This window comes from Battus philenor, unplaced genomic scaffold (genome assembly GCF_028537555.1).
Source record: "Battus philenor isolate CCGP_79_NKW_IND1 unplaced genomic scaffold, ilBatPhil1.0.hap1 SCAF_12, whole genome shotgun sequence".
Taxonomy (NCBI): Eukaryota; Metazoa; Arthropoda; class Insecta; order Lepidoptera; family Papilionidae; genus Battus; species Battus philenor.
The window spans coordinates 11953720-12097898 of NW_027181674.1; the positions used below are offsets into that span (position 1 = coordinate 11953720).

The window sequence follows — 144179 nt, forward strand, 5'->3', positions numbered from 1 at the left end:
CTGCGGATTTCCTCATTTCTGATTCGATCTTGCAGCGAAACGCCGTGCGTAACCCTCTCCTTTGGTCCCTGGATGACCTAGAGCCATCTCATGAAGCCCATCGTAAATGACCACGTCTCGGATCCGTATGTCATCACCGGCAACAAACTCTGCGGTATTTTGGACTAATCTAGTTTTGGAAAACGCTTTATAATATCGTTACGTTTTTTATTATTTCTGAAAGCATTGACTTTTTAACAGATTGTGACATAGTTAATTTACTACATATGAACTATATATTAAGTATTGTACCTGGGTCAAGAAGTGAATTTCACGCAAACCAGTGTCAAGAAAAGAAGTATAAGACCAAGCTGAGCATTATTCTCAAAAAATTCTACTTCAGCTATAAGATTAATCTTATCTAATTTAGAAGGTAGAGTTGTTGTTCAAGAACTTAACTTTCATTTTAAGTTGTGTCATTTAAATATTTGAATCATCCCGAGCCGGATAAATATAACCTTTGCACATAAATCTTAGCGCATTATAAGAATTAAGAGTTGGTTAATATGCTTCTTAATGAATTTATTAAATACATAAAATTTTAATTAAAAGCGACAGTATCCGTCGGCGAGCAGAAACTGGGATACAGCTGCGCCAAAAGTAGCAAGCACTACTTCCGGAAAAGCTCGTCGTAACTTTTAGAATTTATTTCCTGTATTTCTCTAACTACATTTGTTTCTCAGAGAAACTATTTTTTATTAAATTTATTTTATTATCTCTTACATTCTTGAGAACCCATTTCGTGTAAAACATTTTTAACTGTAAATATATGTGAAATAAATTTAAATGGATTTTTATTTAAAATGAATTATGTGCCACGAAAGCGCTACACAGAACGATTTCAATTCAGTCCAATTGATACGGAGATTTTCCGTTCATTACAGCAATCTCTCCACATATTTGCTGGAGACGAATGTTGATTGGAATTGAATTATATATTGAATGAAAAATTTCACGTCAACATCAGTTGAACGAAATTTTTATAAACTCTTTCGTGAATATTTACTTCATTGTTTTTTACTTCTACATACATATATAAATACTTAATTACGTCTGCATTATATATATATTTATACATATATATATATATATATATATATACAAATATATATATATATGTGTGTATATATAAATACCTTATGCTTTGCAGATGGCGTCCATTGGCTGATAAGAAAAGAAAAAAGAAGAATCATGTGCACGCATTTTACACAGTACGGTGAATCTAATTTAGAATAATCTCTGGTAAAACAGATGTACGTAATAGCTTATCAAGTTTATTGCCATATAAATTCAATGGTCCACAAAACAAACAATAAATATTCATTTAAAAAAAATATAACTTACCTTTACAAATATCTCCCGAGGCCTTCGTCTTTATTCCCGTTTTCTTTTGATGTTTTTTTTTATTTAAGGTTTTTAGATAATTAACGAGCGGCGGTTTGAAAAATGAAATGCCCATAAATATTAATGAATGTTCTTGTTGAGCTTTGTAATGCCTCCAGTGTACAAGCTGCTTGTAATTTATGCCGGATAAAAATTTACGGTTCCTACGCATGTATGAGGCACTTTCATAATATATTTTCTCCGCTTGGGTATAGAGTTATAGACACGGGAAATTGTGTACATTATTTTGAATTAATGTACTTATTACATGCAGTGACGTTAATTATAGGTATAAAGGCTTCAAAGGATTGTCAATTAATATATGGTTCACTAGCGTAGTGAATTAGGGTGCCGTGTATTATTATGAAAAGAAAAACATTTTTTAAATTCGGATTACTAAATATCAAAATTAATGTTTTCGCTTTTTCTGCAAACTTTGTACTGCCAGAATATCTTCACCTGCCGCATTATTTTGCACATAAAAATACGGTTACTTGTTTCAGAGTGATTACTTTCAGGTTGATTGGAAATAGGTGTAAAAACTATGAAAATTTTTTGCTTACATGAGCTACCATTTAACTTTTTTTATCTATTTACAATCATTCTGTATAAGATACATATATTTCTTTGTTACATATGTTTAATCATATTACAATAGTCATGTTACACATGTTTAAAAAAATACTTTAAATCTTATTTCGCAATTATAGCTTTATTGGCTGCCTGTATTATGTTACGTACATCGTTTTTTTAACTTTTATTAAAAAAAAATAATTGCTATTGATAACTATTATTTTTTCAATTGTACAACATGATTTATGTAATTTTCTAAGACATAAGTCATTTATAAATCTTTAGTTAACCTACTCTCTCTACTCTACCTTTGGTTAGATTGTTGAAAGCTAAAATAATCTAAATTTAATTAACAAATTGATTCTTGTTGCGTTCATTGAACGTCATGTTCATTGAGTGTAGATAAATACACTCAGCTAAAATCAATTCAATTACTACATTCGAATAGCTAACTAGATCGGCTATTTTGATGTTTGTAATTAATAGATCACTGCTATATCTAAAGGTATGATTCGATAAGCACATAATTTTACATTATCAACTGAATAAAGAACTCTGCAACATGATAAATATCTATTCAGTTTAGTGCATTACGATCGTCTGGGGACATATTAATGTTTTTAACCTTAAATAAAAAATGTAGTTTTTTATATATAATTTTAACGAAAGCATTGAATGATAGAATAAAAAGCGGATTTTTCTCTAACAAGTATGTTACCTAAATGAGTTAAGATTGAAAAACAAAGTGAACAAAATTCTCGACGGGTTACGTAGTTGCGTAGGGGGGTACGTAGTTACTTAAGAATCATTACTCTTAAAAAATACCTCGATGACGAACGCACAATGCTCATTAAACAACTTTATTATCATTATTATAGAATCCGCATAATAATGAAAGCTTTCAGCGTTCATTTCACATGAATTGTTTATTAGTCTTTAAGTAAAACAAAATTAAATTAATAAATCTGCCACCAGACACTTGTTATTTTCTCAGTTTATCGAAACGAACTCTCCCTCGCTCCCATTTTCTCAGAGACATACATCAACATTCAATTTATTTATTTGTTAAATATTAATTATTTTGTGTCACATTTTTAAATTTTTCCTAAAATCTCATATTTAATTCTCTTTACGTTTTGGTAATAACAACACGTTTCCAATACTTCACAGTTTCAAAGAATCTTATATTCGACAGCGTAACAATGTCTTAGAAAGATCAAAGCGCACCGGCGGACGAACCAACGACACAGAAATGAAAAAGAATGAAATGAAATAATGTAGTAAAATATATCTATAATAGTTAATTTCGTTAAATAAAAATATCGAATAATTCATCTTTAAGCTGCAAGTAAACGGATCTGTTAAAGAATTATTACAATGGTTAATAAAGAAATCTCTTAATACACTGTGTGTTACCTGTATTAATGTCTGTCTACTTACATAAATCTCAAACCGATAACATCTTTTAGTAATCCCCTTTAAATCGCTTTAATTTACAGAGATTTATCCTTAAGAACACTGTAAGACCATTCCATCTTTAATTTATTCAAGGATTACATTGACGGAGTTTACTTCAATCTTGACCGCGATCTTGTGGTCTTTTTTTTTTCTTAATAAATGTTTCGTTTTTTTTCTAATACTGACAAGTAAATAACATATGCCGAGTTTCTGATCTAATCTTTGTAATTACTTTGTAATTAACGTACTGCTTTGAGAGTTCAGAGGTCTCCCAATCCGTTGAAGCCAGTATGTAGTGGCTCAAGGCTCCCCAAAGGGCATTTAGACTAAACATCCTGTCCTATCTCGAACCCGTAGAACCTTTTGTTTTAAATAATCATCGAAGAACATCTGCTAACCCACGTCTTAACATATTTGTAGTATTAGACTTCTCCCAATCTTAGACAATTAAATCACTACATTAAAATTGTCGAAACCGTGTCTCATCTATTCTAATCGATGAAGCGTGTACGCCATATGTTTATTACCGTCAAATGATGATTTTTAACAGCCTTTTTTCTCGAAATAATGAAAGCTATGCATATCGCAAACATTAATTTTCAGGCACAAGATTCGCTACGATCGCGAAGTGATAAAGGCGTTTATTTTGACGGAGTCATATTTAGTGTGTTTGTCGTTTAATGTCAGATAAAAAAAATACGACGGTGTTAAATGGGCTGCGTACTTTCCGCTGGTGCCATCTCTAAATTAAATCTGTTTGTTCCACAAATAATTATTTAAATGTAACCATTTTAGTTGGTAATTTTGATTAGTAAAATTGAATATTAAATCTCCTCTCTAAAATGTGAATGAAAAATAAATGATGTCTACAATATTTGGCAACATTATCTAGGCGATGAAATAACGGTTTCGTATCTCATATGTTAAATGATCTACAAAATTCAGGACCAAATTACAAAACGCTCAATAAGCGTCGCGATTCATCATACCAATCGCTCACCCCTTCCGCTAATACCCCGCTAAATGGCTTCAAGGGTAATTAATTCCGTCATAAATTATATTAATTATTTTCGCAGAATAAACGTTGTAAAGGGCGAGAAAGTTATAGAGTGAGATATAAATTGTCAAATGCCAACTAAAGATTAAAATATTATTCTTAAAATACGATTACATTAATATTCACGCTTCTCCTAAAAATAAAAAATAGGTAATTTAATTTTTTCATACAAGACTTTGCTGTTGCTTTTCAGTTTTCGGGACCAATTTTTAACATATAAAAAAATTCTGGTGACATTTTATACCTACAGAGGTATAAATTCCTGTGAGCTATTGTATAAAAATAAGCAATTTTTGTTATAAACGCTTCATTAATTTCTCTTGTTATGTAAAACGCGTTAGCTGAACTCTACTCAACGAAAAGAATGTTCCTGTCAGACTTAAGGCTCTAGATATATCGTAAAAAGTCAGTACATTCATATGTAGAAATTTCTTGTACATAAACACATTTACATGTACTGATAGATGTATTCAAATATCATCACATTATAGTCTATAAATATATAACGTGTTTATTTTTATATCGATGTTAAAATTCTACGTATTTTTTGTTACAAAAATCCACACATAAGTGCTATGAATTCTCTATTGTTTTCAATATTAATTTTCATTGCAGACATTGTTCCAATAATTTTATAATACATATTATTAAAACATCCAACAAACAAAAATTCAAAACATTTTCGGTATAAAACTGACATTGCAACATTCTTAAAGAAAATATTGGATTATAAGAGGATTTTTAAAAAAAAATAATTCAAATGAAAAATCACGTCTTATTTCAGCCTTATTTCAGCCCATTGATGCTACCATGAAATGATATAGCATAATCGCTACACTTAGCTGAAGGGCTGGCGATCGCAGTGAGGTATAATGGTACATAGAGAACGATGCTCCTTCTCTTCCATCCTCTGGAAACTTGTCTTTAAGCAGCGTCTGTATAAGTGTGAGTTATATAAGATCGCTTCTCGAAAATGTTACCAGTGACCTACGTTCGCAAGTCTTAGTACTCTACTGGTGGGCTACCTGCTGTTTTACATAAGTTAAATGATGTGCTAAATATATTGCTAAGCACTAAATTTATGAAGAACTTTACTAATTAGAAAAATGTTAAGATAGCAACTAAAACAGGAAAAACAACACATTTCTTTTCCATTTGAGTAAATTAAACCATCCTTTATTAGTTGTTAAAATGTTAACCAAAAAGGCAAGTTGTAAGGATGTATTCTAATGAAAAATAGACTTGGAAATAGAAATAGAAAAAAAAATTGTAACTAATCGTTGGTCATAATTAATTCAGTAGAATTAAATCAATAAACGAAGTGATGATTTTATAACACAAAGCGTATGATAATATATAAGCTTTTAATAGTACTAAATTTGAGAAAGCGGAGAGCATAAAATAAACAAAATACAAAACGATTAACAGTTTTACGATGTTGCGGATACTTAAATATAAAGCAAATGTATCCGTCTTAAAAATTCATATTAAGTACAGTCGTACCCGTTAAGATAAAGTTGTTCTCTACACGTGATAAATTAAGTACGGTCTAGAAACTCGAGAAACACAGCTTCCGTAACAAAATTAACGAGCCTTAAGCCGCCCACGGCTTACGGCAATCGATTTTCCGTTTCCAACCGCCCACCTTGCGTTTCAGCAATACCAATTATTCGTCTCCTCACCTCACGGGGACTACGCTTTTGACTAACCGAGTGTTTGCGGTTCGATACACGCGACGATTTATTATTGTCAGCGTACAAAAGTGAAGGTTCAAAAAAAATGATTATTTTTTTTTTTTGGAAAACTAATCGGAACATTTCTGTAGACAAGAGCTGTGGTTGGCAGTTTGCCAACACGCTCCAACAGGTTAACTGAGTTGCTTAAGAAACATATGTTCGTAAACATAAAATTTGTTTTAGTTGCGCTGTTTACAGGAATATTATGTAAGAGTTTTAAAACAACAAAACTAGATCTTTTCACTTGTCACAATGTAAATTTGAAATATTTTATTAGCACAGTTATAACTAACATAGTTAAATAATTACTTTATCTTTTAAATTTTCTGTAATAATTTTCAGCCTACGGTTTAAATCTTAGATATGTAAAACAAAACAAAAGATTATCCTTATATAAATTCGTTTCAAAACATTGGTTCGAAATTTAAAAACTACATTCAGTTCATCACTTAGATAAATCTAATTTACGTCTACCTTTTTATTTATACATTGACTACCTACTGATATTTCTGAATAATGTTTTGATTTTACCATAGGGACTAGACGAAGAGCAATTTTAATGTGAAAACATGTAAATCTAAAGTAAAATTAGTCTGTGTTTTTAAACCAGTATTTTCTTCTCGGTTGAACCTTTTTGTCTATTACTAGAAGCGCCCTTAATGCTCCATTTGGCAATGGTTTAGTACAGTACAAAGAGTATGTTATATACATATAGGTATACCGGTAGACGCGGCGTGAGTAGAACTCGCATTCGGTGAACCGATGATAAAGTCGTGGTATGTCTTTAGTCTTTAGGGAAGGCCTACGCCTTGCGGTTTAGGGTATTGCCAGAGGTAATTAGGCACTTATCATAAAAGAAACTGGAAATGTGTGCGCATTTTTAAACAGGTTCTTTGACCTCTGTAATTAATAATCAAGCGGGTCGACTTAAGCTCAGTTTTACTGCGTACACATTGTTGAGATGCAACATTATAGTACAGTAATATTAAGTTCATATACTATTCACTTGTTCATATTAAGATCCACTTACTTTTTAAATGATATATCGTACTTATATACGACATGAGAATAATGCCAAAGGAGCCCAATTTGTTAGCAACTTGAACTTTAACTTAAAGCTGGGAGGGTTTCGATGAGCCCACTACAAACACAGACAGTTTTTTTTATGGTCACTTTCATAGTGTACCTAATAGAAGAGCGGTTCATTCCTAAACTTGGTCATCACTTATAAATCCTTTACGCAGTAAAAGAACTTTTGTGCATATTTTTTATATATATTGTAAAATTATTACAGGGTAATTCAGACGAAATGCACAGGATTGTACTGTTTTATTTATGTTTTTATCGTTTATTTTATAATATACTCTATATTGTAAAACCGTACACAATTGAAGTATATTCTGTATTTTAGGAATCTCAATTCGGCGAAGCACCAAATTATTATGTGCAGAGCGTATCAAATAGTGTCAAGTCAATGCCCTCTTCGTCTAGACTGTAATGTTCACTTCAGGTTGTTGGATATGTAAAATTTTATAGACAAAGTAATACATACGTAGATGTCATATTAAAATGGAAAATAACTGACAAAGACGTCTTAAGGTATGAAAAAGGAAAACATATTTATACGTTCACAATGTTTGTGTCGGTTAATTTGATAAAAGATAGTGAAGAAGAAAATTGCTTCGACACAGGTGCTATCCGTAAAATCTCATTCCGTCTGTAAACACCTGAGCAAATACAAACACTGTTATCTACACGAGATTAAAATAAACTAAATATTTACTATCGCTTTCAGAAAAATGTTACGCTTACAGAAAATTATAAGTTAAGTTTATTATCTCCCTTTTAAATCCTTTTCGTTGACAGATTTTGATTCCAAATTCAAAATTCAAATTTATTTCAAAATCAACACGTTTTTTACCTAGTTTTAGTTCAGTTTACAGTATGGAAAAACTAAAGTCCAGTGTAAAATTTCAAAACGAATCCCATCTTGAAACCAACGTTACTAAAACTGCTGTTGTTACTTCTATAGTCGAATGTCAAATAACATGCATGGTTTACCGCACGGCACTGGAACCTCGATAATGCGAATTTAATTTCCGTTGCAAAATTTAAAGGATGTACCCGTTTCCTTCGTACGAAGCAGGAATAACGTATTAAAACATTTACGAAAACACGTTTATACATCGGAATTAATTATTAATTTCTAAATTAACTACTTGTATACGAAATAAAATTTCCAAGAGATGTTGATTTAAACTTTTCAAATACGAAATGCAGAAAACCCGGCAATAAAGAGCAGTCTTTGTTGCTAGGTTCTATAAGACGACGTTATACGTCAACCAATACGGTGAAATATATATATATATATATATATTTATATATATATATATATATATTTATATATATATATATATATATATATATATATATATATTTATATATATATAAATATATAAATTTCGCATTAAATTGTACATTAATTTTAAATTAGCCGCATGTAAACACATCTTTGTAGTTATTAATGCTCAATAATCTTACCCTTTTACATGCTTACAAAGTTGCAGTTTAAAGCGTGCTATAATAATTTTGTCGGGATAATAATGTGTAACCACAGCGTTCTTAAGCTGAAACGCAATAACACTTAACTTGCCTTGACAGTCCAAAACGTATCGACCGCTCATTAAAACTAACGAACAACGAAATTGTTTAGCAACCGTAATAAAGTGCTTGATTCACAGATAACACAGTTATTACTTGTTGCTGCTGTGTAAAACTTCTTAACATTCATGGATTCACAATGCGGGTGCCGAGTTCAATGCGCTAAAAGGACAGAAGCTGGGTTCGGTATATGGTGCTCACGACCGCACCAGATTTAGAGACGTTCACCTTTTTTTGATTTCGGGGGGAATCTCCCGGATGTTCAATATGCCCTGTCTCTGGGAGAGAACAAGGTTATGTGGGATCCCTACCCACTAAAACTGTAGTGTGAAGTAACTGTTATGGTAGGGAAACATCATCCTCCGGAGGGCGATTGCGCGACGCGTCCCTGCGCTGACGGCGTCATCTCCGGACAGGATCTGTCCTCTGCTGATCCCGTTCGGCCGCTTCCCTCTAGACCATGACGGTCTCCCAGAAGGAGGCCACGGCCCTCCAGACCGATGACCCGTCCAGTATCGCCAACACGACTGCTGGCAAGAAAAGGTCCTGTCTAAAATCATCCGCCAGGATCAGCCGCTCCGGCAGTCCGCGAGCGAATCGCGGAATCCTGGGCTGCCCCAGCGCAGCGGAAGCATTACTGAAGCGACCGTCCCCGATTATCACCTGCGTAAGTGAAGGGACGTTCACCTTCACCAACCAGTTCGCCTATCTAACTAAACTCCATTACTTCTTTGGAAGCACAATTCATCCATAAAACGTCCACTACTAAGCCTGGTTTAAATCTGCCTGCACCCAGCGTCTTCGAACAGGAGAGATAGAGAGATACATATATAGATAGAGATACATAGAGAGACTTTACTGTTATACCTTTCGCCCCGACCTCGACCGCGTACAAATTCTCTATGAATTTATTCCTAGTTATTTTATTAACTAGGTCGTAGTGCTTAATGACTATAGTTGTGTGGGCTTTTTCAAACAGAAAGTTTTATATAAGTGCTAATAGGCGTGCCCGTTTTAATGTACTTAAAAATAGATATAAGTTATGTTCAGAAGATTTTACCATCTACTCCTCATAGATTATATATTGTTACTCATTACACGTCCATCATAATTCTTATTTTTGATTCACAATCTTAAATAATATTTACTGACATAACACTATGATCAATAAGAAAGGTGGATTTGTTAATAAAATGTAAATTCTTTATTGATTCTTCCAAATAAATTTTATACCCTTCAAATTTATCCCCTTGCGATTAAACATACTTTTGCCATCGCTCTTTCCAGTTCTCGAAACAATTGAAATAGTCTCTTTTCAGTACAGCCTTCAAGACTTTCTTCGATTCGGTGTTTATCTCCTTAATAGTGTAAAAACGGCAACGAAGCCAAATCAGGCGAATCCGGTGGTTGTGGAACGAAATGAGCATTTTTGTCGCTTTTTTTTTTTCAAAAGATTGAGCAATGATGGAACTAATCAAGACTTGACGCGTTCAACAAAATTAAAACATTTAGCTAAAACATGTGTAACTCGGAGATAATTAAACCTTTTGACAGACGCTTATCAAATGTTATAGACAGTCCTACAAACCTAGGAAAAAAATAACCTATCACCCTTATGCCCGGGCGTTATAAATGACAATTTTCCAATTGCATTTTGTTAATAAATAAAAGAAAATAATAAAGAGTTACATTCAACTCCTTAATCATTCTTTTATGCCCTAATTTTTTTACAGTTACAGCAAGAACTTTGTGCAAGAAAATAAATATGTTATGTTTATTTAAGCGAGAAATGATGAATTTTACAAGACCAACTGGAATGGAAACAGAAATAAAACAACTCGTAAATTTTGTATCACTATTGATAATAAAATAAATCATAAAGATACAACGAACATAAAGTAGGAGCACCCGGATACTTCGAGAACAAATGGGCCGACGAAATGTATGAAAGGTCCATTGAATAAAACTTGTAGTGCGTAGCGGAAGGCTACATTTTTATACGCAACGCCTACGATAACTTCAAAATGGTGCGGAACTCTGCATTTTATTGTGTTTGTCTTGTTCTATTTGACATATCAGAGACCTTTACAACTTTATATCCAATGTTAAAGATTACTTTAACATCTTATTCAATAAAGTTTACTAAATTATACAAAATGATTTGCTATAAATATATAGGCTTTGAATGGTTGAATATATAGCTTATTTGCTGCCAATTGATATAAGGTGCATCTTACCAAAAATCAATTACCAAAAATAATTAATATATTGTAAGAACGTGAGTTAGAAAATACATGTGAATAACTTTGATGTTTTTTTGCTGACAAATGAACTATACATTCACCCGTTTTAAGATTTAAACCTATAATCAATCTCACTTCATACTTCTAATTTATTTGAGGCCATTAATAATTGGTATGAACGAAGCATGATGAAAAAATAGACACAGGATCGCATAACCTGCGGTGTTAAGTACTGGTTTATCTATTCGCATTTTGATAAAAGCTTATTGGTAAATTAGTAAAAAGGAGCTATTGAACCTCTTTAATTATACTGTTTATGGCTTAAAGGTTTTGATACCATAAAATAAATTCCTTAAAAAAAAAAAACATCGAGTGTAAACTGCTTCCCGCCTTTCTAATTCAAAGCGTAATGAAATATAAAATTAATTTCTTGCGAAAAGAAACGGTTGATTTAACAATATCTTTGTGAGCTATCATCTCGGCGGGTGATATTTTTCACAAGTGACTTATATTGGAGGCAGGAATCTCAAGAGAATCTTACGTACACATATTGCATAAATTATTCGTAAGTTATCTTAGCTTGTTGGCTTTTTTTGTACTTATTAAAAATCTAGACAATTCTTCTTTGATTTATCTAACAATTGGCATTTACTTTTACGTTATTTCGTTGTACATTATTGTACTTCATTTATAAAAACAAATCGATGTGAGGAATTTTACTATATATTTTACATTCGTCGTTTCCGCACATAGAAGTCCACTGCATGGTATAGGACTCCCCTAAAGATATCTATGGGGATATATACTATAATTACCACTCTTGGCAAGCGGGTTGGCTATTGCAGTGTAGTATTAAGATACGCAGAGAATACTGCTGCCCATCCTTTCTAAACTTGTATGACTGCATTAGCCATCTATATAATTAATGTAAAAAGTGTGAATTATACATAATTGTATTCCGGGAATCGAACTCGAGACCTACGATTGTAAATCTCAGTCCTCTACCGCTGGGCCACCACTGCTCCCTGCTGTTTTTAATTCATCTAGCATTATATATACAAGTAATTTTCTGACAATTCGTTTTTGCTTTATCATCATATTTATCTGCTAAATGCAGACCCAACCATAGATTTCCAACAGGACCAATAAAATCGGAACGAAGCGACTTGAATCTTTCAATGACCTTAACAAGATCGTCTGAAAACCTTAATATACCTCCGTTCAACTTACCGGACCTTCTCAAGAAAAAATCTACAGTCGAATCTTTTGATGAGTTGGCCCGGCACATTGTCCTAAATCTCAAGGCATTTAACGGTCTGTAGCGCTTGGACAGCGACTTGATATAAAATAATGTAGCAACTAATATTTAATTGAATATTCCCATAAGAGAAAATCGTGTAAGAAAAATTCTGTCGTGCCTCGCAGCTAGGAAAAGAAAGATCCGTATCAAATAGCGGCAACCCTCTCCCAACCGTCTGCGTTTAGTTTAAGCGAAAAATAAATATTGTCAAAAAAACACTAGCGATACAAATTAGAATTAATAAAAAAACAAGATCGTCTGTTCCACCTTATGGGACGTCTTACGTCTCGTTTGCCGGTCATAAGTCTCAACTCCAGAACTGTAGGATCCCCGCGGCCATTAGTTCTGCTCGCTTTATAGTCTGCCTACTGCCACTACAACCTTCCAATCTGCTGGGCTAAATTTATTACGGATTTGTTAAGCTACGGATCTTCTCATACCTGAATCGATCTCTTAGAGAATTCACGACCATGGCTCGTGAGTGTATGCTTGCTTCTATTTAAATATTTAAAAAAAAAAACTAGTAAATTTACTCCGACATAAATAATATGAGTATGTTGTATTATAACTCAAAAACTTGGCTGCAAAATGTTGGGTTTTAATACTGCTTTTTCCCTAATTAAAAATGCTTCATAGAAACATAATAATGGAAAATTATAACATATATATTTTGGTAATTTTTTCGTAGTTTTGTTAAAAAAGTTAACAAAAAATATACCAAAAATGTTAACAAAATATCCCGAACTAAATTCTATTAATACCAAGTAATAAAAAAATAAGATAAGTGCAAGAAGCAATAGATTAATAGTTGTGTTCACAAAAAGTTTTGGGTGATTAAACATATATATATAAATGTTAACAAAAACATATTACTACTTAGATAATTTTAAAAATATCTTGACTTGCATCGTTATAAAAATATAAGTATATATTAAAACATTTTTAGTTACATAATTCATGTTTGATTTTATATTTATTGATATACGTCTCCATTTCGTATCAATTTTATAACTATTTTTAATGACTATTTAAAATGGATTTCGTGTGTAAATGTAGTTATAAATTTATTAATAGCTGGCATAAAAATAAAGACTAGTGTTAACTGTTTATTGTATTTATCTTTAAATTACAAATGTTATTTAAGGAATATTATTTTTAACACCCCTTTTAAAAACTTAATTTAAGATTATATTTATGTCAGTGGACTTTAACCTCTAAGCCGTAAAATGTAAGTCTTCTTTTAACGTCAATATTAAATTATACTTTGTACTTAATATCAAGGATAGACTTCGATACCCAATATCTAGAGCATAGTATTCTCAAGCTCTGTTATCTTTTTTGGATGGATATATTAAAATAAAGACACGTCAAAAGCTTCATCGATTGATATATAAAACTCAGAAATTCGGTTGACTTATATCTTCCATAGTGAAGACGATAGTGAAAACATTATATGTAACCCCTTTGTGTCCAGAAATGGGGAGGGGTGGAGATCCAGCTTACATAAGATACCCTGCCTTCTATGGGAGAAACGGAGTTAAATGGGATTAATACACACCTAAACTCTTATTGCCTTCCCTGGAAGTTAACGATTCTCCCCAATAACATACCTAATCCTGTTCCAAGGAGAAATCATCCTTCAGGCACACTCAGCATCTTCACTTTGTAAACGCAACTGCTGTTCTTTTTCGTGGACTTTAAGGTAAATGTAACCCTTTGCGGTAACAGTCCAGCATTTAATTTCAAATTTTTAAAGTGTTAAAAACTTTTATTACACTTATTTGGCTTTCCTTCACCGGAGATATTATTCCTAATTAGATAATATCTTGATATCTGTAATAATAAATACTAAAATCAAGAATGTCTCGACCAATTGGGATATATTTTATTCAAGTCATAACGAAAACGAAAAGGTTTCTAAGAAATCACAAATATTAGAAATGCTAAAATAATAAAACAAATAGCAGTTTTTATTTTGTATGGTAAAAGAAAATTAAATTAAATATGTGTCCTCTAACTGTCAAATATTTCACGTATATTGCATCAGCTTATAAAGAATATTGCAGTGTACGGGATCATCATCGTTTTGACCATAAGACGTTCCCTGCTGAGCATAGACCTTCCAGAAATTTTCAATAGGACTAATTGAAAGCGACCTACATCTAGTAACTACGGAATACAAAACTTTTATATTTTATACTATTAAATATAATAATCGCTTCGAAACAGGTCTAATTTTTTTTTTCATAAAGTTATGCCTTTAGGGACTGAAAAAAGGTAGAATAAAACTTGCTTATTATTAGGTATTATAAAATAAACATTTATTGACAATATTTTCTCGTGTAACTCGCTTAAAAATAATTGGACATAGAAAGTTTATATAAGTTCGTGATATAGAGCCGCTGATACCTGTAGAAGGCCGCATAGCTCGTTACAAGGTAATAACATCATATTATTAAAATTTCAATCTTGAGAAGAATTTAGGACAAGGTTAGTATCACAGCTAATGTAATAGTTTGAGTATCTCAGAGATTTTTGCCCGTGTACCCCAATATTTAACAAACTTGTTAAGTTAATGTTAGAAAATTTGACAAAATTTTTATTAAGTATCCTTTTCTATTGGGATAAAAATCTGATATATATATTTTAAGGTTATCTCAATTCATGAGATATAAAAAAACTGTTTTCGTTCGTGTACAGTGGCCTATAATCGGTTAGATTAACCAACTAAATACGTTTTATTTTAAAAAAGAACACCATATATTGATAACTGATTTTCTTTAAAAAAAAAACTAGAAAAATTGCTAGCTATAGCGAATTTTGTGTTTACCACGTAGAGAAATAAGACATTATAGACAAAGGATTGTTTACAGTGACCACTTGTGTAAGTAATAAGAATAATTAAAAAAAATAAAATTAAATAGAAAATAGAATCAGATTGAACCCCCCCTATGACAGCATTACACATTTTAAAACTAAGTAGATTCCGTACGTGGACCGATTTTACAAGAATCCATAATAAACTCGGACTAATTTTTTCTTTTGCGATCAGTTTTCCAATATTCCTTATACAGTAATATAGCAATTTAATCTCGAGCGGTATTAAATGTATTTCTACCGTTTTTTCCTACCCTAACCCTTTAACCTGATGGTTATATCGATGAGAGACTTAGAATTTTCTTGTAAAAAAAACTTACGACTGCCCAGAAAATTTACTATAAAATATTCTAAAATGTCGCCATATGAAGACTGTACATTATTATAATTAAAAACTATCTCATCGATTAACATCAAAAATAGTCAATTTAAAACGTAAAACTTGACTTTGTATTTTTAATGGTCTGCCGAATAAATGTTAATATATTATAATAAAATAATTAAAAATCTTGCAAACTAATAATTAATAATTAATATTATGAAAGATTATGTATATATGATAATTTTTAAATATTTACAACGGGGATAAAATAGTCATTGTATCAAATGAATGTAGAGAATATTCGGCGTTTGACGACACTATGAAATGAAAATAATGGTTAATTTTCTATATGTGTTTTTAAGATTCATTTCCACCATTTCATTGTTGTTATTATTTATAATGAGTAAATTTTCAATAATTGAATTTATTATACGTATTACATATTTTGAGTTACTCTTATAGCGTTTTTAATGTCATTTAGTTACGTTATTTATGTACACGATATTTTTACAAGCTTTTGTTGGATAAACTTCATAAATTTATTACTTTATAAAGTATATTGTTATATTGTAGCCGACAAAACAGTCAATAATCTTATAAACCTTAGAAAAAAGTTTATCAAGAATATGTTTATTAGTACTTACGTTATGTATAATACATATGGTTAGCCACGTAATCTTATTATATTTCAAAAAAGGAACCGTTATTTTTGTTCATCTTAACTAGATAAATCAATATTCTGTATTTTAACAAATTTAAATACGACGTGTGTGTGTTTTAGTGTTGTTCAGTACAGAAATTTGTATTACAAAATATTGCGCAACAGCTCAACTACGCTCATAATGCTATTAGACAGTAATGAGTAAACATTACTAGACGTTTCTTTTCTCTTCTTTTAAACCCAGTAATATAAACACAGTGACAACTTTGCAGTATGCGGCGTTTGTTACTGCTGGTGACTGTCGTGTGGTCATGCGCGGCATATTGTCCGGACACCGACACCAACGGCTACAAGAACACTCAGTGGCAACCTAACAATGTTTTAATCAAATTAATCAACTATATTTACGACAGCCTGTAAGTATCTTTTTATGCGCATTAATTAGCTTTGTAATTGTCAATAGCGACAACATTCCTTCTAATTTTATTCATAAATATCTGTCCTCCGTTGTTCGCTTCGGAAGCGGTTAGATATACAAAAACATATAAATTTTTGTAGTCATGCCGCCTAACTATTAGGGGAACCGGAAAATAGTGTCGTTTCTGTCGACATATTTCATAGAAAGGCCGATCCGCTGCGGCATTGATATAAAAAAGAAGGTATAAAAAATTAGGTGAATGTGTAAATATTGTTGATATGAATAAAAACTTATTAAAAATGTAGTCGTGTGAATTTAATTAAAGGAAGCGTCATTACTTTCCCGTCTCCCTAATATTTATTGTGAATGCTTATATGAATGCGGTAAAGGGACAGTATGAAAATATCATCTTTTTATGAACGGCCCCTGAACCCGCTACCTAAAATCCTTCCTTAGTAAAGCTTTACTTGGTTAAAGGGACATTACTTCCGAATTTCAAGTATTTTAACTTTACAGTTCCAGAAAGATCATGATAAATATATACATGAAAATTTTATATAAGTACCGCTATTTTAAAGTTTATATATCGATTTCCAATCGTTCTGTATATTTTAAAATAAAATTCCTTTTCATAACTATTAACATAGTAAGAAGGTAATACCATATATATATTTTGTGTGTATATGTTTATATATATACTATAATACACCATTCCGAAGGTGTGTTATCTCCTGTGTGATTTACAGTGTGGTAACTATAAGCACACAAACGTTCTTTAATATATATATTTTTTATATGTAAGTCAAGTCTTTGGTATATTGTACATATTACACTTCCTGGAAAAATTGTTAATATTATTATGTGTATATAGTACATTTTCATACACGCAACAGTCCATGATTTTATTTCTTTATGTTCAGGAAGCCAACAAACCCTTGGTTGCTTAAGCATATACTTGAGCCTAGAATAATTGACCTAGACATTGGGAATCTTTGATCTTCGAAATAACTTCGGGCTAACTGGCAAACTTATATGGTACACTAAATTTTACAGAGCCTTAACCACATCGGATATGTGTTCGCCGGAGAAGCGTTTCATGTCAGTTTATACTTACGCGATAAGCTATCTTTTGACGAGCAACGACACGAACTTCGAGAGGGCAGTCGAAGATGGCCGGCGCCGGGCGGAGAAACGGAGCAACGACACTGCCGCCGCCATCGCCGGGACTTTCCGAGGACTGAACGATGCGGTTCTTGTTGTTATTGACCAGGTACCTTTGATACTAGGTAACTTGACGTAAACTTTATCAAAAAGCTGCTACGGTAAACACATGGTATTTCACCCTTCGTATCATTACCAAGTTAGCAGTCTCTCAACTAGCCATGGAGTGAACTGAGCTGATCCTTTCTCTAAGAAATCTGATCAGAAAGGATGAGATTCTTTGACGAACGGAAGTAACCGAAACAGCCCATGTAATTAGCACGTTATAGAGGCTTTAAGTTCATAGAGTGTTCTACACCGTGCACTTAGCTCCGAAGAAGCCTTCACGCTTACAACAACAACATCAAAAGAGAATAAGTAACCGAAGAAGGGCAGACCACATAACGCTCAGATAAGATGACTTCTTATGTTATTATACCTACTTTTCTTCGACCGTATCGTTCCTCAGTAATAATTATTTATAAATCAAACGTTTACAAAATACATATTTGTCTGCGCTACCATAATCAATTTTAATAATCACGCAATTTTCTTTATTTTTTTTTATGACCCCTGCTACTAGGGGCCTCTCGTACCCAATTTATGGTGGGACAGGGACTTTATTTGCAATTTAATTTTTCACATGATTTTTTATTTTCTCTCTCTTCTTTCATATTTTTTTCACGCGAATTTATTTGGTCGCTGAAGTCACGTCACGTCTAAAAAGGCACAGCTAAAAATACACTTTAAATCGAAGTTTTAGGCCTGTCCAAGTCGTCGTTAGTTATTTTAACCCACTGCAAGGCATTGGCTTTGCCCAAAGATATCTATTAGTGGATATAATCGCCACGCTTAGCAGGCGTTATCGATCGCAGCGTGGTATAATGGTACGCAGACGATGCTGCTGACCATTCTGTGTAAATTATTTAAGATTTCATCCCGGGTATCGAACCCGTGACTTAAAATTGCGAGTCTCAGTCTTCTACCGCTGTGTCACCAGTGCTCGTCGATTACAGTCAAATATACCAAAATTAATGAATAAAACTTATCTCAGAGTGAAGTTTTCTATTTTGTACTCTACAATACTAGCAATGTGATTATATTTTCATTGTTATGATTTTAATTGTCCGCCTTTTTTGGTTTTGATCGACGTCAAATATTTAAAGGCTCCTATTAAAAACCTACATTTTAATTGTGTAGGTTCCATGGGACAAGAGAGATGTTATTTTTTCTACTTTACTCACAAATTTCTTATTGCAAAAGCCTTCGTCGTGCCTTAACGAGAATAAGATATAACCTTAAATGAATTGACCGGTTTTTTTAGATTATTGCGCCTTGGAACTCATTAAAAAATATTTTTTAATTATCAACACGTTATTGAATGTTGGAAAATTGTCAATGAACTTTGTCCTATTTAACGTGTATAATTAACGCACTAAAGTTAACCGCTGATTAAATCGGTCCCTCGCAGTTTACGAACGTTACATTGCTTAATTATCTTTAATGAAGCCATCAGAGCTTTAGAATAGTTACATACGGCGAGATTGAAACTGAATTAAATTGTTGCATTAACAAAAATTCGAATTTTACTCATATTGCAGCATTTAAATAAAAAAATACATATATCGGTGTAATAAAGGTTACACAAAAGTTAAATCTTTTTAATCTGTGTTAACGATCGCCGACGTCAATGAAAATCGCATAACGAGCACAGACTAATAAATATCATGACCACAACGGTATAAAATCGTGAGCGGTAAAATTATATAGACCCCGATCCACGCTTAAACCACATTAAGATATAATTATCACAGCTCTATGATTATTAAATTCTTTTCTATTACAAGCGCAAGTTTTCGTTAAAAATATTATTCATACTGCTAATTTTATATACTTACTTGAATATACATATATGTATATATATATACACATATATACCTAAATATATACACATATATATATAGCTATGTATATTTGTATATATGTATGTATTTGTACGTACATACACCCTAAATTGCCCTTTCCTTCATGTCTTTTATCTCCATCCAAAGGTTGTCTGATAAAGATTGCCTCGGGCCATAAGACCGCTTTTTTACCATATTAATTGTTACTTTTTTCCTTTGTATATTGTCTGTAATCTTTGGGGGGGGCCTAAACTTTTCTGTGGGCGTCTATCAGCTAATATAATATGTGATAATAATGATTATTATTATTATGAAGAAGATAAAAAATTTTATGTGGATCAAATGCCTTCTCGTATCCTTATTATATTAACACTAGAACTGTACACGCTGAATGTACTAAAGTATATTGTCTGTGTCACTACTTAAGATGTATTCATTTTAAATTTTCTACAAAGTGACAAGATTAGTAATCCATCGTTTTTTTTCATAATAAATATGCTCTAACGAATATGACGTGGCTAAAATCCAGCGCTTTTAAAAAAACGATACTATAAAAATACTGAGCTATTACCCCGTAATTTAAAAAGATACAACGCTTTAAAACTAAAAAAAGATTGAACAGCAATTATTGCATACTACTATTTTAAAATTGTTACAAGTAAAAATGAAACTATTGGTAATTCTAACAAAATTTATCATTCATATATTCAATGATACATTGTGGATCTTTTTTGTAAATCTCATCACGAATATTAAATTTCATAGCTGCTATTTATTCGATAGCATTTTAGTCTATTTTTACACAACCACAAATAATTATATAGCAGTGGTAAATCGCTGGTTAGGAGTGAAAATTAAATGTTAAATTTCGTAAAATTATGCGATTCGAAAATTTTATTGTACAATTGTGACGTATAAAACTGTCTTGAAAAAGATTTTCTTGAAAAGCTATAATGCAGAATAATTTGTTATGGGTACAAAAGCTTTAAGACTTTTTGCTAACAAAAAAAACTTTCACGGTTTTAAAGCCTTTCCACATATGACCAATCACCTTGGGCTGACGAATTTACATTAAAAAAAATTAAAAGGTTAACAGATTAAATTGGACTAATGAAGAGGCCCCCTTCAGATTTAGAAGAGAAGATCACAGAACGGCATGCGAAGGACAAGTCTAGAAGACACCGGTACCGATTTTATTAGAAATCTAGTTAGAAATTATATGTCAAGCAGTGAACGTCCTAAAATAATGATAATGATATCGTAACAAATAACGGTTATCCGTTCCTGATTTGACATTACATTCTCGTAAGAGTAACAAATGAAATTTTAGGAGGGCCGGAAAGTTATGTCGCTTTCTTAAGTTAAATTCACAGGACTACATTATACAAGTTTTTATTTGTAATCAACAATATATTCACCTTTGTTATCGACAACCTTTTGCCTACTAATATACATATTTTTAAATGCCGGAGTGATAAAAATCAATCGGTTTTTCTTTAAAATATATCGACATAAATGACCTTACTTTCCGGTACCCCCAATAACAAATTTCTCCCCTAAAATTTCGGTTCGGAAATAAAATCCTTCCCATTTTATTTGACTGAAGTGACTAAGTAAATTCACAGCCGTGAAGATATCCTCTAGATTCCGCGCCGCGGTACAAATCCGCGCTGCAATCTCAAACCGGGTGTACGTGCTCGAGTGCAAATTCACATTGCACTTGAGCACTAGTCTCTTGAACCGCGCGATTACAGTCCACGCCGCTCGAACATCCGACGCCGGATTTCGACGCTTCCAACGAAAACTTTTTTAAAGGGTCATCAGATCGTTCGCAAATTTAAATGCGCTGTGTTGAAATCTTGATCGATTTGATTACGCTCTTGTCGTCTTCAAGCCTTGTGCATAAAATCTAAAATGATCTATTGACTTTAGTCAATTATCCTCGTCTTTACATCCGGTCACTCGAGATTTTACAATCACATCATCTATCGTACACAAAATATTAAACGATCTGGTAATTCTCTATTCCATTGTATTCCACCAATATCCTATATAAATTTTCTAGATATCGGATCGCGATATTTTATTATAACAAATTCATGTACAAAATCTTTGATAAAACAATATTATATTACTGTATCATTCTCCTATAAATTCTCTAATTAACGGAGGACCCTACTGTAGTCTATTCCATCTTCAGATTTTGGGTCCTCTAATAGGTTCTATTACGAAATTCACCATCGCTGTTAGTGAGCAGTAATGGTGTTCTCCGGATTTGAACTCTAGACTTTCGATAGTATGCCAGATTTCTTAGCCATAAGATTACGTTTACCATACAAGTACAATAAAAATCTTTCAAATTCCAGCCAATGAACGATGTACTCGCCAGCTGCACGCCAGACACATATGAAGACGAATGCCGGGCAAACCTAAACGACTTCCGCAAGAGGAACGAGGATCATTGCAAAGGCTACCACAACAACGTTGCGGTCTACAACCGCCTGGTTAAATGGGCGAACAGGCAGGACACGATCGATTACATCGAAGACTTAACTCACATGAGTACACAGTTACACGGAGACACGGCAACTCTTGATTATTTCCAAAAGAAATCTACCGTGAAATTTAAAGCCTGCATCAAGGAACTGCAAGCAATTACCTTGCAGGTCAAACACGGAAGTTTTCATTGCAACGCATTGTCTTTTATAAACCTTCATTGTCTGTAAAACTTTCTGTTTGCGATGATTACCAGTTGGTTAACATATCGATCGGTTTAGAGAAACATTATTTGAATATATATACATATATATTACATAATTGTAAATATCACAAAAAGCCTACACCATTTGTAGCAACTAGTACATCAGCATTGATTTTTTTATTTTTAAGCTGAAATCGTCACTTTCTTCGTTATCATTGTTATTAATATTAATGCTTTATTCAACGTTAACAATAATTCTGCTCAAAATTATTTAACTATGATAATTAAAATCAGCGCCGTCTGTTTTGTGAAATATGCATCTGGACTATTTATACTTTGTACAAAACTGAATTTTGATTATGTATACAATATATTTAATAAATTTGTAACGTTTCGAGTAGAGGGCGCTGTAATATTATTACGAAATTAACGTTTGATATTTTTTAAACAGTTAGAAATAAAAAAGTATTTTGGCTTATTAGTGGATATTATAATTTAATAAATGATATGTAAAACTGAAAAATGTTTAATTAACAAGTTTTAATAGATGATGTTTGCTGGCTTCATTTCCTAAAAAATATTCATTTTTAATACTAGTGAAAGGGTAGAACTGGGATTTTAAAAAATATTTTACATTTCGTTTCATTTTACATCGTTTGAGCATATATTTTTTTGAGGAAAATTGCTTAAAGGATAATTTAACTTTTTTGGGTAAATCTTTTAATTTATTTTGAAAGAGTGAAAAAGTATGTATAGATAGTACATAACATATACATATACTATATATACATCATCAAATCGCCTTTTTGTATTAAAAACAAAATAATTTTATAAAAAAGATCATTAACACTAAGATTATTTTAAATAAAACAAAGCCCCGTCTTCCATCTTTTTATTACTAACCATAATTATATAAAATTGTACTCACAACTTTATAACTACGAATATATAATATGTATTTACAAAAATATTTTAAACATACACATTTATCAATTAAAGACTTATTTCTACAATGTCTATGTTCACATGGACATAATGTAAAAAAAATATGTAACTATACGAAAATAAACATAACACTTTACCGAAGTCCTCTGCTGATAAAACAGACTTCGTCTTCATACAGTATTTGATTACTTCCTAACTTTAACCAATTTTCAGAAATGTTTTTGTAGTTGATAATTAAATAGCTATACAGTCTAGCAACAGAGAATGACGGACGGAAGAGCGTATGTCAATTAAGAATCAATCGAGTATTTAAGGTACTTCCACATATATAATGACTCATCAGGATTTCTAAAGAACCATCAAGTTTAGAGACGTTTAGAGAAGTTTAGAGACTTGACATTTTGTAGAGACACGTAGATTTAAAGGTAATGTAGGTGGTACAAACTACGAAAATATCGCACAGCTGTTAACCCGCGCGGACTGATCGAAGTCACGCTTTGAGTGAAAAGAGTAGTTTTATTTGTCATGAGATTCACCTCCAAGAATGCCCGTATAACGTACCTCGTACTTCAAAGAATACCACTACTAAAGGACACCGCGTTGACAAATGTCATCCCAAATTTGCCATTCATACGCTGTGACTTTATTCTCTTAGGTGTATAAATACTGTTTAACTATATCATTGGAAACATTGCTTATGGAAGATAACTACACAACTTTTTTAGTTTTATTTAACTCAAGGAGAATTGTAATTAGCAAAATTAGTAAATTAATAGCCTAGTACAGCTAAACTCATGCTGACCAATACCTCTTATCGCGTTTCGAGCTGGTGTAAAAAATTACGTAGGTGTTAAGAAATAATCATCTTCTTTAATGTTTTTGTTTAGACAAACCAAAAATATTTTAAGTTTATTAATATACTTTACGACACAATATAAAAGTATTGTGGTTTTTGAAATTATTTACGTGGTTTTAAGAAGTTAATATTTAAATATTAACTTCTTAAAACCACGAATTAAAATCGAAGACTCCTTAATATTTTGGTTCAATATATGATTTTACTGCCATCTATTGTACAATAAATACAACTAAAATATAAATTTTTTATTAAGAAACTATAACACATTTGATAAGTCATATATATGTAGATATAGTTTTTATTTAAAAACAGGCGAGGAAAATGCCTAAGGAATTTTACAAGTTCATCGTTTTATAGTAAATAATAATTTTCAATTCCATCGTTACACTTATAAATAATCATTAAAATTTATTTATAAAAATTATGTCAAAAAAATCACTAAAAAATATTTAGCAAAATAGGAAACTTAAAAAGCCAAAAATGAGTATTTAAAACATAAAGCTAAATGACTAGAAATTAGTTTAATTTGCTTGGCATAATACGAAATAATAGGAAATTTTAACAATTAAAATTATACGTACGTTTTATAAAAAGTATTATTAATACACATATATTTCAAAAGTAAATCCTAGTGTTTTTTTTATCGCATTGTCAATCTTTACCACCTATCTGTGAAACAGTAGGTTTTAATTTTGAAATCTCAGTAGCCTATTTTTTGTGTACATTATTAGGCGTTTCAATTGATTTTTAATAAAATATATTACACTATAATTCATTATTTACCGACACTTGTCTTAATTCAGTCCAAAAATACTATAAGAAATTGATTTGTCGATCATTGACTTCCTTAATAAATAGGTAAATTTATTTAAAGTGGACAAACATTTGATTATATCGTCGAAATAACTTCGATAATCTGCAAAATATCTGATTTGATATTTGTTTTAATTTCATTCGTAAAGATAAATTCCTGTCAAGTTTAAAACCGTTCAAGGCGGTGCGGCGGCTACGTTGTTGGGAACCACCTCCGATTCTTCGTCAGCGGTGTCGGCTTCGCTATCCTTGGAGATGGGCTCATCAGGTTCATCTCGCATTAATGCTCTATACTTCTTCGCGATAATTTCCCAGTCCACCACATTCTCAATGCGTGTCATATTGTTAAAACTCAACTGAGAGCCAAGGGGACTCAAATGCACAACAGAAAGGCGTGTTGAATCTAAAATAACAAACGAATGAATTTCTTGTTGCGATTCAAATTGTTTTAATTTAAATTATAGTTAAAGTAAATATTATTAAATCAATGCCTCTAACAAACGTAGGTCGTAAGTATTTCCAGCAGAATCCCATTTTTGGCAATAAAAAACAACTGACATGTCCTACTATCAAAAATAATGCATCATTGACCAATCAGCATCTTATCCGCTACTTTTGCAAAGAGTTAACAAAAACATTAAGAGTAACTGTGGAAATGAAGAATAAAATACTAGATGAAACTAGTAGAATAATTCTACTTCTGGCAACAAATAGGCACCAATAAACGAAATACAAAAACAAATTCCTCATTTAAGAATCAAATTAAATAAAAAAGGTGTTGAAGTTGTGACACGTGTAATGTTTTTTTCGTATGAAATAAATAAAGAAATAGTCTCACCTTTTGGCACGACCTGTCCTCGTTTAACCTTGGACAGCCATTTTGCACCCGCTTTGGACCTAGCACTCAATTGGCCTTCTCTTTGCATTCCAATCATGTGTATCAGACTCGGGCGTTTCTTCTTAGTAAGACGATTCTAAAGATACAGTATGATTTGCTTTTATTTTATCATTCAGAACTAGGTATAACAAGTAATAATTAACAGGCAAAAGCAACCCTCTGATTAATATTTTTTTTAATTTTTAATATTACAGATCAATAAACTAAATGATGGTTTTTAAAACTAATACCAAGGAACTGAAGTCTTTGCGAGAAAAAAATATTTTTACAACATTATTTTGGTTAATAAATTAAGGAACTTTTTAATAAGATAGTAGAAAGCTTAAAAAATTGAAACCTTACCTTGCATCTGTGGATCAACCACATTAGCCAAGTTGTGACCAAATTTAATGGTGATGGAGCAGTGTTGGTACGGTGCATATTTCGGATCAACTTCGACAACCCATACTTCCATTCTATATCTGATTGCGCCTAGAATTTTCATTCGTAACAAAATAAGAATTTGGTTTAACAGACAAGAACCTACCAATGAGCTGTGGTTAAAAGTAATCTTGTTAAAAATAATGTTTATAAATATTTTAGGTTAAAATATTTCAACCAATAATTAAGATTCATTTTTACGTAACAGTAGTTTAAAAACCATATAGTTGAGACAGCGGTTAGAATAATTTGTATATAATTTAAAGTTATTTTTTTAGGAAGAGTAAATTTTAAACAGCATCTTTGATCATATCGCCTCATTATCATAGCTGTGACTAAAAGTACCTGAATTCTCTGATACGTGTCGGACATCATGGCAATCAGCAGATTAATTAGTACCACCACCGACACCAACATATAAATCCCGAACACAATTTTGAATAAATAATTGGTCCACGCCGGTTGCGTGTTAGTGTCGTTGCGATGCACTCGCGTCTGCTCCGTCGTCGTCTGTCCGAACACGGCGAAAAACAGCAGCTCGAAGGAAAACAGTGGGTTCATCGTAACTGCGAACAAGACGCGAGTTTGACGTAACCGTGCAGTTACCTGTATGCGCTGATAAGTGTCCGACATCATCGCAATAAGGAGCGTAATGAGCACCACGACAGAGATCAGCAAGTAGCCCCCGAAGACGAACTTGAACAGGTTCTGCGTCCACAAAGGTCTCACGGTCGATACGTAGTTTAAGTCGGACAACGTAATCTGGCCGAAAAGGGCGAAGAACAATTTCTCGAAGGCTTCGATCGGTGATAAAGCCACTAGAAGACAATACTCAAATGGACCCATTTCCAGGATTGCCGGAGAGGTAGGGGTAGCTTAATGCACTCTTTTTCGAATGATGATTTTTATTTAGATGAAGTCGTGTGTTCATGTTTCAGTAGCATCAATTTACCCCTACTGTACAATTATAAAGTGAATACGAATCAAAGGATCATCTTGTATCACAAGTCCCCAAATATTTTAACTGCTTTTTTTAAACGCACGTGAACTTTTGATACGGGATGTTCCATATTCGAATTCAGGTCAAATTTTTAAACATCAACTACTTTGACGTCAAATGTGCACGGATGGGGTAGATTGATACGTGTGAATGTGAAATGAATTTGTTGTTTTGTAACTGTATGTCTGTTGTCTGAGATAGGTCGGTAATTTTGTAACAGTTCAGAAGGATTTATGAAAAACATTTGGCCAATTCCTCAATGCATCATTCCACCCCATTCCTCTCTATTTAGCGATACATGATTAGTGTCGGCACATCAACAGTGCCACAACGACGACAACAAAAACACATCCGTAGCTTAAAGTGATACCTCGAGACACTGATGTGACAAACGCAGGACATAAGCCAGCGACGGCATGCACAAAACATAATTGCTCCATCGAATGCGGTGAGGTCGGCCACTCATTCCACTAAAACTATGATTGTGACGAGCAATGCATCTTCTGTGCCTCCAATGACATCTGGAAAACACATCTCTCGTACAATACACGTAGCGTGTCATGGCAAAAGTCATTGTGTACTTATTCATCGATCTCTTTCTAATTGCGTTTGCATGACAATTTATGATGAAACTAAACATTGTATTGTATTTCGTTACAACTTACACTAAGTGTTATGTTTGTATTGTACACACCTATCACATTCCTCATTCATATTGTGTAGCAACAACAGACATGATCTAACAAGTACTAACTTCAATATTATAATCAATAGACGATGATAACATTCCCGATGAGGCGGCGAACATTCAAGCCTGCAAGCGGATGGTTGGTAAACAATAAAATGGGGTAAGCACACCGATTTGTAATGCAACCGTCATATGAAAAATTTGCTTCGTGAGCAACCAAATAAAATAAACATCTTTTGCCTCTATCTCTAACGTGGACTTACGCCCCGCTGGTCCCTGTTTCCGCCGATATGATTCTCCAGAAGGATTATTAACCCATTGTGAATCATATATTTGTCTTTTCATCCGTAGATTAATATCTATTTCATAATAATTATTATCAATTACATAGGTAATTATCTAATGCTTCTCCTTAATAGTCAAATCAAAAAGTATTAAATGTAAAAATAGTAATAATAGTAATTCATTTTTTAAAAGAAATTTAAATAATGGGACCTTTGTATTGTCAAACAATAAAAGCTGTTTCAGTGTGGTGTGTACTAAAATCTAAAAACCAGAATAGAAAAACACTTACCGTCTGAGAAAAGTTTCCTTCTGGCTTGCCTAGCATATTTATTGTCTTCGGGTTTATTTAAATTTCTAAACGGTTGATTTAACGCGACTATATGCATTGAAAATCCGAAAACAAATATAGCTAACACTGCCAAAAATCTACCTAAATCTTTCATCAAATCGCCAATAATAATAGCCCAGGGACCAAAGAGATGATGGAAAGATAAGAAGTCCAATATTTGAACACAGGCTAGTAAAAAAGACAGAGCAAAACATTGATTCCGGCAGTACATCAATGTGGGCCAATACTTAGGCATTATGAATATCCAACCGACTACATGAGTCGCTACCCCAATCATTCCTAACAATAATACGGCTATTTTTATCCAACCCAGTCCTGATTTATCACTAGGATTAGTTAACTCTAAAAGAAGAAGCCCGCTTAATGATATAAGAAGCATCCACTCATACCACCTCGGCACTAAACTCTCCCTGAATATTGAATTATAAATAGGTGTTATCGCTACTAAAGCTAATAATATCATAAGATAAATATGTGCCGTTAAGTACGACATGAATTTAATAATCGGAATTTTATTATATTTATGACCTAACGGAAGGGAGAACACTAGCCAAACAGGTGGACAAATTATGAATGCGAAAAACAGGAACATAATTTTGATGCCACTCCACTTGAGGCTCCCTCTCCATAGTTCCTGAAAACAATCAAGCGTTGTAAATATCAAAATGTAACCTCAATAGGTAGAATTACTATAATTGACGAAGTTACCTATTTTTTACCTGAAGATATCTTTGGACGACTGTGTGTGCTATAACTTCCTTCTGCTCATTCTCTATTAGTACATCTAAAAATTCGATATTTCTATTATCCGTAGCAGTAAGTATATGACCAGCTGAATCAGCACCGGCAGCAAGAGCTAGTAATTCAGTAGCCATTGCTTCACACTGTTTACCAGCCGCTATGAGATCTTTGGCACGCTCCTTTTCCTAAAAATCAAACGCCCATAACGTTAATATAGAAAAAACAAAAAGTAAATATTATTATCCCCTAACAATAGTCGTACCTTAGTAGATAAATTTATATAAAGGTTTGATAATTTCGCAGCTGTATCCACAGGTGCTGGTGAAACCAATACAAATTCTTCAATAGGAATATTGTTATGGTTCTTAGAACAAACCATTAAATTATAAATAAACCTCTTGTCGTCCATTAGAGATTGAGTATCATGTTCCTTATGTAATAAATATTCGAGAACATCATTATGATTCTCTGAAGCAGCAAACCAGATCGGAGCGCAATTTAAATTAGTTTCGCTTTTAGGTGAGGCTCCAGATTCGCATAATAACTTCACTACGTTTAAGTGACCGGCTTTTGCTGCACAATGTAACGGTGTCCATCCATTTTTGTCTGTTGCGTTTATTTCTGCACCTTGGCCTAATAAAACTTCGACCATTTGATAATGTCCGTATGTTGAGGCGATGTGTAATCCTGTTTTACCGTGCCTGTCGATGCTTTGAAGTAATTCAGCTGACCTGCTTAATAATAAACCGACGATGGACATGTGACCACCGAAACATGCCAAATGTAATGGATTGTATCCCTGAAAAAAAGTTTATATTTCATTTTTCACAGTACACAATATTGTAAAAATAAAGAAAGTGTAAATAGTTTTCGTACATTTTCATTACTTGCAGCATCAACCTGAACCCCCGGCGAGTTGAGAAGTAATCTCACAACATTTTCATTACCATTATACGCTGCAAGATGAAGGGGTGTTAGTCCAGATTCAGCACCTAATACTGGAACTAAGGACACCCCTGTAGGCGGTTCCGACTTCACCGTCCCGGGAACGTACGAAAGAAGTTCACGAACAGTTTCTAGAATATATTTAAGTATATTAATTACCTTTTTGCTTTTCCACAAAATTTTAAGTCATATTATTTATTTACCGGCTTGTCCGTAATACGCCGCAATATGAAGAGGAGTCAAACCCAATTTTTTACTGGAAATCCTTAGAGTATTTGTTGATCGCATGACGTCTAGAACATTTGTATGCCCATGTTCTGCAGCTAAATGTACAGCTGTTAAACCCGCTCTATTTTCATCGGTACAAGACGCTCCGGCTCTAACAAGAACTCTAACTACATCAGCATGACCGCCCTCTGCTGCTAATTGTAACGGAGTTGAATCATTTAACTTATTTCTTGCTGATATTACACCAGTTCTATCGAATTTCATCAGTTCTTCGATAACTTTAACAGAACCCTGGATAGCGGCTATGTGTGCACATGTGTTACCGTCTTTTGTAGTCGCCATAACTAAGTTAGGATGTTGCTGAAGAAATAACTGAACCACTTCAGAGTAATTGTTCTGTGCCGCTGCATGTATAGGCTTTTGACCTAACTCATCTGTGGCGTCAATATTAGCTCCTAATTCCAGCAATAATTTACACACTTCTATTTGTCCACTGGCTGCGGCCAAGTGCAACGGTGTCTGTTTCTTTAATGTTAGCACATCAATCATTGCATTATGATCTCGTATGAGGAACTTTACCAAATGGGCATATCCATTCATAGCAGCCAAATGTAAGGCCGTTCTTCCGTTTCTTGCTTTAGAATTTATAAATGCTTTGTTCGTAAGTAGAGCATCGCATACTTGTAAGTATCCATGTTCAGCAGCGAGGTGTAGTGCGGATCTGCCTTCTACGTCAAAAACATCTACCCTAGCGTGATTAGTTAATAAGTTATTTACAAGTTCCATGTGTCCTCGATGGCACGCTATTAAAAGAGGAGTCCAGCCAATAGAGTTTTGTTTATTGAGAGCTTTACTGACGTCTGCTGTTGACATATCAGAAATCATTTCTGTCATGACGTCATTATTACCAGCAATAGCGCAAAAGTGAAACACTGTCTCGTGGTTATGTTTCGTCACTAATGTAACATCAGCTCCATTCTCCATCAAACATTTTACAACTTCTCGATCAGCCGACGGTGTCTTTACTTCTTCTTTTGTTATTTTACATGCAAAATGTAGCGCACTAGCGCCATCTTCATCGACGGCATCTATATAGGCTGTGGCAATGGTCTCTCCATTATTTTCTTTCACGAAATCAATCAAATGCCGAACTACATCCGGCTTGCAACTTCTACATGCCATATGTAACGGTGTTTCCCCAGACTGTGAAATCAAATCTGCTTTTTATTACACTAGTCCACATTGTTATATCACTTCTAAATCATTACAAATTTTATTACCTTCGTTTTTCTCAAAGGATCTCCGCCATCTTCAAGAAGGAGTAACAGAGTAGCTAAGTTTCCGTACTTGGCTGCAACGTGTACTGGGGTCATACCATCTTCGGTAGCCTTATTTGGTCCCGCGCCGGATTTCAACAGCATTATAGCGCATTTGTCTCCTTAGAATTTAAAAAATACAAATTATTTTTCGTTCGTATAACATATGATTGAAAAAAATAAATGTTAAAGGATGTAAATACAAGGTGATTGGTTACATGTACTGATTTATACCTATTTCAAATCAACCTGTACTAAGAGATCACACAGATCATAATGTTATACAAAAATTCTTTCACCATCAGGTATTCTGGCGGCTATGTGCAGAGGAGTCTCCCGTTGCCTCCCCCCTCTAATGTGTACATCTGCACCGTACCCCAAGAGAGTTTCAACCACCGCTGGTTTGCACGATTCCACTGCGACGTGAAGTGCTGTGTAGTTATCCTAAAAAAATAAACAATAAGGGATCAATACAAAGAAACAGCTTTGCAAGCTTTCGGGATTCATATATAATTTCGTTTATAAGTATTTGAAGAAAGATAGATAAAGATTTTGTTCTTTTTATTGAATATGCATTTAATTCAGTCTTAAAAAATTTATCGAACTATGAACATTTCTGTATCTTTTATTGTTATTTTAGTTTGAGTGAGGATGTTTACTCATAATATTAATAGATATTGTGTGTCCCAAATTATAACCGATCTAATACATTTCATCATCGTGTGTTTTTGTTTGTTCTGTTTTTGTCTGGGGTTCTAAAAAGATCAACATCTTTATAGAACCCCGAAATATTATAACTCAATTCACAAAAATAATAGTTACATAATGCAATATCAATAGATTTCCACTTATTTACAACTTTAACGACTCAGCTTATATTTTAGATTTTAAATATTTTTACAATATGTAATATTATTGCGGTAATAAAAATAATTTAATTATTGCAATGGTACCAATGTAGGCGCAAATAACAAAATCTACAAAATATTGATAATGTTCAGCATATGATAACTACGCTTTTCAAAGTGTAAATACGCCTACGTCTCGTAGCCGGTATAGATGTAGCCGCAAATAACAAAATCTACAAAATATTGGTTATAAATAGAAATATCTACTTTTATTGTCATCTAGTAGCTTTTAGCATATGATAACTACGCTTTCCAAAGTATAAATACGGGGCGTAGGTGTTCGTAGCGTTGGCTACGTAAATGCCTACGTCTCGTAGCCGGTATAGATGTAGCCGCAAATAACAAAATCTACAATATATAGGTTATAAATAGAAACATCTACTTTTATTGTCATCTAGTAGCTTTCAGCATATGATAACTACGCTTTCCAAAGTATAAATACGAGGCGTAGGTGTTCGTAGCGTTGGCTACGTAAATGCCTACGTCTCATAACCTACTTTTATTACAATTTTGATATCACAATCGAAACTCAATGTTGGTAAATTCACCTCTGTACGTTTTTATATAAAATTAAGAAAAAATAAATACGTTAGTAGTGACGTCCACGCTCTCCCCTTTCTGCAGCAGCGTGTTAATAATACCGACGTGACCATAACGAGCCGCTGTGTGGATACTTCTAGCTCCGTCCTGAAAAATTTTTAAAACATTATTAAACCGGAAAATATTGAAACGTATTGTCATATAGTTAGCAGCTTTAAATTTAAATATGTATATCAGATTTGGACAAGAAATTTCCAGTTCTATTACATACTGAATTAGAGAAACGGCAACGCTCGCGTACTGATAATTCACGTTAGTAAAGACGATCAAAAGTCGCAACACACAGACTCAGTTTGACTAAACAACTAAGTTTGATGGAGTCCCAAACCGGTCAAATTCAAAGTACGAGTACAGGCCCTAAGGGAGCTTTATGAAGCTATCCTAACTTAATTACTGAGGGCGTTTAGCTTAAACTTTTGTTATTTTTTAAACTAATGTTACAATTATGTACTATTGTCGATGACTCAGCAAGTGTACTGTTTGATTTATTATAGATAAACGTTTTAAGAGGGTGAGCCCATTTGGTCTCATTTAATGTATGGTACACAATATAAAAAGATCAATGGTTTCAGATATATTCAATAAAGTAATAATATTATAGTAGCAAAAAGCGTTTTCAAAATTTAGATTATTACATATTATTATGATTTATTTTTTACTATTATAATTAATTATCTATTCCTGCCAGACTTTGTACTGCTAGAAGTTATTGGCCAGTTGAATTCCAATAAAAAAATATTGTAACATATTTAAAATTAATCAATTTATACAGGATGATTGGAAATATGTGTAAAAGCCACAAAGCTTTTTGATAGGGAATGAACTATACATACACATCTTTAAAGTGTTTACACATAGAACCAGTCAACCTGTATACACGATACAAATATACTCACGATATAGATTTACTCGCGATACAGCGTTCAACATTGGTTACTTTAAATATAAAGGAAATTTTAAAAATGGAACACGAAATCTAAACAAGGTCGTTGAACTACACGCATTCTTTAATTATAGGTTAGTTATTTAATTATAAGCGATAATAGAAATAGGTATCAAGATTTTTCACCGTGACCATGATTCTTTATTTTTTGCGTAGACATAATATCCTAAATCAAAATCCTCCTAATGTAAACCATGATTCGCTAGGTATTATGAAATTAGTGATTCAACTAAAGGAACAAGTAACTTTAAATAACTGCACAGGACAAAAGTGTTAAAGTTGACAATAATATTTTTTAAGCTTTTTTGTGTTTCCTTTCTCTCTTTTTAATCGCTCTCCTTATTACTGAGGAGCGTGACTATTTTTAAGACTGTATTGTGTCAGGTTCTACGATATACCCTTTGAAACTTCATTCTATCGACTTCTTGTTTCTATATTCCCAACCACTAACTTCCATTTTATTTTAAGTTGTACGAAATAATTACGTTATTATTGAAAATACGATTTAAAACATTGTGTATCCTAAACCTAAGTAGACAAAGCATCTTTATATCTTTAGGTGTTAGAAAATTATTAAAGACATAAAATTAATTATAATCTATGCCTTGCAGTGGGCGTCAACTGATATCAGCGTAAATAACCTTAATTATAAAATAATACTTAGCAAACACTGTTCCGCAACGCTATCTTAAACTATTTCAACGTCTATATAGAATTTATATTAAATTTCAATCAAGCTTATGTACATGTACATACGAACAACAAGAAAAGCAAGCTCGAGCATTTAAACCATTACGAATTTCCAAAAGAATATTTTCGTTTTCCAGACTCCCAAAAGCATGTCCATATTAACATATATGTTTTACAAGACAACAATGTCGCAGATATCATGGACTCAGGACTACACTAATATCTTCATTCTCCAGGATTATTCTTTGTGATTAGAAAATAATTTAAAAACACTACGACCAAGTTATATGAAAAATGACGCTATGGAGAGAAATGTTGTCCAAGGTAGTGAATAAATCAAGATCAAGGTCGTACAGCATTTCGATGGATAGAACAAGTGAGAGGTCTTTCCATGTTGCCCCTAGTTTAATCTAGTCAGGCTAAGTTCCTTTGAGAGAGAAGTAAGTAAGTGACTGTAAGACGCCCTAAAATCTGTCAAGATACTACTCAGTTTACAACATACGCACCTTATTCGGCATATGCAAGTATACGCCTTTCTTGAACAACATCATAGCGCAATCCGCGTGGCCGTTCAGGGATGCAATATGCATAAGGGTGCTTCCATCTTTGGTGCGTTCGAAGATCGATGCCTTGAACTTGTCCGCGAGCAATTCAATAATCGCCGCATGACCGTTCTCCGCCGCCAGGTGCATCGGCGTGCGATCTGTGCCCAAAATAATAAAACACAAATAAAAAAATAATCATTACGGAGGAACAAAGGTTTTTTAAAAAAATAATCCATCTTTCAAAAAGGATTTCTTTTTACTTCAATGTTATAACATCCGGTGCTTTACCTTGAAACTTACATACATGAATATTATTTCCTTAATGTTCCGTCGGTCGAGCTTAGAATTAAATGCAGGAGTAATTTATTATAATCACGTGTTATAAATGATTGTAGCAATAACAAGTAATTTTCTAGAAAATATTAATAGTTACTAAAAACGAAATTCAATAAATATTCAAAGCTCAATAAAAATACACTTTTGACAAACTGAAAAACTTTTATTTCTATTTGTATATATTATTTCTTATTATATTTTTTATTCTATTGTATATTAAATTAGCTATGTTAGTGCTCGTCAATTTTTTTGTTCATTCCCTTGACACTGTCATACGAGAAAGAGAAATAATAATCGAAAGTTACGTTGGATTTAATGCCTCACCTGATAACCTTTAAGCTTCTCTTTAAAATGCATTAATATTTAAGGAAACGCTCGCCATTAGTAAGTCAAAGGAGACATTTGAAACTACGACGTAGAATAGATTATAACATATTCAAATACAAATGTTGTTTTCGCTTTTCAAAGTTCCGGCCATTATCATTGTAATATTAGATAGGAAGATCAACATTTTAAAATTCATATTTAAAGACAAATCATTTATTTCTTTATGGTTTCATAAATATAGCAATTATGGAATCGTGTCTGCAATTACCATAATTTTATTTTTTCTTTAGTTTTAACATAAACAGATAACAGTCTCATAGATATGTTAATAGCGGTACGGAGGCGGCTAACAATGGATTCTGTCCCTTTTTAATGACTATGCAAAAATCATGAGAATTTCCGAACATATACTAGGAGCAATACAACACCACAATAGCCTCAACAGGATCCTGAAGGAATTATATACTGATATTGATATTGGCAAAATAAATTAAAATACAGCAGCCATAAAACATATGACTTTTTAATGTCTATTTCTGTAATAAAATGTTGTTCAAGTAGATTACCTTCATTATCCGTGATAGCGGCGTTGGCACGGACCCCATAGAAGTACTTGACGAGCGGCTCGTCTCCCTCGGCGGCAGCAATATGCAGGGATGTCTGACCCGCGCCGTTGACTGCGTCCACAGAGGCTCCGTAGTCCACCAAGATGCGTGCCATGTCCACGTCGCGCCTCCGAGCCGCCAGGTGCAAGGCTGTATCGCCTGCCGGCGTCGCAGCCTGCTGGTCAACGCCATTATCAACCCCAAAACCTCCAAAACTCGAGTTTTTTTTTTAAACATGACTAATGTACAGGTAAGGTAAAATAAACATTTATTATCAATAATAATATTTTAGCAGGTATATATTACAATTGATGTTTGTCGCAGTAGTGTGGTCCTTAAAAGGGAAATCGAACAGGCGGTTTCTATCTTCAACCAAGCATACCAAGTACAGACCAGCAATAAGCTAAGTTAGAATCTCAACTCTGTGGTTCATAGATGGTATTTATTATGCATTTAATTTTCTTACTAGCGATAGTTTAGTACTGATTAGATTTTGGACCTTGGAAAATCTCGATACGAGATTTGTAGGGAAAGGGATTAAATTTATATTTTCGTAAAGGAAAACGAAAAGGTTTCTGGAAGTTGCGATTAGACTTGCGTGTAAGATGTCGTCCTTACACGGAATAAAGGAACACCATTGTGTCTATACGAGATATCGCAACACCTTCGAAGTATTGATCATCGAGGAATAATCATAGGGCCAAAAATCAGCTCTAAGTTCGCAGGGTAGGGTATGTTGAGTATAAAAGGTTTCTCCTCATAAGTAAAAAAAACATTACCGTCTTTACATATGGCCTACACATAAAAGAGACAAGGTTCCTGAGAAATCCTAAGCAGAAACAAGAATACGATCATCTTGAGTCATGCAATATAGAACACATCATCACTATTCCTAAGAAATCCTAAGCAGAAACAAGAATGCGATCATTTTGAGTTATGCACTAAACAACACATCATCACTATTCCTGACAAATCCTAAGCAGAAACAAGAATGCGATCATCTTGAGTTATGCACTAAACAACACATCATAACTATTCCTGACAAATCCTAAGCAGAAACAAGAATGCGATCATCTTGAGTTATGCACTAAACAACACATCATAACTATTCCTGACAAATCCTAAGCAGAAACAAGAATGCGATCATCTTGAGTTATGCACTAAACATCACATCATCACTATTCCTGACAAATCCTAAGTAGAAACAAGAATGCGATCATCTTGAGTTATGCACTAAACAACACATCATCACTATTCCTGACAAATCCTAAGCAGAAACAAGAATACGATCATCTTGAGTTATGCACTAAACAACACATCATCACTATATTTCGATATTCGCCTTACAAGATCAATCTCAGAAAACCCACGTATCTCATTGGTTAGGTAAAAATTTTTTTTTGAATACTCGTTCCCCTATCTTATTTTGTGGCTGAAGTATATTTTACAATAATTTTATTCATTTACTTTTTTTTCTCTCTCATCCTTCATCACATAACCTCTCACTCTCATGGCATATTTTCACATTGCATTTATTCGTCACCCACCTTTCATCCTTCGCCTCATTCCGCCAATTTCACATTTAAATTTTTAATAATATTTAAAAATAAAGGAGCACCGTGAGAAAAAACCTTTAAATTGACCAATTACTGAATTAATGTTACAAAAGTGCAAGCTCGCGTGTAAAATTTGTATCAAATAAATAAAAAAAAATTAATGTCTTGAACAAAAATTAACAGATGGAAAGAATAACTGAAAATTTTATTGTTGTGTACTATATTCTTGTACAACCATATCCAATTGATGTTATTCAACAACCAGAACCTTTCGGCGTGTGGGTGACTATTAATATTTAAAAAAAAAACATTTTTCGTTTATATAAATAAATTAAAAATCCAAAAAAATTTCGTATGTAAGAGACAGAAATATTTAAAACATGGATTAATCAATCGAAGCTAATACGTTATCAGACGGAAAATTCTTAAACTACTCTAGATCTGGAACTCGCCTTTGAACAAAATTTTTTGCAGAACCCTTCTTAGCCATTTAGATATTTTGTAGAAAAAAATGTATCACTCAATATTTTCATAAATAGTCTTAAAACCTTATTAAGAACTTTTAAATTGTATGTATGTATGTATTGGTCGTAAAGGTAAAAAAGGTACATAATAAAATTAAAATTTCAGAACACATTGAAATTCTATGGATATCTGCGTTCGCTTAAAACACATACAAACAAACTAATATGCGTAATGTTTGTTTATAACACATTAAGTTATGAATAAATAGTAGTATACAACTACTATACAACTATGAAGTAACATAGAAACTATTTCTATCTTCAATTAAAAGTTGTATATAGTATATTTTAGCCTATCATTTTATAATTTTGCTAATTAAGAAAAAGAACGTTGATCGCTGTAACACTGTTTATAACTATTACAACCGCTAACGACATCCTGCAAAAAAATATATTGTAGTTTTAAATAAATATAAAAATACATTAAGATTGTGCTCATACAAAAGTGTTTGTGTTTGATGTTTTCTGAAAATATTAATAATGTTAGTAATTCATTCGTAAAATTTATCGTTTGTGCTTTTGAAAACAACGAATGGGGGATATGAGATTGCGTTTTACATGTAAAATTATTTCCCTCATGTACACGAGTTTTAAAAAAGAATGAAATGAATCCTTACGTTTGTACCTGGAAAATGTTTACGTATGTTGTTGTTAGGATTACAAGAAACATACCTTAAGTTGTTCAGCCGTCTGCGCGCTAAGTAGTTCACGCACCATGCTCTGGTTGCCGGCTTCCACCGCCAGCAGCAACGGGATCTTGCCCCTCTGGAAGACCATGTCGCGAATTAACTTTTTCCATTCCCTCTGTCTCGCACGCTCCTTATTTAACTCTATAAAACTCAGCTCCAACTTCTGGAGGTCCCTAGATTGGAGGTTAAACGGCGGACTTCTTGCGCCCGACCTAGAGTTAAGGCTCGCGCTTCTCGGGGCCTCCCTCCTACTGTTCATGGCGGACGTACGACTGATCTAACTCCGATTCACACCCGCACTGAAATTCATTTGATGCAGTGTCTATTCACTGCTCACGCTACCTGCGGCATACCACTGCACGCCGCCCAATTGTGACACCGAAACTAAAATCATATTGCAATCTTCACAGCCGGATTGTCTGTTGAATTCAATGGAATTTAAAAATCGATTGCTTATCGCGAATTCCGCATGCAACTCTTTAAGAACTTCCATGCTGGTATGTGGTCGTATACGTACTTGATCCTCCATAGCGAACTAGAGTATAGTAAAGGTATGAGCGTGCATGGTGGAGCTACCTCACTCTAGTGGTGCCAGAGGGCCGACTGAGACGGGTTCTATTAAAATTACTAATTTTGAAATTCAGCGCCGACGTTATGGCTGAAGCCGATTTGCATTGTAAATTCTCCTTCGTGACGTTCGCGAGGCGGTTAAAGCTCGGCGGATAATTAGCCAGTTTCTATTCGCGTGAGGTTGGCCCGCTGTGCCGGAATGTCCTCGCGCCCCTAACACTACGCTTTGTGTAACTTAATTTAATATCAAATTAGGATAAATAAGTTAAGAACAATACTGCGCAAAGAAAATATGTCCAGATACATGTTCTAATTATATCCCATCGATAGTAGAAGTATCATAAAAAATTATGACCAAAATGAGATTGCGGATCGTTCATCGTGGCGATCTTTGGAATAGGTCTGAGCCTCGCAGTTGACAACTATCGGCTGACATAATGATGAGCCAATATAACAGCTCTCTTCAGTTTAATAAAAGACTTTTTTAAGGGTGGCTGATTAAAAAATGTACTCGCTAAACCGATTTCAATTGTCCTTTTCTCACTAACTTTGATTTTCAAATAAGACCAAACAAGTACATAATCGCAACATAACTTCAATTGTGTGATTTTTTACACGATATGGTTGTGGGCGCGTTTTTGGTAATTCCTGAATGAACAAAGGATGGCAGTACCAGGCGGTAAATTCTACACGCGACGTAGGCATCAAACTTGCATCACATCTATTCTCTTACAAGAACCCATGTAATAACCATAGAAAACTTTTTAACTTATCATCCCCTCTACAATTTAACTCAATTAGGACACAAACTATGAAATCACTGTATAATTCTTAAAAAATTATATTAAACTAAAAACCATATCCATGTTATAACTACGTTTATAAAGGTGCTAACACACTGTCTTCCTTTTACCTTGTTCCTTGCCATTGCAATTCTGTGACACTAGTAATTTGTACATAAAAATAAAATAAAAATTTTAATACTCAATTATTTAAATACAATCCGCAAATAAACACAAGGAAGCTTTACACAGCACGAGTCGTTACAACGTAATACGGGCCACGACATGAATTCATTAAGTCCGCCATGCGACGTGATAAATAACAATATTCATGTTAAATGGAAATAAATAAATGAGGGAGGCTTGCTCTATTTTCAAACGAAACCTTTGCCGCAGTTTGATTGGGCAAAGAGTGAGAGGCAATTAAAAATGGCGGTGGATTATTCTATTTCGCTGTTAATTAATTTGTTTGCTTCCGTCGAGTTAACTGAAATTCAATCTCTTTGTGTTTATTCACAATATGAATTACGACAATGTTATTATGATCCTGATTGAAGTATTTAACTTAGTATTTTGTGTTATTAATACCGTTTATTTTCTTTTATTTATTTACTTGTTTTTTGTACACGTAACATCAGAAAGAAGAACATGGATATGATAAAATAAAAAGTACAATGGACGGTCTTATCACTCGAGACAGTTTCTTACAGACAACTATAATAAGGAAACTAAAGAATGACACGAAGGGGTAATAGACGCGTACATTATACGAGATAGTTCAGAATATGATAAATCTATAACGTTGTCATAAAAATAAATGCATTCATTTTCCTATATAAACATTTATACATTTATTTATTACCAAGTATATGACTGGCCATAGATGTAAAAGCTTTAAAAGTGTGAATGTAAAGCTCATCAATTACCAAAAAGCTTTAAAACATTTCATCAACATATTTTCAATCACTTTGTATAAAGTGATCACTCTGAAACCATTGAAATGCGACAGGCCAATGACTTCTGTCAGTACAAAGTCTGCAGTATAACAACAACAGTATATATGTAGTATTCGAATTTTAAAAATCCTTTTTCATACTATATTTATACACTTACATTATGTTATTTGAAAAAAAAAATCACTAATTTTGAATAGGGTGTACTAAACACTAATTGACAGCATGTAAGCTACAATTTTATTTTAAAGCTTTTACATTTTTACGTTAACCAATCACCCTGTGTATAGACCAGTCTATCGCCCGCTTCGCGAGGTTGAAATAATGTTTTTTTTTTTTATTTTTAACGCCCCTTCACTGCCCTTTATGGGTCTAATTTTTAACATACCAAAAAATAAATATTACGACCAAATTTTAAAGCTATAAGAACTAGTTTGAAAATATGTATTTAACTAAATTATCACTAAAGAAATATAAACTGACTGTAATTATAACAATTACATTTTAAGAAGAAAAAATGTTTAAAAATACTCACGCCATCGACCCGTAATCGAATATCCTTCCCAGCGGCCGTGAGCAAGGCACGGAGGATACTGGTAGCGGTTCCTGTCTGTCGGCTGGCCACCAGATGAACAGCGGTTTGCTGTCGACTCTAAAATGAAAAATCAATAAAAAGATGTTCGAAGACATTTTTTAAAGACGCGACTAATTTTATGTTTTTTTTTTATAATACCATGTATTAACATTTAGCGTTACAATTTATAAATTGTTTCATAATGTCAGAGAACCTGTTGTTTATCAAAGTGTATTTTGAGAAGAATTTTATTTTTCAAAAGGCAAATAATTAAATAGAATATGTAGATCAAAACTGTCAGTAATAAGTCATTAAATGAATGATCTCATTCCGCCAAACACCAAGCTACATGGCGACGCTTAGAAAGAACAGCAGGGCCATCAAAACCAAATGGAGTACTACCCCCACCAGTGTAACCACGGTTAACTGGTCTAAAAAGCCTTCGGTATTAAGCTTGGCGTTATACAAACGTTGTATAAGAAGTGTGATATAAATAAATAAGTAATTCTTGTCGATCTTTTAAAACAATTTGAAAGACCAAAATATACATTCTGTACGCTAGGATTATATTCATTAGAATTAATTACCGTATTAATAACATAAATAAAACTCTTTATTCCATCTTTACGCACGTGTATGGAGTTTTATTAATTAAATTCAGGTCTTTAGGGAAAGGTTGTATATATTATAATATATTTATTAAACATGTCGTAGTCGGTGTACACGGTGAAGTCTTTACAAAACTTGTCCTTAAAAAATTATGACGGATCACTAGAGCAATAATATGGATCGAGGCTTTGATATCACGCAAATAGTGAACGCGTGAACATTTCGAAAATAAATCTAATTAATGAAATAAAAACGTCGTTGAATTTTTGGCAAAGACCTGGAACAATTTTCGTCATTCCCTGTCGGGCTTTACCTCGTCTTCCAATAGAATTCTATCTTCGAAGAATCCTTTATCATCACGAGAATTTATTGACACAATCTTATGACTATACTCGAAGGAGTAATATGTTAATAAATTATGAAACTTTCCAGACTTGCGAAAGTGTGACCCTTGCATTCAAAGAATTATGTAAGTTCCGATGAAATAGCTGAGATGAAAATGTTTAAGTGGATGCACGGCAAACCTAGTCCCGACGAAGTTCACAAAGAGTGCACGCTAATCTAGGCGTGCAATAAGCTCCTAGGTAACAAGCGGGAAAGAGGTGTACGAGACCATCCAAGTACATCGGCATTACGACACTTAACCTTAATTTAATTATTAAAGAAGAAAGACATGTAAAACTGGGGTACCTCAGACGAAAACGTTCGAGATAGAGCATGATCAAATACGAGAAACTAAGAAAAGAAAGCAAAATATATCATATTCCCTGACTGTCTCTAGGTTTTTTGACTTAATTGGGTATAGGATTCTTTTTTAATTGACTTCAGGTTAGTGTTTCTCAAAGCGGCATTTTTTTTTAATTAAAATTACCACACTTACTTCACAATTGATTTCGCTCACTCGTCTCTTCTCTAATCTCTGGTTTAAGCTAAGCAAACGGTTATATGCTACTTAAGGCCTAGAGTTATACTTATTTTTATATACATATGAGAATTAGAGTTCCCTAACTCATCTTCATCTGAAGACGTTAACCCATCCCCACTAACATTAATCTGCCTATATCATAGGTTCCCGGACATTTTTCATAGTAGGACACCATCAAAATTGAGCTGATTCAGATGGACTCTTCCACAGCTTCACGTCTATCATATTCCCAAAAGCCGATAAAAATTGTATATGTTTGCAGGTCTGAATAGGCATTAAGGACGGCGGCATCGCTTAGCAATTTTTGACACGTTGTATTGAATATGGCATATTTACGTTTTTACAAATAACAGTCTGTGCTTCGTATAATATTATCTGACTATATGACAATTGAAGTTGAGCCAACTTATTAGTTTTTTTACTATCAAAATCAGATAAATTTGCACCTCCGCTTAAGAATTGTAAGCTCTCAATATTTTTGCGTAAAACGTAGACAATCATCGCGCCTCCGGTAGACCACTAGGAACCACGTACGTGTACACCACTTTAGAAAGTGATAGCCTATATGGCAGTAATAAGAGGCTTTACTGAGTGAACCAGCAATGGACTAAAAACATGAATTATTTACGTGAATTTGGACATTAACAAATAAAACTACTTGTATAAAAAGCACTGTAAGCCTACTTATGTATGTATATATATACACTTATATATACACATTTATATATATATATATGTATATAAATACATATACATATATATATATATATATATATATATATATATATATATATATATATATATATATATATATATATATAGAAATGTATATTATATGAGATATTAACAATTCCATTTCGATTTATATGCATTATAGTTCCGAGGTTGCATTGGAAGCAAACATAAAACACATAACTTACAACGTTACATGAATATAGTACGAGCAATGCGAAATGTCCCAAATTTATAACATCAACCAACATGCAATCCAATTTATTGGAATAGAATGTTATGTATACGTTATGGTTATAAAATACATGCAATTTCAGTTAATCATTCGAAGGATATTTTTCAAAAAAAAATTATTCTTTACAGTGTATATAAAATAAAAATGTCTTCCTCTGTGGAAATACCTACTTTTTTAAAAAAATTTTAGTCTAGAACGTAAGAAACAGACAGCAAAATATAACATCTAAACAATATCAAAATTGGATGCTATTCGATATGGTTTTAGTATTTACTTTAACGGCCTTCATTATTGCCGAATTGCGTTTCACCTGCCGTTATCTTTTATTGCAAATAACCAGTTATTCAACTATGAATCCGAAGTAAACCGTTTATAGAAATCAGACCTTTCTATTTATAATTTTATAAATCAATTAATACATTAGAAAATCGACAGCAGATAATTTTGTCAACTAGCAGAAAAATAATATGAATTGATTTAAAATTAATTCTGAATTTCATAGCACAATTTCATAATGTCCAAAATTAGAAATTTTATGTAAAAATATTAAAAATTTGTTATTGAATTTAAAAAAAAAAACACCTTTGTGATAACAAAATCCCGCAATTGTTTTAGAATATATTTTTTTAATTTTCGTGTTGTAACTTGTTGCAGAATATATTACAGAATACATAATGAGAATAATTTTTTATGTATTAATGCTGAAATCATATAAAATTTATGACAAACAATTTATAATATATTATACAGACATCTGTGGTCGCATGATTTAAGTTTTAAGACATTTATGTTCATTGAGCTACCAGGAAACGTCGCTAGATGTCGCTTTTCACAATTATAGGTATTTTATGGTAATATATATTAGATTAAATGTTAGAATTAATTTTTGACATTTTAATCGAACTTTAAATATGAAATTACTTACTCCGCCGGCTGCAAATGGATCCACGCCGCGTTTAGACAAGAGCAGCTTGACGACGTCTTCCCTTGAATACATAGCCGATATGTGCAACACGTTATAATTATCCTGTAACAAAAATATTGAAAAGTATATGTTATATTACATGTTTTAAATAAAATATTGAAATACTATTGTTCTATTATCTACGTGATCATTCAGCTAAGCATAATTAATGTATACATAAATGTATATAAAAATTATGCTTCAACTAAAGTAGGTTGTACTTTTTCGTTATTTCTTGTATTCCTTAATATATTACTTTCGTACCTGCTGAACCGTGCATGTTATATAAAGAATTTATATTTGAATATATAACAAAAGTTAATGTTACATGATAATATTAATAACTAAATTCATTAAAAATAATAATCTTTGCTCTCCGTTGAATGTATTTTGCCATCAAATATATTTTGTTAAATGAATGCTTTAATATTCCAACACTGAAACGATGTGGAATTGTAGTCAAATGGTACCTGTTATACACTAACAAAAGTACAGGAGTCATATACCAGCTAGTCGGTAGACTTGGACTTATTGACCAACAGTTATCGCATATTATCAAACCATTTATTTCACCGATAGAACGTCCATTGCAAGACGAAGCCATAGCTAGCATAACTTAACTTAGTTTCGTCATGTTTTGCCCATCTGTATTTAGAGCAATAAAAAAATTTACGATTATTTATTCCAGCAAATATTAAACAAATTATCGTAATCTGTTAATATCATTGTTCACTTCCCTTTACTACTTGGCTATTTATTAAGCCTTCCAATGTTTCCACTATTATTTGAAGTTTTTTTTTTTAAATTAAAGACGATATTATATATAACGTGACGAATTCAACTACGCTAGCGAAGCGTAATGTTCAGCGAAATGTTACAAGACTCTTCTCTGAACATGACATCTAAAAAGTTGATTTGAGTTGAGTTGATTGATATTTTGGCGACGGATAAACTATCAAATAGCCTTTTCGTAAAAAATAATTACAGATATTAGGGTATGTTACATTTGTTATTACTCCGTTATACTTTCAAAGGAAAGTTCGAAGAGACTTCGAGATGGTTTTGGGGGTGACAAGAGGGGTCTCCTCACTAAGTGTAGTTTATAAATTTCAATTTGAATTTGGAATAACTTAATAGTGCAAAAGTTTCCTATTACTTCGTGGGGAAGATAGTACCACTGTAAGGATCTTGGAATTAAAATATGATAAATTGAAAAAACGAAGGCTTGTAAAAATTCCTATAACATTGTGAAAGATTGCTTGTTTGATAATAAAACTTACTAATGAATCACAATATTATGAAGCTAATTATTAACTTATTGTAAGAGAGATCACTAAACAACAGGGTTTTTCGATCATGGCGTGCTGGAACCCAAACTTAAAGTTAAAGGATGACATAGGGGAACTCGATTAGATTTTAACTCCTACATAATTAGGCTCTTCTGGAATTTTCTTCATAACACAAGTAATCACTGTAATTGATTTCTTGTTAATAAATAAACCCCACAGGCAGGGGCGGCTTTAGCTCGTGCAGCGCCCGTGTGCAATGAAACCCTGGCGCCCCCTAGGCCTGCCCCCCCCCCCCCCGCCTCTATAACTATTAACTTTCCCGTCGTAACAATAAAGTTTTTTCATATTCCAACAAACTATTTTATAAGTCTGCACAGCTTTCAGTGTAGTATTAGTTACGGCCTTTCTTCTTATGACGGCAGAATAACACTCATTGTTTTTATGCCTGTAGCACATCTCTGTTGCCATCTATGTTGCCTAAACTAAGCGAGCATGATGGTCCAAGACGATGTACGCCCCTTGAGACGGCTGCGCCCGTGTGCATTGCACACCCTGCACTATTGGTTAAACCACCCCTACCCAGGGGTTTAAGTAGGTCGTCCGACATAACTCGTCAGATATAAGAGTCGTCGCCATCTAACGACGTTTAATCATATTGTTTATGATTCAGTATACATGATTATTTTTTAAAACAATATCTTGTTCCTTCTTTTTAGCGGTAGTCTAGCGGTAGAGGACTGTGTCTTGTGATCGCCGGGTGCGGGTTTCCCGGGATACAATCTTATATATTTTAATTTAAATTTTATGCATTAGTTATATGTGATTGTCACTATCATCATAAACAATTTGCAGAGGATGGGTAGTGGCTTCCACTGCGTACCGTAATACCACGCTGATGGCTGGGTGAATTCTTTGAAACAGGCCTATGGTTTACAGTGGGCATCTATGGGATGAAACAACGACGAATTTCAACTTTATCATTAATTGTGATCGTTTATGCTTCATTAAAAAAATACCAGAAGAGCCTAATTTTATAGATATTTGTATTAAATTAAACCCATGTTTAATCCTTCAGTTAAAGTTAAAATAAAATCACGAGGGTACCAAACGACTCCTTTTTTGAGAAGATCCCACAAAAATGTCAGTTTTATTTTTCTTGTGACCACTTACACAAACGTCTTTCAAAGTAATAATATAATCATGTAAGAACATTTACAGTAAGAAAAGGACCAATATTTAGCCACTTCCGCACATGCAGTGGTAGTCGTGCAATAAAGTGCACCGCCCGCCAGCCCGCTGATAAATGCGTATGCGGCAAACAATGCGAATCACACAACCGCCACGGCCAAATTACTCAACACGTGTTTCACTCCTCTACGGGGCATCTTCAGGAGCCACGATACACCAATTACTACTAAACACAGAGGACTCTGTGACTCATTTACACTATAGTAAACGTTAATATTACTACGTTCTGTTTGATAAACTTTTTAAAATGATAATTCTGGGGGCATTACATTGAAGTTAAGACGTAAGAGCGTAATTATTTACCTAAAAGAGAATTATAAGAAACCCAGAGTAAGGTATAACAAGCTAGTCTTAAAAGTACCTAGATAAGTTGTCAAATGGCAAACTTTTCTTTTTGAAAATATTTACCTATTGGTTATACTGAAATAAACTTTCAGTATAGCCTTGCCCAGATAATAAATAATTTTGATATAGTAATTTCAAATTCGAAAATAGAACTCTCTATTAGTTTTTGTTTTTCCAAATTAATAGCAACTTTAAACACGTTTCAGCGTCATTTGACTTCATCGAATTAACTACATAAATTAAGAGAGAAAAAAGCGTAAGTAAAAAGATTTCTCATTCTTTAGTTGTGAAGTCTATTTATCTGCATCAATTATTCTCGAATACTGGAATTTGTTTGACTGTTCTTTTAGTAAAAATTCAAGAACAATGTACACAAACAGAGTTCTCTTTTTCAGAACAACGTGTTATCGCACTAGGCTAAATGAAATGAGTATTTGACTTTGGCAGGTATGGAATTATTGAGTCATCATTTTTACAATTTTTACTGTGCGACTTTTCTTTATATCTAAGAATAAAATAAAAACTTTGGAATACTTTTTCAAAGCTGTGAAAAATGCTGTCAAAGAGGAATAATATCTTCTTGCAATGGTTTTATAGGATGCAAAAATGCATAGATTGTCAAGGGGACTATTTTGAAAAGCAATAAATCATTTTTAAAATGATACATAGTTTATTTTTTTTGTATTATTAAAACTGTTACTATAATCTCTCGTATTCCAAATTGCTGTAACAACCTTTAACTGCAATATCAAAATCATATAGGTTTTAACAAAAATAAAGTAACTTAAGTATTCTTTGCATCAACTAGAACTATGTTTAGACTGGTTTCTTTAACACAAGTATTAATTACGAAACTTAAGCCGTAGATGGAATCGGTGTATGTGCAAATAGAGCAGCGTGACTTAGCGAGCAGTTTACGGTCGAAAATTGCCAGCGAAACTTACTATCGCACGATCTGCCGCAGACTAGGAAATATTAAGTCCCACAAAACACTGCGGTAAAATAGTTTTTATCAACTCAAACGTACGTAAAATAAAACTCCTAAACACACGGTTTCATTATGGATTTTTTTAACAAGCGATATGAATATATTTATATCACTAAATTAATTTCAACGATTTTTATCTAGTAAAAATTGTCATTTTTTTATATTTAGATTATTAATTGGAAACTTCTCTACACAAATAACACAAAAAATGATTGAAATTGTTTTTAATTTTCGAACTCTCTTGTACGGTTTTGAAAATACGTCAGCCTCGATGGACCAGAGAAAGTTCAGTGGTAGTTGACCTTCATTTGGTATTTCTTCGTTCCACATTACGCACAACTTTAAGTAAGAAAAGGACCAATATTCAGACACCTCCGCACATGCAGTGGTAGTCGTGCAATGAAATGCACCGCCCGCCAGCCCGCTGATAAATGCGTATGCGGCAAACAATGCGAATCACACAACCGCCACCGCCAAATTACTCAACACGTGTTTCACACCACGGGGCATCTTCAAGAGTTATGTTACACCGATTAGTGCCAAACACAGAGTCTGTGTATCGGTACGGGTACCACTGCATGTGCGGAGGTGGCTGAATATTGGTCCTTTTCTTACTTAGGATGGACTCCCGCGAGGTAACGCCTGATTTCATTAAATATTTAAGGACAACTTTAAGCTTCTCAGATTATCCGAGCTCCTTCGTACAATGTGGTCGAAGTAACAGAGTATTCTACGCAAGCAGATTGTGGATAGTCGGGTCTATATTATTAGCTTTTTAAAGATAGACGTTTTAGTGCCAGGCGCTGTCCACGGGATTCTTAACATTCGGCGCAAACACCACATCTCGAATGCCTCTACCCAACAGCACACAGCACCTTATCAAAATATTCTAATTTAATAAAAATAAGACAATAAAATACCATTAAATATACTTTGCTAAAACACAGTGAAGTGATAATGTAGAGATAACCGATGGTTGAGTAATTTAAAAAAACGTGGAGAACGTCACAATTTGGTATCATTTTATAATTGATAGCTCTCTACCGCCCCCACCTAACGTATTCATGTTATATAAATATATATCCGTGTTTATGTATCTTAATAAACTCAAGTGATTACCGATTCCACTTCGGAATGAACACGTGCTTTCCCTACCTGATAATATTCAGCTTGCCCCCTCTTACCTTAAATCTAAATTCCTCTATCTTTATAAATTACATGATGCGTTGCATAAATGATTGGAAAGCATAAAATTGTTAACGCCTGTTTAATCTGCTATATTTATGAATAAAGTTTATGGAATACATTAGCAATAGCAGCAAAGCCCGCTAAATAGCAGTAAGCTTTTTTTTTAAATAAAGAACAATTCATTGGCATCTCTTCATTCTTAAATACGATATTTACAGTTTTATTTATTTCAATTCATGTATTCCTTTCTTACGCATCCATCATTTTCATTCAGATTATATGCTAGAGATGTACGCGACCTGCTTTTGTATCATATTTATATGTACACACAAATATTTTTATACATATATTTGATACACATCCTTTTACATGTATGTTTTATCATTATCATTATCATTTTGGTGTGAAAAAATTTAAACGTATATATATAATAAATATATGATTAACAAGTCATTAACAACAAGTACATTAGTAGGCATCCAACTCCTCAAGCTCAATTTGTAAATATTGTAGGTAGTATATAAGTACATACAACTATAAATTAGTATACACCCCTATAAACAATAAAACCGAAATATAAAGACGTATTTGCCGTCAATGCTTACGGGTTAGCGGAAAACGCGGGATACTCGCCGCTTGCGACCTCTTCTATTGGAAAACGAGAAGGACTTTGTCAACCTAAAGACATCTTACGACTAAAATGATAATGATGATACGACTAGTTCTAAAGTCTAAAAGAAACCTTGGAGACCAAACAAACTTTTTAAATTTCCTTAAAATCTTAATATAATTCAAATTACCTGTTTTATTTATAATTTCAATTTGGTTATGATTTAGTATATTTGTTATCCGTCGCAAAATGCCACTCAGTGGCGTGTCTATCGAAAATTCCTATCTATCAAAGTTTTCAGTGATATGTCTAAATATAGGTCCATAATCTTTGAATTTGGACTAGATATAAGCTAACACCTCTTTGCATCTATATAATGAAGATACGTTGTATAACGTCACAGATTTTTTTTATACTCACGTTATTCCTGGCTCCTACGTCCGAGCCCAGCTCGATCAGTCGCTCCACGAAGGAGGTTCTATTGTCTTTCACTGCATACATGAGCGGCGTCATTCCGGTAGCCTGAAACAATTTTTTTTAATTATAACACTTGTATTTCGTTACGTAATTGTTTAAAAAATAAAATCACCAAATACACAATAAATATATTTTTTAATTTATATATAAATTATTTTTAAAATTATGTCAGTCCGTGTAGTAAACCATCCAAGAGTGGTACTTCATAATCCATTTTTAGTCTTATTTGAAAAAAAAAATATTCATTAATAACACTATATCTACTCCTCAAATGTAAGTCTTTTCTCTCAGGCTTTATCTATACACATAAACAAAAAGACCGTTTAGAAGCCTCTTAAATATCAACAAGTCCCAATTGGCTAGACGTTAACCTTGTTTTTTCTAACTTAATATTTTTTACGACGATTTAAATAGAAACTGCGATATAAAAGGTAAAAGTAATTTTATTAAAAAAAAATTAAAATATATTGACCACAACTCTCGTGTAGGAATATTGTCGAAAGGTTTTCAAAGTGGGACCAACCATATCTACATCCTCTTAAGTCGTGGGACTCATAAGTTGCGAATATGGATCCTTCGTCTAGTTTCGATTTCACTGTTATCCATGGCCTGTATTCTTTTTTATTGCAAATGGAATGGGACACCACATGCTTGTTATTTTCTACCATTGGCCTACCTATCTGTTTTTTCGGTAATTTTTTCTTGTAGTTGAAGTTTGAAAATAAATTTATAATGTTACTATATGATTTTTCTTCACAAACATATGAATTAATTGTAAAATAATAAAATATTATTGAAGAAGTACAATTTTTTAAGTAGTGGTAGTTCAGTGGTATAAATCTGTGTCTTGTGGCCGTAGGTCGCGAGTTTGATTCGCGGCGTACAATCATATGTAATTTCCATTTTGTATATTAATTATATAAGGTTGCCACTACTCACAAACAAGTTTCCTGAAGATGGGTTGCTGCCCATATCTCTCCGTGTCCTTTGCGTACCATAATACCACACTTAGACCGTTAACCCGCTTATCAAGTGTGGCGATTATACATCCTTCGATAGATATCTTTGGAAGAAACCTGAGCCGTGCAATGGAATGAAGCGACGATATTTTTTTTCGGCGAACAATTAGTTACATGAAAATATTTTTTATACTTCCCAATTTTACACTAATAACTAAACCAAATACATAGTTTTGAATTAAGGATAGCCAAAAATGTTATTTATTGCAATTATGTAAACTAAGGTATCTTCTAGACAAACATTTACCATCGCAGAGGTCAGAAGTCAAATGCTTTATCTATAAAATATCAATAAGAAATATACTTTGAAATGTCTTCCGAGTTTTATGATCTTAAGGGACTAATCATAGGAGTTTATTATAATATTATTTTTTATGTTAACTGTGTTACAATTTTCACTACGTCGGTACAATAACTCTGCCGTCAACAACAACAATACACTTATGTGCACTCGCTTTTAAAAACTTTATGCACTGCACTTTCCAGATATGACGCGACAGCTGTAGCGCATAACTGAATAAAATAAATTCAGATCACATGATTAGGAAGTGGTCGCAAGTAAGTGATCACGATGCGATTATATACTTAGCATATTCTTCCTGATTAACGATAGAAGCGTTGCTGGAATTGTTTCTGCATCATCTTCTCTCGGCTAATGCTTTTAGAATTAATATTAATAGTTGGGCTAAACTCCTTTAGTTTTCTATGACCTCACACCTTATCTATGCCCTAAATCAGTGATTCCCAAAGTGGTCTATATCGACCCCTAGGGGTCTATAACAACCTGCAAGGGGTCTACGTCAGCGAAAAAAAATTTGGGGGTCCATGAAATGAAAAAGGGGATCCACGATAGTGGATCTCAACACATACACTGATAGTACCTATTTACTTACATCATACTATCTTATAATATCAAAACTTTTACATTATTTACAAAAGTACCTATGAAGTAAAAAAATTATTATATATGTTTATAAAATTGTGTAAGTTGTAGGATGTTGGTATTCGCTTTGTGGTCGCAATACATTTTGAACTTGTAAAAACCTAATAAATGTATAAATTAACATGTGTTTTTACTTTAAGTTTTTAACACTAAACTTCTCTAAAGTTAGAAATTTACAGGAAATCAATATCAGGTAAGTAGGGGGTCTACCCAACACGGAAAAACATGGCAAGGGGTCTACGACATAAAAAAGTTTTGGGAACTCTGCCCTAAATTAAAAGCAAAAAAACTATTTTCAAATACACGTAATGGGCCGCGAATCCCAAGGAAAATGTGTACTTTATGTAGCAAATTGCTAGGCAAGAAGACTGCAAATAGCGGTACTTTACGAATCAAATACACCTTTTTTGCAGTCATCAGAACTTGAGTTCCTCCATTATCATATCCCTCAATTTAAAGCTACGGGTTCCCAACGCGCACTTATCCTTGAAGATCCCACAAGAAACACTGTCTCTTTTATTATCAACCTAAAATAAATAGAAAGAAATCTAATAACCTAAAAACGTAAAGAAGGTTTAAATTTGCCCTAAAATACTTTTGGCACAACACCAACCACGAGTAATTATAAAGTTTCAAAGCAGTAACATAAAACTGCATGATGATCGGAAGTCGTTAATTTTAACAATTGCCCAATTGTTTTCGGCAGTTACTACCTCATTTTAGGATATTAAGTGCATAGATTATACAGAATATTCGGCTATAGGTGTATAAACGTTAAAGGGGTAAATATAAAAAAGGCACAACGCAAAAAGTTATAAAGCATTTACACCTATTTCAAATCATCCTTTGTAAAGTGATCACTCTGAAAATATGTATGTGATCCCATTACAATTGACTATATAAAGCCTGCAGGGACTAATAATAAACAATAATTATTTTATTACGTAGTAATTTGTATTTTGAAATTAATCTTTTTTACAATGTTATCAATACGTATTGCAAACTTTTACACCTATAAAATATCACCCTGTATTTATTTTAAATCCGTACATAAAACACTCAACATTTATTTAAGTTATAAGGTCATAATATTCCATGACTAATGATCGTACATGTATTTAACAAGAGGCTATAATATGTTTGTATTTTTTTTTTAATAACCACACAGCTATTATTTTAAAAAGTCCTTTTTTACACAGTCGATCAGTTAATTTTATTTAAATATATAATGAATCATACAAGAGGGATGTTTAGTTCACTAGTAAAACCACCTTTATCACGTCTACAAGTATTGGATATATTCGCTTGCAAACATATTACTCGTGACACGGTAATGGCTATGCGAAGTTCTCGCCCTGATTAGAAGGGGTGCAAGCATGGCGGATCGTAATTATTCATAATTATATTTGATTACAGCACACCCTGTTTCTTGATTACACTTCGCACATTTAAAGTTCAAGGGAAACTTTTTTAAAACGTCAACCTTCTTGAAAAGTCATTAGTTTAATGTTGTACATATACGCCGGTTATAAAGATTATCGGTGTTTGTGTGAAATAAGAACTTTACACGATGACGCTAATGATTTTAAAATGTTCATGAGACCTCGTTACTCAAATTCGTCATTAATTACCGATGTAGCAGATATTCATGTATTTAAATTTTATCAATGGATCAGTTATATAAATATCGTGTTTGTTAGGTACATCTTTCTAATTTTCGGTCTTAAAATATGTTGATTTTAACACTATGGCCCTTTCGCCGAATGTAAAAGGGTGCTATCATCGTCATCATTTCAGCCGCAGTATGTCCACTACTGGGCAGTTGTGTCCCCTATAGATTTCAAATACTGGTGGGAAGCAACCTGCATATATCGTCTTCCAACGCCCTTAACAAGATCCTCTGTTCACCTCGTATGATGTCTATTCTAAAGATCCTAGAGCGCCATCTAGCACAATAAATATAATACTTTTAAAGCGTTTTATCACAGTTGCTAATATGGTATTACTAGGTCGCTTATCATGCTAGAACATAGTATCTACCCAATACATTAAACAAATTTTTGTCTTCCCAGAGAGATTCGTACGAAATAATTTACGATCTTTCGCAAATAACTGGAAAAGACTGCTTGAATAAGGCAAAAGTCACTGAAAGTTGGAATGAGGTAAAGGAGACCTCCTTCAATCTTTATCAAAGAAGATCTAAATTATATAATAAAATTATTAATAATACTAACAGCTGACTTTAAGGAAACACTAATATAAATTAACCTAATATATAAAATTTCCATGTCACAATGTTAATTATTCTACTCCTCCGAAACGGCTTGACCGATTTTTACCAAATTCTTGATGCGTATTCAGTAGGTCTGAGAATCGGCTACTATCTATTTTCCATACCGCTAAGTGATAAGGGTTGTTCATTAAAAAAAAAAAATTTTTTTGACGAAATTTTTTGTTTTTTTTTTACAATGTGGCATTAAAAATACATACAACAATAAATTTTTACCCCTCTACAATCAACCCTTTATTTTTTTTTGCAAAACAACGTTTACGGGATCAGCTAGTTTTAATATAAATTGTAGAAATATACTAATAAGCATTTCGAAATTTAACGTCACTGTTTTGGATGATATGCGATGTTTCTAATTTTAATGCTAACAAAATTTTTGTAAAGTAGTGGTTAGAAGTATAATCTAATATAATGCATTGATTTTTACTCCATACAAAACTAAATATGCGACTATTATTTATTTTGTATTCACGAAGGAATACAAAATAAATATATGAAGTTTTTATATATAAAACAGTACAGAATGTGTATATTTTACTTATCAATATATAATGGAAAATAGTAATTTTAATAATTCCTTTAGAGCTATGGGTTCTGGAAAAATATATGTGAAGACGACAGAAGCTGTTAGCAGTATCGCTTTGTTGTCGCTTTAAAGAAGTTTCTGTTGTGCATGCGCGTTATCCCTGAAGAAAAGTCTGTAGTAAACCATTCGAACTGTCGACCTTACTACAATCAAAATAAATAAATTTGTTTCCTCCATGAATTCACAAAGATAGTGCACAATATAATCTATACCTATATATCCAAAACTAAGCGGTGTTGGTTACACCATAATTCAAGAACGCTTAGACCAATTTTTATGATCTTATTGTTTTAAAATTATATTTGATTGTATTTTCATCCCAAATAGAATGAAAAGTATTCAAATATGACATTCATATATAAAAACATATGTACATATAAGTGTCAGTCTAGTTGTATAAAAAAGATTACCCAATAATATTTGTAATTTTAAAAATCCAATTTCTCCGAGTCAATTATTACACTACTGTATTAGTTTTACTGTATTCGATTAGTCTGTAAAACTAGATGTATGAAAGGAAATAAAAATATTAAATATAACAGTCTTGCTTAAAAAAATTAGCAAAAATAATTTGACCTAATTTCTTGCAAACATTTCTCCGCAAAATGTCGAGCGTTTCGCTCACTGTATAAAAATGAGTTCATATCGCTTCGAGGCGTATACTTGTAGCAGTTAGTTGGGTTTATTACGTAACCAGACGTTCTTCGATAACTTTAACAGTTGAACCATTTTCATGCCCGAATGCCTACCATCAAATGTAATGTTTATATTTAATATTATTAGCTGAATCTGCAACCACTTAGTAATATAATAATAAACATGGTATTTACTTTTTTACCATATGTGTTTATTTTTATTTACATATTATTTATCTGCAATATTTTAAAATCTTATATGAAAATATATAGACAGACGCATAACAAATACAAAAAATAAAAATAAACTCGTAGCGCCTAAATTTTGTCTTCATAAAATTAACAAATCCTTCATAGATCTGAGTGTACGCATATATAATAAAGTTTCACTAAGATTGTCATTATACAATAAATCTTATTATAAGATTCAAAAATTAAAGTATTTAGTTAATCGAAATATTTGTAACTTGGTTTGTTACCTGATTTACATGAAAGAAATATTTAACCACTTCCGCCATGCAGCAGTAGCCGTGCAATAAATTGTAGTAAGTAATGTTACACCGATTACTGCCAAACACAGAATCTGGCACTAATCGGTATAACATTACTCCTGAGGATGCCCCGTGGAGGGGTGAAACACATGTTGAGTGATTAAACGGTAGTAGTTGTGTAATTCGCATTGTTTGCCGCATGCGCATTTATCAGGGGGCTGGCGAGCGGTGCACTTTATTGCACGACTACTGCTGCATCTGCGGGAGTGGCTAAATATTGGTCCTTTTCTTACTTATTTATATTATTTCATAAATAATTTCAATTTTTTATATTTTTTGCTTCTCTAATTATGTTATGCCATACGAGCCTATTAAAGGTAAAATGTAACATACAATTTAACATATGCTTTTTTTACTTGTACTTTTTTGTATCTATCTACTTTTACTCTATGTAATAAAATAAATAATATTTACTCATTTCAGAACAATGTTTATTGCATTTCATAAATTATTTGTTAGCAAGTCAATATAACAACTGAGGTTAGTAAAAATAAAACTAGTACATTTTTATTAATAATCCCGTTTCATTCCAATTTCAAATATCAAATACCGGTTTTCAGATTTTAGTTCGGTATTGTAAGCCTTAGTTTTATGTTTCATACGCGGCATGACATTGGATTAAAAACGTAATTAGTCAAAGTGTATGTTATATTTTCATTGTAACGCATTTTATATCCATATCCCCGTCTATCATACACATGGACATTTTCTGTTCGACTAAATCTTAACAGCCTTCTTTTGGTTTCGTTGACGTCAAATGTTTGACATCTCAGTACGCTACAATATCAAGTTAAAATTTTACCGTTTATAAAAAAGATTCCGTAGTATTTAAACGAAACAGAAATAAATTACTTTTCTGCGATTCATTTGTTTAACCTGTTTATTTAGTCCGTGATTCTGAATTTAAATACTCTTTTAGGAAATGTCACGGATTTCATAGCGTCTAGTAAAAGAAAACTTACAAGTCGATTATTTATAAAAGTTTTTTTTTTTTTTTAATTAAAATAAATCTGAATATCTTTCTTGTCTCTCTATACACATTTAAAAAATAAAATAATTATAAAAGTCAAAATCATCCCATTTTATAACAGAAATGTTAAAAATGTCCGTATTGGTCGATACGTTTTCGAGTTGGCGGCTTAGCAACGTAGTTGGTTATTTATTGTTATTTTATAGATTAGCTTTTCTGACTAACTTTGTACTGATAAAAATTATAAGCCTATCGCAATTTCAAAGAAAATTAATTAATATGATATTATCAGGAAATATCACTAACAAATTAATTAATTAATGTCATGACATAGCATATGCTGACCTATTCAACAGTTAAACATGACCTTTTAAATGAGCGATCTTCACATCAAACAAACACGCGCGATATTCTAGACTATAAAGTATATAAGTTAAAAAATGTAAGTAAAGTTTATTAAATTTCTTCGCATTTTTTTAAATTTAACGTCCACAAATTATTATGAAAATAAAAAAAATAGGAATGAAAAGGGTAAAGTTGTTCTGAAGTCATAGCGTGACCAAAGAATACAGGTTTTCAGTTATACATATAAATATATGATCGTCGGCATACCGTTTTTCCGCTGACTATCAATCAGCTCAACTTATCGTTCAAGTCGAAAATTGGTTTAGGTTTTCATAACCGTTTTAATCTATTTTAAAGAAAACAAATACGTTACAAGAAACATTTCTATACATATTAAAACTAGCTTTTTTATTCTTTCGATCGCTTCTCTCTTCTTTTTATATCCAGGTTAATTTTTTATGTCTCCTATATATATTCTGATATTTACATGTACTATGTAAACATAATACATGTAAACATAATAAATACTAATATATACATATTTAATTAAGAGGAAATAATAGTTATATAAGATACACATATACATATAGCGATACATCATAGGCAAAGCGAGGTTGGATTCGGATCTTTGACGCGCCTTTGATCTACGCTACCGTTCCAACCAAGACACATATACGCAACATAAACACTACACAGCTCTACTCGGGTAGAGCGGTTTACTACGTGCGAACATCATCGTACAACTATAATGTGTCTCTACAGCTTCTGGTTTTTTTAAGTCCACGGACCCTGCCGCTCCGTGAACTCAGTTCCGATGAAGCTGTAAAATCCTCCGGGCTAACAGCATCAACTTCAACCGAAAACAAGCAAGCACATATAGCGAAGAGAATTACGCTAATTCTTTATCCAACTGGCCTCAACACTTGCCAAAAATTTACCATAAAAGAAAATAGTAATAGCGAGTTCCATCTCAAAAATAATTGAAGAATTATTATATATTAACATATACGCAAACATAACAAAGAACTACAGTTTTATGAGGTAGTTTTGTCGTTCTCGTGCCGTCACTTTGCGGTAAATAAAGTATTAGGCATATAAACATTAATAATTGCAAACTAGTGGAATGCAATCGACCGAAAATAACCGATATAGCCCAACAAATTCACAAGTTAAAGTGGCATTGGGCAATGGTCGGAAGACGCTGAATGTAGGACGCTTCCAACTGGTCCTATCGGAAATATGGGAAGTCCTATATCCAGCAGTGGGCGTCTACGACTGAGATGATGATAATGACTATCAACTATAGAAATTCTTAGAAATAAGATATCATATATATGAATTTTCTTTATATAAATTCATATAATTTTAATTGTAAATATCAAAATAAAAACACGTTTTTTTAATGAGAATATCGTGTTTTTAGTTTTAGTTTTTCAAAAAACCGTTTTAATAATGTTATATCTCGATATAATGATTATAAAAATTTATTACTATTTTGGTAAAAGTGTTAATATACATTAATGTACTGACCCAATAAACATGTACCATAAATATTCGACCGATAGGCGATTTCTGACCGTACTTTTTTATTTTTATACACTCACCTAGGCAAGTGGCACACCCAAATCTTGCACTGTAATAACATAGGTAATTCAGGTCGCGACATTATTATATTACGATTTTATTGCAGAACTCATTTACAATTTCATTTACGCTAGCCCACGATTCAGTTCTTACGTGACTGGTGCCGGTCATTATGAATATTTTTTCAAAAGAAACGAATACGTGGAAGTTTTATTTATAATTTTTAAATCGTCTTGGTGCATACGAAGCGAGAATAAGTCAGTGAATTAAAAACTAATGACTGGTAATCAAAAAATGTTGTAGCTATCAAATGCAACTTTATATCAAAAGCATAAACACAATACAGTGAAACAAAAGAAGTATTACAACGTGACAAAATTTTCGAAAAATATCTATCATCACCTGTATTAACCATCATCATCATTTCCGTAGTTGGAGGTTCACCACTGAGGATAAGCCTCTCCAATAAACTTTTAAATAATAAGATCGTTTGAAAGCGTCCAACTACTAATTACGTATAAATATTAACAGATTTAAATGTAAAGAAAGGAAAAAAATACATAAGATTTCTTGGTCGATAGACGCTTTTATTTAATTTACTAGTTGATATTTTAAGGAAATTATTGAATTTGTAATGTAATGTGGTGGTGTAGTTGTAATGCAACAATACAATAATTGATATGATATTAGGCTTCAATAACATTGTGGACATTTTATTTAATAATAATAGTTATTATTATTTCAGATATAGATGAAATCCATTGTTGGACATCAGCCTCCCCCATAAAACACCTCTTTATGTATATATATCACATAACATCCTATCATCGCTGACCATCTGGTAAAACATGTCAACGTGACATTATTATGATTCAATTATTATGATTAGTATGATTCAATATGACCCTCATTATTTAGTATTTATATTGGTACGTTTGTGTTGCTCATATATATATATATATATCGATTGATAGAGAGAATTCACGTCACTTTATGATTTATATAAAAGGTTAAACGAAAAAAGATCAGAAGATGATTATATTTTTATTATGTCATCTGTATTCGTAAAATATTAATTTAATAATTAAAATATTTTGAATACATATTCAAAATATTTTAATTTATTTATAAGACTTGCTTTGAGTGTAATGTTTTTAAACTTTTAATTTTTTCGTACTTTTGCTTTATAAGACATAAGTGAGTACAGTAAAAGCTTTTCTTTTTTAAGGAATGGTAATTTACATCGGATTATATGGATACGTTACAAGATGACAAAATAAAAACAGAACAAATAAATAAAAAAATATATATTTAATTGAAGTTTTTTAACAATTTGATTCATAATACTAAAATAAGTGGTGAGTAGTGATAGTAATTGTGGTGGTTAAATAGTGATTTCAAGAATTTTGTAATTTTCTCTTGCTTGGCAGTTTTTAAAAGCTTCAATTCAGACTGATACCCAGCAGTCGCATAAGCAGTTTGCCTCTTGAATATAAAACTTCGATGCATAGACGGTTCAATATTCATAAAAAATCGCAAAGATTTTTTGCCATTCTTTAACCTTCACTAAGATTTTTCATATTAAATATCACGTTTCTAGTGCTTGTTTTCCAATGACCAGGAATAGATGTCCTACGACTAAGTGATGATAATAACGATGATGAAACTAAGGTGATATATAGAGTAATTCAACAAGACAATAGAAAATTTTCATATTCTTGATGATATTCATATATATACCTATTGTGAATTGAACCTTAAACCTGTAATCATAACTCACGGTGATAACCCATTGTTAAGTTAAAGTTCGAGAAATAAACAATGGTCAGCTATTCTAATCAGTAATTACATGACGTCGTCAAAATTTTTGTAACCATTAGCAGTACATACAATTTACCACGTAGGTGGTTTGATTTCCACCCCATCACTGTAATAAGTTCTACCAGCAAATTGCAATATCCGGGGGAAGGAAGGCTTTTAGCCGAATTAATCCGGACGCTGACCTGGCCAGACATGCTTAGTCATATCCGCTAAATGAATCAATTATATTGTGTAAATTATAAAAAAATATATATACAGTTCATTACGGAAAATACGTAAAAAGGTTTCATATGAAACATGACTATGTCTGGACTATTCATTGGTAACAATTCAATCGGAAAAATATTTTTTTTTATGTTTTAAAAACTTTTGTTATTTACCTATACGACACGATGGAAGCCTCGTATTTCATTCCTTTAATATGAATTATTAAACATTTCAAATTGGCACATATACATCTATTATGACATGGAAGGCAATTATTTTAAAGTCAACCTTTTATACTGGATATAAAGGATGATTCGTTATATGTGTAAAGGTTTTAAAGGTTTTACTTAGCAATAGCTTAGTAAACAATGATTAAATTTAATATATAGTAATTCGAAGTTTGAAAACGACTACATTATCATTACATTATTTATTTCTGAAACCATTGATTTTCTTATAGGATATACCATACAATAATTGGCAGCAAATGCTACACACCAACTGTGCTAGCCCAACCATAGAGGAATGAGGTTTGTGATTATAACAGGTTCGATTCCTGTTGTACAATCTTATATAATTCACATTCTGTTCATTAATTATATATGATTCCCACTGCTTACAAAAAAGTTTTTAGAGGATGGACAGCTGCGTCCTCTGGGCACCATAATACCCTACGATCACCAGCTCACCCATCATGCATATGGTACATCTTATCATAGATATCTTTGGGGGAGACATATATGCCTTGCATTGGACGTCTATGGGCTGAAACGAAGACTACAAGCAGTACTTTCACTCCTTTAAAAAATGTAACAAATTTATTAATCGATTATTATAATATTTCCTTAGTGTGAATTTGGATAAATACATCGGATTTCCAAGTACTAGTAGGTGGCTAGCACCGACTAGTATTTTAAAATCCACTATAAATAACCAGTATGTTAATTACTTGTCTTTAAGTTCACGAGACCCTTCCGCTACGTGAACTCAGCTCTAAGTAAGAAAAGGACCAATATTTATCCACTTCTGCACATGCGGAATGGACATGTGCGGAAGTGGCTAAATATTTGTCCTTTTCTTACTTTTATTTTATGGCCCCCGCTATTGGGGGCCTCTCGTACCCCTATCTATGGTGGGACAGGGACTTTATTGGCAATTTAATTTTTTTCACATAATTTTTTATTTTCTCTCTCTTCTTTCATACTTTACTTTCTCTTTCGGTCTATTATCTATCTTTCATGCTACATTTCTGCTTTCTTTCCCTTTTACTCTGTGACCTTTCATTCCTCCCTCATTACATGTTACATTTTATCTTTATTTCTTTTCGTTTACATTTTTATCACATTTTATATCACATTTTGAGTTACATTTTATCACATTTTTTCTTATTGTCTATTTAAAATTTTTCTTATTTTCTTTAATTTTCATTTTTTTGTGTCACTTTTTTAATTATTTCCTTGCAGTATGAGAGGAATTCTTCCCTAGTATCCTTTCCGCCTATCAGGGAGACTATTGACTCCTCCCTGATTTTAACGCCAGACCGGCACTCGAATTCGAGCCGGAGTCCCCCGAATGCGGGACACTGGGCCACAAGGTGGATCACGGTCTGGTCCACGCCCGGTTCACAGAAGCACGAGGGGTTCTCCTTGAGCTTGAACCTGTGGAGGTACTCAGAGAACCCCCCGTGCCCCGTGAAGAGCTGGGCCGAGACCGCGTCCACCTCCTTTCCTTTTCTTACTTAGGATGGACTTTCGCAAGGTAACGTCTGATTCCATTAAATATTTAAGTACTCAGCTCTGATGAACCTTTAACAGCCTCCGGGCTAACAGCATCAACTTAACCTTAACCTTAACCAAGAATAATACATAATCACTTGTTAATCACCAGCTCGATTTATTCTTTGTAAATAAATCCATTTAATAATTATCTGAAATAATTCGCCGTTTGCGATATTACTAGCATTTATACTTATTTTATGATTATAATATATGATTTCTTTTATTTCTGTTCCTGATAAATAGAAAACAATAATGAATTAAAATTAATAGAGTTATAATGTTAAATTAAGAAGCTATTTACGGATTAGGGCCGCCAACCTCCTTGTTAACCGATTTAACAGCTTTTAAAGAGGTCAATATGCTTACGGCGGCCTCAATATTACGATAATATTTTGTACTCTTACAATAATTACATTAAATTAAAAAAATAGGGGATCTCCAGACTATATTTACAAAGGTCCGCGAAAAACTCGTTGTACCAAAGTTTCTACTTCAAAAGGTCTAGAGTTCATCTGCAATAAACGAAATCAAATTTTTTAATGCAACACATTATTAGCCTACCATTTATACAATTCAAAACGTAGTTTATAATTAAATTGACGGAAAATGCTTTTTTTTCCTTTAACCAATATTTAAATGACGAGAATCCCTAGCAAGTAGCTTGATTATTTAGATTTCGTTTAAGCCATTTGTAAATTTATACAAAGATCGAATGTATATGTACTAATCCGTGTTACTAAACTATTAAAAGAAGTGTTGTTTTGGAGTTTCTTTCTACTTTTTCTCCACCGCAATAACATATTACGAATCATAGTAGAGTCAAATATAAAATAATAATCAGTTGGCGATCAATAAGAGCTATGTTAATAATTCCAATGTTGAATGAAGGAATTCTACCTTTTTTAACTTTCACGTTTATATATTTTTTTTAATTTGTCTGGCGAATTTCATCTTCTGTTACAGTCCCTATATGAATCATTAAACTAGGTGAGAGAACATTTGTAACAGTGACCTTGTTAAATTCGGACAGGTCAGCAATACCCAAGGATGTTGCGGCAGCAACCAAGGTCGAAAATCTCCCATCGATTAACACTTTTTAACGAACACGCAAAACTTCTGGCCTCTACCCTTGACACACAAACCGTATATTTGGGTTTACAGTCAGAATTATGTAGGGTAACTGGAAAAATGTTCCCACAACGGAAAACGGTTCTTTACGATGGCCGTTCAAGAGCCTTGGTCCTGAAACCTTCACGATACTCAAGGCTAAACCGTTCTCTCACTAAGATAAAGAAATTATACTAACTATTGTAAAATCACATTCGAATCCAGAGTTCATTTACAAACTCTTTAGTTCAAACATTACGAATGCGAGTATCGTTTTTATTCAAAACAACTTTAAACGTTCAAGTTTATAAAAATATAGTTCTATATCTTTTCTCAAAGTATCTTTATACCCTTTCTAATATATAAACGTTAACCAACTTCTCAGCGTTGTTTATTGTTTGTTACCGCATAAGATTTTCAATTAATTAACAACACAGCTATTGCGCCTCGTGCGATAAATTTTAAAATGACAAGTCAGAAATCTAAATTTATAAGTTACACGTGTACATTAAGTCATTTACATTTACATAGTTTTCGTATAGTTCGCTTACTAACAACACTGAAAGCCTCAGTAACGTAACCTTTCCGACTGTAATACTTTCAAATGTCTAGGTTCCGCCCAAATCTATTAATTATATTTATGGCGCTCACCACCGGAGCGAACCGACTCGTCCGTAGTAATTATTACAACCTTATATTTAAAATAATCAGATGTAACGAAGTAGAAGACCAAAGAATTATTTCAGTCGCCATTGTTACATTACGCTTGACTCTTTATATATAGTATCCGATCTTTTCTATTACAACCAGAACCGATTACAAAATAATAAATGAACTTATTAAGAAATCTATTTAACAATAGTGAATTGGAATTGAAAAAACATTAATTTCGATTATAATTACCTTTGACACATAAAAATTTGCCATCAATTTCTCGTGCTAAAAATAAAACATGCAAATAAAACAACGTGTAAGTTTACGTGTTTCGAAGCTGTTTTCAATATGGCAAGTCTTAAGTGGCAGTCGAAATAAATAATGACTCAATTACTTAGAACACATAGCCGCTGGGGCCTTAAGTTATTTGAGTAGAGGCCGCAGATGGGCAAAGAGCGTAAAAGGTTCGTCCATTCGATCATTGCAAGACACTGGGTATACGCCATTTGGTACCGGTAATAATGTAAATCTATGAGGTGAAACCCATGTCCAGCTGTGGACATTTATTACCTACCATGTTCTCGGCATTCTTGGATTTTATCCTGTGATAATAACTACGTATTTTTTGATAAGCAGCTACTGTTTCATGTAATAAATTTCAAACAAATTATGTCTGTTCTGTATGTATGTTCTCGGCAGGCGGGCTGGCGATCGCAGCGTGGTATTATGTTACGCAGAAGATGCTTTTGCCCATTATCAGGAATCTTTGTTTGTTACCAGTGGCAAACCTACATAATTATTTCACAAAGTGTGACCCGGAAATTGATCCCATGACCTACGATCGCTTTTCTAAGTCCTGTACCATTGGGCTCATCCTAGCCACTTCGATATCACTAAAAGCATTTTAAATTTCACCCACATTTCATTCGAGACAGTTTCTGAAAACATGTTCGACGAGTCAATAAACCCAGAAATATTTACTATAATCAATTACACTGAACTACTGTCATATACTCTAAACATATATATTTTAAAATATTTGTATCATAGTAAGGCACTTCTGTTACATTCTCTTTTTTTATCTATAGACGGGAACATGAAAATATCACGCAATTATAAATTAGTACTTTACATTTATTACTGTACGTTTCCCTAAAATATATAAACAAATTAATCTACTATCAACCTTTACAAACTTCGTACTACTAAGTTATTAACTTGTTGCAGTCCAGTTCAGTAATATATATAATAAAGTATAATAATGACACTAAACCAATGAACAAATTATTTATTTAATATCATAATAAACAATTATTACTCACAAAATTTACTTGTTTACTAATGTTTCTTGTAGTTCAGGATTCTAGTATAAATGCAATTATATTTTCCGTCTTATGCTTTATAGTATACGACATTATTTGTAACTATAACGCGCCTTTCATCGTTTTGATTGAAATCAAATTTTGACAGCTAAGGATAGGTGTTTTAATAGTACATATTAACACAAATCATAGAGTTACTATGATTATTATTACTACAACTGTTACTATTACTATTAACCTCCTCCGTACTCTAACAAAGGTTAAATGAGGATGGAGGTCAAATACTTCACCTATAAAGGATAAAAAAAGAAATCGTAAATAGCCACAAGAATAGTGATTTAGCTTCGTTCATATACATCAATCTGAATATAATACAAGCTACTGTAACTTATAGTACAGGGTAGGATTCACGGATAGTGAATTGTTGATATAAGATGAATATAGTGACTGAAAAACTAACGCCAGTGGTTTGGTAAAAGCACCCGTTCTTCAGAGCCGCGATGTCAAAAATTAAGATTAGCCTAATGGTCACAGATCTTGGTAAGAAGATGGCGCTTTAAGAAGAAGAAAAGAATTTAGATTGACAATTTCTTTGCGTTGTATTCCTCACTGCTAAGGATCGTGGCTGTTTTGGTAAATTTAGTTGTGCTTTTTTGGCTATTTATACCAATCAAATATCGATGCGATATACGGTATCGATCGGTTCAGACCTGATAAGACCAGCGCAAAGGATACAGACTCGTAATCTTCTTTAATAGCTAAAAATGCTACGCTTCGACTGCGACGAATATAGATCGTTAGTACATATCCACCAAGTATAAAAGGTTTATTATCACGCTGGACTTCTCTATATACTTATACGTAGCTGAGACTTGAAACTCAAGAAAAAGAGACCGACTACGTTTTGATGCGTTTAAAATGTAGAGGTGTATATTACAAATTCCATGTACAGCTTGTGGAACGAAAGCATTGATACAGGAACTCTGGGTATCCACTGGCTTTTCTATCGTATGAACGTAACAGATTATTGAGTTTTTCAGTACCATAGTCAATAAAAGTGGTAACAAGCGGATAGATCAGTAGTAGAATAAGCTATATATGTTCGTGTTGTTCGTTTGTAATGAGGACTGAAGCGTATCATAAAAACAAAATAAGCTTCGATCCACCACGAGTACTCAATATACGTTTCTAGATATTATATAAGTAAGCAGCTGCATTAATAATTATATAAAATAGTTTATGTTGAATTTTCCTTTCTAACTTCACCATGACTTTTTTTGATTAGAACGCTTTTGATTTTAAACTTTAACCTGCTACGCGAGTCATCAGACTTAAGCGCCGTCCCCTGATATACCATTTACCCGGCACACGTACGTTTAATCCATATGATGCAAAAAAGATATATCTAAATGTTATTTTAGGTAAACTCAATGACATTCCAGCATTTAACGAGTAAGAATAATCTGAAATTCTTTTAATTACGTATATAGGTGGTCAATGTATACGATACGGTTAATAGTGTAAGTATGAATAAATAGTTATTAATACTCGAATGAATTCCTAATAATAATCCTTCAACTGCTAAAGTTGGCGTGATGTTAATGCGCTAGACGTTTCCAAGCGGCGAATGCCAATAACTTTCCCCGTAAGTTTTCCAGTTTAAGTTGGTACGTATTCGCATAACTTTCATAATATATCACCATAGAACTCATACTAACACAAAGGAGAAGTATAAATTGATTATGGGACCTATCCTGGCTTACGGAGCGAGAATAATTTTTGAATTTGGAAGCTCTGCCTTAATCGTTTTTAAAACAAATTGTTTAAATACCTACATTTGAAATCTGAAATAGAAATTAGCCTAAGAATTTTTTTATTACTTGTTTGTTTTTATTTGGAGTGATTACACACACACATACATATATATGTATTGGTATACGGAGCGAGAATAAAGTAAGAAGTGAAGTAGGGATTATAAAATAATGTTTGACTACCATTCTAGTAGCTGAGATGTAAATTCTGAGGTGGCGGTACAGCGTTACAAGGTCTGAAAAAAGTCCACAAGTATATGCATGATAGCCCGGCTGTGATGTGAGGGACATATAAGAGACCACGGACAGCTGCATTCCTAAAGACGTTTAAGACAGAGGAATAGAGGAAAAGATAAGAACCCACTTTATTACCTTTACCTCCACGTCAGTCCAGTCTAAATAGAACAAAACATTAGAAAGAAGTGTAGACAACACTTCTTATTTTTGAATTTGGAAGCTCTGCCTTAATCATTTTTAAAACAAATTGTATCAATTCCTACATTTGAAATCTGTAATAGAAATTAGCCTAAGAATTGTTTTTAATTACTTGTTTGTTTATATGTATATATATATATATATACATATAAATATAGATATATACATATATATATATATCTAAATACTTATATCTATATATATATATACATATATATATATATATATATATAGATATATATGTATATGTGTGCATATATTTCCTCAATGCATATAATTTCGATTGTTAAAGTGTATGAGTACTTTTTTAAATTTTTATCTATGCACTATGTTCGTTCGACTGTTTCGCAGAGATCAGAGTGGAAATAATTCAATTTATTTATTATTTATTTTTCTCTTACGTTCTTATTATATTTGACAAACTAATGCGGCGTGTACGTGTCTAATCATGGACTTTTTCTGTGTTATAAAAAAAACAATAATAATAATTAGTTAAAACCATCATTACTTTTGTACTTTGAAATATTTATTTACTCTTGACGCACGTTATTAATTTAAAATTTGTCCTTATTATTAAGAATGAATTTTTATACCGGAAACCAAGATATTAGCGCATTTCGTAGCACTTTCCATTCAGTTTTTATCACTATCCATTCTCACTAATCCTTATAATCGTTTGTAATCATTTATGACACAAGGATTAAATTTTATTATATTTTTTTGCGTTCTTATCTGTCAATATATGTTCAGAGTTCAAAGACACCGGAAAATCATATTACATGCACAACTGAGTTCTAGCTGTTTGTCAACACCTAACTCCGAGGATAAGCTTCGACTATATACTTGGTCGCCTTTTAAACTTCTGCATTCATTTATATTTGGACTCCGAAAATATGATCATTTTTCCGAATTTCGCGTTAAGCGAAATTGGTGTTTTCAATTCACTCACTTCCTTTTATCTAAAACAAGATTTTAATTTCTTCATGGTACACATGGGTGGTCTTGAGATCATCAAAGAATCTGGGATTAAAAGTCGGCGCTATCGTCATTGTTCATGGCCATATCTTTTACCACACAGGTCTTTTGATTGTGGAAAAATAAGACCTGCACCAGTCACTACCTATTTTCAAGTAAATTATTAAGAATTATTAAATAGACCAATGATTCTTTATCCTTTTACTAATTTTTACCTTTCTCTTTTTCTATATTCTTACACAAGTGTGACCAATATTAGTGTCAAAGTGACTATCATGTTAAATTACTTTAAAATTTGTATTTTTTAACTTTAATTAAAAAAAAACAAATTTTATGTGAGGTAAAAAATGAATTGCAAGTTATGAGGTAAAAAGAAACATACACGAATGATTGGATCGATCCTGAGACCGCTGTGGGAGTACATGGAGAGACGTCTCTAGACAGGAGCACGCGATCCGTTGCCAAGATATCGAATATACAGAGACCACCCACGCGGGGTGAGCCCGTCTCGTGACCAATCTAAGGGGTTTTTCCCCCATTTATAACTACTTACGTATTTCTTAAATCCTTTGTTCGGTATTACAAATATTTAATACCATTTACGTTATCATTGTCATCATTAACACTCGTCATTTTGGATTTTTATTTTGTTAATTTTATATTTGTGTCTCTAAAATATTATTTCTGGAACTGATTTCCTCTGTTTTTTTTATTCTTTGATCTGAACATACCAACATAATTGATATACATATATAGATATACATAATTACCTCTATGCAGCTTTACTACATGTTTAAATATTTGTTGAATTAGCTATGAAAAGTACGTTTACTTTTTAAATTAGGTACTTAATAAAATAAAAATTGTACCTGATAAATTAAAAGAATATAATAATATATAAAAAATCATCATAGGCGCCCATTGGATGGACCTGGTCAATAAGTGATAATAGAATAAACGGTCTTCAAGTGATAGAATAGGTTGGAAATAGATGTAAATATATAATACTTCAATTCAATTCAAAATATCTTTACTCAAACAGACATTTACATGCGCTTTCGAATCGTCGTTTATTTTAATATTATATGTAATAAGCTACCACCAGCTCGAACGCTGATCTTTTAAGAACTAGCTAGCAATTCACCAGTTGCTCTTTTAAATGAAATTTAACTATTTTTCATGTTTATTCATCATGATTACTTATCGTTATTTCAGCTCATAGACGCACACTGCGTGGTATAAACTTCCGACAAATATATCTGTGATGTGATGATCTAGCGTAAGTATCACGCTTTGCAAGCGGTTTGGTGATCGCAGTGCAATGTTATGATACGCAGAGAACGCTGCTGCCCATCCTCTAGAAACTTGTTCCTAAGCAGTGCCAATCCTATACAATAATTACTCAAAGTGTGAATCACATTAAATTTTCTTCCGGGAATCGAACTCACGACCTGCTATCGTACGTCTTAGTCTTACTCCTGCTCGTTCTACAGGTAGTGAAGTTTAACCAGCCTATAATTTAATAGATTCAAAAAATAATTTGATTTATTTATTATATTAATAAGTAGGGGATTTGCGTTATTGTAACTTTCTTGTAAATTTGCGGTGATAAAATTAACATTTTTCTCTTTTTTATTTTACCTAGCTTGTTTTAATATTATTATATAGATATTTAAAATATACTATGACCTTGTGTCCTTTCATATTTACCTATTTCGCCCACTACAGAACGGATGTTTTTATTATTCTAAATATTTTCTCTGATGTTTATTTCAGTAGGCGCGTATGGGAAAGCCGGCTGCAAGTCTTAAACCTCCCCCAAAAGTGTCTATAGGGGGATATATTATAATCGCCACTGTTGACAAAAGATTGAACGATCGCAATGTGTTATTACAGTACGCAGAGGACGCTTTTGCCCATCCTCTAAAAACTTGGTTGTGGGCAGTGGCATACATATAAAATTAATACATAAAGTGTGAAATATACAGAATTATATTCCGTGAAATGAATCCGCGATCTACGACCGCAAGTCTTTGTCTACCACTTCGCTAACTTTTCTCTGCTGATATTGAATAACTATATCAATTATTTGAATTATAAAAACTAAATGAATACTTTGATATTGTTTTCTTTTGGCAACCCGACAGCATAGTATTAAATATATTATATTAGTAGAGATTACACATCCTTTTCTATAACTTTAAACATGTATGCCCATAGCGGCCAATATTTGTAATGCAAAACAATTGTTATCAGTTTTATGATAGTGACAAGAACTAATTATACAAAATGTAAATACATAAAAAATTTCAGCATTCACTCTCTCTTCTTAAATAAGAGAAAATCTTTTAGAAGTGTGGAAGAAGAAACGGCGGAGAAGAAGGAATAGAAGACTAGGGTGGAATTTATAACCCTGAAATCATACCGCTAAACAAATTCTAATTAATTTTCTGGTTTTATTTCATTGACTACCGGATTTGTTAATCTTGAAAAAGAAACAGACTTTTATTACACACCTTTCATTCATATTATAAATTATTCTATATCAGTTCTACTGGCGTTTCAATAATAATTTGCAACAATTATTTTAATAGACAACTGTTCAGTACCCTACTTTTCTAGCAGATCTTTTTTAGCAAGAAGCTGTTTTACTATGAACACCTCAGAATCCAGTGAACGGCGCACCGAACCAACGTTTCGATCCCCAAAGAGCTCAATATGAAAGAGAAGATGTTATCGACTGTGCAAACACGTGCCCTCTACAGTTTGAATTCAATAGAACGTTTGGTGGTGCGAGGTAAAATGGAGGCAAGCGATATCGAGGACGGTTTATCACGTGATGGACAGTCATCATCAAAACTGTCATTAATAAATCAATAAATGAATGCTCTTACTCCGGCCAACACCTAGCTACATGGTGACGCTTAGAGAGAGTAGCAGAGGCACCAGAATCAACCAGATGATCACGACCACTCTGCCAAGAGTGCACGTAATACAGAAAATGAATACCTGTAAAATTTGGTGAAGGACGACAATGAAAGTGAGGTAAGGTATAAACAATAAAAAGTAATTAAAGAATATGTTAAAAGAAAAAAAATTGGCATTAAGATAGAAGAAAGATGAGGAAGTAGACAATAGAATTCCGTGAATAAATTATTATTTTTATAATATCCCTGTGTATCTAAGAGAGAATAAGTACAGGAGGTCCCCAAATACGGGGTGCATAAAAAAGACTAGAGTACATGAATCAAAAGAAGTTTTAATATGCGCAAGTGTAAGCGAAATTACTGTTCACAACACCATATTGTAATAGTCTAAGTATATCACATACTTGCATGTAAACGCCTTACTTGCATATTAACTTTATGTCTAAAACTAATTTATGAGGTTACCAAGTTGTATTCAATCTTAAATCAAAACCAACTGCAAATTCCTTAGAGCATTCAAGGAACTTCGCAATCCTTTGATAACTGGCGTGAACTTCAAACAATTGATATTCATCATCAGATAGTATCGCAGTCAAGAGTCAGTATGCCGTACTTAAAAAAATATCAAGTAAACACGGAGTAACTTACCAGAAATAATAAATAATAACTTATTTTTATTTAACAACCATATTAAAACTACATTAGTCAATTTTCAATATACTTTTCTACTACTATATGTTACATAACAGCTGAGCCCCGCCCGCTTTACTTGCCATACTTTAAAAATATGCATTTTAATAACCGCCTTCTAATCCCCGTTGGGAGTTGAATTAGGTAAAATTAAAAATAGTCTCTAATATTTATGGTTCCAGAGATATATTGTTGAGTCTATAAATTATATATAATATTTAATTATATATAATATTTATAAATGACATTTCTATCTATATACATACATGACGTTTCATATATATAATAAACAAAAGATTAATATACAAATATATTAATCATTTGTTTTATCTAAACTGTCTCGACCTTTCATCTTATGGATATCATGACGAACTCAATAAAATGCTAATCGCAGTAGTCAAAAAATTCGAATATATATATCAAGACTTAGCAGAGAGTTACTTCTTTTTGGACGGAATATCACTGCTACCTTGCTGGCATTTACGGAGTCCGCGGGCTTGAGGAGGCAAAAGGCGCTCACTCTAGATCTGATTTTTGGGAGCAAAGCTTGGGGGCTACCTTGGTAACTTTTGGTCGTATCGTAACATATCTTATTTTGTTATCAGATTAGGAGGTCACTGCGCACTTAGCACGCTTGGGTGGGCACCCCATGGAGTTATCATGCACACGGGTCCCTAAGATTAGACCTCGGAATACGTTGTGACTCGCTCGAATTGTCCATACGCATTTAATATTCCGACTAAACAGTATTAGAAAAGGCCGGACTTTGACTTGGTGTAATATGTGATTATCAATTATAAAGTACAGCCTCTTTCACAACAACGTTTTCTTTGTACATTACCCATGACTTTAAGTTCTATTCACTCACTAGATTCTGAAGTAAAATTTATTTAATGGAATCAGGCGTTACCTCGCGGAAGTCCATCCTAAATAAGAAAAGGACCAATATTTAGCCACTTCCACACATGGTAGTCGTGCAATAAAATGCACCGCCCGCCATCCCGCTGATAAATGCGCGATGCGGCCAACAATGCGAATCCCACAACCGCCACCACCAAATTACTCAACACGTGTTTCACACCTCCACGGGGCATCTTCGGGAGTTATGTTACACCGATTAGTGCCAAACACAGTCTCTGTGGTCCTTTTCAAATTTATATTTATTTATATTGTTATTAACTAATTGTGATTTTAGATTGCGTGAAGATTTTAATGCGACGTTTTAATTGACCGCAAGCTATAAGTTTGTTTATATCATAATATATTTTATTTAATATAACTAAATGAATCACAAGAGGTAAAGTTCCAGAGAGATTTTTGTCTGGCCTTGCTTAACCTGCTCAGGGACGGACGGTTGACCGAGTGTTAAGACATAAGTATTAGTTTGTTAACGGTTAATTCCAGTTTATTTTTATTAAATTATGACAATAACATACCTATGTTTCGCATAACTATATCATAATTTATAATTAATAAACAGAGTTGAGTTGAACAACTGAAAAATGGTCGTATTCGCGTTGCTCAAGGATTCTCCAAATATTTTCAAATCATATATTATGTATATAATACAAACTCAAAAGTTTTATAATTTTTACAATATTACAATAACATTATTCGAAAAATAATTTGTTTTAGTTTATTTTTTAAAGTATTAAATATTTTTTGTATTTACCCAAAACTATTATTTCTTTTAAAAATGCTGATTAATTAAATAAAGTCATTCATTATTGGATGTTGAATTCTCTTAATTTTTTAAAGGGAGTCTTTAACAACGATATTTATATACATACGAACATAGAAGGTCCACTCTTAATGTAAACATGAGATCTGGTTAAGATCGTTGAAAGACTCCGAGTATAGGTCGCTACCAACTGCCCTATTTTAAATCCATGCAGGAGGCTTAAGTCCAGGAATGGACATGCTATTGCCGGAATGATAATAAAATATAAACTCCTAAGTTTTAGCAAAATCGAAGTTAAAGATGTTTTTTTAGTGAAAGGAAGCATTGAATAGAAGCATGAAATAGAAGTATTTCAGAGTTGAAATAACATTATTAATGACTGCTTTATCTTGTGTCAAAGGCAAGAATCTCTTTTTTATAGAAGAATCAGAAAAAAAATTCTTAAATCATTTTTCGTAAACAGTCGGATGAATTTAATATAGTTGTTAAGGTTTTATGTTCTGGCAATGACTGAATAGATACAGACTGTTATTTTGTTACAAAAGTAAACATCACCTTTGCATATTGCTGATGCAAATAAGTTTTGATTTAACTATGTTCGATATAATTACACTTAATTCAAACTATACAATTATATTAATAATCTCTACTAACTTTAATAGATGTAGAGATCTTTCTACATGCGTCTATCACAAATACAGCGAAATAGCGGATGTGTATATCTAATCACATTTATACTAGTATTTAAACAATATATATAAATTATTGCTATTTAAAATTTACTTCAAGTTCCTGTTAAATTTAAGATTGACATTTCGAAAATATGTTTCAATCATAAGCACGATTATTATAATATATTCATAGGATTTCACGTATACCACAAATTATTATTAACGTTAATTAGTTTTCATAGATTTAAACGGTTATTTATTATAACCATTGGAATAATATTTTATTCCCTACTGGCAGCAACCGATGAAGCCTTGGATCGACCCTTTCAGTAAACCTCGAAACGAAAAGCCAAACGCATGTCTAGACAGTCCAAGACTAGGTCTACTCTCAGGGAATAAAAATACTATGTGAATAAAAACATGAATAGAATAAAAAAAATTATAAAACCTTTGTTCCTAAGGCCATCTCTGTAAGAGATTTTAAAGATTTTTTTTTTATCCATACGAATAAATAAAATTGGAGTGTCTGTTTGTAATATTAAAATAACCGATTTTTACTACATGAATTTGTATATATATACGGTACATATAACAAAATTACATTTTTTATTTTTGTCTGCCTGTGTCTTTGTTCTAGCTAATCTCTGAAATAACGGGACCGATTTTGACGAGACTTATACTGACAGGTAGCTGGTGTAATGAGGGATAACTGTGACTATTTTTATTTAAGAAAAATATTTTATGAGAAAAAACTAATTAAAATATTTTATTGTTAAATTCCACGCAGACAAAGTTGCGGCCACAGCTAGTATATTTTTAAAGCTCTTTAATTTTTACCAAGATTCAGGAGAAGAAAATAAATAATATCATTTTTCATCATCACTGTAGCAATAGGACGACCACTGTAAGATATGATCCTCCCGCATAGATTTCTTTTGACCCGTTGGAAACGGATTGCATCTCTCCTTGTCCGACGACGCCTTTAGCATGGTCGTTTGGCCGTGGAAGTGAACGTTCTACCATGACAGAGGCCATCAAGACAGCCATGTGTTCTGCGCACTATGTAGCTAAATCATATCATTTACAATGTAACCGCAAAGTGCGATTACTTCCAAATTTACTCATGGAAAAATAGCGGGTGGTCATCGAGTGATACCACTGGAAATCCGATGTACATAAATGTAATTTAACAAACTCCTATCTCCGCCAAACGCCTATCACATAGAACCAGTTTAAGTAATTAATGCCAAAGCCAAAATAGTACTAAAAGCAAAGAAATAATTACAGAAGAAAATTGGTATTAAATCGTTATATTTCCTTCCACAAGCTCTCATATCCATTGCAAAGTTTATAAATAAATGTAATTTAATTATTTTATTTTATATTAAAGCATTATATTATTTTATAACGATCAAATAATAAAATATGAAATGATTATATCATCGATTTGATTTGATGATCGAGAATTAATTAACAAGAACAAATAGCTTGCCATGTAATTAATTAATTAATTTTAACAATGCAAAATAATTTTTCATGCGTAACTGGAATATAAATTTTTAACGAATTATACAAAAATCATAGGCAATCATATCCTCATAAGATCTAAATAATAAATATAAAATCTTATGTCAAAACATAATATGATCATGAAAATAAAAATTAAATTTTTGTATAATATTTCTCTGAATCTATGTAACACACTCTCGTAAAGGGAGATTTGTTAAAAAGCCAACCTTTATGTAACTTTATTTATTATCCGCGACAATAAATGTAACGAATAGCAAAAGAAATGAGTTAGAAAGGAAACATTATCAGGTTCGTGTAAATCTTAAACTTCGTAACTATTTCATGTCGCGGCCTTCCCCAGGCCGTAAAAATAAATTAAAGAAAACGTTTTTCTTGATTCGCGGCTATAAAAAAAATCAAATTATAACACATAACACACAGCAACCTATCGTTGTTTATGTAAATGCTTAGTACACTCACATTCTGACGGCTGCAAATGATATGAAATTACTACTTAGAAAAGTTGCTTATAGGCCAAACAATAAATACATATATAAAAACAGTGACAGACATACGATAAACACTAAAAATAAAAATGAACTCGTAACTTCTAAATTTCGTCTTCAAAAAGTTAACAAATCCTTCATGGGTCTGAATGTACACATATACTGTAGAAGAAAGTTCCACAAGATATCTTAGACCTCCTTTTTCTTAGTTTTAAGTCAAAAATTCAAGAGTTATCAGTAGATCGCATGTATAAAATTTGGTTAGCTGTGTCATTTGCATGGTTGATACTATTACATTTACATTAAACATTGTTAAATTTCATTTAAAAAAGAGGAAGTAGTGAGGTTCATGCCGACTCTTCTCGGCAAATCAGTGTTTTGAGGGGCAACTTGGTCACAGACTGACTACACTTAGCTTTTTATAATGTTAAATGAATAAAATTATTAGAGCTTACTTAAACAAAGATAGTTTGAATTATAATCATTTGCATAACACAAATTTTGTCGCTGAGTAAACTTAGACGGGAATCCCGTGATAAAAAAGTTAAAACATTCGCCAAATCGATTTAAAATTATTTTTATTACGTATGTATATATTACACTCTTGAAATGTACGTGTTTTTGTGTATATTGTTTATGTTCTTCATTTGTTAATATAGAACAGACATTAAAAAATTATTGTTATATTGACCTGATCAAGTATCCCCGCCATAGGCACAGTTATGGTGTCTTCTCCACCTGCTGCCACCAGCTTTTCCAGCGCTTTGAGGGTCTGTTCCACAGCTGACCACTCTCCCTTCTGTGCCAATGCCAATATCTTCGTAGCCGCTTCCCGCATGTTAACACCCGCGCTCGGAGGTTTCGGCACATCTCCGTTCGACTCCTTGATCTCTTTCTTGTCTCCATTGTTGGACGACGTCTCTTCCTTCTCCTCTGCATTCTTCGCTGCTGTAGATTTCTCATCATCTACGTTCTTTTTCGGTGGTCCCTTGCCACCTTTCTTGCCGCCCGGGGCTTGCGACATGGTCACTTCATTACCACCAAGCCGGCACTAGTCGAAGTCACTGCACTCTGATTCGCGAATGTCCATGGTTATTATAGCCACGGGTGGTGTTGACTGTTGGGCGGGCGGAGCATGACTGCGGCAGTTGCGTAGCGAAGTCGACTTCTTGCATGATTCGGGTGAATAAAGTCGACGGCGACGTAAGCTGAATTTACAAACAAAACTCACAAAGGCATCGTCTAGGAATTTCTCATGCATTGACCCATTTGTATGATGATCGACATGTAGTTAGTACACGGAGTTTTATTATAAATATTTTTTTTTATTTCCTAGCCTGATATTAATTTTACATAATGTATAAGAGCAATGTAAAATTACAGAATGATGATATTCGTTGTATGTGAGATTAGAGATTAAACTGATACTTACAGAAGCCATTTAAAAAATGTACTAGTTGTTTATTTAATGAAGTAAATCAATTCAAATTCAATACTAACCGATCAATCAAGTCTTTTCCTTCAGTTCCAAATTAATGATGATCTTTGATATCTTCTGTCTCTATGAATTCTTCTTTTAAATCTCAAAAACTGACACAGCCTTCATACAGAACTTTGTATTCTAAAATTTTGTATTGTATGTATGGAAACAGATGATACCAGTCCTACCTTAGTATAATCCCAATAAAGATTATGTAAAATCGATTGTAAGATAAGGCAATTATTATAGCGTTCTGTAAATTTAAACGTAGTTTTAATTGAGACTTTACTAACCTTTCATTCTATGAACTACGATAGTGTTCTATTGAGTTATTTAAAAGAAATTCCTTAATGAAGCGAATTCTTTTAAATAATTGTACATTTTTTTACTTCGATCTTTTTAACCATTATACTAATTTTCCTTTAAATTGCTCCTTTTTACTTCTCACTTCCGTTTCTTCTTTCCGTTACGTGAACTTTACGTCACCTAAAATCAACTAGTTCCTCAGAGTAATCTTCATAATCCTCAGAGTAAACTACGGACTCCATTCAGAACCATTAAGAGACCAGCAGCCATCTATTTTGCGCTATTTAACATGCCCACAAAATTGCAAACATATGTTTTTTGCTGATAAACAAATCGTTAAAAATTCTTAATAGGATCACCGGCAAACGTTGAGAATCAAAGAGGTTGTTGCAAAGAACGCACCGACTATCATATGTATCTATGGTGGCCAAGCTCCTAGATAGTTCGAGTCGTTGTTCGAAATTTGAATCTTTTCGCGAGCCGCAATTTAATACGCATTTAAAATATGCAAACGAATATTTTTATTACATAAATTATATTTAATTAATTTATTTAAACAAAAGTACAAAGTAAGTGTATTAAAGTTAAATATAATGGCACATGTATATGACAGCACTACTAATAATATTTAAGATGCCAGTTTATTATGATCGGTGTTTGCGTTTCCCTAATTTTATGGTGGAATACAATAATAATAATTATTATTCACACCAGTAATTTGTTTCAACTTTCCCAGGAGCCGACATAGGTTATACAAATTTAAGTATTGAAATAATTCAACAATCAATCGGAGCCAAAAATAATCGTTTAAAGAGCCGCAGTTTGGCCACACCTGATATATATAATATCACCTGATTGTTAAAAATGAATTGTTGTATATATGCGAATGTTTTATTAATGTTGCAAAAGCAACAACACGGCTACACAAAATACATTCGTCTCTTGAACAGCCAGGACGTCTTGATCTATCAAGACATGTTTACGCTATTAGTCTAATATTATCAAATTCCCCGAATCTTGTAAAAATAATTTCAGTGAAGCAGGAGTTGCTGACATTAGAAGAGATCCAGAAATTCACTGGGGCTAGATGAGAGAATTCCGAGATAAAATTAACTTCTCAAGCAAAGGAAAACATAAATAATTATATTAAATGTAACTTGAGCATGAATTCTTAACAACAGGAACTGGCATCACGGTAACGGTCAAATACATGGCCCCTGCGCAAGATATGTACAATTATTCATAAATACACTAATTAAATCCATCATTTTACGAGTCAAAGGTAGGAATAAATGGTGAGATTATTTTTATTTATTAATCAACGAACGAACGTAAGAATACTATATTAATCAATGCTTGTGCGAGTGATCGAAAAACTTCACGTATTATTCTGACGAAAACAAAAATATCGCAGAAGTGTGTATATTTAAGGTACTAGACATATTAACGAAAAAAGTAAACATCATTTAGTTAGATATCTTAATTCAGAATCGCTCGTTAATTAATATTAAATTAATTAATATGTTCCAGTGTGATTGATAAAAATTCATTTGTGAATACGCGAAACATGAAGAAAGTAAATGTACGTAGACGCATTTCCTTGTCACGATCTATATCGCTAGCTCAGGAGGTCGAAGAAATTTGCATGTTTCGTCACAAGAAATAATGGGGGAGTCGTCGCGTGCCCCACGCGCCATTTCCGGTGGGGGTAGGTGAACGTGGAGTGAAGATGTGGGGCGGAACCCCGGCCTCGATTCCACTGCCACCAAGATCAGATACCGTTAAAGACCGCTTGACCCTCACAAAAAATAGCAAACTGTTTATAAGCTTGACTGCAATTACATGTACACTTTGTTTCGTTTTTTATTAATATACTGTGTTATTAATTATCTACTTTTTAATTCCATTTACTAGCTTTTTCCCGCCCGTTTCACTAACTTAATGAAAACCTTTTGAGCCTTCTTGCGGATAACATTTCTTTAAATTTGACTTTAGCTGAACTCTACTTACTAAAGGAAATATTTTTAGCAAACCAAAAGTCTCTATGCATCATAATTCCAGAGATATCATGATGATACACTGCATAGATGAAAAGCTCTTACTTAAATTTTTGTACTTCATAAATTCCTCCACCGTTATGAATGACACCTTAATCCACAGGTAAATAAGTATTTCGTAGTATTTATAATTTAGATTTTTTCTTATCATATACATATTGATTCATATCTCTATTACTTAATACTCTTTTCTTATTCTCTATTTATTTCAATATATTTAGCTTAATACCTAATGCTAAATAGGCTATTTTTATATATTTTGTAAATTTATTTATTGAATCTATATTCCTCATACATTAGCATCCGTGCCTTTGTTTTTGCAATAACTGTTTCTGCATGTACAAAGCTAAGTTATTCTAGTCTCTTTAATTAATTCCTAACTTTAATCTTAAACTATTTTAAATTAAATTGAAGTAAAGTAATTATTATTATTATATTATTAATTTGTAACTATTAGTGCCTGGTTTGTTTTTTACATCGCAATCAAAATAACAATGTCGAGTTTTTAACATTGCGGTTCGTGCGACCACTTCCTTCCGTCCCTACACCATATTTCCCATTCTGAGGTCGTACGCCAGTATCTGTGTAGTTGTTTCCAGTATTCCATATTGATGAATCAGCTAATTTTAATATTAGTAAAATCTATATGCGTAGCATATATTTATCTTATGTCTAACATTTTAAGCCTAATTTATGAAATTATTATTTAAAAACTTACTTAGACAATATACATTATACAAAACAATATTTTTATTCAACTTTATTATACTGACTTAACTTCTGTCCTTACACTGTTAACATTTTCATCTTTGTACATCTTGTCCTACTGTGGTTCGTGCAGCTGTCAGGCAAAGAACAACCTCACCTCCGTTCCTGGCCACCTGGTCTTTATCACTTCTCGGGAGGACAGGAGAATCTACCGCAGCCTGTTTATCCCAAGGTCTAGTTATTTCCTCACTTTTCATTTTACCGCCTACCTGCGTCGGCCTTGCTTTGCGCAGTCCAGCTATAGGTACAGTGCTCTTTTAAATTCGCACTGGACTATCTTTCAGCTAAAACTGGACTCTGTGTTTGGCACTAATCGGTGTAACATAACTCCTGAAGATGCCCCGTGGAGGGATGAAACACGTGTTGAGTGATTTGGCGGTGGCAGTTGCGTGATTCGCATTGTTTGCCACATACGCATTTATCAGCGGGCTGGCGGGCGGTGCACTTTGTTGCACGACTACCACTGCATGTGCGGAAGTGGCTAAATATTGGTCCTTTTCTTACTAAGCTAAAACTGGTATAGATACGCGGAGGATTCTCCGTGTCCGATAATTATGCACATAGGTTCAAGTAAAATCTCTTAAATATTAGGTTAGGCAAAAAGTATTTTTGCAAATAGTATTTATAATTATTATTCCTTCTTCAGCATTCTTTATAGTATCAGGTTAATATTAATAGAGCTCTGCCAAAATTACTTGTCGCGTTATCCCAAAATACAAACAGAAAAAATTCCATTTATTACTTACAAGATGGTAAAAACTCGGCGAATAAAATAAATATATACAAAAGCTAAATGTAAATAAACTTTGAATAAAAAAATGCTTGTTACTTTCATATAAAATTCGAAGGAACTTTTTTCCCAACTTTTTACATTAATTATACAAAGAAATATATTATATATCAACCAATACAATAGTCAACATTACATTATATTGCAATATAAGTACAACTATTTAACATTTTACTTCTTCCTATTAATGATAATAATATTTTTAATAGTTTGCCCATAAATATTAAAAATAGAGCAATGCTAGCCCAGTGAGAAAAATGAGATTTACGGTCGTAGGTTTCGGGATCGATTATTTCGGTTACAATCATATATATACAAACAAAACTTTGTGTATTAATTATACAGGATTGCCGCTACTTACAAAAAATGTATTTTACGAATCTGTTGTTGGATCTGACGTTTGAAATGTGCTGTAATTTAAAATCTTTTTAGTGTCGACGTGGGTAGGATAAGCATTGAAAGTCTAGTGGCAGAGGACTTAGACTTGCGATCATAGGTAATCTTGTATAATTACACTTTATGAAATAATTATATAGGATTGCCTCTGCTCACAGAGAAATTTCCAAAGGATGAGCAGCAGCGTTTTCATATTACCATACTGCGATCGCCAACCCGTTTGGCTAGCGATGTGATTAACGTATATGCTCCCATGGATATCTTTGGGAGAGGCGTATACCTAGCAGTGAACGACTTAGAAAGATACAAGCGGCCTTTTTGAACTCCGTTAATAAGTATGAATGTATCTACTTACACGTTGAGCATGCACAACGTGCGTCAAAGGAACTTGCTGGAATAAATAGGTACGAGTCATCTTGGGCGATAACGGTCGCCGCCGTATATTTTACCTTGAATCACTTTAAACAGGCTTTTTTGCTAAGGGCACGCTAATTCTTGAAAGTTGTGAGTTCGTAATTTCTTTACTCCCACCCTTTGTTTGTGTTTCGAGGAAAACGTCGAAGAATATTTTTTTTACCCTCTAAAACAATAATATCTTATGAAATATTGCGTGAACTTGAATTTAGTTGAGTCAGCTTTACTTCTCGATATCGTTAGTGTAAGGTAGGTATATAAATACGTAAAGCATAAAATTTTACACTTTTAAGTTTATAAAATGTAAATTTTCTCTCTGTTTTATTCTCCGACAGAATGATGATTTTAAAATTTCTGTTTTTCATTGCAGGAGGGACTGCATGCCCCACGTGTTGTCACTAAAGGTCTTGACTTTGAAAAAATATTTGACTAAAGGTACTTTTCACTTTAAATTTTTAGTATACTGTCATTCCTAAAATAAATTTGGTAGAAAATGGCAAACAGTAACCCAGTGATTTTAATTTTTATTTTATTTCTTAATTTGTTTCTAAACATGACATTTAAATCGTTATTAATTCACTCTAACGAGTACAATCAAGAAGCACTTGATTGTTAGATAGCTTGATAGCTCTTGGTAGAGCCACGTGATTTTATCATAAAACATGGAGTGATGACATAATGAATTATTACAACGTGCTAATAGTGATACCTATGTAGTGATTCTTGTCTGTATTTTAAAATTAAAAGAAAAATCGCCAAATGCTGCATCATGCATTGGTAGAGAACCTGATTCACTTGCGTTACTACATAGTTACCGTAACAGCTGTCCGCGTCTTTTCTATGCGCGCGAATTGACAAAGAGGAGTATTTACGTCTCCGTTCCGTCAGTACGTCGTCAATATCCGCGTAGGCGGACACTTTACTTTCTTTAACTTCGCACTTTCCTAAGGTTCGGCACAACTGTTTCCATAGCACTATAGAAACATAAGCAAATAGGTTTCACTTGCAATTTGACTTACTTTTGCTCGAACAATACGAACCTATTAGGTCACGTTTAGACTCTCTCAAGTACCCTTCGTGATAAACGCCTCTCTAGGAGACCCTAAGGCCCGTACACTCCATGGAACATCTTTCCAAGTCAACATATATCTCGGCGGACTCCCAAATTGATATAACATCCATATAAAAATAAGTTACTTACGTTTCTAAGGTCTTACCATACCAAGGAAGTTGCAATGTGGATTATTCATTAAATTCCTATAAATAACTTCAAGGTTGTATGTTAACAATTACTACAAATCTATTAATTCAAAAGATTAACTCATTATTACAAGTACTCAGTACCAACATGGTAATTACTTATTTTAATATTCAACCCAATTGCCTTTATACACAAGGCTAACATTAATGATTGATAATTTTTGTAAAAGAATTATCTGATATTCTAAGTAAATCTTTATCCTCATACATTTACCATCTGAACTATAGTAACGGACTAAAAGAACTAATTCTTTATTTACGCTTGGTTCAACTGACAAGTTCGCTTTCACTCGACGTGCCATGGAGACAGATAATCTCAAAAGTTCTCGAACCGTAAATGAGGATATCAGTAAAAGAACGAGAGAAGTTGCCATCATAGCCTAATGGGTTGGCAAATTGAACCGCAGAACATATAGCCGAAGTGCTAAAAGGCAGGCTTTAAGATTCTTTTGTGGATACATAAGAACGGCGAAGGCAGCGTGTGATATCAATCCACAAAGAGGACAAATGACATTGTTAAAGTCTTCGAAAGACGCTCGGTACAGTATGGTACGCTTCCAACCGGTCCAAAGTAAATCTATGAGGTAGGCCCATACCCAGTGTGAACCTGGACGTCCTGTGGTTGATATTATGATGATAAATGGGATATAATTTTTTTTTAAATATTAAGCGGCTGTATGAATAGGCGATTTAAGTCGATTTACCATATTTTTTATACAAAAAATTGTAAAATGTATTTTAGCACAAAAAATAATATTTATTTGGTTACTTTACTGTAGTGCGTAATTAAAATCATTTTTTGCAGCTGTAGTACAAAGGCCGGTTATATAACCCGAGTCGATCTGCACCATTCAACCTTTGGAAGATGATTGTATTTATTTCAAGGTACGGCAGCTGAGAATATACATTATATATACATTTATTAATGTACATATATAAACTTTGCTTGTGAAACATTGTTCGTTATATTGATTAGAATGAAATTTTATATTTCTTTCATTATGATTTATTTATGTTATTACTTGTCAAAGTAAATGATAGATTGATGAAGTAAATGATGAATTGTTTATAAATTTTAATTGATCATTAACTTTTACTTTCAAACATTGTACAGTCATTATAATAAATTGCATTTACATTATGTATATGATAAAGTAAATTTAAATTTTATTAACATTTTTTATAATCGGATAATTATTATTTTTATTGTATAGCTTTTCCTACTTATAATGATAGATGTTCATAGTGCTTAAAATAATGTTTTATTTTGTGTTTGATTAAAATATTTTTTATCTGTCGTTGGTGGATCTAAAGAAATAAATAAATACAAATTATTTATAAGTAATATACAAGAAATTAGTAATACATAAATGTATTGTTTAAATATATACACGAAATAAATATTACACAAATAAGAATGACTTTAAAAGGCTTGTCAATATCATCATCACCGCCACTATCATTATTACCCATTGCAAAACATAGGCGCAAAGCTAGTCATCATCGCGATCTTTGGCTCCCCCAAAAATCGCACCTAAGACAGGTGCCAAATCGCTGCCCATCTCCAGCGATTTTCCGCGACCATAATTACGACGTTGGTTAACATAGTGGAGGGCCTATCAACACCACGTCTACTGGCTCGTGGTCAATATTCGAGAACATTCCAGTCCCAATGGCCGTGAGTTATAGAAGCGATGTGCCCGTGGTCAATATCATATAATATGATTCAATTTTAGAGGTTAAGTAAGTTTTCTGACAGTGCATTCCTTAACTTAACAGGATTTGTCCACAAATACAGTTAAATGTACAGACGTCATGTTTTGCGAGCAAAAGAACAACCGTTTATTAACAACAAGTACTGATAGGGTAATTTATTCGCAATTATCGGCAACAAATGTGTACATATCAACTTTATATATGTCGATACTGTTGTACGGAGACAATGACATTATCTAGATAAAAGTTTGTTATTATTATTTAAATTATTACGTTTAATATATAATTTCGCATGTTGGCAGGAGAATTTATGACTCTATGTATATAGTATAAGATTAATTTTGCAATCAACTAATCTAGCACTCGTTCACCATAGTTGATAACGACGACACATATTCGCTATATAAAAACATTCATTCAAACAAAGTTTTATGTTTATTAATAATAATCGAAATTCTTCAATTTATACTTTTTAATGGATAGGATGATTATCTGCAGATGTAAAAGCTTTTGAGTGAATATTTAGCTCATTTGGTAATTAATGTTGATAAACAAAATACTTTATTATTTCAGCAACATTAAGTGGAAGAGCTTGGATAATTTGTAGAAACAAATAGTTGTCTAGCTAGGGATAGAGAATGGCCACCTACTCACAGGACCATGCACGGTTCCTTAATACTTTCACAAAAAAACACAACCTGGAAAAAGATGGAAGCTGAAACTAATATGCTTGACGACCCTCACTCATGAGAAAGCGATAAAAAAAATGTGTGTACATATGTATGTGTATTTTATTCAATGTATCGTACACAATGTCTTAAGAAATATCAAATAAGGTAATAATAGACAGTATAGTAAGGAAAAGCTTTTTCGATATTCGGATCACTACATATTAAAATTATTAATGTTTACTGTTTGTTCTGCAGACTTTTTACTGCCAGAAATTATGGATAAGTCGCATTCAAACAGATAAAATTGTTAATGTTAAATAATTCAGAATAGTAAATTTGTACGGTATGATTGAAAATAGGTAGAAGCCTTTAAGCTTTCTGATGACAAATGAGCTTGACGTTCACCCCTTTAACCCTTAATTAGGCGCATGGGGTCAGGGCCGCTTGAAATTCAAAAAATAATGGCTTGCAGTCTTCAGAGCGTACTAACGCTCTTTCTAGCTTCCTGACTCCCCGCGGGGTACGCAAATTAGTCGCATCCAGAACATTAACTCTTGCCCACACATCGCTGTCCTTTAGAGAGCTGACCCCATGCGCCCAGTTACGTTCCATTTTTTGGCAAAGGTAAGTTTTTACTTTTGTGATTTTTTTTATGTTTTTATTAGTATATTGTTTATTGTTTATCTTTGTATGTGTGTATTTTGATACGGTATGATTTCGTTATGTATTTTTGAGTTTTTTTCTGTGCTTTTTCTTTTTTTTTGAATTGAAATGCCTAACGACAAACGAATATTGCAATGGCTGGATGAAGTGCTTGATGAAGAGCAAGATTTTGCTGGTTCGGATTCGCAAGACGAAACTTTAAACGATGCTGTCATTGATAGTGCTCATAATTCAGAAATCGAAATTGAGGAGTCATGAACATATCCAAGACATCCCTGTATCAACGGAAGATAATTATTTTTTATCTCGACATACTCAGAGAAATGGCCCGAAAGTGAAATGGTGTAAAGTACCACCATCGAACGCAGTAAGGACCCGAGCACAAAATATTATTTTACATTTACCTGGAGTATAAACATATCTGGCATCAACCCATTTGTCATACACAAAGCGAATACTTAGAAGACTTTGACATATATAAGGCGGATTTTCTTGAAGAAAATAGCTGCGGCACTTGTGGAAGATCACCAAAAACGTCGCATACAACTACATGCTGAACCAGCGACAACAAAAAAACGGCTCCGTGAAGTTTATAATGTGAACATGGCGGTTTATCAATCGACAGCTAAGCGCGGGCGCTGTTCATCATGTCCTAGAAAGGACGACAAAAAAGTGCCAACAAAATGTTTCAATTGTCGTAAATTTATTTGTCAGCAACACTCAAGGATTTACTGCGTCGGATGCAGAACAGAAGATTCCGCTGATGACGCTGAATAAACTTTATTTCTTAAGTTGATCTCGGCTATTCTAAAAAAAATTAGTTTAAAAAGAGGTTTACTGTTTTTTTTTTTTTTAATATTTTTAACGTCATAGTAAGTATTTGTTTCTTAAAGTTAAGTATATTAAAGAACTTTATTAATTACTATAGAAATCCATTAAGTTTTATTCCTTTTTGATACTCTTTTCCCAATATTTTTTTGGGGTCATTTAAGACCCCATGCGCCTAATTGAGTGATTTTCTTAATGCGCCTAATTAAGGGTTAAAGGTTTTGCATCTATAACCAATCCTGTAAATTAAATGCAACAAGAATTGTAGAGACTCTAAAGTTATTTATATATATGTATATATATATATATATATATATATATATATAGTAGTTATTATTATTCAGTAAGAATCATATATACAGGTCACTCGTCGTGACCTGAGAAGAATCCTCAGTAAACTTAGACGGATTTTTTTTTGTTACCACTTATACAATATTCTTAATACTGCAGAAAATTAAATCATTCCCAATCTTAATTGTTATTTAAAAATCCTTTAAATTGGAAAATGTTTTTTTTGTTAATCCTTCTTTAAATTTCGTGATAAATCCGAGATGTTACGTCAAAGAAATACTAATTTTATAAAGACTACAGAAAGATATCATAAGCTTATATTTATTCGCAATTGTAGCCTAATTCTTATATTAGGGGGACCAGAATTATTTTAGATTTTTACCGGCCGGCATTGAAAATTTGTACACTAGATGACAAAAGGTTGTTGATAACGAAGATGAATGTATTGTTGATTAGAAGTAAAAACTTGTTAGAAATGTAGTCGCGTGAATTAAATTTAAGAAAACGACATTACTTTCCGATCCCTCAAAAAAAATTATTTAAGTTTGTCAAAATTTTCATGCACTTTATATTGTAATATTTTTTCTTAGCGAAACTTTTCCTCAGGAGAATAATTGACCGGATATTATAAAATGATATTATCCGCAATCGAATATTTTTATACGATCCGCGATTGTAAAATATTACAAGTAATCTACTTATTTAATATAACACATGATAAGTTAAGGCAGTTAACTAGAAATCAGTCAAAGCGAGTCAATGGATTTGCGTGGTTGTCAGCACAGTGTACTTTTTTGCGCATTACTCTTGTGAACTTGTTTGTGTCAACATGTTTATACGTATACCTGTGTTCGCCCGACGATTTTCTTCATGCATCAGTCATCGGTGTGTAAATATCGACATTACTATTATATTTCAAATAATTCATTGATACGAATTTTTCAGTTGAATTCTGCAGTTTTAAATGCACTATAATAAATTTTATACCTCATAACCTAAAGCGTATTATAAATTTTATTTTATTTTTTGTAATTTAAAGGTTTATAATACCTTTATTATCAGACTGCTGTTAAGTATTTTTATGATTTTTTATTAAAAAAAACACTAGAAATCCTAAAGTAATATATAACAGCGAAAAGAATAACAATGTATAAAACTAATATATTTAATTAAGTCTCTTTTGCTTTTAGATTTATCTACAAACCTAACGGTTGTCTGAATATATCGCTTCTTCAAATTACTAATTCAATTAAACCATAATACATAGACTTAATCAAAATTTAAATTCATAAATAGTGCATATGGTAATAAACTATCTAACAATACACTGGACCTGACTCTAATAATATTTATTCGAAGTTCCGTTCTCGTTGCAGACTATTATAGTTTAAATAACGCCATCTATGTCAAAGTATAAGCACTAGCGTTCGAAATTTAGTAAAGTCTATTAGTAACTTATGTAAAAATAACGGAAAATTGTTATTCGCATTATTCCATGCCTTATATATCTTTTTCAAACCTTTTTAAATTATTTAGTAATTTTTAAAATAAATTTAATTGATATCTTTGACATAAATTTCAACTATATATTATCACAAGTTTTTCCAGATTAGTTTTCCCTGTTTTGATAACAGTATAAGAACTATTTTTCTTGATAATACATCCAATCAACAACCAATCGTCTATGAATAACATTATGTATTATTATTATTTATTCCGCTGCACGTAAACAATAGAATATGTCATATCGAAACTTCGACTCCTTTTCTGCGATTAGTTTTTGCTAGGAATAATGTGTTGCGACTTTCGCATATAAAACAGACTGAGTATACCGAAATTTTTGCTATATATGTAACACCGGTTTTTATGACCTCTGATTTTTCCCTGTGCCAATATATAATAACGCCTGTTGGACGCGGCCTGCTTCCAGTATCTTCCTGCCACTTTAACAAATTCACCTATCCGTCTTGTGTGTAGACGGACATGCGCTTGCGTTTCGCAAGGTAAATGCGCTTTCTTCTAATCTTTCCAAGCTCATAGCGAGATACCTCACCTAGACATAGGAACACACCCACCTGATGATAATGGCATACCTTACTTATCTCATTACTTAGTCATTATCATGACTAACTCAAACAGTGATTACTTTGTTGCTTAGTATTGTAAGACAAAAAATTCTTCAACAATCCACGCGATTATTTCTTTTGTCATCGAAAACTGATTGTTTTGTTGGATTTTCTCTTCGTAACAATAATTGGTATGTACGATGCACACGGTGCGAGCCATAAATTTACTCTTTAAGCAATATGTATGTTTATGTATATATGTTTGTGTATATGTATGTTTTGTATACGTTAAATACCCGTTATTTATACTACTACTGTACCTGTGATAAGATCGCTCATTGTACTTTTTTGTTTATTATTATAAAACTATTTAAATGTATCCCAGGTTGTACAATAAAGAATATTAAATTAAATTAAAATAAGTTAAGCGATTCAGTGGAAGAGAAACTTAATTAAGTGGAATATATTAATAACTTGATAAAACGCATCTACATTTTTTTTCTGATACATATTTATGGGAGCTGTATAGTTAGAATAATTTCAAATATCCATTCAAAAGTTTATAAATTGTAAATAAAACCAAAAAAATTTAAAAAATCTTAAACTCAAAATAAAAGGACTCTGCCATTAGGCGGCAGAGGTTTCAAATAGCGATAAAATAAATAAAAAAACGAAGGTCATTCACTACTGGACATAGGTCCCCCTCACAGATTTCCAAAAGGACCGGTTTCAAGAGGCTTGCATCCAGCGCCCTTCGATGATCTGAATAAGGTCATCTGCCCAATTTGTGGGTGAACGTCCCATGATGTGCTTGCCGACCATGACCGCTAATTTATTTCGGAATATTGTATATTAATACTCGTATTCAATACTGTTTTCTTTTACCAATCCTTCTTTCTGTCGTTTTGCCCTTGAATGTAAAGTGGTCCTATTGGCCATAAACATAGAGGGTCTGTTGTCAGGCATTCTAGTGCAGATACGTCTTTTTCTATAGCAGATATCAACTAATCAGTCTTTGTTACACGTATAACAATCTTTTAAACGCAGAGACACTTTCATCTATCTTTATCAATCTCTAGTAAGATCTCACTTAGAGTATCTATCTCCCGTTTGCAATCCACTGTAAGCAGTCTATGAAAATAAAATTGAAAAAGTACAAAAAAAATCCTTCGTATTCTGAACTACCGAATGCATTGCCCCCGAGATTCTTATAAAATGTGTTTAAACAGATACCAAATGTTATTATTGAAAGATCGACATTCTCTAATGGACGCCACTCCACTTAAAAATATTTGTGGTAGCAATATTAACTGTTCGATACTGTTTTTCGAGGTAAACTTTCGAATTCCTGCAGCAAGAACGCGTTCTAGATCCCTCTTATTTATAAACGGCTCAGACAAATATCGGTAAACGTGCACCCTTATACAGGATGTGTGACCTCCACAATTAATATATTTGTGTTATTGATATATTCTCGTGGTTTAAAAGACAATTTCGTTCGAAATTATTGAGTACATACAATACAATTTAAACCTGATTGGAACGTGACGGCTTGCTGTGACTCGTAATTATTGCGGTGTGATATGCAGAATGCGCTGGATCTTAGATCCCTGTTTAGTAATGTTTTTATTTGTTTAGTCATTGTTTGATTATAAATCATTAAATGTTCTTTGTGAGATAGTTTTAAGGTAACAATTGTAAATAATTTTATATTTCTAAGCTTCTAAGTTTGTACTTTCTTACTGCCTTTTGTTACTGTTTATCTCCAATAAAGTAAAGTAAACCCTTACGTGACCTACCACCAGATACTTGCATTCCCTCTTCTTTATTCCAATTCAAAAGACATGTACTAGTCAATGACAGGCAAACAGTATAAACTGTATTTAATATGCATTAAAGCATGTACAGGATGATCGGTACACGAAAGACTCTTTGAAATTTGATAGAAAATTTCTTTAAAGATCAATCATTCTCAAAAAAAATATTTTTTTCCTATTGGATTGTGACAGGCCTGTAATTTATAAAAGTACAAAGTCTGCAGGGGCAGATAGTAAACAATAATTAATTTTATATATTTTGTAATCAGAACTATAAGAAAACTTTCTGTGTTATCATTATAATATAGGTTTCTGAAAGCATTGATTTTAGGATAGGGTTTCATACGTTAATTGACATAAAATGAGCCAAACACTCACTTTCTTTAAAGCTATAATTGTACTATAACCAAACATCCTGTAGATTATTATAATAGTCTTGTGATGAGTAAAAGACAACGGGCACTGTATAATTATTTTCAAGTACTAAAATAATATAAAAGGTGAGGAACGGAAGGAAAGGACTATCACCTCATTGGCTCCTTTGCAATGTTGTTGAATTGCAAAATAAGAACGTCGCTGACGGTACGATTCATAGCAAATAAATAATATTTTTAATAAATTGCAGACAAACGCACCACCAACAAATAGAACCTAATGCGAGCTACCTTCACAATAAAGGATCAGAGCCTTTGACCAAAACGACTCTTGGAGAGGTGCTGGGTCAAATCGCCAACAAATACCCAGAAAGAATTGCTGTTCGATCTGTATATGAAGATTTAAATTTAACATATGAAGAACTGATAACCAAAGTAAATATCTGGTACCATATTTATTTCATCTGTTGGACTGGCGTTGGGCGTAGATTACCCTTCCTATAGATTTCTAACAAGAGTCGTAGGAAGGAGCCAGCATTCTGACCTTAAAGAGTTGGTCTGTCTCCTTGTGGTTAAATGTCCCACTCTGCGCATACCGATACTTGGTTTCCACTGTCCATCTATCTGTCCTATGCGCTATGGAGCCTGGCAACTGTCACTTCAACCATCCAATCCGCTGAGCTATGCTGTTACCAAAAAAATAAATGCAATTGCAAAAACCCCGTTAAGCTATCAATACCACCTAATATCATTTGTTCATGTAAAAAAAATATTCGAGTAGAACATTTTTTTTCATGAACATTTTTTATCTAAGTAAATGTTGTTTATACTGCTTTTTATCATGTTTTTACATATAAAAGTGAATTTATTTTTACAGGCTGACTCTTTAGGTTGTGCATTGAGGGCAAATGGTTTCGAGAAAGGAGACAGATTGGGTATATGGTCTCATAACTCAGCTGAATGGATTGTCACTTTAGTGGCGGCAGCGAGAGTTGGATTGATATCCGTAAGCAAATTAATAATTATTTTTCTAAGAAAACTAATAATATTTTGGTGATATATAATGTTTGTTAATCCAGGTCCTAATTAACCCTGTATACGAAATATCCGAACTGGGTTTTTGCATCAAAAAAACCGGAATGAAAGGACTTATGATTGGTAATGCGGTGAACAAAAGAAATTATTACAACAACCTAAAGCGTCTCATACCGGAAGTGGACAATTCGAAGGCGGGTGCTTTGAAATCGGAACAGTTTCCGGAGCTCAGTACGATCATCAGTTACGACAAAGAACATTTGAGGTTGACATTAAGTTTTTTTTTATTTAAAATTACGTTAGGTTTCTATTCTTAATTCCGCCTTAAATGTATTATATTACTATTATTTACTATTGAGCGTAAAACACGGTAGCCGCAAAACTCTTACGAAATCGAATGAGGAATGAGGCAATTGGCCAGTTGGATTAGCAAGTTGAAGTAGCTGTGGGTAGACCACGCAGCGCTCAAAACAGATGGCCGAAGCTTTAAGGAAGGGTGGTGACCCGTGGACGCAGGCAAGCGCACTGTCGAACGTCCACTTACAAGGCGGACAGATAACCAAGTGGTCGGAAGATGCTAGATCTAGGCAGCTACTAACTGGTCCCATTAAAAGAAAAGAGTATACAAGAAAATTTAAAAAATAAAGAAAGGAACGCTGGTGATAGAAAATTATTTAAAACAAAAGTCTCTGTCATAGATTTAAGATAGGGGAACGAGAGGCCTTCAAAAATGGTGCTCCACTTTTTTAAGGCCTATAGGCCCGGTTAAAAAATTTATTCGGGAGGTCAATGTCCAATGGTGAACGTACTATGGCTGAAATTATTATGATAATCCCAGAATAAGTCGGTTTTCCCATATTATTTTCATTCAACAATGATGTCTAAGTGCGTGCTTGTCGCAAATAACTCTTTTTGTATCTAAAAAAAAGCATACATTTTTTTTCAGTGGTGTATTCACATTTGATTCTCTTATAAACAACAAAATAGATAATAGAATCTCGAAGTATGTTAGCGAGGTAAGACCGGAAGACGGGAGCATCATTCACTTCACTTCTGGGACTACGGGTGGGTTTAACAGGTAATATAGTAAAATGTAGATTAAGACAACTATCTAAGTCCCATACTGAACACGGTCTAAAATCTAACCAAAGGACAGTAAATGTTAATATTGACAAATGTAAGTCGTATAACTTTAATGACTTATAATTCATTTGCAAAAAATAATTCATTACTGCGTCTTTATAGCATAAATAATATTTTTTCCGGTAAAATAAATATTCATGAAAAAACATTTATGTTAATACGTAAATTACAGTATTAACAACAAAAAAAATTTTTTCAAAAATAATTTACGAACACACTTTAAAATTTCGAATAAAAATTCTGAGGACATCTTACGAATAGATATAATTAGACAATAATTTCAACTGACTACTAAACAATATAAAATTTTTTACAGTGACAAATTGTGTTACCGTTCTCTCTTGGTCGCACTGTTTAATAATTTAGTCAGTAATTAGAGGGAAAAGGTGGGACTTGATAGAACCAAATTACTTTACATGGGGTTCGGTTTACCTCTATGAGTAGAGACATCGTCGTAGTCGTTAAAAAATTATAAAAGTTTTATATAAGGAGCCTCTCATACCTTTACATGAGGTTTATAAAAGATATACCGAGAATTCCCTGTACATTATTGCACTTTGCGTATCGTTGGAAAAGGTTAAACATGTTTAGCAAGGATTCATCTACGCTACGCTATCTAGATTTAATTTCAATAATTTAAAAAATTGTCTTTACTTTTTTGTTAAAACTTTAACAAGAAACACTTGCTCTAAAATATTGAATCAAAATTGAAAAAATAATTTTCTTATTTTTACCAATTTTGACAGTTTTGCGACATATAGTCTGTTGTTTTAAATAGAAGGATAAAAAAATGATTTCATGTAAACACATGTTAACACAAAATTTAATGTTGCAATAATCTCGTGTTCCAAGCTCAATGGCGTTATTATTGTGTACTATGTTTAGTTTACTGAAAAGTCTATAACCTGGAAAAGAACTACAATGAATATTATTATTTGTTTACGCATAACAGGAGATCCTAAGGCCGCTTTGGATTCACACTTCGGTGCTGTTAATAACTCACATTTCATTGGCAAAAGAAATGGATTCAACGAGGACCACGAGAGGATATGCCTGCAGGTATAAATGTATTTGCTTTAATGAATATATAGTTTCCAATATAATATTCCCTTTATCCATTCTATGATATTTTATGGAAATATAGCTAGACGGTATGGTGTTTAGCGGTAACAGCGATCGTGGGCCCTAAACTAGATCATATCAGCGACATAGCTAAAGTCGCGGAAAATCGCCAAACTGATGTTCGTGGCGATATTAGGGAGAGACATATACCTAAGTTATAAACAAGAGAAGAAGAATATGGCTTTAATTCCATACGAGTAACATTAAAAAAGCAACGAAACACTTTGCCTGTTTTTAATCTATAATACTAATATATCTTTTGTGGACTCTTATATGATATTTTACAAAATACTCCCGTGTATTGTCTCTGAATTATGTACATGTATTTTCAAAGATAATTAATCAAACACTTGTGAAATATCCCATTATAAATTACAATACTAATTCGTAAAGAAATTATAAGTAATAATTTAATTTGTCAATGTCTTTTTAACTGCTGTATTAAGAATATTTATGAAAATGATAATAAAAAGCCGTTTAAATGTAAATTTAAACAGCCCATAATATAAGCCTGTGTCAGTACTATTTTCGAACCCAGGTAATTTTATTTTAGGTTGAAAGATGTCATTTTACGGCAGCTCAATTTGATTTTAGTGTCCATCAAATTGGGCTCTTTCAATAACGTACACTGGTGTTCACTGCAAATGACTCTAAATGGATAAACATGAATGAAAGAATATAGAAGACGAGTTGGATTGTTTATTTTAGAATGTATTCGTTACGGATGATACCGAAAGGCATAAGTCAATGCCTATTTTACTCTTAGTATGCGGTAAATCTATATTTTGGACTTTTACTACTGTGAATCTATATTCGAGAAAAAATCATTATGTAATATTACGTTTAATGAGGGTTAATTTTTCTTATCTACAACTTCAGGTATATTCTTAGAGATTGTATAAGTAAAGATAAATAAAGTAGACCAAACAGTTATTAACCACTAAAAAAAATTATAGTTGTTAAACATACACAGGGGGTCCGGAAAGTAATGTCGCTTTCTTAAGTTAAATTCACACGACTACATTTTTAACAAGTTTTTATTTCTAATCAACAATATATTCACCTTCGTTATCAACAACCTTTTGCCATCTAGAACACAAATTTTCAATACCGGAGCGGTAAAAACCAATCGGTTTTTCAGTTAAATATATCGACAGAAATGACATTACTTCCCGGTCCCCCTGATATATTATACTACTCAAATACAAATTGTCGTTTGTTTAGGCACCGCTGTTCCATGCTCTAGGCTCTATTGTCACAAGCCTGAGCGCTCTGAGCTACGGCGCTACCTTAGTTCTGCCTTCACCCACATACAATGTACCAGCTACCATCAACGCTTTGTTGGCTGAAAAGTAAGACTCATTTTTTTATTTCACAATAAGTTATTGCTATAGGATTGTGCAATAAATACTTTGTTTATTGCCAACTGAATTTCCCGATTGAATATTATTTTACAAGAATCGAAGTTATAAATATCGTTCTTGTAGCTTAAAACTTATAATGCCATTTGCAATTATCCAACTCATAAGGCACACCAAACTGTTAACCTGGCTCAATACAATAATTTTTAATGTTTCAGTCGAGAGTTGCGAGTCTCGGAGACCAGTGACGGTAGTTTTCTAATCAACGTGGCTGTTTAAGAAAAAATAAGCCTCGGAGTTAAAAAAAAAATTAGGATATAAAGTGCGATATCGCCCCAACAACGTTTTACAAAAATTTTGCGTTATACAAATTCACTTCCTTTAAGTTCCTGGACAATAATTTACAATGATTGAACTCCGGATTCTTTTTTTAAATTTCATAAAAAATTCGCTTTTGAAAATCTAAGTGAGATGCTCTTCTCCATGTTAAAAGATTTTTACGCAAACTGCTTTCTACCAGTTCAATGCTGTTGGGAGTCTTTGGAGATCGAATGGTCCCTAGCCGAAGGATGTTTATAACTAAAGCTTTTGCGACTAATGTCTGCACCCAGGATAAAAGTAATATTACACTCGGTACATGACTTATGTGTCGAATACTCGGGTGTTAACAAAATTATAGTCGAATAGTTACATAAGAATCATTATTTATAAAAAATGATTTGGTGGCGAATGTGCGATGCTCACTCGACAGTTGCAAGCAACATCGTGAAAAAAGAAAAAAAAAGAAAGAAAAGAAATTCACTTCCTTCCGATTCCAACGGCACAGCCCTCTTTCTGTATCGTTTATTACTTTTTTAAATAATCGTGATTAAAAACATTAATCTGCCACCAGACAATCAAATTATCAACAAAGTAATAAGAGATTGTTTTTCAGAAAATATTTGTTTACGCCATTTTTCTAATGTAACAGATGTACATCGATCACGGGCACTCCAACTATGTATGTGGATATAATATCACAAATTCGAAACAATGGTGACCTGCCGATGCAGCTAAGGATGGTTCTAGCTGCCGGCGCACCTTGCAGCCCACAGATAATCAGAGATATTCAAAAATACCTAAAGGCTTCTTCAGTTTTGGTAAATATGTGTTTTTTTTATCTAACATAAAAATTGGTTGAGGAAAAAGTTCGTTTTTAATTTATACATACTATTTGCGTAAAGAATTTTACTCCGACCCAATATAATACATTTTCGCTATCTTATCTTAATAATACGTGACGGTACAATGAACATTACTTGTTAATTAGTTATTTTTCTTGACATTGATATTAAAGTATCTAAATTAATACCAAAAAAAAAGGATTAAAATTGAACTGCTATATTTAAAAAAAAATCTTTTTTAAATAAGAATAGATGACAACTTCGCAATGTATAGATATATGTATACTTATTTATATATGTATATAGATAATATATGCTATATATAGAGCAGTCGTAACAATATAACTGAACAGGTGTGCTTGAAAGTTCGTCAATTATAAAGTTACGAAGCTTGTACCTCAACAAGTGTGAAATCGTTTTTAAACTTTCTTTGTCATCTACTGAGAAATCAAAATTTGTGAAAAAATTTCAATTTTATTCACAGCGCGTAATTTATAACAAGCTTACGTAATAATTTCTTATCACAATAATTACAACTTGTTGTAGAGACTCCTGACATAGTTTATAAATATCCATTGTATTTATGTACCTATGCTAATATATATAGGAAAAAAACACGAAATTACACCAGCGATACAATACAAAAGGTACGAAGCCCTATTTTTGGCTAAAGTTTAGTATCTGTATTTTGAGCAACCAAGGAACCCAGGTGCCAGATAAGTCGGGATTTTCGATATAATTTTGTGGTTTCTTATAAAAAGCAAAACATTAATTTATTATTTTGTCGTGTGTCTGTTAATTGGCGGCAAAGGAACATGATTGGCAATGTAATAAAAAATCGACTGGATTTTTTAACAAACTTTTTTATTGTTTTAACTTGTATATGCAATCAAGCGTGAAACAAAATTTCAAATAAATCTTTCGCAGGCCCTTTACGGGTTGACTGAAACCACGGCTAGCGTTTTTCAATCCCTGCCTGAAGACAGCTTAGACGTGGTCGCTGAGACGGTCGGCTACATCCAAGATCACGTAGAAGCAAAGGTAAAGTACAAAAGGTTCTAAAACGGGACGTAAACCGCTGTCGGTTTGGTCCTAGTCTAGTTTAATACAGAAATTCAACATGATACACGAAGCGAGAGCCGAGAATCATACCAGCATCTTAGCTGCAAATACTTCACGGCCTGCCGTCCAAACGGTAACTCTTTCGAACTCTACCGTAGTTTCAAAGATGCAAGTCTTTTGTCTCGACAACTTAGAGTAAAGCTAGAGCTTCTCTCTCTTTTTATGAGTTCCTCAAAGAATTTAACATAGGTGCAGATGATTTCTCTCAAAACTGCTTCCTACACCGCGGAGTGCAAGAGCGCATGACCTTCCAGATCTCCAGTTGCGGACGAGGTACTCTGATATTCTGTTTCTCTCCAGTCGTCCCCCTGTTTTCGCAAAAGGTTGCACTAGCCTCCAATCAGGCTGTGCACTTCTCGAATACATGCTGCTTCGACACCACATAAGTGTATTAGCAATAACCCAATTTACATAGCCTAGTCATTTATTTATTTAAAATAAGCACGCCAATAACAAATCGTAATATAATTTTACAATAGTTTCATTAAATTAATTATAGACAAGATTTCACACTTTCGTTATAGTGATTTTATAAGAAGAAAGAAAATTTAGTAGTAATAAGTGTTAGGTGTGAGGTTACTCTTGTAAATTATTGTTAGAAATGAAATGTCCAACTAACACTACCTCGTAAGTAACGTCGTCGACAATGTTTCTTCCTGTCGTTTTATTACCAAATCGTTCTTTCCACACCATATAATTTTAACACAGATTAGAAATTTAGAGCGCTATCTATACACGGACGTCTAAAGTTCAGCCCCAAGATCCTACAGAAGAGACAAGAGATAGTGGTCCATCGCTCGTAGATGACGTTTTTCTCAATAGCGTTAACATTACAAAATTGATACCAACGGCAAATTTACAATCATTTTTAACATTATAAGGCTGACAAGACTAAAATAAATATCATTTTATTTAATGAAGGTAATAAACGAATGCGGCGAAACAGTTCCATTTGGTAGTGCTGGCGAGCTTATGGTACGTGGATACAACAATATGATCGGCTACTGGGACGAACCGGAGAAGACAAACAACACCCTGGCTCAGGACGGATGGCTTAGTACTGGGTAAGCTAATATTAATAACATTTAATGATTTATATAACATATGTTTTATTGAACCATTTTCATAAATACAGACATCATTTAACTTTATTCGTAAGCTTAAAACAAAAACTTTATAACATTGTCATCTATTTGAGCATAATAAAAGAACAGCCACAAAATTAGTTACAGCGACATCTTTTGACGAAAGCTTTAAACCACTGGAAAAATTTTCTGTATTATTACAACTTATAAATATAGATGTCGTCCTGGGCGAGAAATCTTGCTTTAGTCAACGTTGTCGGCCATCTCTTCGTACAAAGCAACATTATAGTAAGATCCTTTTATAGTCAAATAAACGAATGTTATTCGCAGAGCCACGGCGTCGCTCAAATTTATAATGTTCGAACTAGGATGATACAAACTTGGATCTTCCTATGATAGCACAGTTCAGAAATCGTACACCTTCAAACTTCTTTCACTCTGCTGACACACTGAAATCATTTTTTTTATCAATAATAAAGAATCAAACTGTGAACCTTTGGGAAAGTTAACACTATTACTTAAATTATAAAATGTAACAAGTGCAACATTGTCCTTATTTATATTTGCAGAGACAAATTCACGATTTCTCCGGACGGTTATGGCAAAGTTGTTGGCAGGATTAAGGACATCATAGTGCGTGGCGGAGAGAACATCGCGCCTAAGGAAATAGAAGACCTGCTTAACACACATCCGGATATCATTGAAAGCCAGGTAATTTTATCGTTATCTACAGGTTGATTGGTAATCTTTTACTACTTTAAAGGAGTTAAAGAAAAGCTTATTTGTCATGAAAAAGCGTTAAAACTTTTAAGCCCATTACCAATCATTAAAAATGTATAAAATAGTCCCTCTGAAATATGATAAATTGTTTTAATTTTTGCTAAAAAAGTTTGACAGACAAATAACTTCTGGCTGTACAAATCTGCGGTGTCAGGTCGTATACAAAAATTACTATTATATACTACTACTATTATATATATATTGATCTGATATCTGAAAACACTTTTTCTTGCTGTACTATAATTATATTATTTAATAATTCTGAAAATATTTCATTTTGGATAAATTAATTGTCAGCAAACGAACTAACATTCACCTGTTTAAATCTTTACACCCTGCAGATTAAGATGAAAACACCTTTTATCATGTTTTAAGCCTTTTACACTAAAAACCAATCACCTTGTATAATAGGCAAAAGGTCCAAACTTCGTTTAGACCAGTTGCTGGGTTATGCGTTATTTTTGAATTTGTTTAATGGCCAGGTTGTGGGAGTCCCGGACGAACGACTAGGAGAAGATCTATGCGCAGTGATTCGTACACGTGATGGCGTCTCTATCGCGCTGGATGATATAAATAAACATTGCAGCGGACGTCTAGCCAAGTTCAAGATCCCAAGGATTCTGAAAATTATTGACAAGTTCCCCAAAACCGAGTCCGGAAAAATTAAAAAATATAGATTGAAAGATCTCATTGAATCCGGAAAATTATAGATTAATAAAGAAAATTTTGGTAATTATCATTTTGAAACCTTTTCACGTGTAAAAATGTTGACGAGCGTGTGGACTATGTAAAAGGATTAAATAAATGAAAATGATGGAGAAGGTAAATCAATCATAATTTTACAAAACTTAGTAACAGTAAAATAATACGTAACAATAGACTGACAGAACAAACGAACATAGCATAAGAAAAATATAAAAACATATAAAATATATAAAGTGGTTTTAAATCAGCTAGTCGCCAACATTTATTAATGGGGATTTTAATTTTTTTTAACGTTCGCATTTATTTTTTTAAGTGCAGGAGGGGCGACATGTAATAATTGTATTATAATTTTTATTAAAGTAACTTATTTTAACTTTATGGATTTTTGTGGTAAATAAGTTAATCATTCAACCCTGTTACTTATTTAATCATACACACTGCACGATAATAAAGAGGCATCTTTTACCTTGTTTTAACATTAATTACAGATGTATAAGATACAGAACAAAATTTTTAGTTGATGTTCAGCAACTCTCACTATATCTTAATGAACGAACAGGCGTGTGGTCATAGCCAAAGTCAATGAATAGAAACAAATACGATAAGTGCTGATTGACTTAAGCTTAATTAAGTATAATTAATAGCACCTAAAATAATTAGGTACTACTTTCGAAAAATATTTTATACCTTGTTTTCGTAATGGTAATGTTTATCTCGCTAAACAAGAAAACTAATGTGCTATCTTTGCCTGTAAAGCGGACGTACCTTTACACGTCCTTTATGCTGGAAGGAAAAACTTTCATAGCATGAATTTAAACCGATGAGCGACATCTGTTGACGGTTTCATAAATTGTTCGCTTGGAAGTTACAGGGACTACATCATAACAATTGCGTATCTTATACAAGAATCACATTCTTTAAGTTTTAATGTTTAAATTAAATAAATTGTAAATAACTAGATACACAGTCCGATTATCATTCCTCTGTGTACGCACTGTTGGGTATAATTCGTATAAATTAAAGTAAAGAATATATTAAAGTATTCTATTCCTAAAGAACACAGCATTGAAAAGCAAAAATATTAGTTCGGAGAAAAATTATCTTCGCAAACAATTTGCATAAATTTATAATAAAACCTCTTTGGCTGTATTATTTGTATCGGGCTGGTTGACGACATGATAAAAAGATGCATAAAAAAATAAAAAGAACAAGTTAGTTAAATTTTTTTTTTGAGCTAGAAATTATATCGCGAATATTGAACAACACAAAAAGTGTACAAAATTCGATGGTCGATTAGATTTAATATCTTTCGGTTGACATCATTGTAGTCAGTATTAAACAAAGACATAAACCACCCACACGTGTCACACGCACACGCACTAACATTTCTGTTTTTTTTACTAATAACTACACATTTTGTTTATGTATATTATATACTTACATATTTTTAAAAGTATTTTTATGACATTTTTTCTCAATGCCCATAGAATTCCTAACTCTTTTAATTCATATCTGTCTTTGCAGACTTGATACTACAGAAGTTATAACTTCTAGTTATAACTCTCTATAGAACTTTAGCTCTGTCGTATTTCAATATAAAAATTAATTAATTTAACATATTCACACCTTGTACATGAATATAAAGGCTCCTTTTACCACCATGTTATACAAAATCGTCATTAATTACCGATGTATAAGATACATAACAAAAAATTAGTTAATGTTCTGCAAAGTTCTAACTTTTATTATATATTAATGAACGAACAGGCGTATGTAATCATAGCAAATGTCTATAAATACAACATATACTATAGATAAGTAAGTGACTTCAGTTTGATTAATGTAAGAATAATTAATAGCACCTAAACACTTAGGATCTCTATCCCAAGCCGACCGGTTTACGAGGGAGATAGAGACCACAACCCTTTAACAAAAAAGGAAAAAAGACTCCAAAAACAGTCACAGAAAATCAAAAATATATTTTCTAAATGTTCTGACATTCAAAAACCAGAAGTAACATGGAATAGAGTGACCAGAGATAGAGTAGAATGAAGTAGGTTGGAGGAAGCCTTTGTCAACTGGCAAACGGACTTGCAAAAAATAAAAATACGCCAAATATGTGGGAAAAATTTTAAATTAAGTATTATATATAAGTGTAGTATTATGTAAACGTTATTGTACTTTTAAGTCCGAATAAAAGGCAATTATTATTATAAACGCTTAGGATACTATTTCAAAAATAATTGTTGATATGTTATTAAGCACTGATCAATTCTGCAGCGATAGACTAAATAATAACTTTCATAACTAGCGTATTTTAAAGCTACCTAATATGAATTTAAACCGGAAAGCGACATCTGTTGACACATTCATAAATTCTTCGCCAGCATGCAACTCTACTTGATAACAAAAACGTATATTTTACATGTACTGCATTCTCTGAGTTTTAATAAAACTGCCCGACCCTAGTGTTGCTACATAAGCTTTAATATACACCGTCCACGAGTTGGTGCTTGCCATTAATTCAGTAAATTTAAGTTACTTACAAAAACTGGAAATATGACAAAGGTCGCGTGGAGGTAGAGTTAGTAAGAACACCAATCGTTCGTAAATATATTTCTTTCTCTTCACTTCTCTTAACGAACCAACAGGTGTTTGGTTTTTAATTAGTTAATATTTTTCACTAATAAAGAATGTAACACACAACTATATTTCCAGCTTGATTTAGTTGAGAAAAATAAATAGCACCTCAAACGCTTAGGTACCACTTGCAAAAATACAAGGCTCTATAATAGCCTAGTAAAAATTAGTAACCTTATGTAAGCATATGACACCCGAAACGTATTGTATTGTTTCTATGAAGTTTTTGCTCTTATAAGGCTTTTACAGAAATGAGTTCACGGAACAGAAAGGTCCGTGAAAATAATAAACTAAAGCATTCGGGTTTCCGAACCTGCATTAGAACCTCTGATGGAGAATGAGGCAGTAGAGGCGAGGCTTTCCTGTTCAAGTCAGAGTTGCTGTTCGTGTACTGAGAGTGGAGTGAAAGTATGGAGGGCAGCGTGGACCACTCTACAATCTAAGGAAGGATGCTGATCCTACCTCGGATCGCCCACGCTTTTCGCGGCGGCGGCATCGGAAGGCCGACGCCGTTTACGTAACGGACGGTGGAGAGTGTTGTGCTTGTTTTTTAGGCATCGCACGCGTTTTTTCGTGCGGTGAGCGGTCGCCAGTAGAGTGGTTGATGTAGAGTTTGAGTTTGCGCTTGCAGTGTTGCGAGTGTCTGAAGCGTGTGGTGTGTGGTGAGTGGGTTGTGGCAACCCTGCGATAGAATCCGTAAGGACGTCCTTAGGACGCCTTACGAGGTTTCTAAAGGAGGTACCGGGGGAGTAGCGAGTGAAGTTCGCTATGAGGGAGTTGAGGTGGGAAGAGGCCTTCTCGAAGTATGCTTTAGAACATGCTTGGAAGAACCCGAAACATCGTTTTTAGACCTGCTTTATGCATGTAGAAAAAACTTTTGTAGCATGAGTTTAAACCAAAAAGCGACATCTGTTGGCATTTTACTTATTCGTCACTACAAAGATCTATACGAACGATAGAAATAGAATATATTGAACTTTTACAGCATGCTTTGTTTGAATGTTTAAGTACATAAATAATATATTGAGTCCGGTCGTCACTTCTCAGATCCCCTAAGTACAACACTTGAAGGTACGTATGTAACTCGCGATGGTACACTTTATTTCGAGTAACTCCGTAACGTCGCCACATCGAGACATTCACATGCGGTGCTAATGTGAGGACTCATAATGATAATATTCCCGCAATTGTATTATAGCCTGTTTTTTTCTTTTTTAATACGTGGTAATAGTAATAGGTCTAAAAACCATATGAGGTGAGGTATGTTCTCTTACCTAAATGGAACAAATAACTGTTGTGTGTGATGAAAAGAATAGCGTTCCGTATGGAACAGTCATACGGCTAACTTTACACAACAGTGTTTGGTTTCAGTTAGTATACAGAACCCCACTACACCTAAAGTTCTTATCAAAATGCGTTAATTTTTTTTTGTAATTGCTTGTCTTTGAAAAATTATATCACACAGTTATGCACTAGAAACATGTTACCAAAAATATTGTTGTGGACAAATAATATTTATTATTATGAACGTAGTCAAGTTAGTTTAAAATGTATACAAGGATATATTTCTTATCCTATTATTTAACTAATCTAACAGTCGATTTGTGGACTCTGTGAGACTGAGCTGGTACTCTGGAGCAGCGATTCCACCGAAACCTAAACCCAGAACTGACGCTACGACCATCCAATGTCTTATATTGTTAAATTGTGATTTTTTGGAAGGGACGTCGGAAGTTTACATAGTTTTGCTGGTGGCTTATTCGGCTAAAGAAAGATAAATTATCTAGATAATTAATGCCACTTCTTGCCTAGCTTGCGCATTATTCTGCAATAAGTCATTTGTTGATTTTATAACTATGATGTTCTTCTACCTCAATAGATGTGTATAATTCTAAATCGCCTAGTTCTATCTAAAGATGGGTGTTCAACAGCGTTCTGTTTTGGAATTTTATTTTCTTCACATGAGTTGCCGTTTTCCTAAACGGTCTATGTGACCTACTTTTTGCTGATTATACCTCACATATTTTTAAAGTTGAGTTTAATGGAAATTTTCATGGTAAAATAGTGCACTGTCATTTGTTCTTGTTAAGAAAAATATTTGGGTGGAGTTTTCATTTTTTTATGTAATAATTATGGCTTACTTATTAACCAACAAATGCGAGAACTGACTAACTCAAAGGTTTTCTTAGACATTATTTTAGATAAGAACCTTCAATTCAACCCTCATGTCAAGATCGAACAACAGATTTAGCGTCGCAAGTGGAATGGAAACCTGAACGAAAGGAAAAGTATCATATTCGAAACTCATCGAGACAAAGTGAAGAGTAAAGCGAAAGACAGTTCCACAATGTGGTGCATATGCCCAACGCAGGAACAGAAGTAACTAGGAGCGACGATCAAAGTAACCACTGGTCATTGACCCTACCAAATACATGGCAATACTATGGTTGGACCATAGTAACATGACACGCTACGTAGAGGTGAACAGATAGCGTGCGAAGGAAACCATCCATTCGTCCCTGCTTTTCCCAGATTACCTGATATAAATCGTTTAGAATTTTATCTTTTTCGTCTTCTTAATGCATGCTCTTGTGCAGAATGATTGGTTACAGGAATATAAATTTTATTGTTGAACTGAACGTTGTACAAGTTTAACTTTGCCGTCAATTATATCAATGGTTTTGGAAATCATTGATAGAGTAATCAACTCAATGGTTTGTTTATTTGTTTGTTTATCTAGTACAACAAAAACTATTGAGGATTTTTAAACGGACTTTCTTTAACAAATTAAAAGAATGGGCATAAATGTATGAAAGTCATTCAACTTTAAATTGTATTAGGAAATAATAAGACTGTGCGCTAAGAAAAACATAATCACCAAAATTTTCACCAAATATGTCGATTCTTTTATCAAAAGTTTCAATATAACAGGTTTCTATTAACCACGTCACAGATTTTGACCCTTTAATGTATGCAGCTCTTTTATCATCCCTTTCCGTATACTTTAAAGCCGTTAGAGCAATGCATCACTTACGGCTGATGTCTCCGATATTAATGAAGTCAATTTAATTAACAAAATAATTACAAACATGATGTCTCTTTTGCCTTAGTAAGAATGAAAATGTTTACTCATGTTCGTCATTTCGCAAACGATAACATATTAATTGAGTCGCACCCAATATCTAGAATTTGAAAATAAATAATTAAGTAAACTAATTATAGGTATCATTTAGCACGCGCTCTTTTTGCAATTTATTATTAAAAATTTCATTGAATAAATATTTCCAACAACTTCTTCGTTACGTTTTTTTTTATAATGGCATTAGCAACAAAGAGATTGAGACATACTTAAAATAATGAAGCTGTGTAAATCCGTTTAGCAAAAGCGGTACATCGCCAACAATAATAAAACCTTTGAATTTGACAAAAATTAAATATTTACTGATTAAATTGTTTCAGAAATTGTCGAATTGAAAAATTGTTTAAAACATATTTTGAAGGTTGTGAAAATAAAAATTAATGCCAGAAAATGTAACATGGAACATTTCGCAATTTTAATTTTTTATCAAATAATGTGGTGGTTGATGACAAGATGAATGCAATCATTAAAATGTGACAAAAATTCAACTTTTCTGATGTTAGCAAAATGCGACCGAAACGAACTTTACTCTTCTTGATTTTTTTGAACGCTTTTAAAACCTTAAAGATCCAAATTATGAACAGGAAGAAGTTCGATTTACAAACGAAAGGCTTGTAGGAAATATTTCTCGTACCGAAGACTATTAAAGAAACTAACACGATAAATCAATTATCCATGCCCTTCTACCGGCGAATTCATTTTAACTTTGGCCAAATAAAATGAAGACAGCCAAACAACCTCCATAAACCCGTTGAAGTAGACAATGTTGACAGAAGAATACCTATCTATCACCCAGAGATCAGAAGATGTCAAAATGTCTTCACATGTGCTCTAGAAATATAGAAGCAGAAGAAAAAATGCTGCGAAATTTACCAATTCCACCCGTAAGGGTCACTTTCTTGAATCATGAAGATAATAAACCAGAGGTAATTTCTTTACCCGACGTCATATATTATTATCAATGAGAATTAGAAAGCTATTACTTTCTTAACGAATGCAATTAGGCCTGAATTGAGTATAGATAATACTGTAATAGTATTCAAAGTTAATCAACAGGTTATCTGTTTCATGTACATATTTATTGTAAATTTATTCTAAATACAAAACTACACTCCTCCCCATAAGCAAATAATTGGATATATATAAGTACAATCATATCATTACTAACGTAATGTAATTTCGGTTTAATAGTTTATTTTATATTTATACAATTTCACGGATACTGAATACTATGTTAGTGTGATCCAAACAGTCACTAATATGTTTCTGTCAAGCAATAATCTGGTCAACGTTGTGTTGATTTTCTTTGTCATAGGCAAGTACAAATTGGTTTCCAATGATCACCACTGCAATTTCTTCATGTTTTTATTTCTATGGCATTAAAAAAAATTTAATTTAGTCAAATTTTTAATCGTTAATTATTTTTAACTTTTTATTTAATTACAATCAAAAACAAATATAATCTCAATACCTATACTATATATATTCGTTGGACAGGACTAATAAAAAAAATACACAAACTTATTATTCAGTGTTAAGGACGTGTTTACATTAGTATCGTTTTATCTACGAAATATAAAAAAACCCTTTTGTTTATTACTTCACTATTAAAGTAAGAAACCCGAAAACTACCAGCTTATACCGAATTTTACATAATGTAAAATTTTTTTTCTTACGTAACTAGAAAAAAATTCCATGTGTAAAAGCATCTTTAGATTTCTTTAGAGCTGTTAACGCATGCTACGATCATCTGTCCCTTTCACTTGCTTATAAATGTGCGTCTGAAAGGCCTTTTAATACAAAAGCAAATGAACAAGAGACTAGTCTAAGTATAAAATTGTAGCTTGTGTCACTCTACTTGCATGTGTTAAATGTAGGATTAATTAATTTAACATTTAAAGCATAGTGGATCATCCAATTCGCGAGAACACCGAGTTTGAGACAAATACCCAATTCATAGTTACGTAAAAATAGTGACACAGGTAGACTAATGATAAAGAATAGGAATAAAAATAAACTTTGTCTTAAGAAAGTTAACAAATCTTTCATAGGTGTCATTGTAGTCATATATACACACGAAAATTCTATATAACATGTCTTGGACCTTCATTCGAAATGTACGGAACTCGGTGTGTTATATTGTTGATGTTTCTCATTTGTATTGTGGACATTATGATATATACATCAAAAAGTGTTGTAGACATGTTAAATTTCATTTAAAAAGAGCGAATGTTCGGATACTGGCCGATACTTCTCAGCAGATCAGCATTCCGTACCGGCGGCAGCTTACTACTAACAATGTTAAAATAACCGACGATTTAAAATTGTGTGTTAATGCCAACTATATAAGAAAGGACCAATATCTAGCCACCTCCGCACATGCAGTGGTTGTCGTGCATGAAAGTGCACCGCCCGCCAGCCCGCTCGTAAATGCGCATGCGACAGACAATGCAAACTACACAACCGCCACCGCAAATTCACTCAACACGTGCTTCACCCCTCCACGGGGCATCTTCAGGAGTTGTTACACAGATTAGTGCTAAACACCGAGTCTAGTCACCGAGTTGTCATTAAATAATGCCAACTATATTAAACGGGGTTAAAGTACATTTCATATTTTAAGTATTATATTAATTTTATTTTTAGCATCTGAAAGTAAATTCGTAATTATCTTTCAATTGTCTAAATATTTGATTATTTTTGAACTAAGAAATATTTTTTCAGGTTTCAAGACGTGTGTACAAGGAGCTTTTTTAAGATGCTATACCGAGTTAGTTCATTCAATTAATTTATTATACACATACATACAAACACATTAACGATATATAGTCTATAATCTCGGCCGAAACATAACCGTTATTAATTTGAAAACACACACGCGCGCAAACATATCAAAAGAAACAAGCATATTTCATTTTGTATTTATCTAATTTTCTGTATTAATATTCACCATCATATGATAATAATGTTTATGTTTTTAATAATTTAATATCAATTATATGTTGCTCATTTTATTAATATTTAGAGAATGCTTTTTTTTTTTTTTTTATTCTTTATTAACGTTTAATTAAAGGCTACAATTAATATGGCCAGGGTTGTGTACTCCTATAATGAGCACACATTTAAATTTGTTTAATATTATATGAAACTAATGACGTTTTATATTAAGTTTGACTGTTTGCCTAATACAAATAAAAATAGAACTGTAAATTTAAAATTTTAGACAGGCGTTCGTTTTGTGAAAATAGCTTTCTCATTAAATTGGCTACTATTTTTTTTTTAATTAGAATAGAATATGGAATATTATGTTGCGCGCCACCCTTCTGACATTCACCACCTAAATCGCTACCCATAACAATAGACTACCTGAGCTATCTATAAAACAAATATAACAATTTAATATCTTTCCTTAACACTTTCAGTTCACTAGACGATCCAATGATCACACCATTATCATCACCGTTACCGCTTATACAGAATAACTCTTGCATCGATCCGGAGAGGGTGACGAAAATATTTATATCAGGCTTCAACCGCGATGTAAATGCAGAAGAGAGCAAAGGTTTTATATCCACCTATCTGTACAAGGGTGGACTCAACGTTATCTACTTGGATTGGGCAGAGGAGGCCAAGCAAGGGAATTGGGTAGTTCTGGGATACATACGTGCAGTTATAAACACAGAAAAGGTAAGTTGGTACCTACTCAAAGAGAGTAATTAAAATGAGGAGATCCAAATAATAACCGAAGTCTCTCACGATTGCCAATGAAGTACTTCTCAAGAAGCGACCACGAGGCTAGGTAATAGGCGGGCCAACAACATAGTGAAGGTAGCGATGTCGCTAAATGCGGGCAACGTAAAACCGATCATGGTTGTGCACTGATCACCTACACATAACACGGCGACCGCATACGCCTAACCCGCGTTCAAGCGAGGGCGGTCCGGAGATGCCTGTGTCTCTCCCGACCGCCAAATAGTCCTCGCTTCGTGCTACATACTCAACACCCCACTCACTACATTATACACTTACACGGTTATAGTTTTCCACTTGTAGACGTCTTCGTCGTAACTGAGATACGATCCCCAGCGTAAAATTTTTAGTCCGTGGACCTCTGTTTCCACGGGCTCAATGAAGCTGCAAAAAGCCTAGACCGACTAGCAGCACAACATCTAATACATCAAATAGCAAATAGCAGACTTTTGGGAGAGACCTGACTTGCAGATATGCCTGAATACCGGATTTTCGAAACATAAATCCGGAAACTCTAGGTTATTATAATTACAGATGGCCGCTGGCCTTCTTGTTTAAATAAACATATGTTATATAAGCAATAGATTGTTTTGAAATATTCTGTCGATGGAAATTATATACATACATAGTGAAATGTTTGAAGTATAAAAGATTTATAGTCGTGAATGTGTATTACATATTAGTCGTTTAAAAGAGTGTGATATGTGATCTGATCTGTACATATTCGTTACGAATTTTAAAGCCATTTTTAATTATCTCAAAATATTTCTTTTTTACGCCAAGCAGATAATTGTTTTACAAATATACATAATCACAATATAAATCGTCCTGTGTGTAAAGCTAACTGAATTGCTCAAAAAGTTGACAATAACCTTAAAATTTATTAGGAATAGCAGTATAATTTATGCCATTCGTTTATTATCTTGAGATAACGAAATTCAAGTTAAAAATGACACATATAACAAAAATTAAACCACCAAATTAACAAAATTTAACTAACTGTACAGTTGAATATTACAAAGCAAATATCAACCATCATATCGCATAAATACGAAAGATATATACAATCTTGTATCAAAACATTCAAATGAATACGCTACTATGTTTATATCTTATTGTTGGTAGCCATACACCTCTACCCTAAAGCAGCGGAGATCTTATACTGCCTTATTTAGTTTTATATTTGCTTTCTTAATATCCTAGTTACTATATCAGATTACCTAACTCTGCCTCTTATTCTCGTTTAATATAAACCTGAATTTCAATATTCATGCGTGATATCTATTGATCTAATAATGACATCAAGCATGATGGTATAGCTAATTGTTTCCGCTATATACATAAAATTAACTTAGCATTGATCATGCATCAGCGGTGCCTGATGGTCCGGCCACGACCGGTGCCGTAGTTTCTCCAGGAAACCCCGTGGTACCCTTCCTAACCAGTAGATGCATCATTTCACAGCTATGTAACATCGCTATTATGAGATTGCTACATACAGATCAAGAAATACATGGATTGCACTATATTTATTTTATTTATTACGGTTACCAATAAAATTAACAATATTACATACAAGTTCAAAATAATTAATAAAATACAGAACTAATTCTACTAATTCCTGCATATACTAAAATTAACAAATGAATCTATTCACATACATACCTTAATCTTATTTAGAAAGTTGATTGGCATTTATTATTATTTATTTAGGAATATATTTTAAGTTTCTCACATTTTTCATAGGTTGCAAATCAACTTGCAACCGCATTGATGACGTTAAGCGGCGCAGGTTTGAATCTTGACAAAGTCCATGTCATCGGTCACTCGCTTGGAGCACAGATATCAGGCATAACTGGAAGTAAAGTACGCAGTGAAGGCGGAGTTATAGCACGGTAAGATTACTCACTTTATCATTACTACTTTTTCAATAACAAATCTACACAGAAAAATTTAAAAAAGATTATCTTGGTTCAATCAAACGAACCGAATAATAGAAATGATCAACAGATAAATAAAATCCCATAATATCTATAACTCGACCTTCTAAAGAACCCTTGGATAGTTTCTTAACTCAAGTCGAGGTCCGAGTTATAACTAAGATGAGATGACATGCCAACCTCAAAAGGCAAATACCTTTAATCCACGTCAACAACAAAATCATGTCATCGTTATTTTACCCGTAGAACTTCCACGGCTATCTATACGTCTTCCTTATAGATTCCTAATACGACCAGATGGTAGAGGCCTGAATGTAGCATTTTCCGACTACCATAATACGGTTTACTGTCCACCTAGTGTAATATAATTATTAAAATAGAAATAGTTTCTTTTTATTTAATGGAATCAGGCGTTACCTTGCGGAAGTCCATCCTAAGTAAGAAAAGGACCAATACTTAGCCACTTCCGCACATGCAGTGGTAGTCGTACAACAAAGTGCACTGCCCGCCAGCCCGCTGATAAATGCGTATGCGGCAAACAATCCGAATCACACAACTGCCACCGCCAAATTACTCAACACGTGTTTCACCACTCCACGGGGAATCTTCAGAAGTTATGTTACACCGATTAACACAGAGTTTTTGGCACTAATCGGTGTTCTCTGGCGGTGGCGGTTGTGTGATTCGCATTGTTTGCCGCATACGCATTTATCAGCGAGTCGGCGGGCAGTGCACTTTGTTGCACGACTACCACTGCATGTGCGGAAGTGGCTAAATATTGGTCCTTTTCTTACTTAGAAATAGTTTCTTCCTGCTTCATCTCCACATCTATAACAAATTGCGAAGCAGAGTAGAATTAAAAATAAAATAGATAACTAGTATAAATATTAAGTTAGCGATCAATAAGAGTTCTGTTTAAAGTTCCAATGTTAATTCAATTTTATCTTTATCACCAAGTGGATGTTCGTCCTGCTTTGGTCTTGTCGTCGATGGTGATCTTATATGACTGATTATTAACACCCATTTCTCACATAAAATAATAATTAATAATATCACATAAAGGGAATTAATCCTTAATTGATTCATAACTTTTAGACTAAACTAATTATTTATGTCTTTATATATATTAATATAAAAATATATATGAATATATATAAAGACAATAATTTTAAATGGTGAGAAATTAGATAGCGAATAGATAAAATTAATAGACTTAGTCTGGTGCATAAGGTTTGGAATGGAGACAACGGAATGGTAAGCATAATAATGGACATTCGCCTACAATTTGGACAGGCGAGCTTGTTTTTTTTTAATTTGTTTTTCCCGTGTGGCACAGGGACGTAACAATTTCGGGTATAAGTTTTTTAGATATATTTATTTGATAACATTTGTTTTCCTTTCTCCCTTCAGAGTATCTGACATGCTTTTTCTTTCATTCATCCATCATAAAATCTGCAGTACTTCAGAATTGGTGGGCGAAACTCAAAGTAGTGCAAAAGGGAAGCAATGTTTCCACTGTCTATTTCCTCATTTATCTTAGAAATGCGGGACAGCCGGTGACTAGGTGCAGCACGGTCTGGTCCATCCTCGGTTCACAGCATCACGAGGAACTCTCTTAGAGCTTAAACCGTTGAAGGTTCTCTGAGGATCCCCTGTGACCGTGGACATCTGGACCAGTACCGTGTCCAGCTGCACTTAGTGAAGTACACGATAGGTCTGCGTGACGTCTAGGAAAATTCCACGTTGTCGAAGCCGTGGCGAGGTTATTATAGTCATCGGACACTGGATGGAGACTGTTTACAACCGGTCCTGTTGGAAACCTATTGGGGTATCTTTCCCAGATGTGGGCGGATGAATTGATGATTTAGATACCTCCACACGGTAGTGGTCATTTTTCCTCAAGAAGGTCGCTACAAAACTATTGCGTAAGATATAACAATTAAAATTTAATCGCTTTATTTACGTATTAGGGTTACAGCCTTGGATCCAGCTAAACCGTTATATGAAGGTTTGCTAACCATTAAACAAGGAGTGAACAATGACAGCGCGAAATTCGTAGACGTCATACATAGCGATCCCGGCGGATATGGCATTTCGGAATCAGCGGGGACAGCCGACTTTTGGCCCAACTACGAAGACAAACCCGGGCTCCAACAGCAACCAGGCTGTCCTTCTAGACCTGCTCCTCTTCTTAGTGACGAGAGTAAGATGTGTCTTTAAATTATATTTTTTCGATAAATATCCAGGAACGTCCACCCACAGGGTGGTAGTCAAGATATCTTAGACCATCCTTTTCTTAGTTTCAAATCTAAAGCTAAAAGCATATTATTAAATTCATTTTATTATAGTATAAGAGTTTTTAGTTAATCTAAATGTATGGAAATTAGTTTATTGTCTTATTAATATAATTAATATTATAATTAACACATAATAAATCGTTAAATTTCATGTAAATGTTAAGTTTCTAGCCGGCTCTTCTCATCATATCAGCCGCTGGTAGCTTACTACTTATAATAATAAAAAAATTGACTATTTGAAAGCGTATATAAATGCCTACTTGATTAAAGATATTTTGAATTTGATTTGAATTGTTACGGACAGCTATAAGGGAAGCCTATGTCCAGCTGTGGACGTCTTACAGCTAAAATAACCATCTACACGAGCACACACGTTTCCCTTATGCTGAAAGAAAACAAAAAAAAATGGAGGGAAAATTTACGTAACAATACACCGAGACTCAATATCCTGTGTTTTATTAGTCAAATAAGAAAAACTCAAAGCTAAACACAATTATCGTTAACTCTAGTAATACGTTTTATTTTCGCACATGTTATTTTATTTGCAGTGACTTTACTCGGTATAATAATAATTTAAAAATCTAAAATTGTTGTAAATTAAAAACGCTGTCCTTCCTATATCAATTATGTATTATCATTACATTGTCCCATTGTCCAAACTAAGTCCTCTACTAGCTGGATCCAAGTCATTGTTAAGTTCACGGAAACTTGCTGGATGCAGGCTGCGCAAGACCAATCATCGTAGATCTTTTTGATCGAAGCCTTACAGTGGGCATCTAACAATTTATATGATCATCATGTATAGTGATAACTTTTTCCTTCATTAAAAAAATTCTTAGTGTCTTATTATATTATGTATTACAATTCACACAAAATATGTGTCAGAATCGAACCCCAAATACTGACCGTGCGACATGGCATTTAGCATTACATTACTGGGAATCGATGTTAGTTAGTTTAAAAAAAAACAGTTGGATAATGTCAAGTTTAAATTTGTCTTTTGTCCAGGTTTGTGCAGTCACGTACGCAGCGTCGTGTATTTTCTAGAGTCCATAACCATATGCGACTGCTTCCTCGCCGCCGGAGAGCCGAACTACGAGACCTGGATCCAAAACAACGGCGAATCAAACTCCACGGCATACATGGGGGAATATGTTTCGCTTGAGTTAGTACCGACATCTTTTATTATATACAGGCTGATTGGTTACAGATGTAAAAGGTTTAAAAGAGTGAACTTATAGCTCTTCGCTGCCATTATGACATAGTACACCCTATTCAAAAATCATCATTTGCAGACTTTGCACTTTGACTTTGTAAGAGTTTCAGAGTGACCAATTTATACAGTGTAAAGAGGCTTTAAAGAGCTTTTTGCTGGAAAAAGAGCTATATATACATCATTCTTAGGCTTTTATACTTGTAACAATTCACTGTGTGTAAACTAAGCACATGGTGTAATCCAATACTCCTAGTAGTTTCGCCGCGTGCATATCGAAAGCGAGGTACAGCGGTTTCGGTAGCACTATAAAACCGCGCTTACATTTTGAATTTACGCGAGTAAATCAATATTCCTAGTATAACTCTTAACCTAAGTGTATTATAATCACACAGAACAGTTATTGCCATTATTAAAAATAATATGACATGAATGCCATATAAAGTTAAAAAAAAAAAATATTTATAAGAATGTTTTTGTGATACCAATTGTATATGCAAATGTGTTTCTATAATTTTAAATTCTGACACAGCAAACATTAAACAATTCACTTTATTAATTTGAAAACTAACATTTTACTAATACAATTTTACAATTTCAGTGCCCGCGGAAACTACTATCTCGTGACTAATGATCGACCGCCATACAGCAAAGGACAAGACGGCACGAATCCCAAAAATCGAGTTTCTTGACAATGCTATAGAGGAAATATATAGCTATAGAGGAATTCAATTTATTCAATAAAATTCATTTCCCATAGTTATCAAATTAAATAAATTATTTCTAATAAAACAGTACTTGTTTTTAAACGGTTTTATTTAGTTCGACCCGTACGGAATTTATATGTTTATTTATTTGGTTCAAAATTAAAAATTGAAATTTAAACACCTTCCCGTTGTCAGATTGATCTGAAATTTGGTACACACATTTAATTTAGATGACAATACAATATAATAAAATCAATAACATTATAAATCTAAGATGGCCGCTGATACAAAATGGCGGATTACATATTTTTCCTCAACCCCCTCAATATGGGTATCAAATGAAAGGGCTACACTAGTAAAACACGATAATTATGTCAAAATTTATAATTCAAGATGGACGCCGTTCCAATATGGCGGACTAGGTACATATTTTTCCACAATCACCACAATATGGGTATCAAAAAACCGTTTAACTTAAAAGTTTTTTAAATGTATTTATATTTAAGAGGATTTTGAAAGTTCATCAGTATACATTTTAATTGTACAATCATCATTTTCCTGATGAAATCAGATCCAAAAACAATCGAAAACCGGCATATTCCAGGGGATCGGCAAATAGAAGTGGCAGTGGACGAGTCATGTTCCGCACAGAATAGCAGCTAGCCGCTGGGGGCTTCAAGGTTCTGGAGTTGAAACAACTAACCGGCAACGGCAGCATGACTACAAGACCCTGTTAAGTCGTCGAAAGACACTGAATGGAACAGCTTCCAAGCGGTACTATTCGAACGTGGACTTCTACGTGGAAAGCTCATGTGCAATTGACATCCTGTGGTACATCTGATAGCTGACTGTCCCGCATTCCGTCGACCTCGATTAGCCTCTGAAAGCCGAATGGGCAAAAAGATTAGCGAGGACAACATCGCCTCACAAATGAAAGATCAAATGCTGCAGGAAGATAGTGGACGACGGAATAAAAAGAAATAAAACTGATACAGGTCGGATAAGCAAACATATAAACAGGAGGTAGAGAATAAAAAATTAAACTAGAATTAAAAGGACTAGGAAGAAATAATAAAAGCCTAAAAAAATGTTAGTAAAAATTGTGACAATTCGTAATTTAATCATATTGAATAAGAATTTAAAATAGCACAAAATAAATATAAATTATGGTAAAAAAATGTTATATAACCGGGATCTATGATATTCGAGGAACGTGGTGAAAGAAGTGACGTTATAAATAAACGAAAATAAAATAATGATAGCAAATTGTAGAATGAAAGAAGAGGAAAGATAGATCATACTAAGAATGAGAGAAGAGTACAAAAAAAGTGAAAACAAAGTGAAAAAATCATTAAAGAATGTCAAACCCTGTCCTATAACAAGATAGGATGTACGAATTATTGTCTTTTATTGTTTTGAAACAAAAACTCATTTACAAATCTTGTATATTTCACTACGTCTTTGTATTCCAAGCGGTAGCTGGAAGTTTATATGACACGGTTTAAAAAGTAAATTGGAATACGTAACAAAGATCGATATGTCCGAAGCAGTTCGCGCTCGGCCCCAAAATAACGTAACAATGACTCCGGCATCGCACGTGCGTCTGGTTTGAATGAGGATTATATTAAAATCGTAACATTAATATTCATACGGGTTTGTTAAACTCAAATAACGAATCGACGGGGGCAAGAACACGATAATGAACGTAATTATTTTTTCACTGTTAATTAATTTAAATAAATAGGTCACTTCATTATAGAAATATCCAAAAATTTACACAAAGACACAGACTTCGCTAGACATAAATAATCCAAGTTTGTTTATTCTAGAAAATGGTTGTACAAAAATATACATTACCAAACATTTACCTATTCAACATTGCATTTTATCAAGATGGTAAATATAATATGAACAATTTTCAAACTTATTAATATATTGTACGGTCCCTGGGATGAATTAAATTTGTTATAAAACAACACGACTATGTACGGAATTTCGTGTATATTTTCATGTATTATTTTCAATAAACACTAACCAGATTACAATACGTCGCAATTTCAACATGTTTTCTCAATATGTTTTTTTTGGACCGGGCAGTCTCCGCGAAAAGCTCGAAGCCTCCGGGGAAGTCTCGGAACGAGTTGCTACATATTTTTAAATCGCTTCAGCGCACGCTCCAAGGACTGGAATGACTACCTCAGATTGGGAACTTGGTGGTAATACCCGCTTAGCATTTCGACCCAAAGGCGCACAAAAGGACCGAACCTCGGCTTGGTCCTTTTGTGCGCCTTTATATTTTGAAATATATATTTAAAATGTATATTTTGTAATTACAAAAATGTAATCGAATATTTTAGTCGAAATTTCGATAGTCTTTATTTCCTTTCTTTTAATACCCAATTAACAGTTCATTTAATAATAAAATAAGCCAAATTTAAAAACCTTAAAAACCTTTCTTGATTCCTTTTTAACACACCTAAAACTATAGTCTGAGTTTTATACCGATGTATAAGAGCAATAGTTTAAAGATTTGCATTTTTAATGGCCGCTTCCTCGACCCCCTTGCGAGTATGATTTCCTACAATCTTTTTTTAGCCGACATCTCAGCCAAAGGAGTCTTATATTCATTGGTTAGTAAAATATCGTGATGCACAAACTTATGAGGTCCACAAAAATCCGTAGATCAATGTTTGTTTGAAAGCCTTTTCTTCCTGGTATTCGAAGTAAAGGTCCTCGACCGAGGACAATTGTTGGTATCACAAATAAACTAATCTATACAGAATGTCACTCGTCAATAAAAATAAACTCTTCCTTTGTTAAATTTTCACGATTAAACCTTTATATTTTCAAGCCCGTATAACCATAAAACATCGCTCTTGACACAAATAAACCCCGCCTCCTTATCTGGCGCCTTCATGTAAGTCTAAATATCAGTTTTGATTACGATTATGCGCCCTCCAAACGCGGTATCAAGGACATGAGTTGTAAACATTTTTATTAGGGTTGCCAAACGGCTACCAATTTTAAACGATCGATTTATCGTCTTAGTACAAATAAGACTTTATTGCCCATTATTACTTAAGATATTTATTAAAGGAGTACTTTATTATTTTAAAACTTATTTTTTTGTAAACATATAGATATTGTAGCGTTTTCGCGAGAACTCTCAATATGACTCCCGTTTGCCAACGACACTTTTTGCGTATTGCTTTTATTAATTTTTTAAAAAGGAATAATATCCCAAAGAACTTTAGCGATAACAATCGGAAAGAGTGAAAGAGGAAAGCCGTAATTTAGAATGGCATTAAGGAGTCAAGAGTTGCGAGAAATAATACGTAAGCTTGTGCTTAAATACAAAAATAAATGACTTCCGCTATCCATTTAATTACTCACTTAAATCTGGATAAAACTTATAAAAGTAGAAAAAATTGTAATAAATAAATAAATAATGGTTTCAGCCGTAAAACGTTCACTGCTGGAGAAATACCTTCCTCATAGATTTCCAGTAGGGTAGGTTTAAAGTGACTTGTATGCAGTATCTTCCCACAACCTGAACAAAGTCGTCTTTCCACCTCGAGCGTGGACATCCTATACCTAAGTCCGTCTTAAGCTACACATCATTATTTCTTTATTAATTACATGCTGTGGTCGCAACTTCTTCCGCGTGGAATATAATCAAAATCAAATATTTATTCAGGTTATTTAGGTAATTAACATAACAGAATTTTTCGAAATTGTTAAAAAAATAATTTTGGTACATTTACCATATATATACATATATATATATATATATATATATATATATATATGTGTGTGTGTGTGTGTATATATCCCATATATATAATATGTATACATACATTTATATTCATATGCATGAAGTAAAAATCTATGATATTTTAATATTACAAATAAAAAAAAGACAAATTATATTTATTTGTATGGATGTGTAGTAGACTTTCATAATGGCATCATCAATATTATTAAAATAGTTTAAAAGAGAATAACACATTATGATAGATATCTAACTTGTTATTAATGGCTGACAGAAGAGGGATGGCAAGTGCTTTATTACCTTAGTGCGACTAAGACGGACTACTGGTGCAGGCGACGACAGGGTCGATAAACACCCTAAAATACAAAACGGTATTAATGCTGTTACCGGAGCTTAATTTTATTCCCGTTTTTAAGAAATTAGAGTCTGATATTCCTCTCTAAAAGTTAATCCTATAAATTATTAAATATGAAAATTAACATGATATCGGGATAGATTCTAAGCCGAAGCTATGAATAACAAGCTATGGTTAAAACTACGAAAGATACGTTACATCCTTTAGTGGACTCGTGCGAGATACAGCCTGGACATAAGAAGAAATAATTGTCCTAGTATTGCGAAAATATTTTTTCATTAATAAACATCTAACGGAATGTGAACAAATGTATCGCTAAGAACAAAAACAAAAACTCAAAGAATTCAGCTAACATCAGTTTTTTTATACCTTCGAAATTATTCATGTCATATTTTCATTTGTAGTAAAAAAGGAAATTTTCCTTGTAAAAAAGGTCATAATGCATTATTCTTATAGAACATAAATCACAGAGTAAATAAAAACAGCTTGAAAAACTTTGGTGTCAATAAAAAGGCGATAAAGTATACCAAATTAAATACTTATACTGTAAGGTCGTCTCGTTTATACTATTATTGAAAATGTGCTGTTCGTATTTTATCGGATAATAAAAAATATTAAGGAAGCTCGCGTTCCATTAATTCAATTTCACACGTTTTATGCTGCCTTACTGATTTTTAAGTCTGAGCTAAAAGAGTCGAAGATATAAAGGATATATTTTTAGTGTTAGCTACCTTATTCTCCCTCTGAGCCGTACTGAACTAAATGAGTTAAAGATATAAAAGAGTGATATATATCCCAAGTTCGAAAAATATAAATCACTGTTTCTCTCTCTATTTCTAAGGTATAAACTATAATTGTTTTGAAATAAAATTTTGTTTTAGCAGTCTTTTGTTTATTTTTATATGAGTAGCTTGTTTAAATTTATCAAGCATACTGTTTATTTTAATGTCTGCAATCTTTTTTATACAGTTAAATTAATATTAACTCGTTTTGTTTTATCCAATTTTATAAAATTATGGAACGTCGCGGTTTCAGCCCATAGACGCCCACTGACAGCCTTAGGACTCCCGAAAAGATATCTAAGGGGGGTATACCCTAATCGCCACGCATGGCAGGCGGGTTGTCGAGCGCAGTGCGGTCTTGAAGTACTCAGAGGACGCTGCTTCCTATCCTCTAGAAACTTGTTTGTTAACACTGCCAATCCTGTATGTATATGTGTGAATTATAAGATTTTATTCTAAGAATCGAACTAGCGACCTACGATCTTAGTATTCTATCACTGCTCAAAATTATGGAACAAATGCCCGCTTTTTCAAAACATGTTTATTTTATTGCAAATGTTTTATATGGGCTTTTCAATTTTCTACTGCACAAATCAAGACAGTATCTATAATTAATCGTTGTTTATTATTAAGGTATTAAATAAAAAGTAGCGATCACTCTTCCATAAGTTTTTTTTCATTCATTTTACTCTATAGGACTTTAATTTTCGACACTTCATCTTCATCATGTCAACTGATACAAGGAATAAGGCTCTATAAACACACACATTACATACCAGTCAATAACTTTTAGAAGTACCTGTCGAAGGACGTATACTCCTAACAAACTCCATCTTTAATTTTCAGGTATAAATAAATTATTATTTAAATACATAATAGCTTCATTGTTACTGTGAATTGAATTATATGGATTGTTTAAATATGGAAAACATCGTAATGCACGCATCTTTGGCAAAGTAAAACTTGTACCAATATGTGTACAAGTTTATCTTTGCTTACTGTAAAGTTTATAAAAATCGAATTTTACAATTCATCCGTTTCTCCTGTTACTCTGTTCCGGTTCAAATAACTAAGTAGCGGTTATAATAACTGGGCTAAAGAGACACAACACAGGAGAGCGGAACTTAACGAAAACGGCCCAAGATTTTCAGCTTCGTCATCATAAACACATCACATTCGTATAGGAGATAAATTTTTGACTATAAAATTACGACTGTTAAGTTTCGTCATATATGCAATATAGCTCTGTACACAGACTTCGCAATCATCTATTTTTTTCTCTCGATGAAAATTTTTTTGCAAATTTAGGAAAATATGAAAAGGATTAGCCGAACGGTTAAGCCGTTTGCTATTGTAGTTCTTAGTAAAACATTCCGCTATTTATTATTATGGATAAAGAATACTTGTTATATACTAAACTATCGAGAAACACGCAAATATGCTCCAAATAAGGTTTATATTTTTAAAAATTTTAAAGAGTTTTCTTTTTCTTTTTCAAATGGAGGACCACTGCAAGGCATTGGTTTCCTCCAAAGATCTCCACGATGATAGAAAAATATGATTGATATAATATTGATTTTAACAAAACCTTCAAGATTTTTCAACTGACTTTTAACTTTCCATCCATTTCTTTGTATAACCTTATAAAAAAATCAACTTTAGCATGTCAATACATTTATGGTAATAATTATAAATAAATTTTGAAATATTTGCGCTGTATTAAGTCTAACCATGTGTATTGTGATTTTTCCTTTTCTTATTAAGGTTTTGATCTATCTACACTTATGCGTAACAATAAAAAACAATCTAAAGAATAAATCAAATCAGATCTATTGTATTTTTATATTGTTTTTTTAATTTATTTGTCCATAATATCGTATAATAAAACCGACCATGGTTTTCAATTGCTGACTATAAATATTTATAAAACTAAAAACTAAAAACGATAAAAAGTTAATTATTTTTTTAATAGTTGTCAGTTATATTATTTAATAACATGCACGACACGTCTATATTCAATTTCAATAATTTGCTGCGTCAACAAATTTAATTGAAATGTTCACGGTAGGAAAACCTCGATCGATTGACATAAAAACTATAAGACACTTCGCAGTTGGGTTAAGGTTACATTTTGGCATTGTAGGCAAATGGCAAAAAGCTACGAACTCTATCAAGTATACCTATTAAAAAAATAATCATGCTGAATACGAAAAAAGACATACATAACACAAGTTCTTTAACAATAAATAAATGTTCTTATGTATTGCTTTTTTCTCGTACATCGCATGATTATAATTATAATACAAAATTAAGTAGCCAGTTAACTGTACTATAATCAATATTAGATCTTAACATCTTTAACGCGGAAAGTTAATGCGATCCTGGGTTCTATTGCAAGAAAGCAAATTCTTCTTTTTTTTTAAAAAAAAATATGTAACAATTACGATATTTAAAGAGTAGTATAAAAAAGAATGATTTAAAATCTAATATTATTAAAAAAGTATTTTTTTTTTCAAATTTTACAAATATATAATAAACATTTTAAATATAAATTGTAATATAACAATACGGCCACCGAACAAAAATCTATGCAAAGGTTCATTGTTATCCAAATAATAAGTGATAAAGGAAATGCAGTTTGTTCAAAATGACTGAGAGGTCATAAAATTGATAACTTTTCACATGGAATATAAAACGCACGGTGACTCAAAGGACGATAGAGGAAGTGATCGGAGGATTAACATACAATTACATTTACAAGAGTGACACATGTGCGTTTGTATTCTCGCAGCATTTTTATTTGGCGTCGTTTTTATTTGACCGCATCAGTCAAATGCGAATGCCCGGAACGCACGTTTGTGCAGTGCAAGAAAAGAAATTTAGTGCCATAGATACCAAAGTATAGTGTTTGTAAAATGTACCGACAGCAGATAATAAATTTATGGGCTGTTTTTATTGTTTTAGGTAAGTTAAACTATGTTCGACTTTTTACTATCTTTATTTCCCTAAAAAAAAATTATGTGGACTGAAAAATTTAAACAGGGAAAACGTTAATAAAAGATTATGTTACAATTGATTTTAACTTTTAAAAATAAATTAAAATTTTAAAGATTGTTTTATTAACTTTGAAAAAAAATTAAAAATTATAATCAAAACATTATTTTATACGAAATAATAATTACAAGTTATTTTAATTCATTCCTAGCTTTTAATTATTTGTCAAGATTTTTTTAACTTTAATTTTTACACTATTAATATTTTAATATCGACAGGCAGTAGAATTTACTTTTTGTTTTAAAAAATATATATATTAAAACAAACAAAAGTATACCCATTAAACTACACATGAATTATTAATGTTTCAGGTACATTTCAATACAATAGAGCAGCATGGTTAAGATGCTATAAAGAGTGAGTTATTTTTTTTATAATACAAATACATGTCGTGTGTCGATTTGTACTGTCCAATATAATTTTAAAATTTTATTCTACGTCTTAATATAATTGGTTATAGATGTAAAAGTTCTTTAAATCTTTCATCTATTACCAATCAACCTGTATAAAATGATCACCCTGAAATATGGACCATAAATGTTTTTTTTTTACTATAACGTGACAGGCCAATTACTTCTAATCTAGTAGACAATTATTAAACGTAATTTTGTATTCATTAATCCGAATTTTGAAAACATTTTCTTACTATACGATCATCACGTAATATATTATTACTGAAACTATTGATTTTTGAATAGGGTATACTATGCATTCATTGACAGGGAATAAAATATATTTACCGGTTTGAAGCTTTTATAATTATAATCAAACACCCGGTGTAAGTATTACAATGAATAGTGTATGGAGGTAACATCTTACCAATAGCAATATACATACTGTTTGGTAGATACTGATATAAACTGCCCCTTCATTAACGGTATCTAGAAAAACTACTAGTACAAGTGCTTAAAAAAATAATAATTTGAATACCATCAAAATTTACATTATACAGGTGATATCACATGACAAAAGAAAACATCTGTGTACACACTTCAGTGCGTCAAAGTCATATTCATAAATACCTGTTGAAGTAATGTACATAATGAAATCATTATGTAACATTTTAATCTTAATATCTTATCATGGGCAAATGATAATTGTCTTGTATTTACCGAGTTTGTATATGTTGCTTGGAACAACTGGGAGTAATGGACCCAAGAGAGGTCCCATACTTCAAAATGGCAGTTAGTGTTAAACACAACATGGTGACAGATTCGATTTTCAAAAGCACTTTGTATATATTATACGAAAGATGGATCAACCTGCTACTTATGAGTTACAAGAGGTTTTTGAAGAATCACTGATAGCTCTACAAGAATGTACCCTAGTTTCGTGTTTATATGTTTTAAATACATATATCTTAAAGTAACTATCAGTATTAACCAAACAATATCTTAAAGAATTATTAAGAAGCGCGTTCATCGTTTATTCACCAAATTCTAAGGAAAAATCAATATACATTTTTTATACTATTATCGGCTCGCAAATAATAACAAATTTTGTGAAATGACTCCGACTATTTTTAAGCTTGGCCACTCTTGTTATACAAGACGACGTCAATATGCAATTCGAAGTTAAATACAAAACACAATCTTCGCTTAAACTATCTAACAGCTGGACCATGCAAAATTTTATTCTAACTATACTAAATAAGTTTTAACTTTCTAAAAATGTTATTGCTGAAGATGACGTATTGTGCATAATTATAACGAAATTTAATCAAAAAAATTCTCCGTCGTTTCTCAATTATATAAGTGTAAATGTTTCTATGGACGTTAAGAATTAAAACTGTATGATATTACGTTATTATGAGGTTATCTTAATCGTTATTATATTAGGCAATAAAATATAATATTTTATAACTATCAAGTAATCTTTAGCTCTATTTATGAGTTATTTTTATTAACATACGTTAACTTAGTTAACTAATATTTACTGTTACACGTAATGTCTCGTCCTAATGTACTCTTGACATCGATTTAATTGCCATGAGGGAAGATTAACGACATTTTTAACAGGCCCCCGCCATTTCTTGCCCCCGAAGCCTTTGGTACAGATTTTGGGATTATTCCTTGGGGCGTATACTTAACCTATTGGTAAAACTGTCTATTGGCTCTAAAGTCATTCACTCTACCCTGGCCAATAAGTTTAACCATAGTATTGTCCTTCTGGAGATATGCCTCCGATTCAATGTGATATATGCCAGTAGGCAACATTCTTCTACGACACCACATTTCGGTCTATTTATTTAACCGTCAACGTTTTCACGCCATGAAGCAACACTAAGAACACTAAGACTAGCTTTTATTGTTTTACCAAAATGGAGATAAGAGTCTCACAGTTCTACACCTCTTTTCTTCTCTATAGAAAAGGAGATAGGAACATCACAACAATAGAAGCGAAATGAAGAATCAGCTAATTAGCACGGTATCAACCTCGACCTTGTAACACAAAGTTGTTTTGAAAATTCTTTTATTATTTCCATTTCAATTACATTTTTTGTTTGTTAAAACGTTAGTAATAAGTTATTGTAAAGTAACAATCGTCATTACCACAAAGTAAATTGCTTCCTGTTTAACGTAATCACCAGAATTTATAGTAATGATATAGCCGAATTGTTTACTTATTTATAAAACTACTTTGATGTAAAAAAAAACAATTATTATCATCATAACTTCAGACGCAGGACGTCCACGTCTGGGCATAGGGCTCCGTCGTAGATTCCCAATAGAACCTATTACAAGTGGGCTACATTCGATCTTAACAAAGTCGTCTGTCCAATTTGTGGCTTGACGCCTTACACTGCGCTTGGCGGTCTATAATCTCCACTCCAGAACCTCGAGGCTCCAGCGAGCATTTATTCTGTGTATTTTATGGCTTGCCCATTGCCGCTTCCACTGGTCAATCCGCTACACTGGCTGGAGACACTCGGCTCATGCCGGTTGGCAGCTGAAACCTCAGGTCCAGTTGTTTGGGCTACAGTACTACGAAGACTGAACTGAACTGACTGAAGCCTGCCTGCGTGAGCGGCAGATACTGGTCATTGGTGTCGAATTCGTAGTAGCTACTTGGTTAACTCCAGACGTCGGATATGTTTGTGTGCCTATTTTTGTGTATCGCCGGGAGTTCAGTGTAGCGCGGTTCGAACAGTCATGGCATTGGTCTTGCGAACAGGCTGCATGGTAGGTGATCATGCAGATAGAAGCGAACATTATCGGTAGCTTGTTGTCTGGCAACCGGTGAGTTACCGCGGCTCGAGTACTTGTTAGCTCAGCAAGACGTGTATTCTAGATAATACCGCAGCCAGATGTACATTAGGTTAGATCCCGTGGTAGGAATCGAGAAGCGAGTGTGCCAACAACTTCGGTACCATATCCAAATAATATGGGAGCCAGCTTACATGACATCCCTAGTGAGGATGGCATCTTTAGTATCATCTTTAGAATCATCTGCTTGAAGAGTCAGATAGTGCGTACGCGCACGAGGCATTGGTCTTAAAGAGTACTGCTGTAGCAGACGGTGGAGGCAAAACCTATCGTAAATAGGTCCCTGCTGTCGGGCAGGTGTACTGTACTAATGGTATAACGTGACGGTTAAGAACTTTTGGGACAGTGTAATCAAGAAATCAGAAATAGGTTAGAGAAGGCATGGCAAATCCGCTGGCTATGTGAACACTTTAATATTTTTTATAATGTCCCTCGCTATTGGAGGCTTCTCTCTCTCCCCTATCGTATTTATAGAACAGGGCATTACAATCTTAATTATAATATATAACAAGCTTAATTAAAATACTTATTTACTTTCCCGATAACAATTTTTTTACATATTTACATAAGTTTCTGTTCTGTTTGTTTTAGGTTTATTTATTTGACATTAATGTTTTTATTCCCTTATTCCTTTAATTTCTTACCCGACCTTTACTATTTTCACCTTTATTTCTACTAATTGCGTCCTTAATTATAGCTATGGAACATTTTAGGGATGCAGGACTATCTTCGTCATTGTTTATCAGTGAGGTAATGTCCTCGTTAATCTTTTTTCCTAGCAGGAGCGCGGAATCGCATCGGAGTCCTCTGAATGCGGGTACTTTTATTTATCTACGTATCTCCTCACTTCTGATTTGATCTTGTAGGAAGATTCCAATTTCAAATTCCATGGCCTTCAACACGGCTCATTGAGTGAAGTAAAAGACCACCACAATTATGTGACGTTATTTTTTTTGCCACGTTTATTTTGTACATCATTTCGCGGAAGTATAAAAGAATTTGTAACTTTCCAAATGCGGTTCGCTGTAATGTAAAGTAATTTTTCATCTGATAACGTCGACGCTCTTTTATCGCAAACGAAAGTATAATTTAGTTAAACCAAGAAACGTAATGTTTAAATAAGATATTTCATTACCGAATATACTTTCAATGAATGGTTGTATCATAGAAATCGCTTTCTCCGATATGACCGCCCTTTGTCATTCTTTTGACGTCTTCGACCTACATGTTATTTATTTAGTACACTCTAAGCCTTATCTGAAATAAGGAGTTCCGTAGTTGAATCAAAATAACCACAACCAGCCGATTACCAAGTTGAAATTACAATAGGTAAGCTGCATAGCTCCAAAAACAGGTCTCTGGAGCTTTAAGGTTTTGGAGTAGAGACCAAGGATCGCAAGCGCAGTGTGGGACTCCACAAGGTGGGCAGGTGGGACATGCAGACCATTTGGTAATGGTCCTATTGGAAATATTTGAAAAAAGTGTAATTCAAATTGTGGATGTCCTATGGCTGGAATTATAATGATGATGTATAAAAGAAGTAAATATATAAATACTTTAGCATCATATGTTTAAGACGGCTGACTTTATTTGTTTTTCAAACACAGTTCATTCTTTAATAACCCAATAAACTAGAAAAAACCTATGTAAATTTCCAATATTACGACACAAATGCTTTTAGTTTACAATTTAAATTTCGTTTTATATTATTTAAAATTCCGATTATCCGCGAAGAGCGATCGTGTAAACATTGTGAAATAATGAGCATATCAACAAGTTTTATTTTACATTATATTCATATGTCGCAAAGAATACCACACTATCTACGATATAGGGAGAAGAGCGTATTCATTCTCTGTACTAATATAAACGGAACAGATATAGTGACAACAAAAAAACCATCTAAGTTTATCGTGGCCCCTCAGATCAGGACGCGCCTAGAATTCATGTAGCGTTATATAGAGAGAGGATAAATGTTATTCTAGTTTCTATTAAATTGGGCTCTTCTAGCGTTCTTGTCATAACGTACACAAATGATCTCTTTAAATGAACTCATATGAATAAAAATATTAATATAAATATCATAGGCAATGTATAAACCTCCCTCAAAGATGGCAATGATGATTACTTTTGTGATCACCTTATCCAGCGAGTCCTTACGACTTTAACTATATAGTTGGTTCACCTGAGGGGAAGCCTACCCACGTCACACGAAAATATAGTCGAATGAATTAAATATGTCACTGTAGAGCTACCAAGGTGTCATAATAAGTTCGATTTCAAAACCATAGACAAATAGCAACCTCCCAAGGTCTCCTAACTGGACTACCAGGGCAATAAAGTTACGTAAAATACGCATCGGCACACATAATCGCTTTCTTCGCGTTACGAATTCACCGGTCGCGCCGAAAAACCCGTTCTTTGTTTACGTTAGGTGACTTAGTCAAGTTTTCTAATGATTTAATAGCTATTTACGCAATAGTCACTTACAAGTTTGTTGTAAACAAATAAAATCAACATGACTGCTGTCATATACTACTTGCTTGAACTATTCGTACTAATTAAAAAAGCAATTATAATATTTAGCGCTATATCATACACACTTTTGTGAGTAACTTAGAAAAATAATAATAGTGTACATCAAGAAATAAATATTTAATTAAATACAATAATGCGTTTACACGTGGTTTTTTTTAAAAGGTGAGCTAGAATCTATTTATTTTTTAATTCATCTAAAAATTCGTCATCATGTTACTATCAGCAAACATTATTTCTATGTTTTTGATTAATACATTCATTATAGTTCAATAACCTCGATAAGTCATAGGGTAAACAAGCAATCAACGTCAGAGCAAGAGAACGCGTCCATGCCGTGCAAAAGACAGATGTAGAATGTCATATTAACTCATTATTACTAAGCAATGAAATAAGAGGTTTTAAGAGATTTTCTGGTATTAAATGTGCTCAGCGAATACAGTAAAATTATTTGATAAATGTACACGAAGAGTAATATATCAAATACAGGGGAGCAAAATAACAATGGAAAACATGTGTTTTTAGTCGAGTTTTACTATAGGAAAGTAACCGACACTTATTATTCGATTGGTTCCCTGATTGATGAGGGTATGTTCTTAAAAATAGTCCGATTGCAGAAGTGGTATGATAGCAAAAATTACAACCATCAAGTTTGCGTTTTGCTAAGGGAAAATATTATGCTTGGCATTTTTTTTAATAGTCTTCACACATTTTTGTACACAACACTATTAATTTGGTAATTTACTATTTATTTAATAAGATCGCAGATTGTAAAATTGAAATTAGGGAAATTAAAAATTATTATGGTTAAAACCACTTGTTTTTCACAACATTTGTGATAAGCACAAAGCTATTATACAGAAACTAAAATGGACAGTTTTTAAAAAAATATCACGTACTTTATTACAAACTTTACGCGTAACATGTTAGTACTTCGAATAGTTTTAAGGCGAAATAAACAGTAACTAAATAAATCTACTTAAATTAAGTGGATTTATTTGGTCAGTATTAAAGTAAGTAGCTATTACTTACTGATAAATTAAGATACAAACAATGTTATATTGAGTTCAGTATTTATCATGTAATATACTATATCACAACGTCTCAGTCATTTTTTTTATTGGCCCCCGTTATTGGGGACCTCTCGTTCGACTATCTTGTGTGGAACAGAGACTTTTAAATTTTTATTAATATATTCACACACTTCTATTAATTTTAATTCTATTCTTTCATATTTCTTATCATCTCTCTTTCTTCTTCATTCTTTCTACAGTTTTCCCAGTCTTTCACTTCCATTCCGTTATCCTTACATCCATCTTCAGTCACTACATGCTAATTCTAGTTTACAATTTTATTTTATTTATTATTTATTACAATTTCGCACCATTTTATTTATTACCCATTTTTAATTTACAAATTAATTAATGCTTTTACTATTTTTACTATTCTGGTGCTTTCTTTACAATATAATTTATTGCAATAGCTGAATCATCTATATCGTTTTATTTATACCTCTTGGCAGTAGCTGAGAAAGCATCCTCTCTCCTCTTCATTTTATCTTCTTGTATCCTTTCGTTCGTCTTAGTCATTGGAAGTCTACTGCTGGATATAGCATATCGTCTCCGTCGTTTCAACGCCTACTGCAAGACATAGGCCTCCTTCAAAGATATCTATTGGGGGATATATCATAATCGCCACACTTGGCATCGCAATGTGGTATTATGTTATGCAGGGAACGTTGCTGCCCACCGTTTGGAACTTATTTATGAGCTGTGATAATCCTGTATGATTAATGCACAAAATGTCACTTATAAAGGATGTATCCCGTGAATCATCCCTTATCCCACCGGATCTCACGCTGCGCTTGACCAGTGGTTTATACATAAGAAATATTTTTTCTTACATATATAAACTACGGAGCAGCAATATGAAAAAGAATTATTTTAAGAAAATATCTCTTGTAATGATTATATTATTACTATCCATTAAAATTTCGTCGTACTTTAACGGAAATGTGAAAAAATATCCCTATTGGGCAACCTTTTTTTAAAAAAATATATATTTCCGCTATTCTAAGTCTTTAAATAGGGTATTTTGTTTCAAATAATTTTCAGTACATTGTTTATTTGCGTTCTCTTCTGTCGTCCGTCACATTTTACTTTATATATTATTTTTTTATTATTTTATAACAATATTTTTAAAAATTGAGGCGGCGTTCTTTATTTTACATTATAGGGGCGATGGTGCCACTTACTGTCCTCATGGGTCAAACCTTCTAGTTTCGTACTAGATTAATTTTTATTTATATAGAAAAAAACATTTTATTTCTTAAATATCCTTCCAGGTCTCTATCAGAGTATGTAGTTACTCCTTTAGAGAAGCCGATACCAATAACGCTGTCGTCCTGCCTGGATCGAACGCGACCGACCTTAATTTACACCTTTGGCTACCAAGGTAAGGTCGACGGACCTGCGACCACGGCAGTTCTTACTGCTTACTTAGCGAAGAGAAAGAGAAATGTCATCCTTCTAGACTGGCAGGAAGAAGCTAAGAGCGGCCTCTTGGGCTTCCAGCTTAGTTATGCAACATCAGCTGCTCCGAACGCTAAAAAGGTAAGACTTTTTAAGAAATTTAAATAATTAAAATGGGCAATTATCAACGAAGTCCAATGAAATCAACCTCATCATTTCATCAAATCCACTACTAGACATGGGCCTCACCCATAAATTAAAAATAAAACCGCGTTTTCCAAAAGTCTTAACAAGGAGTTTACTTAACTCCTCTAAGCTTGCCTATGGGGGCTGTCCACTGTCACTGCAACCTGCCAATTTGCTATGTTATGGATTTACTTTCATACGTCTCATCCCTGATTCGATCTAGTAGAGAAGCCCCGAGTACATTTCCATGGCTAGTTGACTCTGTATATATGCCACCGTGTTGTTAACGAAGAGGATACAACTTAGCACACGCTTGAAGAGTGTACAGCTTGGAAACAGCTGCGCCGAGAACTCACTGACACTGAGAGGAATAACCTCTCGTTACCAGGCTTTGTTAAAGTAATGGTACAGAACGACCAGTCATGGAGCGCTCGTAAAGCCCTTAAGCCGTAAGCCCTTCTGCGAAAAAGTAATGCAGAAGGAGACTGCGATGAAAGAGCGAGAAAGAACATCTGAGCTTCACATCCGCAGTCGGAGACCTGGATGTCGGAAAGTGTTATACCGCGCCTATCTCCAACCCCCTTAGCATGGTCTTGACGACGGATTCGGTTTTATCCACCGCAGGAGTTGAGGCCGTTGGGACTACGGTAGTATGCGAAAGCGTTCCCGTATTTTCAAGAAAAGACATTCAAGAAGACAATGTGGTTAAAAAAAGCTCACTGTATAAGTAACTGAGGTCTTCACTGTACTTTATACAATTCCCACCCACTCAGTAACATATATGCCCACACGTGAATCTAGAAGACGTGAGGTTTCCAACTATTGCGCGGCGCTATGAATACCATGCTATTTGTTGTGGCAACCGTTGTCAAGGCGGTGTTCTATTATAGCGACGTTCCTCGTGGTGCACCGTCGGTTGCGGCGGGGTTCTAGAAAGCGAGTCTCATGTGAAACAAAACATTTGATTACAGAGAATCGATTTAGTTCAATGCGTGCCGTCAATCAGGGCCCTCGGGTTTTGCGATAGATAACTGCTATCGTGGCAGCTAGAGGATTTTAAAATAAATCTCGGTAAGTTAGTACTTATGTTATGACGTTTCATTATTTTTTTAGATAGGAGAACAGCTTGGTAGAACACTGATCTTACTATCGGATGCCGGGATCGATTTGAACGATATTCATTTAATGGGACATTCCTTAGGCGCTCATCTCATGGGATACGCCGGACGGTGGACGAGAGAAAGACAAAGAGTTGTTGGCAGGTAACATCATTCTAACTCTTACATACATATATTACTAAAACATACTACACTTCACTGAGACTGACCGATTAAGTTTCACGATCCATTTTTATCACCACAAAAATTGGCTGACACCCATTACCTTTTTTTACGTAAAATAATTGAAAGAAGCAATTGATTTCATCTTGGCTAACTCTTAGCTATGTTATAGGTTTTTGGTTATATTAATATACTGAACAGGTCACAAATAGTCCAATGACGATCCTGTTAACTATCCAACAAGCGATATGTTAGCAGTCCATTAGGGAACCTGTTCGTAATCCAATAGGAGACCTATTGATAAGCATAAACAAATTATAAAAGTTCAATAAAGACCATGTTAACAAAACTATAAGGAATATTTTAACAATCCAGTAAATGATATGCTGTGAATTCAGTAAGGTAAATATTGATTATATAAACACAAAGAGAAAATTAACCAGATCAAATTATAACGAAATTTCAGAATAACAGGCTTAGATCCAGCACGTGCGTTATTCGAAGGTACCTTCACTTTTTTCACACAAGTGGACCGTACGTGCGCGAGGTTCGTCGACATTGTACACACGGACCCCGGTAATTACGGAACCAGTAAATCAACGGGTACAGTGGACATATGGCCTAATTATTACGGAAAGAAATCCGTGCAACCCGGCTGTCCTACAGGTCCACAAGAGACATTTAGCCGTGGAGGTAAGTAGAATTTTAAACTTGGAGTCAAATAGTATACTAGTGGAACGAAGCTTCGTAATATGATCCTACAGGTCGTTTTATTGGAAACGACACACCTTGTACAAATTAAACTCTGAAACGTATGTGTCATCCACCAATTCCTATTCATTATTCATCGCCAACAACAGAATCGTTTATTCTGTCCGAAGACATAGTTTGTTCACATTGTTTCCCAACGCTGTTTCTGGACAACAGTAACGTCACGTCTACACAAATTGTATGCGCCTATATGAGATCGAATCGAACCAACGACCTGTAGTTTATTTCAATCTACCACAACTGACGCGATTGTAAATAATATTAAGTATTCTATACTAATATCCACACAAGGTTATTCACAGTGACCATTTGTGTATATTATGAGAATAATGGTAGAACTAAAATTGATAGACTTTAGAACAATGTTTCCCAACGCGGGGTCCGCACCCCACAAAGAGACAATTTGTTTAATAAGGGAGAGGGGGCAATTCTACAATGGACTCGACATGAATTTAAGATTTACGCTAAAGCAAATTCTTAAATAATTGCGGAAAATAATTTTTCTTCTCATAGCGAGAGCAGAGGGGACACCAGAACCTATAGGGGCACGACCACAACTGCTCTAACAAAAATGCATACAAGAGGAAAAGAAAGATTATCTGTATCAATAAATAAATATAGAAAAATCTTCTTTAAAATTATTTAGGTTTTGAATATCAGTATTTGTTTCATTTGAAAAAATACTGACCATGTTTCGTTAAAAATTTCTAATGAATTATTTTTTAGTATTATATATGTTACATTTGGGAGTCATTACAATTTTAGAAAAGCTACAGTGAAGAACGGCACCATAGAGGTTAAGAAACACTGTTTTGTAACCAATTTGATCTCCCCTATAATAGAATCAATCAACTTAAAGTTACGAGGGTTCCAAACGTATCCTGAAAAGAGCTCACAACAAACACAGGCGGGTTTATTGTTATGGTCACTTGTCTACAACTCTTTTTAAAACTATATTTGTTAGGAGCAACTGTTAAATTTCCCGCACGGACCTTCTCAGCAGAACTGCTTTCCGAGCCGGTGGTGGCTTCCTGTAGAGACAAAAATGATATTTTACGTTAAGTGTTACACTATAATAGAATATTATTATAAGTTTTAGTTTAAGTACTTTTTAAATCTACATGATAATTTAGAGAAATTACACGAGGGTATAGTGTAATGCCGTAATCAATCGCCAATATAAGAGTTATTATTTTTATAAAGCCAAGAGAAAGGTGTAATTATCTTTTATTTTTGGTACTTTCCTTATGTACATCGCTATTAAACTTTGATAATAGAAAATACATGTATCAGGGGTGGCCAAACTGCGGTTCGCAAGCCACATTCGGCTCTTTAAACGATTATTTTTAGCTCGGATTGACTTTTATATTTATATTACCTATGTCAGCACCTGGGAAATCTAAACAAATTACTGGTGTGAATAATTATTACTATCCCACCATAAAATTAGCGAAATCAAAATACCGATCATAATTAATTAACCGGCATCTTAACTATTATCAGGAGTGCTGTCATATTCGTGTGCCATTATATCTAACTTCAATACACATATTTTATACTTTTGTGTAAATAATTTCATTAAAAAAGATTTTAAAAAATCCGTTACGTGTTTTAAACGCGTATTAAATTGCGCCTCCCAGGAAAATTCAAATTTCGAAAAATGGTTCGCACTATCAAAGAGCTTTGCCATCCCTGACATATATACTCGTTATGTACGTTCTGATTAAACATTAACAATCACTAAAAATCTATCATTTCGTCAACAAGGATGTGTGGCCCCCCAAATTCATATATTAGTGATATTGATATATTCTCGTGCTCTCTCGTATCTTTTAAAAGACAATTTTGTTCGAAATTATTGAATACATACAATACAATTTAAACCTCATTGGAACGTGACGGCTTGCTGTGATTAAGCTGCTGTGCGTAATTATTGCGGTGTGATCTGCAGAATGTGCTGGATCTATGATCCTTGTTTAGTAATGTTTTTCATTGTTTTGTCATTGTTTGACTTTAAATCATTAAATGGTCGTTGTGAGATAGTTATAAGGTAACAATTGTAACTAATGATATATTTCTAAAATTCTAAGTTAGTACTTTCTTATTGCTTTTTGATACAGTTTATCTCCAATAAAGTATAAAGTAGAAGCAATTATGTAATAAAGTTTTATTTACGGAAAAGAATTGAAACATGCTACCAAATATTTGATAACTTTAATATACTTTATATTTTAAGTTAAACATTGTTACATAATATGTTAAACCTCGATTTACGAATATTCATATAATTAACTCAAGAACATTATTATTAAATTATATAAATGATTATGCTAAATCTTAATATTTCCAAATTACTTAAGCAACATTGCCTTTCAAATGGACGTCCAGTGTATTTGCATTTTATTAAAAAAAAATTATACTAATTGCAGATCTATGCAGACACGATCGATCGTGGCAGTACTTCGTGGAAGCGGTTCTATCAGGGACAAACATTGTGGCAGTCTACGCAGACAACTATCAAGAATGGATGGCGGACTATACCAGAAGTAACTTCACCATTTACATGGGAGACCTGATTAATATAAGGTATACCTTTCTTACTGAGTATAATGTATCAATGTTACCTAAACTGGCAACCCTCGAGATCTCAAAAAGACTGAAAAGACTAGGTGCTTATGTATATTGAATTTTATGTATAAATATACATATTAAAAAAAATACAATTCGTCACCGTTCACGATGGCGGCGTTCATATTATTTTCTCCATCAGCCACGTCCCACGTTGCCTTTTTCTAAGGCATGGTACAGCGATTTTGACTGAACTATAGTAATCTGTTAGAATAATTCAATAGTCTACTTTCAATAAAGCTGTTATTTTATTCCGTGAGGAAATCTTAAATACCTTTTCGATGTGTGAACAAAGTACCTGTTAAGCCAGATTCCTAATAACTAAAACAACATGATCATCTTTAACGCCTCTTATTAAAACTACGTGAAAGCTTTCAACGGCAGATTAGTGTCTAACGTCTTAGGTTAGAACTGGAGTTTCCCAAACGTAACCATAAAGAAGCAAACAGAATCAGCACGCGCGCCTTCGCCGATCTAAAAGTCAAAACTTTATAAGGATTGTAAGAGGGTATGGTAACATTTGCAAAACCTAGTTCGAAACTAGAATGTATAGTTAAAAATGAAGTGTACATTTACTAATTAGGTATTAGGTAATTTAATTAGGTAGTAAATGCACACTATGTTCCATAAGAAAGGTCTTGGAATCGCAGGAACGATCGTCGTTGTGATCTTTGGATAAGGCCTATGCCTTGCAGTGGGCATCTATCGGCAGACATGCTGATGAAGACATAACGAACATTGTAATTATATTTTCAGAGCGAGAGGCAATTTCTTCTGTTCAACAAACTCCGAGACACCGTTCGGCAGAAGTCTAGAAGGAATAAAGCCGGACGTATCAGCACAAAATAGAAGATGAAATTTTAGTAAAAACGAACGCTTTTAAAGTTACTGAGCTAACAAATAATGTCTTAATTTGCAAAACGATTACAGCTTGGTAGGAATTTGAATTCTCAAAACCTCATAAGCATGTAAAGATCTTGCTATCAAAACGTTATACTAGTTAGCCAGGAAAAAGTAGTATTATTTGATCAACCGATAACTTTTAAATATTAATGTGTGATACTATTAATTTTGTTTAATATTTGTCTTCTATTTTTAAATAATTACATCTCTTGTTTAAATTCATAGGACAAAATGTTTTGTCTATAGTATATAATGAAGTAAACAAATACGCCTATAATACAAGCTTTTGGTAGGTAAAAACAATACAGATATTATAAAAAATTCACAGAAATTGTTTTCCTAGCGGTAAAAAAATTATGACATTGATAAAACAGTAAAAAAAAGTCAATTTTATGTAAATTTGAATTAAGAATTCCTAATGAAAATTCTCACATATTTGAATTATAGATTCTAAATATAATATCTAATAGTGATATTTTCTCGATATGTGCATTTTTAATATAAAGCAGTACCAAAGCAAACAAATGAAAAATATATTTTAGATAGCGCCTATGCAGCTTCTATGTTAAATATTAGTATTGTATAAATTAAGGAAACACTGCATTGACTGTGTTTTTAGTTTACCAATTCTATTTTTAGAGAAATATTAAAAATAATTTAAGTTTTAAGCATTTAATTTGTAAGTGATTTATATTGATAAGTCAAAAAAACATATCTTAATGTCAATAAAATAAATATGTTCTAGGTCTATCTTACATATTGACTAGTGTCTTTTATATATATAACCTAAATATATACGAACTTTATTGTTTAGATTAACAAATTTCAACTTCCATCAATGATTTATAAAGTCTCTACTTTTGGATTCACACAAATATGATGCAGAACACAAACCTATAACAATTACGTGTATATTTTGAAAATAGTAATATGCGATTTAAATTAAGTGGATTAAAGGAATATACTCATGGCCGTTTTAACCATTTGTCTCCTTTTGATACACAATTAAAAATAAACTAAAATGAGAAGAAAATCAAAATTCACAATAAAAAACTAAATAGTAAATTTATTTATTTACAAAATAATTCTCAGTATCGGCCGCCCCACAAAATTTAACCCCTCGAGCAATCGCTCGGCTTGCCCGCCCTTTTATCCGGCGTTGACTGTACTATGGCAGTCAAAATGTATGACAATAGTATTTATGTTTTTCATTTATCATGTTTATTAATGTGACACGGGCATAATTCGCTGTCTCTGTCTAAAATGAAGAAATGAATTCATGCTTTTTAACCTACAAAGATGTGCGTTGATGGTTGTAAGGAGTAAAATCACTAATATAATTTCGTTGAATTCCAATGTTAAAAAAAATAGCAAAAACATAGATATTAGAATGGGTCTTTAATAATTATATATCGATAGCGTTGCAAAAGAATGTTTTTACAAATTGGATGTTATTAGAAAAATTCCCTTTTTTAGAGAGGGAAAAGCTTGAATTGTAAATTCAGCACGCTTAAGTAAAATTCTAAAAAATCTTAACACCGCGGTGCAGACTTTCATTCCTCATGTACATAACGCCATCTATTGCAAATTTTTGACATTAGAGTTCTAAATTAATTTTACAGGTAAAGTTTTAGTATATGTTAGGAAATATTCTTTGCGTTCATTTAAGAAAGGAACTTAAGCTTAAAGGAAAAATACAATTTTTTCAAAATTAAATTGTTACGGCACTATTTACGTCCTATATCTTTTCCTGTACAGAGCATTTAATTCAGCGTATCTAGAACGCATGCGCGCAATTTTGTTTTAATGTAAGCCGTAGGAATCACAT

The 144179-nt window shown here is 33.0% G+C and overlaps 4 protein-coding genes across 6 annotated transcripts; 3 read left to right on the forward strand and 1 right to left on the reverse strand.

Moving 5' to 3' along the window:
• Positions 1 to 25280: 25280 nt before the first annotated feature.
• nompC (no mechanoreceptor potential C) lies at positions 25281 to 80273 on the reverse strand. Of its 3 annotated transcripts, XM_068776279.1 has the most exons (20): positions 79941 to 80273; positions 52176 to 52277; positions 46049 to 46150; positions 42584 to 42700; positions 39727 to 39819; positions 36936 to 37149; positions 35668 to 35864; positions 33517 to 33615; positions 32320 to 32464; positions 31985 to 32142; positions 30680 to 31907; positions 30408 to 30607; positions 29794 to 30330; positions 29510 to 29716; positions 28731 to 29424; positions 27449 to 27463; positions 27075 to 27343; positions 26391 to 26519; positions 25989 to 26124; positions 25281 to 25553 (listed from the first exon to the last, which is right to left on the reverse strand). In XM_068776279.1, the coding sequence occupies exons 1-20, from the start codon at positions 80271 to 80273 to the stop codon at positions 25327 to 25329; spliced, it is 5202 nt and encodes a 1733-aa protein (XP_068632380.1). In that variant the 3' UTR covers positions 25281 to 25326. The 3 variants fall into 3 exon arrangements, with proteins under 3 accessions (XP_068632380.1, XP_068632382.1, XP_068632383.1); XM_068776281.1 differs by lacking the exons at positions 27075 to 27343; positions 27449 to 27463 and adding an exon at positions 26814 to 27034; XM_068776282.1 differs by lacking the exon at positions 27449 to 27463 and having other exon boundaries at positions 27075 to 27286.
• Positions 80274 to 91653: 11380 nt separating this feature from the next.
• Positions 91654 to 104931, forward strand: Acsf2 (Acyl-CoA synthetase family member 2). The gene is made up of 12 exons (XM_068776428.1): positions 91654 to 91774; positions 95398 to 95581; positions 96024 to 96152; positions 96226 to 96446; positions 97128 to 97246; positions 98277 to 98383; positions 99671 to 99798; positions 100778 to 100946; positions 101898 to 102011; positions 103014 to 103156; positions 103747 to 103888; positions 104440 to 104931. Exons 1-12 carry the CDS (start codon positions 91719 to 91721, stop codon positions 104665 to 104667), a joined length of 1740 nt encoding a protein of 579 aa, XP_068632529.1. The 5' UTR covers positions 91654 to 91718; the 3' UTR covers positions 104668 to 104931.
• A 6272-nt stretch (positions 104932 to 111203) lies between these two features.
• LOC137933021 (lipase member H-like) lies at positions 111204 to 120391 on the forward strand. Its single transcript, XM_068776747.1, has 7 exons — positions 111204 to 111367; positions 113166 to 113211; positions 113864 to 114128; positions 115938 to 116086; positions 118102 to 118334; positions 119437 to 119593; positions 120243 to 120391. The coding sequence occupies exons 3-7, from the start codon at positions 113880 to 113882 to the stop codon at positions 120331 to 120333; spliced, it is 879 nt and encodes a 292-aa protein (XP_068632848.1). The 5' UTR covers positions 111204 to 111367; positions 113166 to 113211; positions 113864 to 113879; the 3' UTR covers positions 120334 to 120391.
• Positions 120392 to 128112: 7721 nt separating this feature from the next.
• On the forward strand, positions 128113 to 142394 carry LOC137932996 (phospholipase A1-like). The gene is made up of 7 exons (XM_068776720.1): positions 128113 to 128221; positions 128623 to 128668; positions 136457 to 136724; positions 137883 to 138031; positions 138516 to 138742; positions 141250 to 141406; positions 142205 to 142394. The coding sequence occupies exons 1-7, from the start codon at positions 128173 to 128175 to the stop codon at positions 142302 to 142304; spliced, it is 996 nt and encodes a 331-aa protein (XP_068632821.1). The 5' UTR covers positions 128113 to 128172; the 3' UTR covers positions 142305 to 142394.
• The last annotated feature ends 1785 nt before the right edge of the window (positions 142395 to 144179 follow it).

Excerpts from the sequence above, each read along its gene's own strand:
- Acsf2 (XM_068776428.1), top strand. The coding sequence starts at position 91,719 with ATGTTTATACGTATACCTGTGTTCGCCCGACGATTTTCTTCATGCATC. Across the intron at positions 91,775-95,397 it reads TCTTCATGCATCAGTCATCG|ACAAACGCACCACCAACAAA; the intron begins GTGTGTAAATAT and ends AATAAATTGCAG. Across the intron at positions 97,247-98,276 it reads CTTCACTTCTGGGACTACGG|GAGATCCTAAGGCCGCTTTG; the intron begins GTGGGTTTAACA and ends TACGCATAACAG.
- nompC (XM_068776279.1), bottom strand. The coding sequence starts at position 80,273 with ATGTCGCAAGCCCCGGGCGGCAAGAAAGGTGGCAAGGGACCACCGAAA. Across the intron at positions 42,701-46,048 it reads ATCCATTTGCAGCCGGCGGA|AGTCGACAGCAAACCGCTGT; the intron begins GTAAGTAATTTC and ends TTTTCATTTTAG. Across the intron at positions 26,125-26,390 it reads GGTTGATCCACAGATGCAAG|AATCGTCTTACTAAGAAGAA; the intron begins GTAAGGTTTCAA and ends CTGTATCTTTAG.
- LOC137932996 (XM_068776720.1), top strand. The coding sequence starts at position 128,173 with ATGTACCGACAGCAGATAATAAATTTATGGGCTGTTTTTATTGTTTTA. Across the intron at positions 136,725-137,882 it reads CTGCTCCGAACGCTAAAAAG|ATAGGAGAACAGCTTGGTAG; the intron begins GTAAGACTTTTT and ends TTATTTTTTTAG. Across the intron at positions 138,032-138,515 it reads AGACAAAGAGTTGTTGGCAG|AATAACAGGCTTAGATCCAG; the intron begins GTAACATCATTC and ends ACGAAATTTCAG.
- LOC137933021 (XM_068776747.1), top strand. The coding sequence starts at position 113,880 with ATGATCACACCATTATCATCACCGTTACCGCTTATACAGAATAACTCT. Across the intron at positions 116,087-118,101 it reads GAAGGCGGAGTTATAGCACG|GGTTACAGCCTTGGATCCAG; the intron begins GTAAGATTACTC and ends TTTACGTATTAG. Across the intron at positions 119,594-120,242 it reads GGGGAATATGTTTCGCTTGA|TGCCCGCGGAAACTACTATC; the intron begins GTTAGTACCGAC and ends TTACAATTTCAG.